The 144179-nt window shown below is 37.9% G+C and overlaps 1 protein-coding gene across 2 annotated transcripts; it reads right to left on the reverse strand.

Annotated features, from left to right (window-relative positions):
* Positions 1-12058: 12058 nt before the first annotated feature.
* LGR5 (leucine rich repeat containing G protein-coupled receptor 5) lies at positions 12059-71740 on the reverse strand. Of its 2 annotated transcripts, XM_030959464.1 has the most exons (18): positions 68054-71740; positions 61844-61915; positions 52063-52134; positions 50419-50490; positions 39346-39561; positions 36920-36991; positions 34480-34548; positions 31915-31986; positions 31033-31104; positions 30858-30926; positions 30657-30728; positions 27592-27657; positions 27324-27395; positions 26517-26588; positions 24483-24608; positions 19504-19649; positions 17723-17806; positions 12059-16054 (listed from the first exon to the last, which is right to left on the reverse strand). In XM_030959464.1, the coding sequence occupies exons 2-18, from the start codon at positions 61903-61905 to the stop codon at positions 14964-14966; spliced, it is 2505 nt and encodes an 834-aa protein (XP_030815324.1). In that variant the 5' UTR covers positions 61906-61915; positions 68054-71740; the 3' UTR covers positions 12059-14963. The 2 variants fall into 2 exon arrangements, with proteins under 2 accessions (XP_030815324.1, XP_030815323.1); XM_030959463.1 differs by lacking the exon at positions 68054-71740 and having other exon boundaries at positions 61844-63126.
* Positions 71741-144179: the final 72439 nt, after the last annotated feature.

The raw sequence follows: 144179 nt of genomic DNA on the forward strand, positions 1-144179 counted from the left end.
CGAAGATTAAATGGGAAGAAGCTTTTCAGTGCAGTCAGGAAGGCTTGATCTAGCAGAAAATAACACAGAAAATACAGTGATGTTGTTATATAAGTGACTTGCTTCAGAGTGAGCTGGGGAAAACTCTATCTGTAGAAAAGGTAATGATTAAAGTAATTTCTCAGTGCTGCCACAGCACGTGATGGCCACAGGTGATCTGTGAGGAACTCCTCCATGAGATAATAATCCTTATTGATTTCTATCTCTGTTTTCATGACTGTCAATCTGGCTTCTATTGGTGACCCTTGGGGTTAGGTTTTCTGGTCAGTTTGAGAAAACTGTGTGGCTGAGGAAAGGTGGTTGAGGAACTTTTAAGAATGGGTCTTCAGGGCAGTGATGTTTTTGCTTGTATTGAGCAGGGTTAATACAGCATGAGTAGAAGGACAGAACTGCTTCTACTAGCTTACAGTAGGAAGTTTTAATTGTGATTTTATGTGATGTGGAAATAGCCCATATGTTTTCAGCACCTATCTGTAATCACATCAGCTCTCACCTTTCCTTCCTGAGGCTTTCTTCGCTCTCTGTGTTGTCGTTTAACCCCAGTCAGCAACTAAGTACCATACAGCCACTTGCTAATACGGCTCCCTTTTCCGTGGGTTGGGGAGAAAAACGGGAAAGAAGGTAAAATCCACGGGTTGAGATAAGAAATGTTTAATAATAAATAATAGCTTTTAATATTTTCCTTCCTTTCTCAAAAGATTCTGCTGTTTAGTGCCTCACATGATGACATTATCAATATAGTGCAGGTATTCCAGACCTTAGGCGGTGATCCCAGCTGCTTGTTTTCCCTATCCTCTAATTGCAGAGGAATTCTAATTTCCCTAGCCTTCTAATTTTAACTTCTAGCCCTGTTCCCCAGCATCCCAGCAGTCAGGTGATCACCTGCTCACCTGGGTGATGGCTGAAATCTCTTTGCATATCCCACAGCTCTCTCAGGGATAGGAACCGAGTGGTTCCCTCTTGTTCCACCTCTTCCTCCTGCTCTTGTGATGGCCCTGCTTTGTTCTCCTTTGCTAAACAAACTCTCTTGTGTCCGTTTCTCCTGGTGAGAGGGGGGACTGATACCAGCAGGGTTGGTGCTCTGGGTCAACTGCAGGGCCTGGGGCCAGGGTTGGAGCAGCTGCAGTGCCTGTCACTGCCATCAAATCCAGGGAGATTCTTTTCCCTTGAGGATCCTGAATAGTGCTGAACTGGGCTCGTAGGCCAGGACCCAGCACGCTGCAGTGATTTGTCCCTCTGGAACTGCCAGGCTGATGGCATCCTTTTTCCAAGTGTTTTCCTGGTTTTTCTGGATCCTGCACTTGTTCAGGGGGAAGTTCCAAAATGCTGGAATACCAGCTGTCCTAGGCACTTGCCCACACTATCCCACACACCCATCCACTCAGAGCTGTCCAATCTCAGGGCAGATCTCTGGGTGGTTTTCTTAAGTAGGTGTTCAACAAGACCTGGAGCACAGTCAGAAGACATAGCAATAAAACTATGCTGGTTTGAACATCCCAAGGATATTTGACATTTGCAAGAGCTGTAGTAACTAGCCTGGAGGAGAAGAGGAAGAAAAGTGGAGATGTTTCTCGCATGGATTGGCTCTCTGAGGAGAAAGGTAAAAGATATCATTATGAATAGTTTCCAATAGACGGCTCATAAAGTACAAAGATGACAACAGTGCTGAGTACAAGTAACGGATTCGTTTCATAACCAGCAATTGTGTCCTATCATACACCAGCATTAAAGTACAATGTGATGCAACTCAGATAACAAGCACAACAGCTCTGAGAGCAAGTAAATTAACACTGCGATCAGTGACTTAATAATGAATGTTTATAACCGGTTTGTTCTAACATGCTATAATCGTATTTGTTGTTATCTCAACCCTTCATTGCCCCGTGTCGGGCACCAGAAAAAAAAGGACTGTCGTGGTTTAACACCAGCCTGCAACTCAGTACCACACAACTGCTAACTCACATCCCCTTCCTCCCTGGTGTGAAGAGGAGGAGAATCAGGAAGAAGGTAAAATTCATGGGTTGGTGCAAGAACAGTTGAAGTTTAGGAACATATTAATAATTAAAATATAATATGCTAACAATTACAATGACAGTTATAATGAAAAGGGAGTAAACAAAAATAACCCACTTGCTCCAAAATCCCCCACCCACACTCCCAGTGATATACAGTGCAGTTACTCATCAGTCACTGATTGATGCCTAGCCCATCCTTGAGCAGGGATCCCCCTGTCCCATACAGTTTCGGTTTTATTGTTCAGTGTGATACCATAGGGTCTGGAATATCCATTTGGCCAGTTTGGGTCAGCTGTCCTGCCTGACCATGAGAAGCTGAAAAGTCCTTGACTTTGTATAAGCATTACATGGCAACAACCAAAAAAACCCAGTCTGTTATCAACATTATTCTCATACTACATCCAAAACACACCACCATACCAGCTACTAGGAAGAAAATTAACTCTACCCCAGACAAAATCAGGACTTTGAAACATTCTGTGAACTTCCTTTGTCTTCTAGAAGAGACCTTAATGCACCTTTCTCTGCCAGGATAGATTGGATAGATTTCAGTAGGGAGATTACTACCATGAATTGCAGTGTTCAAAACTCTGTACAGTCAATAGAAGTCAAACTTTGAAAACCCTTGTTGGGACAGCAGGAAAGAGTGACAGTACATTCTTTACATCACCTGACATAGACCAAAAAGACTGAAGAGTGTTTTCAAAGGACAGTGGTTCCAAACTGTGCAATTACAGGTATGATGCCATCATTTCTAAACTGATTGAGAGAGGATCAACTAAGAATACTCAGAAGACAAACTCCATGGTTAAAAAACATATCACAGAAGTCGTAAGATAGCTGGGGCATTGTGTAAAGACTGCATGCAGTGTGCACAGAGGGTTTGATGATGGATGCAAAGATGGTGCAAAGCTAGACCAAGTCCTGTAGCAGGTGCCTACTATGGTGCTGTGTTGTCAGAAGCCAAATGTAGGGGACTTGGATAAAGCCAAAGACTGAATTATGGGTAACAATTTTGTTCTGACTGCGAAGAACTTGGTTTTAGAGTGCATCTGTTTGCTTCAGCTGAGAAATGCTGAGGAGGACTGGCATGTGGTGCTTGTGCACCAGCTCAGTGGAGTAGTTTTGACTCTGTAAGTAGGAACTCCTGCTCCTTCCATATGTTTTCTGGCTGTAAAGCCTCAGCATAATCTGATGGGTTGTCTGGAGATTACTGTGGAGAGAGAAAGATGCCACACCATATATAATGTAAGTGGATTTATAATTACATGGTAGGAAAATGACCAGTGGAATTCATCTGGGAGGCAAAAAGTAAGTGTTTTTTGTCTGAAGTCAGCACATGAGAGGGTAAGGGTCTGTAAAGTGCCAATGAAAATAAAGCATGTTCTTTTATCACTTGCTCAGCATAATCCTTCCAGAGTTCTATATTGAGTTATTTTTGAAGGCCTTGTGCCAGGGCTTTATCAGATGAACTGAGATCAAAGGTTAGGCTTGATTATTTTTTGTGTGTCTTTCTGCCTCCTTTTCTGCCCATTTCTACTAAGCAGTCCAGAGGCTTTATGTAATGAAAAGCTTTTGTGGAAATGGAGCAATAAAAACTATTTAGCCTGGCCTTCTCAGCTAGCACTTAGAAGGGGCACAGGACATACAAGTACAATGCCAGGATCTGAGCTCACTCTGTGTTCTGAACACTGATTTTTGATGTAGTGGAACTGCTAAACTGTAATATGTAGAAGTGGCTGAACAATCATCCATAGAAACCTGGAGTCAAGTAGCCTTGATCCAGTCACAAAGCACCCACTGATGAGGCTGGCTACTGGGCCTCATCCATCACTGGGTTTAGTGTTTCCTAGATTGCAGGCAACTGGCCAATGGAGTGGACTGGAAAGTCTCTAAGCAAAGTCAAGAAATACACCTAGTTTCCTTGGATATACTGCATCCACTTCTGCTGGACACACTGATAGAATACTAAACCTACACCCTGGACTCTATCCCTGTGAACCACTGGATTTGTGCCAGAAACTCCAGAAAGATTGGTATGATTTTGGAATCGTGAACTGTAAGACATCAATAGATTCAGAACATCCCTGTCCTATCTTCAGCATCCTGAATACTCTGGATTTAAAGCTTACCTTTTTAGATAGCTGAAGAAAACAGGAATATGGGTCTTTCATAAATAATAAATACATAGACATGAATAACAGTGTCAATACACTTAGTTTCCTTGATTTCCTGACCATTCTTCTGTATGGACATGGGAGTCCTCTGCACATGATTTCTTAGCCACTGCTTTCCCAGATCTGCTTGGCGGGGTCTGTTTTCTTCACCTTTGACTTTCCTGATGTAATTTTCCTCGTGCTGCTGATGAGATCCTTTTCTCTTATAATGCTGGAGTTCTTTGATCAGTTTATCAGTTGATCTATTCTTTGATTGTTTCCCTTCTGCATGCGTAAGGTTTTGCTGTGACTTGCACCCACCTTGCTGATCAAGGATGCTATTTCAGACTGGAAAACCATTGAAGCTGAAGGGCTTCCATTGCCAGCTTTCTGTCCATCTCCACCACCACCAAGGCTGGCGAGGCTGGAAAGGTGCCTTCTGCCAGAATTCCTCACATTTGCACAGGGAGTTTTCTCAAACTGTCCCTCTGAGCCTTTCAGAAAAGGAAGGACTCGCTGACCAGAAACAGTAGAGGAGTGTTTCCCAGTGGCAGTGAGGCACACTTGGGCACATGGTGGCACTAAAGCCTGGCAAAAAAGGCTGATGTTCTCCATCCAGCCCTGACTGCCCACGGCCTCAGAGCTACGTCCCTGATGCAAGAGGCAAAAGGCTGAGTATTGCAGAGCAACACAAAGTGAGAAATCTAAGCTTCCAGTAGGATGTCTGGGAATACTCTCTTAGCAAGTGTCTTCCTCTGTCTGTCATCTGTCCTGCAAATTCTGCTTCTGGTCACATTACACCCTCAAATCCCTTGGGGAAGCTTTTCCTAGAGTGTTTTCTCATGTCTCCCTTGCAAATAAAGCCAGGGCACATTTCTGCTACCTTATTAAAAGATCTATGACATTTATTGAAAATCTCACTCACATTTTAAAAATACATTATTTTTAGAAGGTGATGGCTTACTTTTTAGTCTGGATCCTTCTTCTGAATCTTTTAATGGCTGGTTAACATCACAATGGCAGCCTAAACTTCTGAGCCAAAAAAAGTGAAACTTTAAAATGTTTTCCTTATGACAGAGGTATTTGGGGTAGAAAATCTGAACGACACAAAAGGAGAAATTTGCCAGGGAGCTCTAAGGGGGAAATAGAGCTGAACAATCTTTTTCTAATTATTGTAATAAGAGTGCCATTATCAGAAATGCTCTGTGCTCTATTGGGAAAGAGAGCTATGTTAATAGGAAACAAAGATATTTGATCCTTCATAGATCAAAGCACTTTTAAGGTGCTGCTGTCATTATGAAAGGCTCTTGGTGTAAGAATGGTACTTAGTGGACAATAGCTCTATTGTTTGTCATTTACTTAAAAAAAATTAAAAATCAGACCTAATGTTTTATTTATGAGGGCCCAGATTTGAAGAGAAGTGCTTCACTCTACCATAAAGCAACACTTTTTAGGACTAGGCTGTAATTCACTGCCTACAAACGTGAGAAGTTCCACTGTACAAATAGGAATATTTGGTATGGGAATAAACACTTGCTGAAATCCACTGAAGTGAAGAAATCCCTTGGAAAGCTTTTGAATTCTATGCTGCAAAGGTCTGTGGGCTTTTTTACCCATTTTTCTTCTTTCTCTTAATGCTCACTTGTGTTCAGGATATAGCTCTGAGATCTTCCAACTAGGCTTTTGCTTTTTGTGTTTTTCAGTGCTTAGAGCAGTCAGATTCTCGTCTGGAACCAAAGCTCCAAAGGGCTCTCCTAACACATAGAATAATAAAAGAAAAGAGAAACTGATACTGAGAACAGTTCATCTATGGCTCACAAAATGGATTCTCACTGTTAAATCCTCTGGGAGGTGGGGGGAAATTGCTTAAAGACCTGGAAAGTCCTACACACACCCATAGTCAACATACACCCACGGTCTTGTATAAAAAATAGTGTCAAGAGAATGGGAAAAAGAGAGATAATTTTTTGAAGGGAAAGCCAATCAGTTTTTGTAGGTAGAAAAGCAGTATTCAGGGATAGAAACAAAATTATAAATACTGTTATTTTACTTTGACCTGTATTTAATTTCTGTCCAAACTGGTATTACCTATTCCTATTTAAGTGGAGTGAATGGAAGTGTAAGGCTATTTGAATTTTGAATTTTGAATAGTCTGTCAGTTGGCTCTTTTCTTGTGTTTTTTTTCCCACAAAAAGAAACTCAATCTCTACACAACCTCTCTATGTTTGCTCTCCTAGAAATGGGCAAACTTATGTTAAATGCTTTGCTTGTGGTACTTTAAACCCAGAGCAATGAGGGCTCATGACTTTCAGTTGCAGAGCAGCTTGTTTTGTTTCAGGAAGCCACAGAGGCTGCTTTCAGTTCCAGAGGTGGCATTTCCTGAGGCAGATATTTTGGCACCATTCACTGCACAGACAGAAACCTCTTACTGGAGAGCTTGGGCTGCAGAGCTGGGGCACTTTCTCTGAAGAAAACTCCAAAAGAATATTTTTCTGATATGAGTCTCTATTTTTCTAAGGTAATTGCACAAGCTTTCTGACCCACGGTGATCCTCCAGTTTCCAGTTTGCTCTGACTTTACCTCCCTGCCAGGTGAAAGTGTATTTTTCTCTGACAGAGAACATTGACTCCTTGTCTTTGTGGTAATGAACACATGCCAAGCCCTGCTGTCAGTGTTCTTAGCTTCCATCCTGTGTGCTTTATTGCCTTATTTCAGCTCAGCAAGAATGTCACTGTTCCTTAGAGACATAGTCTTCAATGTCTCAGGACTTGGTGTCTTTAGCTCTTCAAGTCCTCCAGAGCAGTTCGGAGAAGGTCTCCTGGGCGGCCAGGTTGAGCAGGACTGGGTAGCCAGGGCAGTAGAGGCTTTTCCATAATGTGTCCTACCAAAAATCACAGAAAAAACCACAAACCCCAGCAAAACCCTATTAACAAAAAACCCATGGGAAATTCCAACAATTTGGAGGATTATCTGTAGACTGGGACAAATATATATAAAATAAAGCAAATTTCCTCATACTTTGCATTCACAGTAAGGCATTCTGTTATGTCAGGAAACTGTTTTCCCACTTCATGCATTAAAATGTTATGCTGCAATCCACTCCATGGGTTTAGGGGAATGTTGTCGGATTCACTCTGGATGGTGCACAGAAGAAACAACAAAATTCTCAGGAGGTTGAATAACAAGCATTTGCTTGAAAACTTTGGAACATTAAGGCAGACTAAGGCACTTGTCACATTTTAAAACCAAATCCAGACAAAGTAATGAACTTCACAAACTTTAGCTTCAAAAACTTAAGTGTAGCCACCTTTAACTTACCCAGACACAACAAGGCACTTACTGAGGCACTGACTATAAGCTTTTAGTCTGGCTTACAATATATTTTGAGAAGAAGAAGTTGGGAGAAGAAAGAGAGAAAAAGAGAAAGTAGAGAGGAAGAGAAAGGAAGGAGAAAGGTGTATATAGTCACCATTCTTGCATGCAGTGATGAGATTTGATCCTTACAATTTAGATGTCTGCTGGTCAAAGTGATGGTGGCAGTCTTGATCTGCCAGGGCTGGGGGAAGCCCATGGAACACAAAGTCCAGTGTGTTAATATATGCTCAGGCTCAGTGGGAACGCCCAGGTGCCTCCTCTGACAGGGTGGTTTTACACTGTCTGATGCAACACTGTGGATCACATGGCACTTCAGGGGTCTTTGATGGTTTATGGCACCTTCTAAAACATGACAGCTGCCTCTCACATCAGCACAGTTGAGCCAATTATACCCCATCACAAGGCATGAACCTTCAGACCTACCTGTAAATGTCCCAGTGTCTCCCTCAGAGGTAAGTTTTACACCTGAGCCAGTTATGTAATGTAGGATTCTGGGATAATAAAAAGTACTATCCCATCTCCCAAGATCTGCTTCTTCTCTTCCTTATTTGGCTCAAAGCCCTGTTTGTAGCCTCTGGTGGAGGGTGTGCACCCCCTCTGCACTTGGGCTGTTCCCTTGCATGTCTTTGTCAGCAAAGCACCTGCTGCTTTTGCAAATGGCCAATTGTTTGAGCCACTCATCACCAGCATTTCAGTGCCTTGCTCTGAAGCACTGATTTCATATTCCAGAATTCATTCTCTGGCCACACAAAGCTCTCTGGAGTTCATTTCCACAGTCAACCAGAAAGAGGCCTAGAAGGACTTCCCTGAAGGCTGTGGTACTTCCTATGAGAGATGAAACACCTGGTTTGAGTAGAACAATCTCCCCTATTACTTTTTTTCTTAGAAGGCTGGGAGAGCTCCTTCCTCCAGGAATAGGTTAGTTCATGAATGGGAAATGCTGAGAATAACTGCAGTGACCTCTATAGATAGTCCTGAGAAGCTGTTGTTATGTATGGAACTGAGTTAATCACTGCAGACACCTGTCTAAACAGTGATTGCATATAGAGAATGACATCAGATGCAGAAGGGGATGTATGTTTGAAACGTCCTTCCAGAATTAGTTTTGGAGCCCTGAGACCTTCAAGGCTGCCTGCAGAAGACTCTGGTATGTGCATGCATAAAACTTAGTGGAAGTATTCAGATTCACAGATGGACAGTTTTCCTCTTGTAAACAAAGCATATTTTTTACTTGACAAGTGGAAGTAAAGGTGACAAGTTGCCACCTGTGAAAAAATTAAATAGGGATTTTGAGTGGACTCTTTGTCTGTGGCTAAGTTTTTAGAAATCCTGGCTACGGGCCAGCTCTCAAGAGGAATATTCTTTATGTTTGTTTTTTCTTATGACTGAGATTGGATCTTTAGATAATTTTGAAAATGCCACAACAAATTTTTTTGTGGTGAGAACATAATCATGTATCCTTTGTCTCCAGAGTCACTGGAGCACAAGTCTGTGATTCTCATTATATGAACAAGATGTTCCTAATGTTGCTGCTGCCTTTTCTTTCCAGTATATTCGCCAGGGTTAGGTATAACACATGTAATCTCTTCTGCTTTATATATTAGCATGGGTAAATTTGCATTTACCTTTAAAATTTCTAATGACATGTAACTGGGATTCTGTTCAAGTTTTCTAGGCTTAGCTTCACATTATTTTTCACAATAACATTGTTGCAGAGGACAGAGTTATCCCTTGTTTGGCACATGTTAATGAAAGAGAACGTGAGGTGTTTATTATGGCTGGTGGAGATCCTGCTGCCTCCCTTGCTGGTGGAAGCAGTACAGCTCTCCTGGAGTTTGAGAGCTGTCTTCTGCAGCACCTGAGCATCTGCACAATTACTCTGCTTCATGGATCTGGAAAGAATTTTCTGACACACTTGCTGCTGCTGTTGTGATCCTACTTCTGTTTCTATATTGTTAGCTTTTTGTATCCATGTTCTTTCTTCTGTCTCTACTACCTTGTCTTCCAGTATTTGCCTAAGCAAAACATTACTTTTACTAAATTTTAAATTATTTGATCCCTTCTTAAGTGATCAATCAATGAAATTTTCAGCAGCTTACCTTTCATATAGCAACCTAAACTACGACAGAGAAATGTCTGACTATCATACTTTTATTACAGTTTTACACAACAGTCAGAGGAAAAAGTGGTGCCGCTGATAAGCTGAAATTCCTGTTACAGATGATTTGGATAGGAGATAGTTTGGTACTTTACATAGTAGCAGCTTTCTCACTGTCTAGTATATATAGGTCACTACTACTGTCTAGTACATGTAGGTCACAGAAGGGATGAAGCAAACATGGAGCAGCAGCAACAGCAAGGTCTGCACAAGTGGCTGGTCTCCATTTGTGATTAGTTATGATCACCAGATTAGGGATATTCTCCCCTCTTTTGGGGGCAGAGACTGAAGCTGCATGCCCACCTGGTACAGCACTGCTTATGTGGTGTCCTTCTCTGTGCTTCTCTGCTGGTGTCTGCTAAGGCTTGGCCTTTGTCCCCATCCATTATTTTACAGGTGATCCCATCTTCTTTATGGCTTTCACTGTATCTCTGACTAGCTCTTTTTTCTTGGCCATCTGCAACTTCTCTGAGGACTGAGTTCCAAAATAGAACTCAGCGATGTATCTAGTGAGCCTGAGTGGGGGCACGCTCTGCCTGGTCTCCCTAAATAACCCGTTGCATAAGCCTGCAATAAACTCTCCTTCAGTTGTTACTGCAGAGAACCCCACAGGTCTGTGGACGAATGCTTCCAGAGAGAAGTCCCCTGTGCAAGTGTGCTAGCACATTGCCCAGAACACTGAAGCTGTGACCTCAGGCACTACTGCTCACTATTTGGTACATAATTAATAGAAGTCTTTCTTCCACATATGAAGATGTGTAACCCTGGTGCCTGTTTTTCCCTTCTGCATCAAGGCTTTCACCAACCAGCTCATTCTTCCTTTGTAGGTATTCTCTTTCCCTTCATTACTCAAATTGTACTATCTTCCTCCTGAAATAATGCAATTTCATTCTTCTTCCTTGTGGTTCCTGGGTCTAATATTGTTTACACTGTCTAGTGCCCACATGCACGTGACATTATCTTTACTTGCTTGTTTTCTCACCATTTCTATGTCCTTAGCCATCACAACACTTCCATCTTCTTGTATCCACTCGGAGATCTCCATTCTTCACAAAACTCCATCATGCTTCTTAATATCTCATAAATATTCATTAATATATCATAAAATTCCACCCATTTGCATCCTGTCTCCTGAAGGCCTCTGTCCTCCCTGAGTTATGCATTCCCCTATGCTCTTTGTCATACTTCTGGTTTTTGCTCCTAAAGTTAATTAATGACTTATTCCCATTCTCTGTTGGTCCTGTCCTATCCCAATAAGACTATTGTAAAACTCACCCAACAAACTTACTTCTTCTGCACAGGCCCTTGTGGCTTAAATTACCTTCCCCAAAGTAGCCTCATCTATCCTGAGAACCTGCATGCTAGTCTAAAATCCATTTAAATATAGGTGAATTCTACTTTCTTTTAAAAAAATCTTTATAATTCATTACTTGCCATATGAATTCCTGACTAAACAATTGCTTTCTGAGAGTTTTTGCTTCATTGGCATTTTACTTCTTTCTTTCAAGTACTTTATAGGAATGACCTACAATCACCATCTCCAAAAAACCAAGCAGGTGTAACTCTTGCATGCTGCAGTTTCTCTTAACAAGAATGCATGCACTGTTTCACCTGTTCTTGTTGCCTACCAAGTGACAACAAGCTGTGCTCAGCTGCTGCCTGTCTTTAATTCAACTGAGCTGGAAATTCTGGTGCAGACTGAGCAACCTCTCTTGAGCCTCACCTTTCATTTGCCCCCAGCACCTGCATCCATTTCACACCTGATGGTGCTGCTGTCCTTCTGTCACATATCAGATGAGCTCTGCCAGCTGTTTGGTTATCCCCTCACGGGCTTCACCTGCCAGATTAGGGGTCAGAGAGAAAATAAGGAATGATGTGGGAGAATTCACTGTCCTATTAGAAGCAGCAGGATTAGAAGTGCAGCTGAATTGCACTTCTCTTGTGTAGGGTCAGCAGGTTGTGGGTAACTTGCGCCTGACCTGAGGCACACCCTTGTCACACAGCTGGAGGTGCTGGTGTCGCCTGTGACAATTGTGAGAGGTCACCAGCGAGGCACAGCAGTGTGCACAGGGAGTGGGATCTGCTCATAAGGGTCTGTGAGTGAAGTTTTGGTAAAAGATTTAGTCTGTGTTGAAATGAAACACTACTATTCTTTTTCCTTTTTTTCCTACACTATTCCTTTTTTTTTCTTTTTTTTTTTTTTAATGGAACACAACCTGTAAGTTATATTTTGTCAAGAATTTCAGACACCTAGAGAAGTTAGTGTAAGTATTGCAATAAATTGGAAATGATTAATTGAGAAAGCTCACCATTTGGTGAGGTGTTGGGTCATGATTAAATGCTCTTTACTGTGTAGTCACATTTTATTACAACTTACATGTGTTCAGAACACTGATAGAAAAGAAAGCATGTCACCTATTTACAATCACTACACATTTACATTATATTATTTACAGATAATGAATCTAGTAACATATATGAGCAGAAAATATAGCAAATATCAATGTGAAACTGTACAGGGCTTAATCTCATGTCCTTTACCGTAGTTGCATTTCACTGTAATAATAAATACAGTTCTATATTTACACATTTTACTTTAAAAATCTGTTAAATGTATTTTAACAATTTCAAGTTAAAAATATCTGATCAAAATATTTCAAACATGCTTATAAAAATAAGTCACAAAGCCTTTAGGACCTTCTGCAAGCTAGAAAAGTTCTGATAAAAGAAGCTTTTTTTAACTAGCCTTCAGAATTACAACATTATTTTGCTTCTCAAATTTCTTTACAAACTTCTTAAATATAGCAAGCTGAAAGGAACCTCACTGACATTAAGCAGAGCAGCACAGATGGACCCCAGTTAAATTAAAGCTAAGTAAACATGGTAATAGGTATTGTGCAATGGTTGACTGATCCTCTGTTTAATCCAAAGTGGTTTCAGGCATCGTTTCTGCAGCTGTGTGCTGCACTGCTTCAAAAGCCACAACAGATAAAGGATTAAGATAAGTACCCAGCTGACTTTATCATACATAATTTCGGAATTGGTTCATTTTTTTTCCCTGAAGGATGAACATGTCAGCCAAAGTCAACTGGTGCCATCTGTAACTGCAAAACTAAAAATATGTCAGTGTGAATGGACAAGAAAATTAAGGCATTTGCACTGTTGGCAGCAAATTCTTCATTGTGAAAATCCATCCTTGGAGTCCCAGGAAGTTTTATATACAGGAACAGATGAATAACAGAGATCATCTGTAACAGATTACCTTAATTGCTGGGCCTAGCCTAACCTTTCTAATGTTAAAAAATTAGTCTCATTCACCTGGAGGCTGAGTGGCCATTAACTGCGCAGTGAACACTGGACTATTAAATGTAACTCCTCGGGGAGCTCTTTTTAACAAAAACAAAAATAGGTAAATTTGTGCATTTTTCTGTCTCAAATGATCAGCTTACTTAAGCAAAAGCTGCCAGCTCTGAGAAAAGAATACTGGGATATCCCCTGATGGCTTGGATGAGGTCAAAGAATTATATTCTAGGTGGCTCTGTTGTCTGAGATATTTTAACAGTAGACTTGGCAAGGACTGAAGTCTTTTCTTTCTAACTGGGATGCTTCTGATGTGTAAACATACATGCCTTGATTCAGCAAAGTATTAACAGATTTAAAGTCAGAGAACTCTGTTAACGTAATCAAGCTTTTTCCTAAACTAAAGCCATCAGAAGTCCCTGGATTTCAACAGCTGCTCCAGTATATTTTTTGGCAATACATCCAATATGAATTTAGAGAGTTTTGGTGACAGTAATTTCACTAGCTAATGACCATCTCTATCAACATTTTTTACCTTTATTTCTATGCTGCATGTCCCTAATGTCAATTTCCAGTTAAGCATACCAGATTCTACTCTCAGATGAGTAGTCCTCTGCCTTCAAACTTCTGTATCCCTGAAGTAGCAACTTATAAACTGTGATAAAATCACCTATTTCTTAAGTTCTTTTAAATTTATGATTTTCATATCCTTTCCAATTTCACAATGTTCTTTACAACATGTGAATGCAATAAGTGTTTGAAATATCCCAGGAGTGCTTGCATCAGTGCTAAGAACACAGATCACACAACCTCTTCACTCCTACTTGATATTGCCTTGGCTAAGGATATTGGCTATCCTTATCCAAAAGGATATGGTGACCTCTAAACCTTCAACTGACTAGTGACTAAACTAGCAGCTTTCTAGAGTCACTATTTCATGAGACAGAGATCATGGCATGAGCAGGATTACAGTTTTTGTTCCTAGACAAATTACCTTAAATTAACGTTTCTGTCTGAGTGCCTTTGGTGTCCTTTAAAAGTTCTCAGCCTGCCAATTTTTTATATTGATGACTTTCTATGCAGTATTTTCCACCTTCTGATTAAACAAATCATCTGTCAATTTTATCATCAGTAATTCTGGGAGTAATTCTACTGGCATGAAAGCAATTCAGGACCAAACTGTGCAGAACTTCATTAGAGAAATACCCATGTGACAATGTCTTGCCATTTACAATTACATTTTAAATGCTTGACAGGATTTTGATTAACTTCTTTCACATCATGTTAATTTTTCAGCTTTTGCTGACAATTAAAAATGTTTTGTCAAGTTAGATGACTTCCAAAATCCAAACCCAGTGCCAGTTAAACCATTTAATCAGCTTTGTCAAACATGGAACTTCATTAAAGGGTATTCTGCAGAAACATCTAGGACTTGAACAGGACTACTCTTCCATTTAGATACCTTGCTGAACAAATGCCATACACAAATGCTTAGAAAAAACAATCACAGCCCTGAAAAACTATTATTAAAACCAAATTGCAATAAACAGGAATAACCCAACCCCTGAAAACTCAAAGCATCAGGTGATGCTTTGAAAAAGTATTACAACTTATATATGCTATTTTTGTTCTTGACCAACTGATGCCCTTTCTGAGTAGTGCTACTTCAAAAGAGAGCAGCTGATATAACAGCACAAACTTTACCAGGTTTCATTTCTTCTCTTCATCCCAGCATTTCGGGAGCAGGCTGAGCAGGCTCAAGTACTGGATTTTCAGTCTGCTGCAAGTTTTGTCATTGTCTGTTTTCTGAGGTGTGTTGTAATAATTTAGAGGCACTCTACACTCGTATGCACACATTCACACTTACTTTTGGGAGTAAAAATTTTGTAAACAGAGGTATTTTCTGTACTGTTTCTGCAACTAGCGACAGGGAACAAATGCAACTGACGAAAGACTGCAGCCTTCTGTCATTTGATAAGAGGGTGGCATTAGGGAACTGCTGGTGGGCATATCATATGATATGCTGGCACTTGTGAAGGTTACCAATGCCTGTGTTGAGTCACAAGATTGTTTTTCTATGTCTTCTGAATTCACAGAGATCAGGCTGGCATGTTTTGATCTCCTCCATATCAAAGTTTGCTTTCGCAGACTTCCCAAATCCTCCTTAAAATGTGGATTGAAAAGTATATAAAGCAGTGGGTTTAGGCATGCTGGCAGTGGGACAATCACTAGAAGTATTGACTTAATCACTTCTGGGCTGATAAAAGTGAGGTTTAGTAAGGAGGAAAAAGATAAGAAGGCCACAGGGCAATAAAGAATGCAATTAGTAAAAAGTAGCAAGGCTATATGTTTGACCATAGAGCAATCCCAAATGTTGTCTAGTTCTCCCTTTTCTAAACTACAGTAGAGCTTTGTATAAGCAACAGTCATTACCAGAAAGCAAAGGGAGTTCAGCAATACCAGTGCTACCATGTAGCCCATAGCAGTGGACTCTCCAAAGGGGAGTGGCAAACAGAGCGGAGAAACCCCATAATCACTCCCAGTGAGAAGGGGTATCACTGCAATGATTAGTGCCAACATGAAGCAAAAGGAAATGGCGATTTTTATGCTAGCAGCAGAGGATTTTGTTTCAAACTTTGTAGCATGCTTTGCAGAGAATGCACGTTCAAGTGCAGCTAGGGTAAGGAGGAATATGGAAGCCTCTGAAGCAAAAATGGAGAGAAGGCCAGTTATTTGGCAGCCAATTCCACTTTCCCATTGTGCTCCGTACTGAGCAAAGCTACCAAAAGTGGATGCATCCACGCCAGCCAGTATCCCGCTGGCCAGGCCCATCAGGGCATTTACAATGGCCATTAAACCAATCAAAAGTTTTATGGAGGACATATACAATGGAGACCTGAAAACTGTAGCAGACACCAGTGCATTGCAAATAAAGGTCAAACCCACTATGGTCCACACTCCAATTCTGATCAGCCAGCTACCAAACAGATGGTCACATGGTTTGAAGGGACCTGAAATGCCAAAATAAAAAGGGTAAGGGAAGCCCATGTAAACAAAAAAACTCTCTCTTGTGCTTTCTAAGACACTGAAGTTCATGCTTCTTGCAGATTCTCAGCGCAGCCAAAGAGTGAATTTTAGTATAAAAAGGGAGCTGGAAATTTGCTCTTTCTCTGGAGTAATCTGAGACCTTGATAACTTGCTGCTAAATGTGTGATGCATATTGCATTAGTGGTGCACATGAGTCTTTGTCCTTCATCACAGTAGTCTATGGGTTTGTTTTTGTGCCTGGCAGTACTACTGCAATGTGAATGTCAACTCTTGTAGTTTCAAGAAATGCTGTGATATTTTTCAGTGTGTGAAAAAAGCTGAAAATGTTACCTCTAACTAAATTAAAACAGGTTCGTGATGAGTCCTGGTGATGTAATGGATATGGACAGATGTACTTTGGCTACCTTATAACATGTCATTACACAGTCCAAGAAAATTGTGTAATTGTCCAAGAAAATTGTGTCTCTCTTTGCATTTGGGAGTGCTGCCTTTTTGGATCTCCTGTATCTGAAGTCAGGTCATTATGACTGAAGCTTGCTGAATACTTGAAGTATTCTCTGTATACTGAGGTGCATATGCTGTGCAATGGAAGCTGAATGCTCTGCAGCCAGAGAAACATTACGTGCCCTGGTATGAGCCAGCTAGGCAAGCTCCTCACACTGGCCTGTGCTTTTCCAGGAAGACACAAACTCTGCAGCTGAAATGACCTCCCTATAATGATGGCTGTTGCCATTAAGTAAGCATAAGGATCTATTGTGTCAGTTTGCAAGATTTTCTAAGATACTATTTGAAAAATCCAAGCTAAAATTTCTTTCAGGTCTGGCGATAACTTACCTTGAAGACAGCAATTTTTTAATGAACTCAGGACTTATCTTTAGGCCATTGGAGAATATGAGACAGTCAAATAACTCTATTCTTTGACTTCCTGCCTTTTCTATTCCTCTTTATATAACTTTAAAAAATTTACTATTGGTTGCTGTTGCAAACAAGAATCATGGCAACAAATGAATGCTAAAGTACAAGTTGTCACTTCGGTTTTTTTTGTTCATGTTTCACAATGAAAGACTGGCTAGTGATATGGCTCAGTGTCTGCTGAATCAAACAATCAAAACTTATGACAATGGCTGGCTACATCCTACAAAGACAATAACAGTGCTGGGTGTCCTTTGTGAGGGACTGTGCACACCAATGCAGTAGTGATTGGTATTGCCTAGACAAAGACCTAAACTGTGCGTTGTTCAAGTTGCTCATGTGTAAAATAACTCTGTGATGTTCAGAAGAATTACTTTAGCTTTGCAAAAGACTGAGAGAGCAAAGATTGTACTGTCTTTATCATCTGTGTCATAGTAGAGGAATCTTTCCTCTCTCATTTTCTTGATTGAGTATCAATTCTGGTGAAAAGGGGCCCAGAGCTTGGTGACTGGGCAAACTTGCTACACTCATAGTGGCTGAATAGTTTTGTGGAATTCAATGCAAAACTGTATATTATAGTATATTATAGTATTTGTACTACACTCCTCAAATTACTGCACATCATGTGGCTGTCCTAGTATCTGATTCACAGTTTGTTCTGCATCCCAAATATCTACTAACACGGTCCTTGAATTCCCATCTGTCTGGCAGTTTCATACCTGGAGAAGGTGAGCATTGCACTGAATGATGAGATTTCAAATCTTCTTCAAAGTCAAGAAAAAAGTCCTCAAAATCACGTTCATCTGTTGGGGAGAGAAAAACCCAGAACTGTTACTGCAATTTTCAGGAAAAGTTTTTTTAGTAAAAGTTGCAAAAATGCCTGTGGTATTTAAGGTCTGATCTTATCTCTTTCCCTGCCAAACCACGAGCAGAAGCAGACATATGCCTACTTGGTTTTAAATTAATGTACTCAGGACTATTTTAAAAGTTGGCATCTTTACTTCTGTGAAAATAATCACGTACAGGTACATTCTCTATTGCGTAATTTGCAGTGTGATGACTAGGAAGGAGTTTAAAATATGAATTCTGCTGTTGTGCCATTCTACTAAGAATTAATCAGGTGTTCTGTGTTTCTTTAGTCATCACTAGCACATATTCTTGGCTCTATTCTTGCTGAACTCTGAGACTTACAGGTTTGCAGGGGCAGAGATAGCACAGAAAGCAACAGGGTGGTGTAAATGTATGTGTGCCCCTACATAACAGATCCAGTAACAGACCTGGTGCTGAAGGGGAAGAAAAATGCAGTAGTCTCATGTCCTGCAGAACAAATGCCCTCTCTGGCAACCTTGGTTATGTGCATAGACTGGGGAATAAGAGGCTGGAGAGCAGCCCCACAGAAAGGGACTGGGGGGTCATGGACCATGGCAGGCTGAACATGAGCCAGCAGTGCCCTGGCAGCCAGGAGGGCCAACTCTGTCCTGGGGTGCATCAGGCCCAGCATCACAGCTGGGCAAGGGAGGGGATTGTCCTGCTCTGCTCTGCACTGGGGCAGCCTCACCTCAAGTGCTGGGGGGCAGGTTTGGGTGCCACAATATAAGGAAGATATAAAGCTGAAGATATTAAAGAGCTTCCAAAGGAGGGCCACGATGATGGTGAAGGGCCTTGAGAGGAAGCCTCATGAGGAGCTGAGGTCACTTGGTCTATTCAGCCTGAAGAAGAGGAGAGACTGAGGGGAGACCTCATTGTGTCTGCAACATCCTCACAAGGGGAGGCAGAGGCGCAGGTACCAAACTCTTCCTCTCATGACCAGGGACAGGACTCAAGGAAATGACATGAAGCTGAGCCACGTGTAGGTTGGATATCAAGAAAAGGTTCTTCACCCAGAGGGTGATTGGGCACTGGAAGAGGCTCCAAAGGAAAGTGGTCACAGCACCAAGCCTGCCAGAGATCAAGAAGTGTTTGGAGAATGCTCTCAGGCACATGGAGTGATTACTGGGGCTGTCCTGCACATGGTCAGGTGCTGAACTGGATGGTCCTTGTGGGTCCTTCTAATTCAGCATATTCTATGATTCTATGATTCTATAAGACAAGATGCCAAAGTAGCCACATATTTTGGCTATTACTCATCCTGAAGTCTGTGGGTAAGCCTAGGATGTGTCCCATTCTGAGGCTTGCAAGAAACTACATCTTTGCTGGCCTGCTCTTGTATGGAATTACATACCAGCTGAACTACCCTGTCTCTCATATAAAGGGAAGATTTAATTTACCACATTATTATAGCTATTATTTGGATGAAAAGAGGAGTGCATAAGTAAGTGAGATTTTGATTGGCAGACCTAAAACAATGAGTTTGCTAAGCACAGGAATACTTAAATAACATATTATTAAGCAAGAGACAGGGAGAGGCCATGCCTATGACTGTAAAGACTTTTGGATTTATTTAAAAGCACAGGTTGCTCACAGCCTTCAGGTAGACTTAAAAGCCTAAGATGATGGTTACCTTGAATTTGTAACAGTCCAGAATCCTTTCTATGAAAGTCATCAAGGCTGCTATTATCATCCTTGTTCCATTGGCTGGAGATTCTGTAGTGGTTCTCACAAGCTCCAAAGGCACAGCACTGATAGGCATAAGGCATTTCCATGACCCTGCAGAAGAATAAGGCAGCATACCATGATAGTGGTTAAGCACCAGAGTTACTGGATTGTACTGCTCCTCTACAGTTAACACAAAGGAAATAGTTTAAATATCCACAACTGAAAGCAAAACCGTCTCTGAGTAAAAATCAGTCAAAATAATGCAAAATGAGAATTCACAAATAAAAATCCTCATTGGAAATGCAGATAGTTTCTAGGCTAATTTTAGAAAAAGTTTTCTTTTTACTGAAGTTTTCTTATGTGTTTTCATAGGAGAAATGAAAGTGGGAGATCTATGTCTTGCTGTTGAGGGAATCTTACTCAGAAATGTATTTCTGCTTTTATGACTTTCAATGATTTTACTGTGTAAATCAACAGTTTCTCCAACAGTTACTTTCTTAATGCTTTCTTAAAAAAAAAGCACATCCAAAGATCAAAATCTGCCTACCAGGCAAAACAAAAACACTTCCAAAATTGAATTTCTCCACTTCAGGAAGAATGAGATCTTTTGGAAATCAAGCTTTATTCACCTCTCTCCACCTTCAACTCATTTCACAGTAAGATGGCAAAAAGGAGATTGTTTCTTGTGCAGAACATAAGAAAGCAGTGTTCTAAACCAAAAGGTGAGTGAATCAGGCATTGTGTGTGAAATGTCACTGAGAGCAAGGTTTTACTTTATTATCTTAAAAAGGAGAACAGTCATTGCAGGACACAGGATACTCATTCTTAATTATTTTAAGACTGTTTTTATTCCTAACACTAATATATGTCAGTGAGTTCCAACGTTTATGAAGGTTCCTGTTGTCAGAAAAGTGCACACTTCTGATACACTGTGAATTTAATTCCTTTGCAAATTTTGGGGAAGCATGGAAGAGCTACTCTCTGAGTTCTACAGACCACTTCTATTCCATAGATATATTTTATGCTTTGGAAGCAAAGCTATTTAATTTACACAGTTCACCAACAGTACATTGCAAAACCTAACAACTCACCTTAATTCCCAAAGCCCAATATAGCAAAAAGTTCAACGATAAAGAGGTGATTAGAAGTTATTCTGAATTAACTTAAAAGGAATAAAGTAGATCTAGATCCTCCTATCAGATTACTTTCAACAGGTTAATCAGGTAAATTAACATAATGAGTGTAATAAGCAACCTCTAACCCCCTGGGAAATCTGCAGAGAAATCAAGCTGAATCAGGCCCAGTGCCAACAGGACTTAGACTTGTGCATTGGCCAAAAGCTCGGTACAAAGGGGAACAAACGGAATCTTAAGTTCTAAAGTGATTTTTTAAATTAGTGCATTTGGGAGCATTTAGGTTATATAACCTTACATTTCTGTTGGAAATTAAGCACAATAGTCTGTACTCTTGTACCCAATGCAAAATTTTTAGGGTACTCCATAAAAGTTCAAGATAACCAAGATCCAACTGTCAAGCAACCACAGGCCAGCAGATTTAAATATTTAATTTCTAACGCATTCATCTGCATGCCATCCTTAACATAAGGAGATTATCTTGATTAAACATTTTTGAACACATTTCCCACAAGCCCTTCTTAAACAAACTAGTATTAAACCCACTGATTACTAGACTAACCCATAGCTAATCATCTGGGATAAAAACAATCCCAATCCCCAAACAGAAATTCCCTTTTTTTTTTTGGAACAACAAAAGCGATGATCAAAAGTAACGCTGACAGTTCTGCGAGGTGATCCCTGCAACTTAGGGCTTCAGGCCTTTGGAAGGACATTGATATAGCTGGGGGAATGAACAGTTAGTGGATATTTTAGGCACAAGAGACTGACAGAAACGTATTCTATTCTCTGATTATTCAAACAGCTCTATGACAGATTTCCAGATCTTGTGCTCCTCCCAGCCTGCTGGCATATCACACATTGGAAATGTGGACTTCCCACATTGTATTGGTCCACTACTTTGATGATGTAGCCAAAAATATCCATGGCATTTAAATGATATTTAAAGCCAAGACTACCATTTCTTATCCTCTCTGTAGGTATTTCAAACACCCATTCTTAAATCTGGACAGTTTATGTTTGTTTTTCCCCCAGCCTGTGTTATTAGGACATACACAATAATCCTTAAATTAGCAAATGCTGCTTAATCTGTGCGCAAAGCCCAACTGCACATAATAGCTGCAACTCAGAACACAGAGGACAAAACATACTTTGCAAAGCAGGGAAATAAGTATGAGATCTTCTTGGTGACAGAGTTGTTTTTTTCCTCATAAAAGCTACATTTAACACAAAAAAAAAAAAAGAAAAAAGAAGAAACTTTCAGGTGTACAGTGCTGGAGGCAGCGCTTTTTATGGCTGGTGCATATTTGATGTGGGTGATTAGATTTGGACTTTGTCAAATTAAACTCTTAGAAACACTGCCTAACTTTATTTTTATATACTCCTTATCTTACTAATGATATCTGTATCCTTGATAATTTTTTTCCTCTAGCAAGGAATGCCTCTTTTTTCTGTTTTTAGATTAAGCAGCAGAGAACACAAGGTCGTTTTCTCCCTCACAAAGGTGTGGAGTTAATGGTGAACAGGAAGGCACAGTTATGATGAATGGAGCAAAGCACTGAGTTCTTTTCAGCACTGAATCAAAGCATCAGATAAAGAAGGAAGGAGTGGCTGGCAGCCTGACTTTGCCTCCTCAGGGCTTGCTGTAATAGGCTGGGCTCAGTTCTGCAGAGTGTGCTAGTGCTATTGCTGATGATGGGGAAGGTGATGCTCAGCTCTTTGAAGTGTCTGTTTTGATGAATTTAGATGAGTAGGAAGTTTTTATACAGGAATTTGTCTTTAATGTAACCACTGGCTAGTTATAACAATTGCAAATGGTGAAATTCCATTTTGTTTTAGACCTCTGTTTAAGTTTGGTGCTTGGTGCATTTTCTGTGCAGTGATCCTGTGTGAAATCTTGACCTCATTTTGATTTATGGTAAAAGTCATGCAGAATGTAGGTCAGGATTTTACCCTATTCTCTCCTGACTGGGTATAATTTGATCTTATGGATGGTAATTAACTCTAGATATCATACTTTAAATACATTTTAAAAAAGAATTAAGTTAGTTGGACACATCCTTGTTAACAATTTGCCCAGATGAAATACACTGTACTTTCATTTGAGTAATGTACACAATTTTGCTGAAGGGAAATTTATATAGAGTATAATTTTGAGAAAAGAATTTTAAAAAAACTTAGTTATATATAATTCAGTTGAATAATGGATTATTCTAGGACTACTGCAGCACCTCTTATGCCTCTAGGTGAAGGTTTATGCATCATTATATATTTGCCAGGTTGGAATAATCACTTTTCTTGTGTTTACATTCTTTTAAAGAAATTTCAATTATTTTAGAATTGTCACATGCCTCAGCATTTGGGCAAAGCCAATGAGAGAAGAAAAAGTATGGCATAAGCTCAGTCTCAACCAGTCATGATTTTTATGGTACTTGCTCCTTGGCCTGTGAGACCTGTCTCAAGACCTGTAATGTAAAAGAGATTTAAGTATTTTGAATGTTAATGTTATACTTTCATGCACATGATGAAGTGACTGCCTAATTTTCCCTGTGACAAACTACCATTTTTGGGTTTATTAAGACCTTTAAGGCATTGTTTCCTGACCTTGGAACCATTTTTTGCAGCTCTTATCTCAGTTTGTGTTAACAGGCCATCACAGAAGTGTTCTAGGGTGGATCCCTCCAGTGCTATACACAGAGCCTTAATCAGCTCTGCACTTCTATTCATCATTCCCTTCCTGAGAACTCCGAACACTCCTGTCCCTTTCATTAATGCTCACATCTTGAGCTGTCTGCCTGCTCAGACTCTTGGGTCTTTTCCAGTGCAAAAGGCAAATCTAGTGAAAATGTAGGGATGAGCTCTCCATCTTCAGAGATACTCAAAAGCTCTCCGGGTGTGGTCTTGGGCAACAGGCTCCAGGTGCTCCTGCCTGAGCTTGTGATTAGACAAGACAGCCTCAAAGGTCCCTTGCAACCTCAGCCACTCAGTGATTTTCTAACTATGTGCACACTGTTTAGCTGCTTCATATTTTCTGATACCAAACTTTTTACAGGAAAACGTGATAAAGTATATGCTGCACTTGGCATCTTCTAACTGAAATATAAAAATGAAAGGGGAGTTAGGGGAAACTCGCAAATACCCTGAAGTCCGAGACAAAACGCTCTTTGCCCTGACCCTGAAATTAGTTGAGTTGGTTATAGCATTGTGCTGATAATGCCAAGGTCATGGGTTCAAGCTCCATACAGGCCATGGTCATCCAGTGAGTGGAAGAGCTGCAAATAATCTTTAGAGGACACTTCCTGTATCACAGAGGACCCACAGAAATTATTAGTATCAAAGTGTTTTAGTAATACTGGGAAAACATTATCTGAATCGTAATCAAAAGATTACAGAAAAATCACGTTCAAACATAAGAGGTGAAATCTTTTGGTCTTTCAGCAGTATATTCTTCCCTTGTATTTGCTGGGTTCTCATGATGTGTAATGGGAGTTCTGTGAGCACAGTCCTGTAGAAGAAGGACATATCACTAAGCTGCCAGCGATATTGTTTTAACAGCTTTTGAAACATATCACCAGGAAGCAGATGTGGCTCGTACTAAGCAAGTACTGGGGTTAATATTTCAAAACCTTCATAGTTTCTTCAGTTGAAAGTGAGCATAATAAAAGAAGTCTATCATTTTTATCATATTTGCTTTAGTTTTAATGGCGTAGATCAAAGACTGACAATATGAAGTAACATGCGTTACACACTGACACACCTTCCATTGCACGTGAACACAAATGTGGCTTATTAGTTTTAATGATATACTCACTTGAGTTCTGGAAAATTTTCAGATGTTATCAAACTTTGTAGGGCATGATTTCCTGTTAATTTTAAATGAGTTAAACCATGTAGCCCCGTCACAGGAAAAGAGGACAAAAGGTTGGATGACACATCCCTGCATAACAGCAAATAAAAATCAGCTTATGGTTTTCATTTTTTTTTTCAGCACTAGAAGTGTCACATTGAAAAAATAGGTTAAAGTTTTCTTACTCAATAAAAAATGACTGTATTAAACAGAGGCCCCAGCGAATGCAGCAAAGCCGCAGCACTGCTCAGGAGTACTCACCTTTATGTCTAGCAGAAAGCTAACAGTAACATCTAGTAGTTAGTTGGGTCTCTGTTCCCAAATTCCCAAATTTTGACTCAAAGCATTCATAGTGACAGTTTTGAGGCAAGCAAATGAATTTAAAACCTTCTCCCTAGACTGTTTGGACTCAAAGGAGCCAAACAGCTTTCCACAGTTTAAAAGATTCAGTGGGATGCTACAGGGCATTTTCAGGCATAGCTGCCCTGAAAGCTGCCCAAGGAGCAGGTCAGGTGTGTGGGGAAGATGTGCATTTCAGGAAGGGACAGGTCTGGGCTGAAGAAGAGGGAGATGGCATTTCCAAGCTGAAGTTTGTCTGAATGGCTGAGGGAAGACAGAAGAGTGTGGATAAACACAGATAAGTAACTTGGGGAACGTAAAACAGGTGAACGAAGAAGTGGTAAGTCATCAAGGAGATACAGCAAAGTAGTGAAAGAGGGGGAGTTCAGAGGTACTGTTTTCTATTTTGCTCTCTCTCTCTCCCATTTATTCAATGAGTCTTTTCAGTCCTCCTCACAATTATCTACTCTGCTATGCTTCAGATGGGCAACAGTCAAAGAGGAAGAAGCAAAGTCTGACGCAGTTGAAATGCTTTTATGTACAGGAAAGTCTGGACTGTACACTGAAATCTAAGGCCTAGGCATAAAATAAGGTATGTTGATGGACTGGGCTTCTACCTCTCTGGTTTAGCGTGTGTCTTGCACACGGCACCCTTAAAGACCAAAGGTGAAATTCAGGTCCTACTGCAATGCTAAAAGTGACCACTGACTTGAGGTGGACCAAGGTTAGAGACTCCCATTTCAGGAAACACTGGTACATTGTATTACTGTTTGTGTTCAAGGGCTTTTTTCTCTAACCTTCTCTGACTGCTGTATGTTATTGTCCAAAGCTGCAATTTACTGCTCACCTCACAGAGTAGGTAAGTTCTGAGAAGGGCCCCAAAAGGGATATTATAGACAAAATTGTCTGTATGGGTATTTGTCAGTGCACCATTCAGAGGGCTTTGCACATCAACAGAAATGAATACCTCTCCAAATTTAGGTTTAGTAGCTACCCGACTATCTGTGAGCAAATGCCCAGCATCATATTTTTGTGTCAATCATGTAGCAAGATGACTCCAGAGGAATTTTTTATCATATCTTCCCCATATAGCCAATGCCTCAGTGATTCATATCAAGGGAGCATTACAGTGACAGTTGGAAGTAGGAAAAAAAAATTTAGCACGCACTGAGAAGTGCTTGTGAACAAGGCCTGCAAAACTAGCTGCTGATGTTTTGACCACTAACTCCTTTGGCTGAACTTACTAAAGAGGAAAAACTATTTCATCAAATGAGGAACAATGAAACAAAGATGAATTCTGGAAAAAAGTTTCTTATTTAATTTTTAATCCAATTCCTGAGGCCTGAAACACAAATAACAGAAAATCTTTACCCCTGCTACAACAGATTAACTGCTAATAAATTGAATGATAAGAGGCAGATGCACTGATAATCTTCATGGACCCCAAATGATTACACAGTGTTGTATGCAGCTTTGCTGTAATACCTATGTGAATTGGGAAAGTACAAAAGAGCAGGAATTTAGAAAAGGATTGAACAGACCAGATGATTAGAACAGAGAAACCCTCAATTTCTGCTGGGGCACCAAGTTATTAAACTTTTGCATGCTCTTGGAAGAAAAATGCAAAAAATTGAATGTATAAGATATTCAAATACTTACAGTTTGATCAGAGATGGTAAAGAGGAGAAGGCATTGGGGTGAATAGTTTTAATTTTGTTCCAAGCTAAATCCCTACAAGAAAAGTGAGTAGAAAATTACATACCCACTGAGTGAATATGGAAGTTTTCAAACACTTGATTAGAAGGCCTAAATATAAAAAAGGTATCAATTACATGCCAATATTTTCAATAAGCTCCTGCTTATTGAGCAGGAGCAAAGTATTTTTAAACTTTTTATTAGTCAGTTGTGGTATTATTAAACTGGCAGCTTAAAATGTCTCAATTCCTGCCACAGCCCAAGGCATTTCAGTCTGCTTCACAGCGTCCTAATACAGCAGAAGGAAGGGTGGGTTATACGGACTAAGTCTTCTAAAATGTTCTCATGTGACTAAGAGCAGCAACCCATGGTCAATAGGCTTAACTTTATAATCTCAATTTTCACTGCCCCTGAAAAGTCAAAGAGACTGAAAGCAACTCTTAAAAAAATGTATGGCTTCAATTCTGCAAAAAATTCCAACCATGAGTAATTTCTTGACAAAATCACTCCTCTAGCACATGACTGTGTGAAAACTGGAAACCTGCACATGACTGGACTCCACATCTTAAGATGCTGCTCTCTGTAAAAAGACTTCCCACTCCCTAGAGCTAATTAGAACGTGTACCTGCCAACAGATACCAGCTCTGGCCCAGTAAGTCTCTCTACTTCCACCAGAAACATTTAGAAATGACAGTTTCTATGGCTATAAGCAGACATTATGCAGCCCGTGTTTTTGAGAACCTGTGTGAATGTCTGTCAGGGGGTACTCACAGAGAGCGAAGAGCAGCCAGCTGCCGAAACGTGTCTGCTTTGATTTCAGCGATTTCGTTGTGATGCAAGTCACTGAAATAGCAATAAGGATCTCCTCAGTTTCAAAGACACTTGGAAGGCACTTTGGGGTGTTTTGGATTCTGTTTATGATCCACTTCAATAAAGTGTATCTGGGGTATGTCAAATCAGCCAGCAATAACCAAGTTAATTATACTCAAACACACATAGATGATTCTTTTTAAGCTTTTCGGGGCGGTTTAGCACTTACATTTTTTGGAGTTTTTTACACGCAGTAAAACAGGGTAAATCTTCCAGTAGGTTATAAGACAGATCCCTGAATTATACAAGAAACAAATAGATTAACATCAAAAGAATGTTAAAAGAAAAAACAGCTTTCATTGTATACCTTCATGCTCAATTAAAAATAATTTATTTTTATCCACAGTCACAGAGTGTACAAACTCACTTATTTCTCATCTGTCACATTTTGATTTCTAACTGAAGAGGAGAGAGGAGGGGAAAATACAAGATTTATTAACTCCATATCCACATTTGCAAATTCCTTGCACTGTCTGAAGATTTCCTGCCTGAAGTGTAGACTTATGCTGAGTATTTTACAGCAATGATATTGGCCATTTGGATTTATATCACAGATTTCATATTTATCATGTTTAAATTCTGATAAGTATTTTAACAATTTTAAATAATCTACTAAGCATATATACTCATATTTTTTTTGAGAAGATCCTGTATTTTTCTGATGAGAGTCACAATCAGCTTCCCATTCTACACTTTAATTAAGCAGTATTGCATCTGATCCTTAGACTGCTACATGTTATAACTGAGGGAAATGGTCAAAAAATATTTGAACTAACTTTGAAATCAATCACTACATAGGGGAAAAAAAAAACCTTAAAAAGACTTGAGCCAAAACTCAACAAATTACAGAATAACTGAAACATCTGGACTGATTTACAGTATAATATAACTAATCAAAACCAAGCCCAGGCAATTTGCAGAAACTGAAGGGGAAAAAAAAAAGCAACCAGACACCAGCCCCCACCACCCAAGAGTCGCATCCAATATATATATATATATATATATATATATACACACACACACACACACACATATATATATATATATATATATATATATATGTATATTTGTGTGTGTGTGTGTGTGTGTGTGTGCATGTGTGTGTTGTTCAGGGAAAACAAAATGGGAAATTTGCATGTGAAAAGAATAGAGAAAAAAGCTTATGCCTAGAAAAAAATGTCCTTTTCCACAGTTATCCAGTATTATCACATGAAAGAGATTCATTTTCCACTTTGTGAAATTCTTGTCACTTCTCAAATTCCCTAAAACTGGTTCATCTCCACCTATTTAATCCCTTGGTAAAACTGTATTTTCACTGTTATTTTTCCAAGAGGGGCATTTGGACTATTTTATATTTGATTGGTCGAAGTAGTGCAAGCAATGACTGTGTGTGTCTTTAAGGTGTTCTACTCTGATTTTACTCTGTAGAAAGGCAAATATCAATATGTTTGGGGTGTGGAGGTTTTTTGTTTGTTTGTTTGTTATTTGTTTTGTTTTGTGTTTGTGTGTGTACAAAAAAAAGGTACACTGTGGCCCAAATCAGACATTACAGAGTAGGGTTCAAGTGAGCTAGAGGCTTTTAGGCCAAGGTAAGGGATACTTTGTATGTCTGGCAGACACTGGCTTTTCTGTCATCCACAGGTTTATCACTTAGGTCTTCTTAAAAATATGTTACCAGCTTGAATTTTGTACATACTGACACCCCCTCCTCACACATGGAAAAAACCCCTGAACTTGACAACCTTCTCCCCTCAGTTTCTGTCAGAACTCCAGGAAATATTTTACTTGTTCATTTTTAAGGTCTTTTTTCCCACTTTCTTAAAACATTGGCAGCAGCAGAGGGTGAGTGACTTTGTTCCCTATGCCCGGCTGTGCTGAGGGAGCCTTTTAGGGCTGCTTGGATCGTGCTCTCACAGACACCTTTCCTGCAGGTGAGCACACATCCGGGGAGCCTTGTGCACATTCACCTCAGTAGGATGCACAAATTGCCTTCCAAAGCAGTGTTTGCACTTGGATGTGAGTTGAGTGTATTTGTTTGTGAGTGTGTCTGAGCCAGGGAGCCCCCGCAAGGTGGCAGTCTGCATGTAAGGCGTGGGTGGTGGGTTCAGTGCACCAATATCCTCCACAGCACAGCCAGAACTGATGCACAAAGCAAAATGGGGGCTCAGCAGGATCATTCCAATCTGGCAGCAATGGGGAAAGAGCAGCTCTTGAGTACCTGAAATTGCTGATAAATCAGTTCCCTCCTCTTTTAAGTATCAGCTTGAATTATATATGGTAATACTCAAAAATAAAAAATGTGCATTTCCAATGGACAGTCCTACTCTACTATGAACTCTGTAAGTTATTGAATTGCTGTATTATTTGTTTGCACTCTGTTTTGAGATTGTTTATTGCTTTTGAATGTTACAGGACATATTTAAACTTAATTCTGTGGGCAGACTTTTTTTCTGGCAGCAGACTGTCTTTTATCATTCTGGAAATGATTATATTGGGTCCATTAACTAAAACTTAATTTTTTCTGGAAATGTTCTTGACATTCACTCTGGTATTCAAATAATGCATTATAATTAGTGCTATTTCAATGTTGGCCAGAGAATTAATACCAAATAGATTCCTAGTGATGTAATACATAGAGGAAAGTGCTTTTGGCTCATTCTCAAAGAAGTGGACACTATGATTACTTTTGTTAGTGATTAAGCAAACTCCAAGGAAATTTCCAAGCTAAAATAATATTGTGTATTTAGTATACCAAATATGCCCAGCTATGTCAAAGAATAGTCTATTAAAGCTTCAGTCAGCTACTTATGTCTGGTTGGCAAAGAAACTAAAAGAGGAACGTAGCAAGTACTCAAAACTGCTGTCCTTACTTATATTTTCTATTTACTTCAATGAATTATTTGCCTTAATGAGAAAAAAATCCCAAACTACTATAGGAGAGACAGAATGAATGAAAATAAGGTCTTTTTTTTAAACAAAATCAAGAACCTTTTAATCTTTTCCTAAAAATACATTAAGTAAATATCTTTCTCAGCAATGTATGAGAAATCCTGATTGGTAAGTAGGTTGTAAACTTTTTAAATAACACAGGGGCCAGCTCCCCAAGCTGAATTCCTAAGAAGTAATGTGATACACAGAAATAGCAGTAATTGGGTAATTTTGAAATCATAATAGTTTCATTTGTCTATTAATCTCTTGCATTAATGTCATGTTAATAATCTTACTGAAACGTACAGCACTTGGAGATTAGGTAACTGGTCACAAGCTGATTTGGGGAGAGAGGTGACCTGTGCTCCTGTGAGTGTCCTGTAGAAAGAATTTATGAAAAACAATTACTTTTTGAAGACTGAAAACCAAAATTTTTTAGCACATGCTTTACAATAAGTCAGTATACAGGAAAATAAAACAAAGCAGAAATACTTCTCTAGCACTTACAAACTCTCCAGACTTGTAGTCCCTGTCAGATCAGGAAACTCTGTTAACTGTGAAGCACCATTTAAAGTCCTACAATTAAAAAAACCAATTTCAATAAAATTATGGTGATGGAAGTGTGGGACAACTCTAGCATTACAATATAAAAAGAAAACTAAAATAAAAAGTAAACACATACAGAGTTCTTAGTTCTGGTAAGTGTTGAAAAGCAGATTTTCCAACGAGCTGGATAGGGTTATCATAAAAATGTCTGAAAAAAAAGGATAAAAAGAAATTTAATTTAAAATATTTTAAAATATTCTAAATATATTATTATACCATAATCAAATGAGTAAACTCTCTATGATGAATCACAGACTGTGCCCCTCTGGTTGTAGCAGAGGTCACCTTCTGAGCTTTTCTCACCCTCTAATCTATATTCACCAGGCACATGTCACATTTTGAACATTCAGTTAGTCACTGTTTTCCTGTTTTAATGCCAGAAGCAAGTCAACTAAATATCCTCTCTTCCTCCCAGGTTTGCGAAGACAAAATTTCACATATGAAAAATTTTGTTATGACCTGAGACAAATGTAAGGATAGCACTTGAAGAAGTCAGAACTTCCCCTATTCAGAAGAGATTCCCTTGCCCTCTTGAAGTCATGCTGCTTTTGCTCATGGAGTATTACTCAAGATGAATCATTATTTTTCTTACACTTATTTTGCAATTTCTTAATTTGAAGTTGTCCATTAAGTTCATGTAAGACGATGGGAACTCAGAATGGAGTCCATCAAGAGTAATTTTTACCAGCTTTTATGTTGCCAGTAATGCTAAGAGATTTAGAAGTAACCATTCAAATAAAAGGTCAAAGGCCAGAGACCGCTACTTGCTTCCCTTAATCAGGGCTTGAAAACTGCCATTCTTTCCACGAAGCTGGAAAGATACGAGCTTGTTTGCTTGGATGGTGACGTGCTACAAAGTGTACTCACAAAAGAAGCTATTGACAATTAGCTACAAATATGATCCTTAGTTCCACATTCTCTAATACAAAGAGTCATTGAAAAGATTCTTATCACTTACATTGTAATAAGTGAAGGATTACCCACAAATGCACGCTCAGGTATTGACTTGATGTTATTGCTATGAAATCCCCTACAGAGAAAAAAAAGTTTACATGGCAAGGAAAAAAAAGTCAAGACTCAGTCTGTAATCACAATGCACAACGGTGGTTTTCTGTTTGTAGAAAGAAAAGTGTCTATATGTAAAGGTATATCCTTGTTTTCTGGAATAAAACAGAACTGAAAAAAACAAAAGCAAAGGAAAAAAAGAGAGAAGAGAAGAGAAGAGAAGAGAAGAGAAGAGAAGAGAAGAGAAGAGAAGAGAAGAGAAGAGAAGAGAAGAGAAGAGAAGAGAAGAGAAGAGAAGAGAAGAGAAGAGAAGAGAAGAGAAGAGAAGAGAAGAGAGAAGAGACAGCAAAATTGCTGAAATTCTGCACTTCTCTAAATGAACAAAACTATTCAGATGAAGTAAACTTCAAAATGGAATTTTAAAATTCAGGGTATATGCATGTATGTATACTGATATAATGTAAATATAAACAAGTATATTAACTAAGAACATCAATATTTAGATATTAATAATTGAATAGCTAACAACATATTTCACCCTATGCTAGTTTTAAACTTCAACTGTTGTTAAACTTCACTATTTTTTTGCTGGATGGCACATGTTTATGAAGGAAATTATTTTATACACTATATTTTAATGTTGATCCTCCCACAACCACCTTTTTGTTGAGATATTTTAAATGTGGACACAAACAAAATGTAATTGTGCCTGCTGGATAGAGAGCCAAATCTTCGTCTCATCATTAATTACTGGACTTCATTCATATGAGTAATTCTCCATTGTGAAAAACAAAAGGAACAACTAAGATTTCAAAAGAACAATGATGATTTGTGTGGGAAACTCCCATTAGTTCAGTCGGGTATGAAGAAGACTTCCCAGCTTAAATTTATGCATTACTAAGCCTCCAATTGTTCACTGAGGCAAGCACTCTTGGCCATTACTTGAACAGGTCCCACATTATTGGTTTTAGCTGTTTAGGCATTGTACTACTGGTGATGAGCTGCAGAGCAAGGCTTTACATCCCTGCTTGTTTTGCATGCAGGCTCTAAGCACAATGAGCATCTCATCTAGAACCAATAAACAGACTGGTTTTAAATGGGATCCCTTGCATGGCAGAAAAACCCCAAGAAAATGGCATGACTACCTCCCAGAGCAATATCTGCTACTAGCTGTGCACAAAAAGGTCACAGTTTGTGTTCTCAGCACCAACTGTGAGAGACACGAGGTCCCATGCAGAACCGGCTGTACGAAGGTGGCCCTGCAATGAGCTGAGCCTCAGTGTGGCTGCGCTCCCACCAGGGTCTGTGGAACACATCCCCTCCTTACAGCATCAGCTCCCAGGGCTACACAAAGCACAGAACCACATGGTCTCATGTCTGTGCTACATTTGGGATGGCAGGTTGCAATTTCAGACCCCAAATGTTTCTTGCACACAGCTGATACTCAGAGGTGAAATCCTGTGGGGGCCAGTACGTAACCTGAGGCACATCAGGCAGTTTGCTGGTGCATTTGGTGCAAACTGAGTTACCCATTTTTGGCTGCTGACTCCAGAGGGCATCAAAAAGGCAATCCTTTGAGGTCACTGCATTTCATAGCAATTATTTTATGGCATAAACAGCAGCTCAGAACATTTGGGCTGGGAAACTCATAGCCCTGCTGCCTCTTGCAGAGCTGCATTCTGGCAACACAGGAGGTGCTGAGCAGGAGTGCACAGTATCTGGGGGTACCTGCTCTGGAAAAAATCTCAGGTGGCTACTTAAAATAGGCTTTTAGATCTGTTTGTGGTGTGGCAGGGGTAAAACCATGTCCAACTAGTATATGATTACTTATTTTATTAAAAATCTATGCTGATAGTACCACTAACACAGTAAATAATTCAAATGGAAAGAATTCTGAGCATATGCATAAATGTGTACATTGTGTCTATGATGTATGAACATAATTTAATTTCCTTCAGTTTTTAATAATTCAACTGTTTTTCAAAATAAATTCGAATAATTTAATTTCATTGTTGATTTTCCTGATGCAAACTATGCTTGTGCATACAAAAGTATTTATTCACAACATTACAAAGAAATGACTATATATATTGAAAATAAATTGCTTTTAATTTAATAGAGGTGAGGGAGGGAAGTTGGTAAAATTTAATTAAACCTGATGGACTAATAAGGTTGTCATGCCTTCTTAGCTAGAAGACTAATACATTGGATAGTTTGCAAAATCTAACTCTTGTGTTTGGGACTAAAGGTGAATTAATTATGTTTGTTGTTTACTGTATTCCAGAAAGGAAGTTCCTGGACAAGACCCACCGCACAAGGCAACATAAAAGTAAAAGTTGTCAGAACTTGAGAGGCCTAAACTGAACATTGAAAATTATTTTTTATCTATGTTGGCATGCTTATTAGTTTTTCCTAGGATATCAGTTTTTAAGGATTACTGATAAAATCACCAGCATTAAAAAAAGAAATCACATACTAGACAAAACATCCTTCTTCCTAATATGAGCTCTGTACTTACAGCTCTTTTAGGTTTGTTAGTGTCCTGATAGCAGTGGGGAACTCGTCCAGACTGTTGTAATTTAAATCTCTGTGTGAAAATAGATATTATTATTTCGGTTATGCACTGCATAACAGATAACATAACATTGCTGGCATTTGTAATGAACTATCATCTTCTATGCATTGAATAAATACATACAGTAAAAAGACAGGAAATCCTCAAAAGTGTATGGATATTTTCCAACAAAGTCTATTTAGAGCACATTATTGTTCCTATTTTTATCAGCATTCTATTTTTAGTTACATTTTAGCTATTCTGTAATAAAAAAAGTAAGTGAATTCAAGTACTACTAAGGGATTTGTTGTTTTATAAATTCCCACCCTTAGCATTACATTAACAGGGAAAAAATATTTCAAAATGATATTCAATGGTTTTGGTGATCTGCACTTTACATGCCTAATACAATTCTCTATAAATAATTCTAACTGTATTGTTAATTTTAAGACTTGACAACAGTCAAGAGAATAGTTCTAACCACAAAAATTGTAAAAATGATAGTGTAGCTACCATAGTGACCTCTGCTTTAAGAAATGCTCATGCTGTAGCAGTAATTAGACTTTATTCTGGTAGGCTGAATGGATTATAATCCTACTTCTGCCCTCAGCATGACATATGTATCCTTTAGCATTTAGGAGATGGCTGAAACTAAAATTGAGATATGCCAGTTTACTGTGATGCTCTCTGGCAACACTTTGTGAGGAAAACAGTCTGAAAAACTGGAGCAAAAGCCTTTTTAAACAGGCAGGCAAAACCCAAGCCACAGTTTACAATAGATTGAAATTGAAATAGTATCAGGCTGAAGTAATGCAGGCAGGAAACTGCTGTCTGAACTCAACAAGGCTTTCCTTCCTGCTTGTAAATCTCTCCTGCTTATTGACAAAAAGAGATTACAGGCATGTATGGTTTGGTTTTGCCCTCTAGTGATATGTGATTTCCAGACCTATGCCTCAATGCAAACAAATGATCTTAAAGCTGGCATCCATCATTTACACCAAGATCTCTTCAGATTATTTTGAGACTATCTGGGAAATGGTCTGTACATTATGCAATTACTGTGCTTGAGGCAAGTGCTACACTGTCCTGTTGCAGGGAAGTGGCTGCATCTACATTTATTCCCGGGTTTGTGATTGTCCTCTGTGTTTTCATGTCTCTCGTGCCAGGTGGCTGGGACTGAGTTTGCAATTACTTATTCCATTGTTCTGTTTTTCCCCATTTGTGACCAAGTGCCATGTGAATATCACTTAAATAAACAAAACAAACCATTACATTTTCCCTCTTCCTTTCCTGTCCCCCTTTCCGGTGCTACACTAAGGGACTTCCTCTCAACTCACAGGCAGCTAGAAGTCCAAATTGTAAAACTGCAATTCAGTGGCAAGGGATCAGTGCAATCAAACTGGTGATAAAAAAACCCAAGAAGGCCAAACCTCCTTGCTTCCTAATCTCAATGACAGATGAAAGTTGGCAGTAAACAGGTTTGTGGATAGGAAAGCAAATAGTCACCTTTAGACTAGCAATATCCATGTCTGAAACAATTTGTTTCTCATAACTGGGTTTTTAACCTCTGTCCTGGTTGGATAAAACATCCAAAATCACTAAAAATGATGCAGCTGACTGCAGCAGGTGCGGGAGGAAGCACATGCAAAGTTTTACTGTCCCTGTGGCATTTCTGGGGTCTGGGTGACTCCAGCAGATAACATCTGTATTTGACTAACTGTAGCAAAATAATTTCTGCTAACAATTAGCACTGCATTCCTGTTTGGTATTTTATGTAGATTATGTTTTTGCTGGAAAGCTCAAAAATTTTAAATTGATCTAAACAGAATTACAGTGGAAAGTTGAGGAAGTTTCAGTCTTTACTAGTGCTACTCTTTATCAGAGCTCTCTAAAGATGAAAACTTGGATACAATTGAAATATTTCACCCACTTGTAAAGCACATGTATAATTTGACTACCTAGAACTTTTGCTTTTTCCAGGTATAAAAAAATAAACCCATCAAATTTTATAACTCTCCTCTGTGGCAAGATAGCTTAGTGTTAAAGCTTTTCACTGTGACAATTTCCCAATCTAGCTATTAGTTTTATTGATTGAACAAGACAAATAAATGGTACTAAACTAAGCAACCATAAGTTCATGAATAGTCATTCCTTTTTCTATGCTCAATGCAGTTTTCAACTGTCTTTCAAACAATTTATCAATTGACAATGCTAATTAAAAAGGCAAACTAATTTTATAGTCAAAAATAGGATTTACTACATAGAGTCATTGTGAACTATCACTTAGATCCTGTAGCGATTAGGCAAGCCAAAACCCACATTTGGCTTTTGGGCTATTTTTATTCTTTCAGAATATTAATGAAAACACTCTAAAAAAAAAGAAACAAATAAGAGGTCAACTCACAATGTCTCTAGGCTGTGGAGCCCATCAAAGCATTTCTTTCCCAGGGAATAGATTCTATTGTTATGGAGATGTCTGCAGGGGAACATTAAGCATGCAGTCAGGAAAGTACACTGCACACAGTGGACTAAAGCAAAACATTTTTATAGTTAAATCAAAATTAACTTATTTTCAGGCATGCATTGATTATATGCAATCATACTTTTTCAGGAACATGTATAGGTGACACCTCTACCACCCACCACCCATTCTCCCAACACTTCTCCATTTGGTTTCACAGAAAGGATCTGTTTTAAAACCACCTAGACTGTTCAAAAGTGTTGTATCCTGTAGTTCCAGGCTGGGGTTTGCATAATGGATAGACATATTCTCAATGATTGCTAATTAGTTAAGTAACATGCCTGAAAAACTGCATGTGGGGTGTGAGATGTATATTTGGAAGATTTGTATTCAGAGAGTGTTAGAGGGTATGGCCCAAAAGAGCAGCCATTGAGGAGATGGTTAACACAGCAGACAGGTAAGGGGCATTAGGCTCGCACAATGCAAAAAGACACAAAGCCATAACACAAACAGTTGTAGCTTCCCTGAAATGACTAAACCAAGTAATCTTAGAAGTGCTGTAACTTGCCTTTCTTTCAAATTATGAAAATCAGTAACTACTTCCTAAAATATTTAGCACTTGAAAGTAATTTTTGTATTTTTAACCAATTCTACCCCCTCCTCCCTGCCACCCATCTCAAGTCTCTGAGCTCTACCTATTTGTGTCTTTTAGATTGACATGGAAAAAAATCCAAACACTCTGAGTGAAGCTCATTAATGTGAGTAGATTCAACTTGTAGCCACTCCAGGTAATTTAATTTAAAAAGAATGCATTTTCCCCAGATTTTTCCTTTTATTTTGTCCTCAAAATGCTACCCCTGTAGTAGAGAGAAACTAAGGGAGGAGGGGTTTAAGAGAAAAGAAAGGCTGTGAATGAGTGGCTGCCAGGGCCTTCATTATATTCTGAAAATATTGTTAGAGATCAGAGGTTCTCTGAATGTTCTGCAGAACCTAGAGAAATTGAGTTTACCTGTCAATCAAAGGCAGGGATTCTGACAGCAAAATAAAAATGTTCTGTGGGTTTTTTCTTTTCTAGGAAAAAACCGAATCAACTCAATATTTTTAATGACTACTCTGACCTTTAATGCTTTAGTTAGCATGAAGAGTGCATCTTCAAATTCCAATTATGTTTGGATCTTTAATTATAAAGGTTTTGATTTGCTCCAATTGACCATGCACTTTTCCACTGTGTTGAAAGTTTGCCACACTGTATAGAGTAGCAACCCAATGAAAGCAGAACCAAACACACAGATTTTGATGAGCCAAAAAGATCAGCTATTTTAGGTTGTGAGGAATGATTCAATTATTAATCACTACAAAGCCCAGATGATTAGAAATAAGCAAGGCAGAGCTTAAATAAGAAAATCTAACTGAGCAGAAGCAAGCATGGCATGAAAAGAAATTATTTTCTCCTGCATTTCTTAACTGTCCTCTTACCACTACATTTCTGGTAGGGGTCTAGAGAACAATGTCCAAGACAGTCTCTTGTCTTTTCCATTGCTGATATAAGTCTAGAAGGTCAATCAATCACAAGTCCATCCATTCTTTAACTTGAATGGGATTGATAGTTAATGTAAAGAGAAGGCAAAAGCTTTGCAGCACAACTCAGTGTTTATCCTCAATTTTGGGGCCCCATGGAGACAGAGATAGTGACTATAGCTGTCAATGAAGAACCCTGATGCGTGCCAGGTTCAATGCTTACACTGGGGCTAGAGTATGCTACCACATGCTAAGTGTCTTACATGGTTTCTGACAGCCTGTATAGCTTGATTATGTAATTCTCTCTTCAATAATGTTAATGCTTTCCAAAGCATCCTGAAGTTACTTCTCCATTAAGTTTCTCCAGCCAGTCTAGAGTTTTTCCATTTGGTACATTCCCAGAAGATAAGAAGCTGAAACCATGATTCATAGTCGCCTTCCAGATTTTGGTGCCAGCCGTGCATGTTTCAGTTAGTTGAACCGGTATGCAAACGTAACCAAATACACAACTACATATACTTTCTATGACAGGAAATGCATATTTTTTCTACTGGATGGCATTCTTTCCAAGTTCCCCAGAAAGATTTCCATTCATATCCTGTTTCTAATCTTCTCTCTTTCAATCTTTGACAGCACACAATGCACCCCTTCCTTTGTTTTGCTGACCAGATAGGGTGATTTTTAATTCCTTTGAATATTTTATTGAGATGGAAACTTTGAAGCTAGATCAAAACAACTGATTTAGCAAATGCTAGTCAAACTGTACCAAGATGCAAAAAAAATCTGTTTCTCTAAGAGGCCAAAGTCCTGCAAGAAGACATTGTGTATAAAAAGCAATCAATAAAGCTTACAGAACTACCAAACTGGAGAGGTTTCCAAAGGCATAGTCCGGTATGTAATGAATTTTATTCAGTGCCAATGTCATTGCCTGAAGTGCTGGTAAATTCCTAAAAGCTTGGACAGGAATTTCTGTCAAGGAATTATCGTCTAGCCACAGGTGTCTAAGGGAGACCAAGCCATTGAAGCAGTTGGGGGGTACATAGTTGATGTGGTTGGCATCCAGACGCCTAGGAGAAGAAGAAACAGAGAAAATTGACTTCAAGAAAAGAAAAGTGTCTTTGCACAATAGCTATAAGAAGTTGTCACCATGAACATAACCCCAAAGGATGGGCATGGGTTGCCACTTCCAGTTTTCATTTCCTGGAGATTCTACATTCCCATCTTGCTTGCACACTCATCCTTGAGATCTAAAATCATGTTTACATGTCTGCTTATCAGCTGGCTCTGCAGAGACAGTTCTCCTTTGGAGCCATCAACTCACTGAAAGCACACACACTGATCATTTTTGAGCAGAGTCTCTCTAAAGACTGGGTACGACTTTGTTTCCTTTCCCAATTGTTTGAAACCATAGAACAAAAAAGTGCAAGAAACTTATCCAGAGAATCTCTTCCAGAATCTACAAATCACGGAGCTGCAAGATAATTTGGATTTCTAAATGCTAAACACCCATTTCAAGACCCATAAATAGAACTCACTTCTGAGCCTCTGGAGGTTCCTGCTTTACCTTTAATATTATGGAGTTATAGAATCACAGAATGAGCTGTATTGGAAGGGACCCACAAGGATCATTGAGTCCCACTCCTGGCCCTGCACAGGACCATCCCCAAGAGTCCCATCATGTGTCCAAGAGCATTGTCCAAACACTTCTTGAACTCTGTCAGGCTTGCTGCTGTGAACACTTCCCTTGGGAGCCTGTTTCACTGCAAATATTGTTTATCCTAATGATTCTAATGAAAACTGAAGTTCATATTTTTTTTAGTAGCGGAACATAATGTTTATTACCTAGAGATTAGTATTGCCAATGTGACGTATTTGTGTTGAAAAAGAAGTTACTAAACGCACTTCAGCTGCTGCAGAGCCAACAGAGGGAGCTCAACTGCACGTTGTACCTTTGCAGAGTCTGCAGGTGATGCTTTGTTCTCACACTTGTGTAATTAAGGATTAAAGCTAGCAAACCTTTTCAGATGTGGTGCTGCAAATACAACGTCATCTATTCACCGGCTTTTGGTTTTGCTGTGTTTTGCTTTTTCATTGTGAATCTTTCAGGGAAAGATTTAAAAGTGCACTTCAGATTTCTGAAAATTTGTGAAACACCCCGTTGGAGATGTGGGCCCTGATAAACTTTTTCTACTTTTTCTACTTTGCAGTGACTTATACCTTTTCCATAACATGAAAGCTGTGCTCTAAAAATTTTCATGAAATGTTTAGAGAAGAGTAATTAAGTGAATGGTAAAACAGAAATAAGTTTAAATAGATGTTTGAAAATACTACAGAACAAACAGCCACACCTGGGGTACAAAGAAGTAATTCTGTACAACCTAAATTTGGTCTCTTTGAGACAAATGCAATACTCTTTGTGGTGGGCATACTAATCTCTTTATTTAAAGCTGCTTCCTCATTTACAGTCATGTAAAATGTCAGGTCCATTCTATCTCCTGTTCCATGCTGGCCCTACCTACTTCATGAGAACAAATAATGACTGCTAAGGCTCCGTGCCAGGCTGGCAAATAACTGAGACAAGGTCAGTTGGAACAAATTTATAAGGTTCAGTGTCAAAGCCCTTGTACAATTAAATTTTCAATATAATAACTGACATGTCAGGCAGCAGAGACAGAGCTTCCAAAATAACTCAGTGGTCTGTCAACAAATGGGTAAGGCTGGAAATGTTTAGAAATACTCATGTTTTTCTTCCTCCTTTCCTCAGGCAACAACCATGTTATGCCTGTGTTTTCAAATAAGGTATAATTTGAATGAGTAGATGAGATTTCTTTGTGTTCAGTCAGAAGTAAATTTCTTCCCTGGGTGATGCTGGTATGTAAACTAAGAAGTTACAGTTGCCTTAGTTTGACAGTTTCCCTGATTAAAGAATGGAGGCTTTATTCAAACTCCATGTGCTGCAGTATTGCAGTTAACATCTCAATGTTCAATAGGAAGGTTGCCTGTGCAGCCCTGATGTCCCTGCTCACCCCACAGGAGTCACTCCCAGGATGGCTGGCTGTGTGGAGAAGCCAACAGTTACTTGTTTGTATGTGACCCTGTGGCTGAAATGGCAATATTTCTGCTGTCGTCAGTGAGACCAGGATTTTTATCTTACCAATATTTTGTAGCAAATCAAGGAACAGATTTTTTTTTTTAATAGCTGAAGTTTCCAAATATAAACCCACCACTGGCTATGTAAATAAAACCCACAGAACAGAAAGAAAAACAGAACTGCTGTACTGTAAATGAAATTCCAGATAGTTGAATTATTGTTTAAATAAAGCTTGGAAGAAACAAAAAAGCTGCAGTGATTTGTGCTTCAGGTTCTGTAACTGGATTACATATCCTGCAAGTAATTATAAGAAGTACTGCCTCAAGTGCTCTTTCGTTATCTAATCTTTTTTAAATTTCCAAGCAGCATTTTCCCTCTTGCAGATATTAAAAGGTTTCAGTAGTGGTTATGTTTCCTGTCATACTGTAGGTAATGCACACTGATGTATAAAGGACTGATCAAAATCACCCTTTTCAGCCAATTGTTTTACATGTGTTGATCAAAGTTTTGGCACTTTCAGAACTAAACCCATTAACTCACAAACATGACCCTATTTATAACTGAAAAATATATGTAGATAACATGTGGTGAGTTTGAAAGCTGCTATTATATTCCAGAGAGAGCTAATTTAGGGAAACAGAAATACTTGATCTCCTCTGATAGGCAGCATGTAAATAAAGCAGCCACTATGAAATTCACCATGAGCTTACTTAAAATGTCTAAACCTTTCAAAGCAAATGCTTGAGCTATGTGGACTGTAACCCACTAGTGTTTTCTGTGACACACTGTGAATTCTGCAACCATGTGCACAAATTATGAAAAGATATTGTCCATGTAAAATGAAAACCTCATTTACTGGTACAGACAAAGGCAGTTGTTTGAAAAAGATTTGATTTGCATGTTTTAATCAATTTAATATGAATGGATGCTAAGTTTCATACCAGTGGTAGGTTTCTAAGGGAATATATATATATATATATAATTTTTTCCCATTTTCTGTATCTTCTCTCAAAACCAGCTACAAGGTAGGTATATCTCACAACCAAAAAATTCCTTAATATCTTGTTGGAGCGCCTTGCTCATTCATTCAGGTTTAAATCAAATGCTAGATAGATCAGGAAGGAGATTTCTCCCAAGCCATTTTTCCCTCTGGAATGAACAGCTATTACATGGATTGCCTCGGTTTGAATGGATGAGGGCCAGAACACAATGAAAGGTCTGCAGAAGAGAGAAGCCACAAAGAAGTCAAGGATAAAATGTTTCTTTTGATGTTTAAATTTAAAGTAGGAGAGGTAAGACCAAAGGAAAAGGGACTGTACCTAAGAGGTAGGGGAGGCAGAGAAGGGGGAGCACAGGAGGACTGATTTGGGGCATGGTGGATTAAATAAATTGGCTCTTTTCCTTCTCATTGCACCTTCCTCTTCTGACTCAGCTCTGTAATGCAGGGAGCCTCAGCCAAGTTTCTCCATGAAGTATGGAGCAGTGATGGACAGGGGTTGTGGACAGGGCCTGTCTGGGGAGGCCATAAAGGCCAGGAGAGGGTCACTTACAACCCACCATCTTTGTTAGTGTGTTGGCATAGAGACTCTCTCAGGAGTTTGTTCACAGGATTGACTAAAGTACCATTTAGGTAATGGCAAGTGACATCTAAACTAGCTTTGAAAAGTGGATGTAATAAAAATAGAGCTGGCTGTTGTGAGCCATGTTTTTCAAACCTGGTCTTTTAAGCAGGATATCCCCTTTGGTCCACAGGGGAAAATGCTAGGACTATTGTAAAAAGCTTAATTACAACACAACAGTCCAGCAGTTCTCACATCTCAGTTTTACAGGACTGATACAAAGAACCCTGCATGGCAACAAGAAGACCAAAACAGAAAAATAACAAGTCACAGTTTAGGAGCATTTGTTTCTGTCCCACTGCTCAGCTTTACATGAGGAGGTTTCTGCAGCCCTGGGAGTTTCTCAATCCATCGTATTTCTCTTCACATTCAGATGTGCTGCTCAGGGGTGTTGGTAAACCTGCCTTCAAGATGATGGATGCTATCTGCTGCACACAGACAAGAGGCCAACTGCATTGCTATGTTTATGCAAAGGTATAAACCTTGGCTATGATACTGGGTACTTCCAATCCCCACAACTGGGAAGAAGTGGGGGCTAGCAGCTGTTGGGTTATCACAGGAACCTGGCTGCAGACTCAGATCATGACCCCACAGATAGACAGGCATGTTTGATGTGTCTGGGAGCACCCTCAAGTCCTCAGCCGAATGGCTCAGAGTGACCTCTCTTAGCCTCCCAAGCAAGCTGTCACCTGCTGGGGACAGTCCCAGGGGCATGTGATCTACCAGATGAACCCCAGGAATACATTCCCCAGTTCAAGGCAATGTTCTTTGGCATGGATCAAAAGCATGCCAAGGACTCTGTTAAGAGTGCAGCTGGGCAGGGGCCCATGGCCAGAGCCAGGGAGTGCTCTGAAGCACAGCCTGCCCTGCTTGTGATTACCACAGTGGGTCAGTGCACGGCCCCAGGACCTGACTGGAAATCTGCTGTAAGCCCCTGTGCTGCCAAACACTCCAACAGCAGCTTCTTGCCTCCCACATACCCTGGCAGGCTTCAGCCATGCAGGATGATTTCTGGCTAGCAGTTCTGAGGTTGAGAAATTTGTCTGTCTTAGAGATGTGATAAATCTCCATGCTTTTGAGATTACTCATACGACAGGAAAGAGTCAGATGCCTGGTGCCTTCTATTGGATGAAAGAAAACATCACCAGCTGGCCTGGAACTGCTGATCTAATACAGTCTCTTTGCACCCCACTTTGAGAACAACTGACTGGTTGAGTTAGAGCTGCACATTAAAAAAAAAAAAAACAGTAGCAAATGCATTTTAGGTAACCTTGCACCTCTACCTTCCTCTCCTTGGTTATCAATCCAGAAAAATGTCTGTGACTGAGAGGGGTGGTCTGATACTGTACTACTGCTTGGTGTTTCAGTCACTCTTCTGTTGCCCAGTGCCCTGGTGCCGCAGCAGCCCGGATGGTGAAGGTGTGCAATAAACCAAGGAGACTGCAAAAGCGAGTTTTGAGACATCTTTGTGTATGTGTAGACACCTGCATGGGTACAAACAACCTCAATTTCAAATGTGGGAAATTCCTCCTCTGGGAGTTTGTGGGTACCCGTTGAGGTACCAGCTTTCTTAAGAAGGCTAATACCTTCTGTAGCCTTCATTATCATGGGGTGTGACATGGAAAACCACAACTAAGGCTCCTGTCTTTTCATGAAAACAGTTCTCGGGAGAGAATGTAGCTTCATCAAAGTTGTTTGGTCTTTCAATTAAAAATCAGGATTATTAACAGAAGCATCAAAGTGGAAAATAATTGTTCAAATTTAATGTTTCTGGGGAAAAAAGCGCTGGGTTTTAATTTTAAGTCTGAACTGGAAGAGTTGCAGAAGTATGTGCCCTCAAAGTCTTCCAGTGCTTTTTTGGGCTAAGCATGGAAACTTCTCTTGAAATGTCAAATATTTGGGAGAGTAGGAGGACAATGAAAAATCCATTTGCTGACCTGTTCCAGACAGGTAACTACTGAGAACATCTGGGACAAATTCTAGATAATATTTTGTGTCAAACCTGGTGTCAGCATCAGATGGCCTATAAATACTGAAATACCCTATAAATAAAATATAAGAAATCTACAAATTATGTTGGAAAATGCTAAAAAATTTCATTGACACTGCTGTTATTTGTTGAATTACTTTACTTCACTAAATTGCAGCTTTGCAGGTTGTTAAGGGAGAAAAGATGGTTTATTTTTTCCACCTGTCAACTGTTTAAAGTGCTTTGTTGGCTATTCTGCCCTATTTTCCACTATCAAAGCAAAAGTCCTTTAAATGTCACAGGAATGAGAGCAAGTGATACAGTAAATAATGCGTGCTTTGAAATGTTCTTCATGGCTGGTGTAGCATGGGCAGTGAGATAGCACCCAACCTGTTCTTAATTTTGACTATTTGTGTGTCTGACAATGCAGCAGTAAGAGCTGTTTAGAGATCATTAACAATGATGTCTAAACAAGAAAATAAATAGAATGGAAGTTTCATCTATAGTATTCACTGCAAAGGGTTGTGTTACAATAATCCAAATAAAAGAACAGCAGAAGGTTTTCCATATGCAATGCCAATTACCCTTTCCTCCTTTATTTAGCAACACTTGAAAATGGAGATCTGCAGCTTTGCAAGTGGCTAGTAATATCAAATATATATTAACATATTTGGGAAAAAATAAAAAAATATTAATGGTATGTCATTGCCAGTTTTTGACCATGCCCTGCTTGTTCAAAAATACTGAAATTATATGTCAATTCCATTATATAAAGGGTGAAATTAAAAACAAGATGATTGTACTAGAGAAACAAAGATACCTATTTAAACAAATACCTGCATTAAATGAAAAAAAGTTTGACAGAAAATAAGCTGCTAATTAAAAATGACACTTGAAAAACACATCAATATACATATATATTAAAAATCATGAAAAGTTTTCTTGATTTAAACACAGAATGGAGATATTGATGATGTGTGAAACACAAAATCAAGATATTTCCTTCTTATAGTCTTTTCTAAAGAAATACATTTGCTCAAGGTGACTAATAGGGATGAGAGTATTCAAGTGACTCTTTGAACCCTGCTGCCAAGTACTAAGTTGTGACACATCAGTGGTTGTGTGTTCCTCCCTTTCAATCAAGGCATCTGCACACTCTGTTGTGCTTGACAGAAATAAATGCCATTTCAATTGTTAGGACAAGCAACTCGGATAATTTGTGTTCACACTAGATTTCTGAGGAAAAATTATGGCCTATGCAATAATACAGAAACCCTTCTGCTCAAAACCACATCTCAAAATCAGCATGTACTTGTTACTTCCTTGATCCTCCTGCCAGACAGGGAACTAGAGTCCTATGCAAACATTGCCCAAGCTCTGGTAGCTGAACTCATTTATTAATCAAAGCAGCACATTGCTGGTTTTAAAAACTGAACTACAAAGACTTTTATAAAACTGGGGAATATTTTAATATTGTTTCAATATTATTTTTTTGCTTCAGCGACAGAAAAAATTGTCTTTCATTTGTTTAGATTTTCTCATGGATTTTTCTTGTCAAAGGTGGCATTCACAAATCTTACGTGTTTTGGGTTAACTTTTGTGCCTATTTCTCATTTTATAGTAATTATTGAGTAATATCTGCTGTCTGAATAAGATTTATCTGTTCTAGAGGTAAGTCAAGCCTTAAGAAATTTATGAATATTTGTCACTCAAACTTGTCATAACATTCTACATACTGGCAATGCAACTTGGACAATAAAGTGGAAGAAATTGTTGCTTGTTCCTGCAACACATTGGCTCTTATTTTCCGTACCACAGGCCATTTAACATCAATTAATTGTTCTATCAATATTGACACCTATACTGTCAGTTTTTAGCCTGGAACTGGATAATAGGGAGAGGATATCATCCAGAAATACCCTGGATGCAAAAATTTGTGATGATTTTGCATTATAAGTGAATGTGGAATATTAGTGTGTGAGTACATATTGTGCACACATGCAAAATTAAACACGAATACTTCTATAAAAAGGATTTTAACATAATCCTCTTCACATTTATTAAGGTATCAAGGCTGTTGCTATGGTTTGCCCCTTTGCATGACTGCGTTTCTTGAGGAAAAACCACGAAAGGAAGATATTTGAGTCCCAACACCAGCTTCCCCCCCCCCATATATGCTAACTAAAGCAAAGGGTTAATGAGGCTTTGAGAAATCATGCCACCTGCAGACCTAAACATAATAAAGAGAAGAAGTTGTTATCTTATAGAAACTGCTTTTGAGAAGGCTTTTAACCTCTTAATTACACTCTTGAAAAGACTCCTGCTATTTCAAAGGCTTCAAGAAATAATTCCTATTGTAAATCAGAAACCAATGCAAAACAACCTTGTGAACAGAAAATTCCTAGACTATATGAAACAAGAAATTGAATCTGTGCACACCTTTATCTGGCAGGCACAACCCCCTTTAAGCAAACAAAAGAATAATAGTTTTCTTTTCCTCAAAGAGGTCTCTTTTGCCAGTGATCGTTTTTCAGGTGATAGTAGTTTTTCTGTACAAACCCCTATCATTCCATCTTGAGTCTGCTACGCAGCTGTCTAAAGGTTTCTACTGACCATTCCTTTTCTCCCTCTGTTTTAATTCAGTCCTTTAAATAGACTGTACAAATTCCAGTTTACTTCTTCAACTTCTTCACCCAAGGGAAAAAAATATCTGCAACAAAGCCTGAGTGAGACTGTCATTTTGTTTAGCAACTGTACTGAAAATTCAACAATCTCTTTCAGAGTAACAAAGGAACTCTTGTTGGCTTGGCTTATCATGTTTTGGTCCAGAATGTGTATAGAGTGATGTGATCTCAGCAAGATTTTTTTGTTTGTTTAGCAGAAACAAAACCTAATATAGTCACTAGACCAGCATTTTCTCATGACTTTTTCAAAGATCAAAGGAAAGAACTGTAACCTCAAAAGTATATGGCTGAGATATTTCTGTCTGTGTCTGGTCAATAAAGAAAAAAAAGCATTGACCGAATAACAATTATAAAATAATTAATTCTTAGGGCTGTTTCACCTTTAGAAACCTTAACAAATGCTTTGTTTATTAAGGAGGCATAAGAACATGGGAGCTATTACAGCATAATGTGTGTCTGTGTAGCGCTAAGTTATACACAGATGACATGATTTTTCTGTAAATAAACTAAATTCATTAATTCTGATCTTCAGATTTTGGCTGAACAAAATGTATATAAAATATATTAACCTTCTGGTGGAACTTCTTTATCTACACAAAAAAAAAACAACAACAGTTTCTTCAACATAGCACACTTCTCAAGCAGCACATCTTAACTCTAACCAGATTGGTACAGATGTTCATTCTATCCCTGCCAATGTCAGACTTTTACTTCTGATGTTGGTGATCAGTGCACATTGTAGCACCATTTCTTGTGAAAGCTATTTGAACTTCCGGATTGAATTCTCTATTTGGATCTTGTAATGTTTTAGGAAAATAATTTTATTTGAGAGTAATTCCTTGACAATATAAGGTGGTCAGCTAAAGCATAGAGAAGAGTCATTTGACATTTTCCTCTGAGCAAAGGAATGAAAGAAATGCTTTTCTGTCTTCAATCATCTAGATATTTCATGCTGCAAATTCAAAATCAGTAGCTTTAGAAAAATTTGTGATTTTTTTTGTATCAGGTGACAATACAATTTTGTGGGTAGTTCAGAAACTGACTCAATTTACTGCGTCCTCTGTTTAGACAGCAAAAACATCTTTGTGGTTTCAAAAAATGAAGTGCAAGTGCAGCAGAAGAAACTCTTGATGCCCAAGTGCCTGAACAGGAACATGGCAGATGAAGTCCAGTAGAGACAGGTGTCAAGAGAGGTGCTGAGGGAAAAGGCAATTCCAACTTTACAGGACAAGTTCCTGAGTAGCTACTAACATGCTAGAAAGAAGTCCTGCAGTTGCAATAAGAATGAAAACAACAGCTTAGCATTCAGTAAAGGTTAAAAAAATTACACAAAACAAAGTTTTGAATTAGTAGGAAAGCAAACAAAAACACATAATTTTTTGCCCTCTCTAAACCCATGGTGGCAAGCACTTTAAACATCCTGTACAGGACTTATCTCTCCTTCACTCATCTCAGATAAAATACATGAGAACTGAAAAAGAGTACAGCAACATGACAAGGATGACAGAGGAATGGAAAAGCTTCCACATGACAGACAATCCTAACAGATTACATCTGAAAAATTGACCAATAGAGATACAAGAGAGGTATATAAATCTGGTGTACATGAATACCAAATTGGTGCTTCCACCTGATGCTGCAGAGAACATCAAATGTGGTGAAAAGTTCCAAGTACATATCAGAAGGTACTTCACCATGCTAGCTGACCAGACATGCAATCACAAAAAATCATGAGTGTTTCACTGGCTCAAACTGCAACTGCACAAACCCATTGAAGAAAACCCTTTAGCTATCAAAGCCACAACAGACTCAGTGAGTCCCTGAGTGCAAATCTCTGGCTTCTGGAACAGTTTACCAAAGCAGTATTATACTCTTTGCTGGACCTTCTTTGGCACCTGTTATTGCAGGCTGGATGTTGGGCTAGGTCAGCTTTTAGCACAACTTGGTACAACCACTCCTATAGGGTAGAAGCCCACCTAAATAATTTCATTCATACCACGAAGCAGCCAATCTTCACTCTTGGTCTAGCAGTTCTGGCAGCAGTTCTGTTAAAACCGAAGCTTGTGGACTGAGTCAGCATGGACAGTCAAGAACTATAAATACAGAGGCCTGCCTGAAGCACAGAATATAATTAAGTATCCTCTAGTACACTTTGTTTCATGAGTTATTAGGGTTTTCCATAGTGCTTAAAAAGAAAAAAAATTACACCGAATGAAAAAAAAGAAGGGAGTAATTTGGGATTCCTTTTCTTCCCTGGTAAGGAATACTAACAGGAAGCCATGTTTTTGACAGAACGCATTGCAAACCAACGAGTGTCTTCTCAGATGTTGAACCAGTCTATAATGCTGCAAAGAAGCTGCCAGTGTAATGAAATTACTGGAATGAAATCAATTGCTTTTGATGTTTAATTGACAGTACAATTCTCTTGAATAACAGTTCAAAGAGAATTAAAAGAAAAAGTTGATTCATCACATTACAAAGCAATATTAACAGATAATTATTAGGTAATTGTGTATTGCTGCTCATGCAAGGTTGCAAATTGATTAACCAGGTATACTCACAGAGACTGCAGGCTGCGCAGGTTCTGGAGTGCTTCGGTAGGAACCTGCCGTAGCTGGTTATTCTGCAGCATCCTACATTGGGAGTAGCACAAAAGCCAGAATCACCACAGTAAAGATAATTTCCTTCTACTGCAAATTTCCTTCCAAGTTTTCCTTTTTTGTACAGGTCTTACTTCAAGATTACAAAGAAAGTTACAGAAACAGTTCATTCCTGTGCCCCTGCCAAAGGCCTGCTCTCTTCAAGGCAAATAAATGCCTGTAGCATATTAGCTTTGTTAACACCTAGACATCAGCTCTGAGCAGGATTTTCAAAGCAGCTAAGGAAGCTACAAGAATAAATCTGATTTGCTTTCAGTAGGGCTTGTAACTTCCTAATTGCCTCCAGTGATTCTGAAATTTTCATTCTCATGCACTGATATTGTTCCCTTTCTGAAGTGATTCTATTCTGATAAAGCTGTGGAGGACTGACTCTTGAAATCCTTATTCAGGAAAATGCAACAATGGCAAATCAACTCTTAACTGTGTGAGACATTTATGATTTAGTTTGAATAAAATTTTATCTCTATAAATAAACTGCTAATTTTTTTTCAGTTAAATAAATTTTCCCAAACCAAAGGTTGCTAGCAATGACTTGACAAATCTTTTTTCTCAAATATCACATCATTTACCTTGCAAAGATTGAAAAATCATTTTCCACTCCTAAAGAATATTCCTCCTTTTGAATATGGTTTCATTCATACTACCTAACACCCTTGTTTGGACCAACTCCTACATGTATAAATAATCTATGTGGGTAAGTCCAAAGTAGTACATGCTGCCTTCAAAAGGAGGCATATTCAATGGGACATTGTAAATGAAATAATTTCTGGCAGGCCTAAATCTGCTTGGGCCAATAAGAGCTACAGCTTGCCAGCTTAGAAGTAGGTGGAGCAGGAATCTCTTCGTACTTCTTTTCCTGCTAAATGTTTTTTCAGTACAGATTTGTACAGTAGCACCAGGCCAGGCTTGACACTGCTTAAGAGGCTGCTGCTCTTGCTAATAATACAGTTTCTGTGAACTTTACATGGGCAAAGATCCCCTCTAGTGTAAACACTGTGAGATGTAGCCTGCTAGTAGTTTTAGTAACTATATGTACTGTCTTATTACTCCAAATGATACAATTTTGTAATATTTTTAATAATTTATATAATAGTCATTACCTTGCAAAGAAAAATATATAAAATGTGAACTGTTTTAAATTAAATTGTCTTGCATACAATAACATTTTCCCCCCCATGTCTCTCAAGAAAAGGAAACTCCCAGTTTTGTGTGATGATGAAAAATTCAGCTCAAATCAGGACTTTTGAGATAATTAAAGAAACTATTAACTGAATCAATTTTTACCTTTGATATTGTACAGAGACATCTACAACTTGATGAGCAAGTTGTTTTTAGAGGGCTATTAATGTTTTCCAACTTTTGTTTAGGATACTTTCTATGTGAAAAAACAAAGATTTAATGATGTTCATATGTATCTTCAATTGAATCGTTCAAAACGAGTTGATCAAAATATGTAATTTACTTGATCAAAACTTCACTGGTTAATTAGTTCCCTAGAGCATTTAGGAAATCAGAAATATATTAAACAACACACAGTTTACTTACAGCACTTTAAGACTGAAAAGGCCAGCAAACGCTCCCTTAGGAATGTATGTCAAGCCATTTCCTGCAAGACGTCTGCAAAGTTTGAAAAAGGAAAAGAGTGAATAGCTTTTCTCTTCACGTGGAATTAATTTGGTTGCTAAAAAGTGCAACACAGCTATGTTTGAGCAACTGATGCCAGAGGCAGTTAAGAACCTAGTTTTTTCATTAATACACTTAAAAAAAAAACCCAACAACCTCCCCCCCCCAACCAAAACCAAAACAAAACAACCCCACAAAAAGACAACAACAAAAAAAGAGACGTCTGTAACTGCAGTGTTGATTCACTGAGAGCTGGACTGCAGCAAAAAATTCAATTTCATTGCAAATTTGGCTTATGGTTTGTAATTGAATTATTCATATTCTTTTCAGGGTTTAGAACAATCCCAGCAACTAAAATACAGACATAGTGACAACCACTAGCATCATAGGATTTACAGGCATGAACTTTTGGAATTGTGCATGTATGATTTCTGCGAACATTTCCCTCATTTGCACAAACATAAAAATATATCCACATAGCACTGGTTAGAGTTCATTCTGAAATAACTACATGTAAAACTACTGTACTGGTGGAATAACAGTTTTCTCTGTGAGCACATGTGTAATAGGCTGGCAAAAAGTGTATTTGTTCAAATCTGTAGGGCTTTTCCCCGCTATTTCTACTGCATGCCTGAAGGTATTTTACAGACCTAGGTAAGTACACCAAATAACTCTGTAAAGCATGTTACTCTGACCAAAACCAACCAACCAAACAAAAAAAGACAAAAAATAAAAAAGACTGCATCATTCTGTAAGATTTGTGTCTAAGAATGAGAGAATCTATTTGATATGAAATAATGGCATTTCCATGTTCCCCATTAGTGCAGCTCTAGAGGATCCTGGAAATTACTCAAAGCCAGGTTGGATGGGGTTTTGAGCAACATGATATAGTGGAAGGTATCCCTGCCCATGGCAAGGGGTTGGAATTAGATGGTCTTTAAAGTCCCTTCCAACCCAACCCACTCTATGATCTTGCATTCAGCCTTCTGACACCACAACTCAGCCCGAATTTGCTTGGATACCTGTACCCTACCTGGAAATCTCACAGGTAAGGGACAACTTCCTGGTAAAGTTCCTTTGAGTCAGTGGGGTCCCAGTGTATACTCCTGGCTGACAAAACCCACAAACTGATATGATGTAACCCCTTTACAGAACAAGTTAAGCCAAGTGGAATTGTATGCCCCATCAGCCAAGATATTGCACACCAGGATCGCAGAGCCCAGAGCTGACATTTGATTCAGCCCCTGGCCCCTTAGGAAAGAACACAGGACTAGCTCCAGGAAGGTCCTTAGGTACCAAGCTGCCAAAAAAAAAAAAGGAAAAAAAAATGGAAAATTTAAAAAAAAAAAAAAAAAAAAAAAAAAAAAAAAAAAAAAAAAATTTATTAGATCTTTAACAAAATATAACAGTATGGAAGAAAACCTTACGATATCTTCTGCTTGTGGTTCCTTGATTGACCATTATTAACAACATTGAAAAACTATTTCCAAACATAATAGGCACTGACTAACAATTTATAAGTTAATACATTAGCCGTAATGACTAACAATTATTGCTTTTCAACTTGACTCACGAAAACATTACAAAGAAGTTTTATACAATTTTACAGAAATTTATTAAACTCGGTTTACAATTAACATAAGCAAAAGTACATTTTAATTGAATACAACTTAAAAAAGTTCCTTTTTATTTAATCACAACAATTAGTTTCTCAATTAATATTTACATAAAAATTATCTCAATTAAGCACACATTCAACAAAAATATCACAAAATAATCCAAGGACATTTGTATAAAATTCTTCACAAAATTGCAGCTGGGAATAATTTGATTAAAAGCAAAATAACTAACAATTATTTCTGATGTTAAGCTGTGTCCTGAACCCGACAATTCATGCCAAAAATCACTTACCCTATTACACTAAATTACACTTTCATGAGTAAGAACATATCCAGAATCAGGATTGTTAAAAAGAAATTATTAACAGATAAAAATTCACCTACAAAAACTTAAAAAGGAAATTGCAACTATTGCTCATTTAATTATCAAAACTATTATAAAAAGCAATTAATATAGTAATTTCCATGAAACTTATAACTTTTCCAATAATTTAAATAACATGAAGTTCAAAACTTTTGTCTAAGTTCACCAAAACTTATACCTATACACTTTAAATTGAAAAATTCCAAAGTATCTTATAAAACGAAATTTTAAACACAATTGTTTTGAATACCAAATCTATTCAAACAATTACTAAATAACATCTTCTTAACTGAAAATAGACCACTTTTTAGCATAATGTTGTTCAATTTAACACTTAGGGGGGAATGATTTACAAAACACAAACAAAAAAAAACAAAAAAAAAAACACAAACAAAAAAAAAAAAAAGCACCCACCAGAAAAAAAAAAAAAAACACAACAAAAAAAAAAAAACACCCAAAGCCACAAAAAACAGCCACCCCAGAACAAAAAAAAACCCCCAAAAACAAAAAACAAAAACCCACCCAAAAAAAAAAAAAAAAAAAAAAAAAAAAAAGAACCACCTTTTCTCATTTTCACTTATTGTCAAATGTGAAGGGGCTGTAAAACCATTATGAAAAGGACCAAAGAAAAGGAGTGGAGAACATACTTTGCTACAAGTACAATATTGAATTTTTACCACTCTATAACAGCTTTCTATGGTGGGAAGTTATTTAAAAAAAAAATTTAAAAAAAAAAAAAACAAATAGAAAAAAAAAATTAAAAAAAAAAAAAAAAAAAAAAAAAAAAAAAAAAACCAAAAAAAAAAAAAAAAATTAAAAAAAAAAAAAAAAAAAAAAAAAAACAATGTAAAAGGAGTCAAGAATCACTAATATTTAAACTGTTTATTACAAAACAATAAATTAGAAATTAAAACTAAATTTCTGATAAATATATTGACTCATAATATTTGCAAATAAACTATATATGAAACAAACAATCAATGTTTATAAGACTTAGTAAGATACAAAATGTCTTAAGAAGAATTGTGATTCAAATATACTTTGACTCATTTATTTTTTTCTTTAAAATTTTTTTAAAAAAAAAAAATATTTTATAAATAAATAAAATTAAAAACAAAGAAAATTGAAAAGACAAAAGAATTGCATAAAATTCTCCTTGTTTTTTTAAACACTAAATTAAAAAAGGGAAAAAAAAAACCCAAAAAAAATGATCCTAATAAAAAAAAAAAAACAAAAAAAAAATTACAAAAAAAAAAAAAAAAAAAACCCTCTCCAAATCCACAAAAAAAAAAAAAAAAAAAAAAAAAAAAAAAAAAAAAAAAAAAAAACCACATTCAAACAATAAACTCCAAAAAAAAAACAAAAAAAAAAAAAAAAAACAAAAAAAAAAAAAAAAAAAAAAAAAAAAAAAAAAAAAAAACAAAAAAAAAATTAAAATAAAAAAAAACACAAACAAAAAAAAAAAAAACAAAAAAAAAAAAAAAAAAAAAAAAAAAAAAAAAAAAATATTTGAAAAAAAGTTTCAAATAAGATATACTTTTACTTAGCAGGAATTTAAATGTTATTTATTTTACATTTTACTTTATATTTCTTATATTTCATGTTTCATAAAACTATAAAATAAAATTAAAAATAAATTATAAAAAATGTGAAAGAAATTCTATTAAAAATTTGGAAAAAACAGTTCACCTAGTTTAATTAAGAGTAATGTCACTATCTGTATTGATCACAAAACACAATAAGCACTTCCAGTGACTCTTTTTGATGTTCTAAACTAGCTCCTAATGAATATTGCTGGATAATAAATTACAAGTACCAGAAAGCATTTATAAGCTACAAGCCAAAACCAAACTTCAACAGACACTCAATATGTGTAATGCAGCAGCACTGACAAGGTTTATTGGATTTCAACCTAGAACATTTATTGCTTCTGCTTGCAAGCATACCTGAATGTTTTCAGTTTTCTTTTATCTTTTCCCTATCCCACCATCTCCCCTTCTTCCTCTTTGCCCCACAGACGCAGAGCAGTTTCAGTGTCAAGGTTGCTCTGTGCAATTTGCATTAACATTTCCAGAATAATTATCTGTCAGCACAAGCTATACAATAAGCAATGCAAGCAGCTCTGATTTAGTAAGGCATTTGCTCTGTTGTTTTTCTCTCTCTCTCTTTTTTTTTCCCCTGTTCATCATCTTGTTATTCTTGATAAGATGGCAAAAAGGGCAGTTTGGAGGATGTCAGGCTGACACATCCACATGGGCGAGTTCTTTGTTGTTACTTGCTTTGGTGGCATCAAAGGGGTGGCATCAAAGGGATGGCATCAAAGGCAGTGAGAGCTCCAGAACACCAGGGCCCTTGCTTTGTGGATGTAAAGGTTACAAGTTGTTAGCTCATACAGTAGGAATCTTCTGTGCTTGGGTTTGCTCTTTTTTAGCAAACCTAAACCGTGCATGTGAAAACTAGGGGAGAAAACTTGTCATTCTTTCCAACTGATTAACTAGGTAAACATTTCCTTACTGTTTTTACCAATTTATTTGAAGACAACTGGTGCACTTCCCTCTGTCAGGACTTTGGGTGCAGTTCTATATTAAAGCAAAGTTGGGAAACCACAGTCCCCAGGTATGAACAAAATCTGTCTTGCAGCAACAGAATTTACAGTGTGCCATGGGCCATTTGCTGGGCTGGTGACAGATATTTCTCACTGACAAACACCATGTATTGGACACAGTGACACAGTCTGATCTGCATGATGCACACGTGAAGAAACAAATTTGCAATTTATGTGAAGAAGCTGAATTCACAACTTAGGTGTTAGATTGTACATGGCTCTGAAATTATCTAGGGGATCACAAGTCATTTAGCAGTAACAGTTCTTGAAACTTTAGCTGATGGAGGTGACACAAACCAATTTTCACCAGGACCAGCTCTGCTAAACCCTGCTGTGCAAGAACTGTAAAACTGGCATTGAAGTGACATTGGAATGTGTGGATAGTTTGAGACCACTAGATGATACTCTCTTTTTATTTTAGTTCTGCATGTCAGTTGGCAGCATTTTTACTCTTGCCTTAGGGGTTTTTAAATGTATGCAGATTAACCTTTAGGAAATATCTTAGTATTTAATGTGAGTGTTTCAAGATTGTTGAAGTAAATTACATGATTCTCCCACTTTCTGAAAAAAGTTTTAGACTACGGCTGCAGCACTTTCATGTTTTCTACCAGCTTATGTTATAGTTTAAAGTACAGAATCTGTTTTCAATGCTACTCCTAATATGCCTACACCAGTATGAAATGAAAGACTGTACAGGACTCCAAGAGCAAATGCTTTCAGTCTTCAAAAATATACATGAGATCTCAGTCCCACGACTCAGAGTCAGTGAGGAAAAGAACACCTAGTTCCCATTAACCCCTTGAAAACCTCTTTGCAGCAAGAAAGAGCAAATGGAGGGAGATGTAAAAAGAAAAAACAAAAACCAAACAGCTCATAATGGATCATGCCTGGTAATTTAGGACTTTTTCACATATACAGTGGCTTCTTGACCACTTTTGGAGTGTAAAGGGATTTCAACACAAATCATGGTAGAATTCACATAATACATTTCTTATGTACTGTGTCTGCAATTTTGCAATTTTGTATTAGAGCAAATTGTGCTTTTAAAGGCACTTTTTCCTGAGAGATCACTATAATAATACAAAGATCAATCTAAAAACTTTGTAGATATATTTATTTGTATTCAAGATTATTTTAAAATAACCATGTGTGTCAGAAAACATTCTTGCAGTGTATGTAGATTGCAAATTATTTGGGGTGACTTCATTGTTTGATTATGTAGAAAAGAGGTTATTTGGGACTGTACTGCTCTGTGGTAAAATAATTGTAATAAAACAGCTTTTTTGTTGCTCTTTTACTAAAACACCCAATTTAAGTTGCTGAAAAATAGCAATTTACTAAATATCACTTGAAGCTTTGCTTATCTGTGGAATGTTCCTGGGTTTAAAATTAAAATTAAAGCTTTATATATGTGCATGTGTGGGTGTCTGTGCATATATTTATGCATATATATTTATATGTGGATATATATCTAGTTGGAGAGATTTTGTAGGTAGGTCTGATTCAAATAGTTTTAAATCATTATTGGCTTTCTTCCTCACGTTTCACTGAGACATTAATTTCTAAAATAAAATAGTTTCAGGCACTGCTTTGAAGTGCGAGTACTCACAAAATATTAGGTATCCACTCAGATGTAGGTGCCTCTAAAACTGTTCAAAGTCCCACCCTTTAGATTTTTTTTAAAAATCTTTTTTCCATTTATTTATCTAATTCACCAGTCTATTAGAACAGGCATTCTACACATCCTGTATAATGACATATGTCTAGAAATAATCCACATGAGAATGAGTCTTGGATTCGGTCAGACTGATAAATATCTGCAGTTATTTTGAATTTATAATGAAGAATTTGACTTAATAGTGTTGTACAAGTTCATGCAGAGCAACTTGCCGATAATCAAGCAGCTGAAACATACTTCTTTCTTGGTGGGAGTTCTGTCATACATGTTTTAAGAGAAAATTAAATCTGAAAGGCTCATCATTTTCACAAATAGAAGATTTTGATCAGAATTCATTATTTTGAGAGTTAGAAAGTCTCAAGTACTTCAATGTTTTCTGAAATTTTCGAAGGAACATGCACCCAAAAAACACTTGCAATATGTTTTACTTTGGTGGTCATAGTCTCTGGTTAAGAATAAGTACCAGTCACGATCATCAGGTTTGCAAGAATGCTGAATGTAGAGGTGTCAAACCTTGGCTGTAAAAGAGGACCAGACTTAGCCGGGAAGGTTGGAACTGGCTAAACAGACCTATTATATATGCCACTGCTTTGGAATCAAAACAATTAGTTTAACTGCTTTAACAAAACCTCAGTTCTTCAGGATAATCACTCAATAGTATTGCCAAACCAGGCAGTAAGGATGCAACATCTAAGCTAAAATTCAGTGTTCAGTCATGAGCTTTTATCAGATATTTGAACCAGATCTCTAATAAAGGGATTAATGAGACTTTTTTCAGCACTAGAAAAACACCAAAAGCTGCATTTCAAGCTCCTGCTGTTGTGTACTTCAAAGATCAGATGAACATTTCGAAGATGGATTTAATTTTATGAAACATTGCTTTAGTAAAGATCTTATAAAATCTTACTTCGACAATGTCTAAATTATGGGCTAATTTTTTTTTTTTTCAAGAGTACCTTCTAACTAAGCTACACAAACAAAACACAGATTTCTCAGGTAAACTAGAAAAAAAATCATGTGGATGGGAAAAAAAATTTCATGTGTATAATCACTGCTCAAAAATTAATATAGGGGAGCATGAGAACTACAATGGCTGTTCTCCCCCACTTCAAAACTGAATAAAATCAAAAATTCCCTTTCCATTGTCTATACATTTTTCTATTATATTATATTCATTGTATAATACTAGGCTGAATTGCCTTGCATGCCTCTGAACACCAAACAATCTCTCAGCACAATGAGAAGTTGCCCCACATCAGTTGCCTTCCATCTTCCAAGGCTTCAGTTTTTTAAGCTTATTTTAAAAGTGAATACAAACTAGGAGGAATTAATGAAACAGCACTAAACTAATGAGAAATAGAAGGGATTGTCTGGTGTGAAACAAATGGAAGAGTTGAATATGTATACGTAGAACAAAACATAGTAAAAAAATAAATGCCTTGCTGGTATTACCAGCAATGAAAGACTGGAATTACTTAATTTGGAGCAGAGGCTTGTAAGAATAAAGGTTTAATATTTCCAGTGAAAAAGGTGGGCCAACACAAGGAGAAGGCAAGAACAGTTTCAAAGGTCTTGATTAGGAAGCTCATATACACCACACAGCAGTTCCCCAGGCAGTGACTAAACTCTTACAATTTGGGCCATTTACCTGCCCAGGGAGGTGGAGTCACTGTCTCTGTAGGTGTTTAAAAAAATAATGCATGTGGCATTCAGTGCCACGGTTTAGCTGATAAAGTGGTGTTAGGTCATAGGTTGGACTTGATGATCTCAAGTCTTTTCCAACCCCCCCCGATTCTGTGATTCTGTGATCTAATCTTAAAATGAAATAGTGAAGGTAACCAGGATGTATTAGAATTTCCTTCCAGGAAAAGCCCAGACTTTCATTTAATTTCTTTCCTTTAATGGCCAGAAAGCAATTGGGTTGGCAGGTTTTAGTAGGGTTATAACAACTGACAGGAGATTGGACAAGCAAACAAGAACATGATGAAGAACTCCACAAGCAGGGGCTTTGAGGCATGATTCACTCCATATGCAATTAATATTGTTAACACTTGGTGTGTGACATCCCTCTGTGTTATGTTCCTGTTTGTTACGTTATTTGAAAGTTGCACTAATGGCAAGACAGATATTGATAACCAAAGAAAAGGAGTAAGTAAAGGAAGATAGACAGAATAAAATGAAATAAAGCTTTTCAAATAGAAGTACTGAGAGTAATAGAAATAAGACAGGAAAGGAAAACCTGCTTGCAAATAGGATATTGTGTGAAATTAGCATACAAAGTGGTTTCAATTTTTTTGGTTTGGTTTGATTAGTTGTTGCTTTTTTGGGGGTTTTTTGGGTTTTTTTGGTAGATGCTGACTGGAAAGATCAAGTGGCAAAATTCAACTGAGAGTTAGCAAGGACACTGCAAGTTGCCAGTGCAATACCCACCTAAATTGCAGAGGACTGTACACATTTCATAGCTTAAAACAGATAATATCTTTGTAAGAAGGGTAGCACCATGACTTTGCACACATCTTATATGGATTTTATGGCATGTTAGCAGCTAAGCACGCTAAAAAAAAAGGGTTTTCAGTTCTAAAAACATAAAAGCCACATTTCATAAAAGGCTTTTAATCAATATTTAGAGGTACTCAGGCAAATACAGGTGCCAGCTTTTTTTCACAAGATCTATGGTGCATCATTTATAGAGTCTCCATCACTCCTCAGAGACCTACATTTCTTTTAAGTCCCGGCCATTATAACTAGAGTCACTGCCAAATCCAGGTCTCATGAATGCACAATACTTTTCACTTTTGGTTAGTCACAATCACTTCAAGCCAACATTCCTCTTTTGATGTTGTGCTTGATCAGCTAGTTTTCCCAATGCACTTTTTCCCCACGGTGAATGTAGTAGATAGCGTAACTAAGCTTTTTGCAGGATCCTGCACTCCACAGTCAGCCTTCAGGAATGCTAAGTTTAAGAGTAAGGAAACAGTAATTAAAAGTGATTAGGACAAGAAGCCTCCATACTATGAAATGTGGACTCAATTGTCCTTGACACTGGCAGAACAAGGCAGCAGGTTTTGGTTTTGATTACAGCTTTACTTGGGATTTTAATAAACATGAGCCAGTATTCAAACTTTTAATATCCTGCTGCTTAACTATTTCCAAAAAGCAATCCAGCTCTTTTAAACAGTCCTTGTTTAAAAATTTTAATTTGTTTGGCTCTGTCTCTGCTTAGAGAAGTTGTAGCCTCATGGTAACTCTTTTATAAGTTCATTTCCAGAATCACAGCAATTGTTTTTTTTTCAACTAAATGTTTCCGCATGTGCCAAAAGTGTCAGGCTGACAGCTTTCCTGCACCATTTTATCTGGTTCCCACAGTAAGCAGGAGAGACAAACACAGGAATGTGTCTAGTGCTGACTAGGCCCATCAAGGATACAATGATACTTACAGCTCTTCCAGGAAGCGCAGATTGTGCACAGGGTTTGAGGGCAGCTTAGTAATGTTGTTCATACTGAGATCACTGTAGGGGAAAACAGACAGAGACTTAATATGGCAAGCCACAACTGTGGCATCCAGCTGTTCATTCCACACATTTTTAAGTACTACATTAATAAAAATTAGTTCCTCTGCCAGAATTGATGAATCATTATCTACTTAGCACATTAAACATTCCTTTTTCATATGAACACAGCTTTGTCAGACCAATACAGGCTGTAGCATGTTCCTCATTTCCAGAGATTTTGGAATGCTTTATCACACTCTATAAATCAGCTAGAACACTAAACAACACGTTTAGTCGACATAATTTCAATAAATCACTGTACTGTATTAAAATGTACTTGGAGCAGTAAAGGAAAATTACTATGCTTTTTGTTGTTGTAGCACTGTAGTACTCTTGGTTTACTAAAGTAGACAGGCAAAAGCAAACAGATACAAAGTATCTGCATCATCTTTAAAATGTCATGAATATGGAAACGCTTTGCTCTTGCCATACAGCCTGTTTCATGGTCATACTGATCTGCCTTGCCTCACACAGGCACATCAGGTGTCCCCAAAACCCAACTTGACTTACAGAAATGACATATTTTCAAATAATAAACATTCCCTTTTTGAGTGCTCTTTTGTTACAGGTACTCAAATTGCATTAAATAAATGAAACGAACCATAAAACAAGGGTGTAATGTGATCCTGCTCTGTAACACACTTCCTGGTGGGGTTCCATGGTAGTTCCTGGTACAGGAAACTACCAGCAATATCAGCTCTGTCAGAGCTCATTCAAGCTATGTTTTAGACTAAATTTCATATAATACCCTTTTATTCTTAACTTGCCTATTCACTGTTTTCCACTGTCTTCCCCATGCCCTACAGTATCATTATAATTGCTTTTCATTGAGGGCCAAGACTGTAAACAAATTGCACAATAAAATTATGTGTGGATGATACAACTTACACAACTGTATCACAATTTCTGTAGATTTTTAAAATAAAATTAGGAATGACCTGCATATTTTATGCAAGCATTTTACAGTAATTTAAAACTCCCCACTATTTAAACATATCTACGCATTTGTAGCAGTGCTTATAGCTTCCAGCTACTTTGGGTACTATTTAGATAACTTTATTTCTTCCAGCTGTTGAGAGCTTACAAGGTAAATAAGTTATCTGTACTTTGGTGGGTAGGCATCCTATTCCTACTCCATCTAGTTCTTATTACTCACAGTCTGTTTCACATTACAGAATATATGCTTTTAGTCAGCATAGTTAATTTAGATGTTTGATCTTTTGGTGAATTTTAAAATGTATAATTTAAAAACATACTTCACATAGAGATTTTAAAATAAAGGAAATGTGTTAATACTTTACAACAATTATCAAATCAATATTGAGTAAGGTTTCTGCATTCACTTCAAAATCAAAGTATAATTCGAGAAATGTGTACTTATTAAATTCATTTTTTATTGTAACACTTTATCACCTAATTCTTTCATACTGTGTAGCAGGTTATTGCCCTTTCACTTTGATAAAGGCTCAAAGGATTTATTCTGGCAAAGGAACAAAAACATGGATTTATTTGGAAAAAGAAAAACTCATCCAGGTAGTGAATTATATACTACTGAATATTAAGATAAACCCAATATTTTAACAAGATCATTTTGATTATGATATTTTCAACACATGTCTTAATGGGTTTTTGAAAACATGCCAAATCACATTTTAGACTTAAAAGGCAGCCCTGGTGGAAGATGGGAATGATTCATCTTCAGACACACACGTATTTAGGGCATTCTACAAACCCAGCATTAACCAGTGCTCTGGCTGATGAGACAAACCTGAAGTCTGCTTTTCTAGCATATTAACTTCTGTTACTAGCAGGCAGTACTTGTCTGCTTGTATCACCCACAGGACCCCATGACGAACCAGTCAGAAGCAGTCTACCCAGACCCTAATATCTTAAGAGGATTAGAACAAGAGAAGGTGGCTTTCATTATGTGCTTTGATGACCAAAGAGAAAATCAACAATAAGTGCATTTTCCTTAATAACATCTTTAGACCCCAGAGGTGGATTTGCCAACAGTGAACTGCTAGGTCTTATTCTCCTTTTCAGACTCCACTCATGTGGTAAAGGATGTGTACCACATCATATGATGGAGGAGAACCTCCCCTTTTTCCCAGCGTACGCTGCAGCAATTTCTAACTCTTTTTAAACCTACCAGTTAAATAATTTCCTTCTGTTAGATTGGTTACCTTTTCTTCCCCACCATTCTTTTCTTGGAACATAACATACCAAGATGTTTTTGTGCAACTGAACTACTAAACATTACCTATGCATATTTCACGGAATCATGGAATTGTTTGGGTTGGAAAAGACCCTTCAGGTCATCCAGTCCAATCTTCAACCAGGCACTGCCATGTGTTTATCACTAAACCATGTCCCTAAGTGCCACGTCTATGTATCTCTTAAATATTTCCAGGGATGGCGGAGATAACAGGAATTATTTCCCAAGCTAACTCAATAACCTCTTTTTAAAGTAGCTTTTAAAGTACCAGCAACTAATACACAGGACATTACAGTCTATGTTGGCAATGCGCTATTCTTGTAGCTGTAACAGTTTGAGAATATAAGGCAGACTATGGTAGTGAGGGGTAATATATTTGATGAGGCTAGCTGACACAGTTGGAAAAACTGAGAAACTTTCAGGCACAGAAATCAAAGTTCTCTACTTCTTCCAGCTGTACCAGTTAGCTAAATAGGTGACATTATTTCTCCCAAAAAACCCACACATCCCTTACACTGACAAAGCAGTAGTTCGTCTGTGCTCACAGTTTTTAGATTCAGAATATTCTTTTGTTTCAGAATTACCATGAATGCATTTAATCAAATTTTTGTTCACTGAAATGAGTGAGAGAAGAGAGAGAAGTGCCATGGCACAAAGTTACTTCTGAGGGGATGCTCAGAGAGGTGAGACAAACAAAGAGTTTATGCAATGCAATCAGTCTTGTGCGAACAATACCGTAAAATTTGGGCTTCTGAACAGAAATTCCTCATAGTGCTCTAGAGACAAATAAAGGAGGTTCTCAGAATTTTGGTTTGCTAGCATATTGCACCTGCCAAGAAGACACGGTTAGGATGAGATTTACAGCCATTAGTTAGATCAAGCACAGCTGACAGCCAGAAACAGCTAGGTGGTAAACTCTAGGGTTACATATCATTACTATGAAAACCAATAACATTTGCAGAGAATATGCCTTATGTCCTGCACATATGATGGTTTCTTTCCTTCAAATGGGTTTTCTGATTTCTCCTTTCAGTGCTGGCCTGTAAAAACTAGCAATTTGCTCTCTCTAGGAAAGAGAAGGGCATGAAAGCTGGCTTGCACATCAGCATTTGCAACGTAGTGCTTAAAAGTATTAAAATCAAGGTATTGGAACTTTAACTATCCTCAGTGGAATGGTTCTGATTTTGTATCAAATCTTGGTAGTCTCTTGTAAATTATGGTGATGAAAAACTTAGAAGTATTTGGATACTGAAAGTCTTTAAACAACTCAGTGTAACAGAATTACACCCATCTCCCAGCATCACAGCACATACAAATCCCACTGATGACAGTAGGAGCAAAATGGTAAGAAGATACCCTAAATTTACAAATGCTCTGAATAGAGACAGCCACAGCCCCACCTTCGTGAAAACCACTATGAGCTGCCATATCATACTGGAAAGGTAATATGCTATTTTGAACAGCGAGATGAATGCGTTGTCCCTTCTCCCATCAGCATTCTGTGTCCAGCTGCTGACTATAAAGGCAACATACCTTCAAATGACACTTTCATCTTTTCAAAAGATAAGGAGCTTTGCTTTAGTGACTGCTTTGGCAACATGGCTCACTATAATGATATCTTATTTATACTCTGTACCAATCAATCACCATGCAGTGTCTCTGGCGACTTGTTAAAGGAATGATAGCTCTGACTAAATCTTTGAAGACCAGAAAATATTGAAAACTGCACCATGCATCTACCTGTTTTTGTTTCTGGGTGAGTGGATGAGTAAATGAGCATTTGCAAAACAGCATCCAAGAAGGCAAATACAGCAGGTCTTTGTTACCCCCAGTTTTATTGTCCATGAACAAACACACTGAAAAAACATCCAGTTACCATCTTAAAAGTGAGTAGTTCACAATAAATTCCAGAAAGCCAGTAAAACAAGTTAAGTGAATTAGTTCTTAACATATAATAGATGAGTCTGCAGGCCACATTACTAAGCTTTTATTAACTGTTATTAAAAGAGATGTTTCAGTGACTATTCATCATGGAAGATTGGTTTTTCACATTATATTTATGTCTTTTAAAGGAGAACAAAAGTATGCCTAGGGATACATGCTAAACTTCTACTAGGCTAAATGTCTATTATACTGAATGGTACAAACTTGTCTATCCATTCCAGGTCTAAAACAAAAATCCAATAATAAAGATAATTATTTTTCTAGCCAAATTATTTAAAGAGTTGCAACCTGTTTGATTTACAAAAAAATATCAAGACTTATTATTGATTTTGATTCTTCTAAGCTTGCCTCATCCAACATGTATTAAGAATTCTTTTTATGGAAGTCTTTGAAAGACAAAGCACTCTCATAAAATATTGTCAACAGACTGAATGTTGTCCCTTAGTTGTTACCCATTGAGAACAGTTTCTAAACTAAGACAATTTCCTTAATTTGTTTAGAACAAAATTTGACACTAGCTTACATGTGGTAACACAAAATAATGAAAACAGGTGAATCCTACAGCTGCTCTTCCCTTGCTCTGCCTATCCTTCCAACACAGCACTCTTGTTTCTAGCACTGGCAGGATATAGGCAGTATTAGCTCCAGGACGATGGAAGAACACGTTGGCTATTGACTGCATGGCATCTACTAATGCAAATGTTTCATCCTGTATGGAAAATATCCTCATATGCTACACCTACATTAAGGACATAAATCTATTTGCCAACACTGTAGTAATAGAAGCTCCTGTTTCTTACAAATAAATTGCTATAGATGTTTTCATTTGAGAATATCAATAAATAAACAGAATAATAATTACTATCATTTTACAGAAAGGAAACTAATACATCTAATGCTAAGTGACATGTTCACAGTCAAACAGATGTTTATACAACACAGAGGAAATGACACTGATGATGAGTTGTCCAGCACTGTTTTCATTAGATCACACTGTCCAATGTGATTTACATTGCCATGTGTGATTTACATTGCCATGGCATTTACACCAAAGTTCAATGCATAAGCTGTCAATAGACTGAGAAAAAAAGACCATACTTTCATTTTAATGTTCCTAGATTGCATTATCTTTCAAAGTCAACATGAAAGTTGCTAGTCATGTATTTGCCTGTTTAATACACCCTTGCAGAGCAGCACAGGACAGAGTATGAGCATGCATAAATAAGCACTGTAAGTGTTTTCTGACAATTTTTTCCTAACTAGCTTCAAACTTCATCTGTGATTCTTTGAAGGATGCTATAACTATGATTAAGATATGAATTTCCACTAAATGATTCACATTTGAAGAGTACATCTTTGTATTTGGAAAAATCTTCTGGAAGAAGTAGTGCATTAGTTAGAAAAAGCAGTAGAGAGAGCCATTATAGACATTACACAGAGTAGGAAATCTCACACAATCAAGGTATTCAAGGTAAATAACAAGTGACAATAGCATGAATATTTCTGCCCTTCTGCATATTGATAATGACAAATGCTATTATTAAGTATTTAAAAATCCATTACCCTATGTAATATTATTTGCAATAGCAAATTAACAGCAACAGATCCCATGCTACAGGTTTACATGGAAGGGGTGTAAGGCTGAAAGAGATTTGATTGCTTGTTCCACATTTGTTACAGAAAATTTTGTTACTTGACATTGAAGATCACTCCTTCTAGAAACCCAACTCCTTTGTATTAAAACATGCCCTGCAACAAGCGAATGATGTTGTGTGGTCATGTGCAGTGAGCCTGTGTGCTTGCACACCTCACAGAGCTTCATGCCAGTAAATGGACTGTACTCCCTCTGTCCATCTCACACCTGTCCTAGTCACACCAGTGCTGCTGGTTCCAGCCACCACAATTGTAAATAGATATATATGGTAAGGATGAAGCACCTTGAATTTAGGGAAATCTCAAAGGTGATCCTGTGAGGTCAGGAGGGCTCCGTCTACATGTCTTCTGTGCTGTTGTGTATTGGCCCATATAATACTGGATCCTGGCAAACAGGCTGATAGGTCACATCTGGATTCAACACAAAGTAACAAATGCTTTGGCCAGACTTTTGCACTTCCAACACCTGTCACTGAGTTCCTCTGATGTCACAGACAGCAAAATTTGGCTTATTACCGCAGAAGCTCTGTAACAGAGTGATTTTAAACACCATGCATTATTCCTGAACACAGGCAATTCATCCATATAAACAACCATCCAAGTCTTACTTATATCTGGACTGCAGAACATTTGTAAAGCAAACAGTATGTGCATGATTAATCTTTTCAGGAAACAATTTTGCCATTCAGTTTATCCAAGACTCCAGCAGAGGGAGCAGGTCAGAGCAAACAATTAGGGACAAAAAAAGAAAGTAAAGATCAAAGATACGCACCCAGTGCTGAATTAATCTGACAAGTATCTGACATATCATTTTAGCTAAAAAGATTCTGGCTCTCTGTTTGTTTGGTTTTTTTTAAATATCAAATTCATGATGCCCACTAGATAAAATTAACCATTTCATTTCAAAGCTGATTCATGGCTGTTCATTTGAGGGTGAACACTCAGTTTTCTAAGGAATAATTACCAGGGTAAGTTACGAAAACATTCCAAGATGTCAATCATTTGCTGTACTTAGCTCACATATTGAAAACTGGAATAACTAAGGGAGTATTTAATAATACAGAAGCCAGCAGAAGCAGTTAAAAGAGGACTGGATGGAATTCCTCTTCCACCCATGCCCACAGATTGTATTAGTACATTTTTACTTTGTGCGTTACTGCTTGTTTCTGCAGCACTAGGTCAAACAGATTATATGAGTACTGCATACATGATTAATCTTGTTCAAATACTGAAACAATATACGACAGGAAAATAATACCAGTTTTTATTGAAATTTATGAGGACAACTACTGGCATGTTTATTGTATTTTTCATTACTTATTTGTTTATCAAGTACTGTTTATCTTATTTTGATGAAGAATAGCACAATTAAATTGACAAGAGATATGTATGAGACGTAACCAAGTCTGGGGGAAAGAAATCCTTGGTTTCAGAATATTTTCTGCCACTCCAGTTGCTGCTTATTTTTACAACTATTTACTCGATAAATGACAAAAATACTTCTTTTTTCCTTTTTATTATTTTTTGGGTTTTTTTCTTCTCCTAAATGACTGGACACATTCATCCATTTTAGAAACAGGGTGTCCAGTTTTCTTCTAATTCCCTGTCTATAATTTCATCCTTCTGATTTCAATGAGGCTGTTTCTAAATTATGGTTATTTATATGAGAGGAGAACATGTACAAAAAGCACAGCATAGTTTGATCATCATGCTACACCTTGTCTACAGCAGAAACTAATTCAAAATATATCTGAGCGTAAACAAAGATTCAAAATATAAACTTAAAGTTATAAAGTGCAAATTTCTAAATTAACTATTACAGCTCACCAGTAGTGAATTGGTCTGAATATCTAACCATAAATTATGTACATCACAGATTATATGTTATGTAAACAAATTTTAAAACTCATCTTCACCAAAATTTCCAAGATAACTTCTGTGAGCCTGCTGAGAGTGAAAATTAATCATGATTAGCCTGATTTCATTCGTAACAAGATACAGAATAAGTAATTTATTTTGTGCATCCTAACTTGCCTCAACTCAATTCCACAGCACGGATTTGAAGAATTTAAATCCAAAGAGCTTTGAGAGCATCTACTATAAACACATTTCAACAGTGATGGTGTAGGCATGAGTATCTGGAGATCTGTGCACAACAGATCTGTGCATTCAGGGCAGGAAATACATCTACATTGCACAGTGCAAAGGTCCCCAAGGTACAGCTCAGTGAGCTGGGTCCAGAGCTGGAAGATGCATTACCACGTTAGGTATCTTCAGAGAGACTAATTATCCCAGGTACAGCAGAATGATGCTATGGCTGTTCCAATTTTGCAACATCAGATCTCTGCACAATGCCACTTTGTGTGACATAATGTAACAGGTGTCATGGATATATACACTGGGTATTCCCAAAATAGCTCACTGCAAAATACACATACTCTGGGAGAAATTCTGGTTTAGTAAAGGAGATGGCAAAAATAAAAGTCAGCATGAGTCCATGCCTTTAATCTCAACTGATCTTTTCTTTTCTTTTTTTTTTTTTTGTCAGATGATTTAGCAGTAAAATGCTGGTAAGTTTCTTCGCTACTCTTATCCTACAAGTTTCCATTTTCCTATGCATTGGTGCTGAATCACAGACTCAGAATCATAGAACTGTTTAGGTTGGAGAACACCATTAATATTATCATGTCCAATCATTTTAGCACAGCACTGTCACTTCTGCTTTTACCACTGCTTAGTTGTACATGGTGTTGTTGAACAGCAATTGAAGAGTTCCAGTAAAGGAAATGATGCTATGTTACATTACACCTACTAGAGTTCGACTTTGAAGTACTGATTTGATCATTTTTGTGCTGTTGCTTAGCTGAAATAATTATCTACAGAATCTTCTCTTTATTGCATGGACAACCCAATGGATGTCATATCATCAACATGCTCAGTTTCATTCAATGTTGCTACCAAAAGAATTTCTCCTGATTTCTCCCCTAATCCAGAACTGCTCATTCTTTGTAAAGATGCTGTTTAACCAGAGTTGGCAACTGATCTATATTTAAAAAAATATCCAGCAGGAAAAAGAATTGGTTTTAATTGAAATCAGTTTCCTGAACTGGTTCACTCCGTTGGTGTTTGTGCCTCCACAAGCGCAAATACAGAGGAGAAGCACATAAGAAAGATGAAGCAGAACTGGTTTCAGTTGGAAGTTTTGGCTTGGACTAATGCAGGTTGATCTTATACCTAGGATGTAAATATTGTAAACATTCCTCAGACACAGAAAGTTGTGGATTTTTTTTATATGCACATCTTCCCTTTATGTCTCTGACAGAGTTTGTTTTGTTAAACACAAAAAGCATTTAGATGTGCCAGCTCCTGGCTGGCTGACAGTCTCTTCCAACACTTCCTATAGAGCTCAGAGGAATGACAAAGCTGTCAGATCTTTCCCTGACTGGTTGAACATCCACATTTCTGCAACAGTAAGTGCCAAGAAATACGTAGCTTGATTCTTACAAAGATAATGCACATAAAACCACTGTATTTCTCCATCAGGTAATGATTTCTTTTTCCTTAAGTAATAAAAATTCATATTCATCATGAGATACCTTCACATGGACTGGTATAAAACAGTCTTAATATATATAAATACCAGATCCTTAATCCTATACTGACATTACTTGCATCTAGTCTCCACACATTTTCTTTGCTCGTAACTAATCAGCTGCCCTTCAGATAGGCAGACTACTGGAATACCTGAGCTAGCTTTAAACAATCAGGTCAAGGAGCAGGGTTGAGATGTTCTAAGCCACCCTAACAAGGAGAAATCTCCAATAGAGAGACTTCGTGTTTTGTATTGGGCTGGCACGTATTTTTCATGTGCTTATACCAGCATAATCATACTAGAAAGAACTGCACTCTTTCTAGTATAAAAATGGGTTCTCTTTTGAGAAATTATTTCCTTTTACAACTTAAATTAATGGGATCAGAGCCTTACAATTAATATGTAGAGGCAAAATACTTCAGAACTATTTCTATTGAGCTCAGCCGGGCTGTTCAGGGGATAAGCCAGTATTTAGCAGGAGCAGAGGCAGTGCCCTGATCCAGAAAAAGTGATCCCTGTTTCCTTCCTTTTATTCACAGAGCTTACATAGTCCGCTGTTTGGCAACCTCATTTTGAGGGCAATGACCCACACTTCTTGTGATTGTTATGATGATCAACAGAAAATCTTTTCAGGGCAAGCAACTAACTGGTGCTGTTCAGCCTAATCCTCTGCCCTGTCTCTGATTCAGGCTTCAAATTTGAGTTTTGGATCTTCCTGGAGACAATATCACAAAACATCAGTAGCCAAAACAAACCTTTACCAAAAGTAAACTGTTGCTGCCAACTGTATTGCACCTGTGCGCACATGGGAAATAGTGTGTCCTTACTGCACCTGTCTGGTCTGCCTATTTTGCTCACAAAATGAACTTTCCAAGATCTCTTTTTCTATTCCAAATTATAAAAATGTTGAAAACAATCAGTTGCCCTGTTATTTACAAGTCTTAATACCTCTAATACAGCAAGTCAATGTCAGCACTAGAACAGTGCCTGGGGGTAAACACCTGGCTCCACTGGCAGCAAAACTCCCAGTGACTCCCATGGATGGACGACCTCATCCCAGGCCTACCAGTTCCTAATGGCAGGTTCTGCCCAATAGGCAGTATTTCATGGTTGTGGAAATTATGCAACAGCATACTGGCTTGCCTGAAATAGTGCATTTAGTACTCATAGGTTCAAGGGAATTTTTCAATGTATTTTTTTAAACCATTTTATAATTTCTAAAATCTGTTGAAGGCAAGATGTCATGCAGGTCACTAAGGAGTGGAAAGTGTAGCATTTTCAGCTGTTACAGCTTTTCTTTGTTTTCTGTTTGGTTGTCACGCCTGATCCAATTTTTTTGGTACTTAACTTTTCATTCCTGGTGTTTTTTCAAAGTGATGAGCTGATTCTGGTCGATTTTCCTTTCTCACCCTCTCTTTTCTATAGACTTTGCCCAATTTTTCTTTAACATCAAGTTCAGGTTTCTAACCAGCTCCATCAGAAAACCAGTAGGATTACTGAGAATAATGTACATTGTGATGGAGTGAGAGACTGAAATGTTAAAGGCTCAAACAATTGGCCATTTGCAAAAAGCAGTGGATGCTTTGCTGATAGTGTGCAAGGTAACAGCCCAGGTGCAGCGGGTGTGAGCACCAGAGGATGACCACCACAAATCAACCTTTGTAGCAAGAAGCTGGGATTTGAGCCAGGAAGAGGCTGATAAGCAGCAGATCCTGGGAGGTGGGGTAGTGCTTTTTATCATGTCCTTCTTTATGCAACTGGGTCATGTGTAAAACTTCCCTCTGGGGAAGAGATATTGGGACATTCACATGTAGGTCTGAAGGTGTTTATCTCCTCTGATAGGGCATAATTGGCTCAACTACTCTAATGAGAGGCAGTTGTCATGTCTTAGGCATTATAAACCATCAAAGACCCCTGAAGCACCCTAGGTCCTTCCACCAGAAGACTGCACATGATCCACAGTGTTGCATCCGACAGTGTAAAATTCCACTCCCGCCTCCCCCCCGCCAGAGGAGGTACCTGGGCATTCCCACTTGAACCTCACCATTTCTTAACCCATTGAACTTTGTGTTTCATGGCCTTCCTCCACCCCTGGCAGACCAAGACTGTGACCATCACTTCGATCAGTAGACATCTAAATTGCAACAATCAAGTTTCATTGCTGGATTCATGCATGGTAATATATTTTTTACTCCCACCCTTTCTTTATCTCTTTCTTCTAACTTCTCAAAATATATTGTAAGCTAGAAAAAAAAATTCCAGTCAATGCCTTGTAAGTGCCTCTTATCCATATCTGGATAAGTTCAAGTTGCCTAAGTTTATTTAAAATTTGCCAAGTACCTTATTCTACCTTAATGTTCTAAAGCTTGCAAGTAAAAGTTTGGTACTGAATGTCTGGAGAATTGTTTTCTCCTGTGCATCACGTAAAGTGACTCAAACAACACTCCCCTTAACCTGTGGAGACGAGTGGGATGTAACAGTTGGTTCTTTCTGGGTGAGGATGCACCATCCTTTTTTAAGAACTAGAAGCCTTAGACAATCTGGGAGCTCTGATATAGGTTTCATTTGCTTTGCAATGAACAAGTAGCACAGATGAACACCACAACACCCAATTGCTATGGGATATTGGCTTCTTATGACACTGACCACCTCACATGAGATAGTACCTGCCACATGCTGCTACTGCTGCTCTCCTTCCCCAGATGGTGGCAAAAAGGATGCCAGCATCAAAATGGTGCAGATAGAAATGAAATATGGGACAGAAATCAAAGCACTAAGTAGAAGCAGGTCTTCTGCTGAGATGTATTGTCCTATTTTCCACATTCTGCAGAATCCAATCAGCCTTCCTCTCCCTTCATGAGGAGTTTGGAGTTGGTGGGATGCACAATGATGTTCTTCTTCACACCATACACTGGGTATAAAGAGACTACAGCAGCTCACATCCTGGCTTTGTTCTCCTGTCCTATCTGGGGAGTGATGTCAAGATTAGAGGTGAAGAATGCCCCCTCAGTCATGGCCTTGGCATTTCAATCTCAACTTTCACGTACTTATGACAGACTGGAAGACAGCACCACAGTTTGACATGCATAAATACTGCTGCTATTAGAAGGAACACAGAGGGGATTTTGTGAGAATTTGTTCTGACTGAAAACCACAAATCTCTCAAGAACCTAATGGATAAAGCCCCAGTATATCCTTGCATAATCCATGAGAGATTCCAGAGATCCCTTTTTCCAGAACTGTGCAGCAGGTTCTGCCACTTTTTCATTTGTACAATTTCATTAAGCTCTTCAGAATTTTTATCTTGAATCCTGCTGATTCTGAACAGCATGGGCAAAAGCAAGGACTTCAAGCCATCCTGATCTTAAATTACAACTCCTTTAACTAAAACATGATCATCTAAGGTTCATCATCTTTTTTTCCTAATTCAATCCCACAATGGATATTTTTAAATAAAAACATATGATTTGAAAATGAGTTTTTAAATAACCAAAGAAAAGAAACAACATAGAAACGGCTTTTAGAATTTATGTGGAATAAAGGACATTATTTCAAAAATTTAAACTCAGGTGATTTGTCTTGTGACATGTATAATGTATGAAGTTCCTTTTCTTTGAAAGCCACTACTGGAGAAGGATATGGTTGCATGGTTAACAAATGCTATAGGGCAGAGAGACTTTCTTGGGCAAATTTTCAATTCACTAGAATTTTCAAACTCGTATTTCACCATTTCCAGCTCCCATATTAAAAATCTATTAGCAGAAAGCCCATTGAAAAACTGATCATGAGCACAAGAGACTTTTTCTGGAAACACTTCTATTGAGTTCTCATGCCTGAACAAAAGCAGATTGGCACATTCAGTTATATACAAACGCCTTTCAAAGGGACCACCCCCCCTTTCCCATAGCCACGCGTTTCAGGGCTCTATATGCTGAAGGAAGCCAGTGAAAGGTTTGAAGGGGTGGGGAGACCAAGGGCTTCCACTGAGATCCTTCAAAGTCCTCGTTCTCTATAGTGGGAGGATTTCCCTCTAAATCCTTTTCAATAGCATATTGATGGCTTTGAAAGCTTAAATGGCATTTGTCAACCATCAGTAAATCTTGAAAACTGTTTCTGCAAATAGCCCAACTCCGAGTCTCAGATTTTCTCATTAATCTGTACGTAAGGCCACTGAAGACTTTTTCAGAGCCTAGATAATGCCTGGATTAAAAGGTCCATTCAGAAGGGAAAACTTTAGCATTCACCTTGTGTACATAGCCATTTCACCAGTGGTATTCATGGGTTGTTATTTCAACTCTGCATTTGTCCTGCAAACAAGACATTTTGCCACAAAGACTTGGTAGAGACATTCTTCAGTAAATTACTGAAACCTAGCCCCACTATTTGTCATGGTTTGTTATTTTTATCAACTGTAATCAGTTCAAACAGAAACCGCAGACTGACAACTTTACAATTATGTTACTATTTTAAGACTGGAAGGTATGTTTCTTCTAATTCAACAAAGAAATTGATTAAAGCACAACCTGATTGCTTTATCTAATGAAACAGTCTAAAATTTCCCTTAAGCAGAAGTTTTTTGTTTGTTGCATATTTAAAGTACAGACAAGAAATTGATATTAATCCTTATTAATATCCTTACTAATCCTTATTAAGCATTCATAATTGATATTTTACAAAATATTTATTTAATTAAAAGGTTTAATAATTTCTAACATGTAACATACTGCTTTGTCTTTCTTCTAGGACAATGCAGTTTTAATGTAACTTTCTTCAAGTAAAGCTAATGGACAGGCTTTAAACCTTCGAAACCTGTGCCCCTTACACACACAAACATTTTTTAGGCTGCTCTTACATCCCAAGGCCTTTTTTTTTTCATTGTGTATCCAATAGCTTAACCCAGAGCCAAGGTATGACCTACTTTGACAGGTCCAAGGCATTATTTATTATTATTATTATTATTATTATTATTATTATTATTATTATTATTATTATTATTATTATTACTACTACTACTACTACTACTACTACTACTACTGAAATAGTATGGTCAAAATGTTTAGGTACCAAAGAAAAGAAGAAAAACAGAACAACATCACACATTGGAGACCCTAGGCAAAGTTTGAGATGCCAGTCGTGCAATGCTAGTCAAAATTTTTTACATTAAAAGAAAAAAAAAATTCAGACCCCTTTCAAATTTCCCCCAATCCAGACAAATGTTATTATTTGAACAAAAAGACCTTTCCACCTTATTAGAAAATATACTGTGGATGTCAAGGACACATAGCCTGGGGATCACTGGACAACCCTCACCAGGATACACAAAGATTATCCTTCCCACTAGTGCTTTTGGAAGGGAAAAGTTTAGTCGAGTCTGTCCTTCCTTCCTTCCTTCCTTCCTTCCTTCCTTCCTTCCTTCCTTCCTTCCTTCCTTCCTTCCTTCCTTCCTTCCTTCCTTCCTTCCTTCCTTCCTTCCTTCCTTCCTTCCTTCCTTCCTTCCTTCCTTCCTTCCTTCCTTCCTTCCTTCCTTCCCACAATGTCCCCACACTTTTCTTACTATCAAAGGAGTTTAAAAACTCTCTGCAACTTGGATATGGCATCACAGATCATCCACGCTCAGCCCAGCTCACTGTAAGCCTCACATGAAGCCTGTCACACAAACTGAAAAAGGTGTTTTCTACTCCAAATCTCCCCCATGCCATGGCTCTGGGCTGACTAAAAGTAAACTAAACTGCCAGACTGTTTTAGCTGTGGTTCATCACTTGAGATCACTTGCCTGGCTCCCAACCATTGCTGTTTGCACAGCAGAGGATGCACTTCCTGTAGAGCCCTTATCATGTGTACCCCATGGAGACACCCCAGAAAACCTGGAGAGTCTGAAATGGCTTAAGGCAGGTATGGGTGACTAACTCAATTAGAAGACAAAATGTATGCACAATATTTATACCAGTGGTAGAACAAGGACAATAAATGAAGAAACACGATTCCTAATCTGCATCAATACAAGTTTTCTGACATCACAAGTATACTGTAATGCCTGGTTGGTTATTCAAGCTTTTTTTTTTTTTTGTGAAAGAAACTAGTTTTCTTTACATGGAAAAGTGAGAAGCTGTCTTTACTTTTGTCAGGACATTTTAAGACTTGTGACTTGATTGCTGGGCCTTCTTTTATAAAATATAAATATTTAGATCTTTCTAGAAATACAGAAAACTTAGTAAGGAGGACTAAATAAAAATTAGTAAAACCCTAATGAAGGTGAATGCAATCTAGGCTGAAACAACAATTAAAAGAGTTTTGAAATCTTTGATCTCTGTAAATCAGAATGTGTTTCCTGAAAGCAGAGCTTAGAGAGTCCAGTTTCATGTAGGTTTCAGTCTTGTATTCAGACTCCTTTAGGCTCAATGAGGTGGAACAAGTTTTTCTCCCATGCAGTTTCTTAGGTGTCTCCAGATAAAAACCATCCTTTTTGGTAAGGTTAGTGCTCAGGTAAGGTCAGGCTCAGTGCTTTGATGATGGCTTCCAGATGGCTCAGAACAAGGGCAGAGCTCACACATATCTTCCTAAAAAAGTCTACATAGATCTGACTTCATACGTGTGTTGAGCTCTTTAGGACTAGGAGTGATATTGCAAAATTGAGAAACTTGTAAAACTGTTTTTCTGCACCAGTTTGACAATTGTCTATTTCCACATTAGCACAAGAAAATGGTAATAGCTCAGCCTCACAATGAACAGAACACTATGGAAAAAGGACATTCATAACTAGAGTCAGTGTTTTCCTCCTGTAAGAGCTACAGATAATCTGATTTCCTCATGCTTTTCATGTCAAAAAACTCTAAGGATTTAGGAAGCTAATTTCTGTGCACCTCAAAAAGAGGCACAAAAGCAGTCTCCAGTCCTTCCTCAGGTTGAAGAATAACAGCTGTAGGAATCTAAGCTCTAGCTCACATCTCACAGAAAAAGTGATGTAATTCAAAAGTCTGAAACAGAATTGCTATGTCTTCTCTTGAGAGGGCCAGGGGAGCAACTTCTACCCACCCATATGCAAGAAAGATGTTTATTGCCAACAGGTGGGGGGAATTACATGCTTGCTGTCTTTTCCCTCCTGCACTTTTTGTACAACAATATTTTTCAAGGAACAGCATAAAGAGTTATCTGCTAAGTAGGAGCTGAGGAGATCGTAGAGTGGGAGACAATTTTGCTGTGGCACTAAGCAATGCAATAAGGAAATGAAAATATAAGTTTGACTATCAAATCAATGCTTTATCTGTGAGGCAGTGCTGCCTCCTTAAGCAAAACAAATAAATATTCCCAGGCTAAACACAACTCTCAGTGCTATTTCAATGAATGCTTCTACTTTTTTTATAACTCTTACATCAGTTTTAATTTTTGTTACCATGTTTTCACATGGAAACTAACATAGCTTTTGCCATCATATGTCGGAATACAAACACAGCAGACCATTACAATGTCAACATATTTTAGGATGTAGAAAGACAACTGAAAAAACTGTTATATACTTCAGTTTAAGCTTGCTATCATACGGGAACAGAGCTTTTATTTTTTCTTCCTCCAAATACTATTCAATGCATCTTGCTGGCAGGGGAAATTAATTTTCCAAACTCTGCCTTTAAAGTAGATATTATTTTTTTAATAGGAGCGTCTTTGAGATAGAACACATGCCCCTGTTTCTCTATCCACACCATAAAATGTTTTTCCCATTCATCACCAATAGCTGCTTTTCTTTTTTTTTCCTATGAAAGCTTTTATAGAGCCTGCCCCTATACTTTAGCTGTTCCTGACATAGCGGATCCACAATCCCAATTATGGTTGTGGACTGCAATACAACAGTAACATAAATGATAAGTAGAGTCCTTAAGCTCATCTGACTTTTTAAATAAAACCTTGAAAATACAAAGAGGTAGGTGGACAGAATTATTAAGCAAACTGGTTGTACTGCCTGTTGAACTAATCAATTCATATAAAGATGAGGAAATGTAGGGGAAGACAGATATTAAAAATGAGGGATTCTGCAGCCTATGGAATTCAGTAAGATCTTAATGAGTAGTTTGCCTGGATAAAGATGGCACGCCACTGTGTCTGCATATTAATGGGTTTACTGTGAAATTTTTGCAAGACATCTTGATTTATACTGAAGTACAATGGCCAGAGCCAAGGAGGAGTGACAGCTCCCAGGAAACTCAGCAGAGGCATATTACAGCGCAGCACAGGTGTCAGGATAACAGTCACATGCAATTGTTACCCAATAGAATCAGGAGACTGGGATACCCAGTAATTTGGCTTTGGCTATGGTTACAGAGTTTTTGATTTCACTGTTATGGCCTCAGAAACCCTCATCTTGAAGTCTTATGGCAGCAGCAGACCTAGACATTAATAAACCACTGAATTACTCTAATGCCATTGTGGAAAAAGATATTAAAATGCCTTGTGAAATCGAATACCATCCTCTCAGAATGGCAGATGTACTGTTTACATGGAATATGCTTTTTCCATAAAAGAGAAGAGAAGCTAAATATACTAAAACTCATGTGAAATTAGTCTTCAGAAATATGCAGCTGCGTAACACTATAGATCTTGTTGAACAATGATATCCCAGCCCAAAAAAGCACCTTAATCAGGGCCTCTCTCCTATGGCACCATCCTATTTTCAGTTAACAATGTTTTCAGATGAGCCGAAAAGGGGTACTTTGCTCCCACCATTATAATTTCTGCTATTCTTTTCTTTACCCTTTACAAAAGCATGAAAGCATTGGATTGCTAATTACTTCTATCTAGCCTATAGGAAAATTAGTTTATCTTCCTGATCAAAGCAAATTAGGCAGATCATGGCTGATTAGAATGCAACAGTAAAATCTCCATACTTTCTATTCCACCCCCTTTTCTCTCAGAAATGGGGCCTGTGTCAAATATGTAGATATTTCCCACGACCAGTCTGGACTCGGTTTCCAATGGGCTCTGGGGCTGGGACAATGGTTCTTACACAGACACTGAAGTTCTTTAGTTCAGTCATTGTGCAAGGAAAGAACTGGTAACCCCTTAGCTAGCATTTGATGAAACATCTAGATTTACATATTTCCCTAATTGCTTTTTTTGAATGTGAGTGAGATTTATCTGACCAGAGTTAAACATCTCCTTTATTATACTACTGAAAATACAAGCCTATGCTTTTCAGGCAGAGCTGCACTTGGTTCTAACCCCGGCATTAAAACACTGGTTTCCTCTACACTGGGACAAAGGGATGTCTACCTTTACTTCTCAGAGCACTATCTAAAGAAACTTGAATACTTGTTTCCAAAGTGGCTGCTGCATCACATTGCAAAACTGAATACCCTTGCTCCTTCTAAGTAATTGCATTTTTCATCACTCTAGTATTTTACTCTTCACTTTTTACCCTTCATAACTCATTCCCCTTCAGTTTGTGTTCTATGGCTTTAACAGATGAAAGCCAAGCTATATGGCCACTTTATTTATAACCAATTACTATAAATTAACAGTAAATCTCACATTTAGCTCCATTTAAACATCACTATGCAGCTGCCCATTTGAAAATAAAATGGTTGCCTTCTTTCACTTCAGTGGGCACAATACAAAACATCCATTGAGCTTCTCCTTTATTGCAGCTGCCAATGCCCAGCCGACTTTTAACAAACCAACCAAGCGGAATAACAATGCAGCTGCAACATTTTATGGTATTTCTGTTAGTTCTCTTTTGACACTGAAGGTGTTAATTAGGAATCAAAGAATACAACCCTGCCAGCTTTCTTTCACAAACTATACTCTGGCCATTCCAGTTTTCAGAAGAAAAATAAATCTAATAAAAGGACAAAAACGTTGTTTGTCACACCAGTAACGTGTATTTAAGATCCTTTGATCACAAGCTTTTTATGTAGTCTTGTCAGACAGGCTGAAAATATTTTTTCCTCTCTTTTCTCCTTTCTTCAAGCTTTTCTGAATACTGATTCCAGGATTGTCTGAAAAGGTGAAAAAAATGAAACTGGAATGCTTGATGGGTTGAAATGGGTTTGCTGAGAAAGCCAGCTTTAGATCAAATAAAATAATTGCTCACTTTTCTGATTCAGGTGTAAGTTGTTTTGAAATACAAATGAGCTGTTCCTGTTAGAGAGTTTAGTAATTCTTCAATTAAAAAGTATCATTTAATATTTCAAGCCATTAGATATTATGCAGATATTTTAATATTAGTACATCAATTCTTTTGTGGAATCTCATTTTAAACCCCAAAATATTGAAAAATATAGGAAACATACATATAGTCACACGTACCGTACAATACATATTTGATGTTTTAGTTACACTTATTAACCATAATCATGTTAGATGCATTCAAAGGTAGCAGGATGTGTCACTATCTTTAATCTTTAGTCAAAGTTAAAACCTTAAAATAGGTTTATGAAGTTAGCACAACTGAGAATTAGTCAAGCTTGCTAGCTTACCAAGCAAGAGCTTTCACTGTTAAATACACAGATCATGCCAAAATCCATTAATCCTGCCAGGGAATGGCAGAAAGAAGATCTGGTTGTTGATTTAATGATAATGAATTGAGCGGGCTCTTAAGGTTACCTGCAGAGTTTGCTAAACTGTAAAACAAAGTCAATTTTAATAAACACTTTTTACAGAAGAATATATAAGGGGTGTTTTTTTTTGCCTTAAGCACCACATAAGAGGAACATTCAGCTGTACTTACCTGGTTATACATCTAATATATTTTCTTATAATGTTAAGTATATATAGAGGCTGGTGATTCTAAAATGTATCTGAGGGTTTTGATCTTTGATAGTCCAGAAATACAGAACTGCCTTGAAAATGTTAAAATACAAATCTTAGCAATAAAAATAAATTCTGATGAATGCTGTCATGCTGTATGTTTCATGTAAAGTGCAGTTTCTGCCTACTGGAAGAGACTCATATTGAGATGATTCAGTTATAAAGGTACATGTTCTTTAGTGTCCCAAGAGTACCATTTCTTACATTCTGGAATTTTAGATAAACAAAACATAAAATTGGAAGATTTAGGGGATTTTTGTAAAAACCAAATATGTTTGCCTTTTTTTTTTTTTTTTGGTAAAGGGATAATATGAGATGATAACCTATTAATTCAGTTGATTGCTGTAATTTTATCTGTTTTACTTGAGCATTGGTTGTGGATGTAGAATTTGGTTGATTTTCACAGCAAGCAATGGCAGCTGGAAGACAGAAGAGAATATTGTCTTTCTGCATATGGAATATGGTAAAACCAGCAAATATATTTGAAATTGGCTGCTGCAATCACTTCTTACAATGCTTTTGTTCTGTTGTTGTAGCATAATAGTGCTATGCTATCCAAAGGAATAGAATTATTTTTGTAGCAAGATATCAAGCATATATACAAAAGCCATACTTCTTTCTATAGGGTTAATAATTATTATCAATGTAAATAATTTTTTCTTGATGATATATTTCATGGCTTTTTTAGAGTGAGGTTACATTGTCAATGGTAAGGTTGTATCTGATGAATCTTTCACTTTCTTAAATGTGGCCTTGTGTGCTCTACAAGCTTTTTACCCAGTCGTTATTTTGAAATTATCTGTGTGTATATATCTGAACTTTGGTGTATATACTTCACATATACTAGACTCACAAATTCAAGAACCGTGACTTTTAGAGACATGTCTGTGTGAAAATTTTTCTCTTGGCTGACTACTAAATCGAAGTACTGTAAATGAACTCAGATTCTCTGAGAATGTTTGGGTGCTCAGTTTTGCTAAATTCCAGATTCATCTGGAATACTCTCAAGAATTTATATTGTGTCTGTTATAAGCATTGCCAATGAAATTTTTACAAAATATTGTTCACCAACTATACCAAATTAATCAAGGGGAAAGACTTTTGTTAATGAGCACATGACTACAACTAAATCAAAGATAAGAAAATCCTGTCCTTATGGTTTTCTGTAGGGTCATTTTTGCATAGGAACCTGGAACGGTGCAAGGGCACTTGAAAAGTTTTCTGATCCCCTTCACCAGCTCACTGAGCTCCCAATCTGTTGTCTCTGTCCATTCAGCTCCGCTGGTCTGGCTGTTTCTGTGGCTACATTCTAAAGTGCATCAGTGAAATGAGATACATACTTTTCAAGCAGAAATGTGTTTCTTTTTAAACTAGATTTCACAGAACTGGTTAGAAGCACAGTCCAACAAACAGCTGAGTCAGCACAGCTGAAAGAGATGGAGCCTAGAGCAGGAGTGGGGGAACAACTGGCTCCAAGGGGAGGGCAAGGCCAATATGAATGTCTAAACAAGTCTCTTTTTCAGAGGGACTCTTAATATGGAAGCACATTTTCTCCTGAGTTTCCTCTTCCAACTCCAATCTTCCAGAAAACTTTGAATACTGTCTTCTTCCAATTCTGTGAATGCAGAAACTTAACTAGCAAAGACAAGTAACTCCTACACAGGGAATTCTGCTGCAGAAAGCAAGTTCTTTTCCCAGTGCCCTGCCCTGCTAAGCAAAATCATCAACGGCACTTGAGCCAGGACTTTCAGGAGTCAGCACACATGCTGGCACCTTGGAAGTTCACTTTTGGTGGTCTACATTTTCTAAGTTTTTTCTCCTCACAGATCCAGCCAGTCCTAAATCTGTTTCCTTTCACAGCTTGGAGAAAGAGCCCATTTTGGTTTCTTCTGTTTTTGAAAGATGAAATTCTGTGCTTGTGGGACCAAAAGTGAAAGCATATAGATTAAACATATCAGAAAATAAAGCATACAAATCACCCTTTTCCTGCCCTCCTTCTCATATCTTTCACTAAAGCACTAATACTGCAAGATTTCATTACATACCCTCAAGTACAATCTTTGGACTGAACCCTACATGTCCTCAATGTCTTCATTCTGTTGTTCTTTCAGGCAGAGTAATTAGAGCAAAGAACAAATTGGTTCTCAAAGGTAGCTTCTGCAACGATGGCACTGATTTAAATTACCCTGTATTTTTTCCTTTTTGTAAGTAAATAATTTTTTAAAAAATGTATTTGCTAGACACTCACTATTTTTTTTTTGAGAACCTTAATTTAAAGGTATTTAAAAAATCCCAAACAATTTATTGTAAGAGCATACAACAAAATAAATACTATAAGGCTCAAACATATGCCAAGAAGCTCTTTCCCAGCCTGTATACAGGCACACACAATATCTCTATGTATTCCATCAAGTGCAACTTAGAAAGGAAATAGTGTTTATCTTCTCAGGTAATGTCTAAAAAATAAGACATCTAATTCAGATTCAGATACAAAAATCTTTGGAAAAGTCTCTTCCTAGATCTGGACAGGTAATCTGAGAAGCTTGAAAAAGCTTTGTTGTCTGGTGTAAGGCATTTAAGATTGTAAGGATAAAGGTCATAAAATCTGTGTAGGCACTTAGAGATGCAAAGGGCAACCAGACACACGAGGAAGGGAGCAGAAGATATGGGGGTAATAGTCTCACAGCTAACTGCCTAATGTCAGCCCAGTCACAGCACAATCTATCTCTCCTTCCAGACACAAACCAGCTAGGTCAACATCTGTATCCAAAATAATGTCACTGCCAGACTCCCCTGAACATAGGATATCTTTGTATCCAAGGAAAAATTTAATGTACAGCTGAGCAGTATTTCCACTTTGACAGAATGAAGGATTCAGATACTGAGAAAAAAGACACTAATTTTTGTATCTTAACATATATTACACTTGAAAGATAGGACTTAAAGGGTGTGTGGAGGCACTGCACTATAGAGAAGCACTGCAACTGAAATCATTACCCTGAAGATGCACACATTGGGAGTAGCCTACACTTATGTCTCCAGAAAACACAGTATGTATAAGAAATCAAATAATTTTACTGGTGAGCTTTACTTAGAGCAAAGCTTGTAGTTATATTGTCATGTCTTCTGCATGTGATAGTTAAGAACACAGATGTAATTTTTTTAAGATCCAAGAACAGCCAATGACTCAAACAGCTGAACTAAACTCCCAGTTCCGACAGACTGTCATTTTTAACAGAAGTGAGGAAGACTGGATCAGTCTGAGCAGCCTTCATCCCCCTCCAGCCTCCTTGGGACAAGACAGTGGTACATGGCAAACCTTCTCAGAAGCCAGACAAAGATATTATAAATTCTCTGTTTGACAGTTCTGATTAGTGGAACAATTCCCTATCCATACATGTGCTGACTGCTTTTCTAAGAAGCAGTGTAAGGCCTTTCTTTGTGAGCTGTGTCGCTGTCTTAAGTAACCTATGGAGAAAGATATTTTAAAATAGTGACATATACCTCTAGCCACCTCTTCCCTGAATTTTAGAAGCAGCATAAACTCTACTCCAATATCCCTTGCTGAATTCTTCTTTGTAAGTAGTGCAGTCAATGGCATCACATGCTCTGTGAAATACTGATGGAGTAGCACGAGGGACAGAACAGGTATTCAAACTGGTAATCAGCCTCTTATTCATTTTAATATCACTCAGCCTTATGTATATACTTACCCAGTGACACCCCAGACTTGTTTCTCTACAACAGGAATCTTGCATTTTATTAATTTATTCACAGAAAACTGCACATTTATTTAATGCCATATGTTTGAAGATAGTATTCCATTGGTCTAACATGCACTTTCATTTATCCAGTTTGAACATTTCTCCATCAATATTGTGTCTCACGTTAATTAATATGTTAATACTCAAAATATGATGTTGATTTATTTTCTGAGTGCTTGATAATAATTTTAAAGTTAGTTTATGATGTCATGCTAGCAGTAAATATAACAATTATCTTGCTTATCAAAACATTTAATTACATAGTTTTTACTAAACCTGCAGTCAGAGACAACTGCATGAACAAGACTATTATGAAAAAAGAAATAAAACCAATATTCACAGGAAACAAAACTCTTGATTTTTCATGGTCTGTACTATCTATTTTGGTGGATGATATAAAAGAAAACATAAATTTATGTTGTTGGGGTTTCTTTCTATATTTTTAAAACCAAGTATTGCTTAAATCAATCCCCGTAGCTCTTTCTTTATACTTCCCCTAACACAGAACAAAACATCCAATACGTCTTTTTAACTAGAAGTGAAGAGATACATAGAGTACATCATTAAAATACTAACTCAAGAATTATATGCTCTGAAGCAGCACTGCAGAATCATCTTATGATGCAACTTCAAAGATACTATCTCATACTCAAACTACTGAAAAATTCCACCTCATAGTTCATCAATAACTGCGCCATAGTGTATAAAGAAAAAATTTGAACTCCCTTTGTCTTCTGCCATTCTTCCACTTTGTGCAGCCCTGTTTGTTTTGGGTCAGCTTGCACAGCCTTGGACCGTGCATTCCCAAAGTGCACCCAGGGTCACTGCAGGAGCAACAGGCCTGCTCTAATTGCACCTGAGGGGACTGACTTGGGCATTTGCTTGTCACTCTGCTTGAAGACTTCAATTTGCCCAATGATCCAGGAGCATACAGATACACCAGCTGCTTTGTCTACTCCTTAGACCATCTTCTAAAGTGTCCTATTGGTTAGTGCTGGCCCAAGGCATTTCATTGTAACCAGACTCAGCAGCATAGAGTAACACTCAGTTAATGTCTAAACCTGATAAGATAAATGTTAAATTACTATGTCCTTTAATTTCTGGAGTTTTTTCTGACAAGCCATTTACAGGTAGAGAAAAAATTATTTATTTATAATACTAGTAGTGATATTAATAACTGAAAGAACATTGACCTAATCCTTTGCTGCTAAGGTGTATTTTTTCCTGTATGTCTTTCTGTTAAAATTCTCCTGTGGCTGGGACATCCATTCATTTACCAAAATCATATTGTTAAATGATGATTCACAGATTTCTTATTTGCATTTGGTCGTTATTGAACAACCACCTTAATACTGCTCTATAAAAACTGTGAATACAACTTCATGGAAGCTCTCCATGCTAAAATAATCCAAACCACTAATGAATGTCATTAACAATTAATTACTATCATTGATACTTTGGTAATTACTCATTCACTAAATACTAAAAAAAACCTGTTTGTGTACTCAACATACGGAGATATTTGGATAAAGAGTGAGTAATTTCCCTTAGATTAGACTCATCATGTCCTAACAGAATCCTCTACCATAAACTAACTGTGACATACCAGGGGTTCCATCCACATCATTGAAAGAAGTTTCAGTTCTAGCTTCATTGGAGACCAAACTGGCTCATAATTAGTTTTCATAAACCCTTATCAGAAGGGATTAAACCAGCAGCACATTGAGAGCAGGGAGCATTTCCTTATAGACTTCCCACACAGAGATACAACACTGCAAATAATACCATCCAGTAAATCTGGATATTACAAATTCCTTGTGAAATCTGATGCTCTTCCAGCACTGCTTTATGGAAAGACAGGCAGGAACATAGAGCTGCATGACTACAAGACGCCATATCCATGATTGATGACAAATGTAGAAAACAGACCACATCTGGATTCAGGTTTATGGGATTCTTCACAAATTGACCAGAGACAGCCATTGAAGGCAGAACAGCTGAGGCACCAATATGTACAGAAATGTGATTCTGATAACTCTATTTGGTATGACAGTTGTTTCTAACTATGAGTGTAATGAATGTACTACAGCACATCCTCCAAAAAACCCTGTTGCTCTGTTCATTTAATGCTATCAACAATGCCTGCAAAAGGACTGAAAAACAAAAGAAATTCCTTCCTTCCTGAAACTCCTGCAAAATTTGTACAGTTGACACAACTCCCTGACACAACACAACTCACCTGTCAGAGTCTGCATCCTGACACAAACATGGCAATAATGAGGATCACTCAATGGTATGCCTAAAATCTTTTTTTCAAAGGAAAAAACTGACTTTTGTTTATTTAAAAAAGATGGACAGTGTGCATACTAATGACACAATCGAAACTTTTCTGTCAAGAGTTGGTACTTTAAAACCAAAGCAAATGCTTAAATTTAATTATATTAATTAATACTTTTCAAAATCTTTAAAATTTTCAAATTCAATTTATTTTAGCAGTACCAATTCCACACAATTAAGTTAGTTCCATTAGTATAAGATAGCAGAAACTACATGAAGTCTTCCTTGGCATAAATCTACTAATTTACCTACATGGAATGGCACACAGATATCTGTGTCATGAATGGGTGTCTTATGTTGTTCAAAGAATCACTGGCAAAAGTAGGTTTAACATTAAAGTGAAAGCATGACAAAGCTCATTGGCAAGGTTCACTCTACTGCTAACTAGATGGTTAAAGCACATAGAGAACAATCAGACTACAAACTAAAAATTGACAAAAATTATCTCTGCGGAGGCTGAGGATAAAAAAAAAGGGTAAGGATTGCATGGGCTCCTGCGGCCGCCGCCGCCGCCGCGCCGCTGTCTGTGGTAGCATCTCAGCTTACACGCTGCTTTAAAGCCCTGGAGCCGGCACCGCGCGCCCGCTGACGCCGCCCCAGCCTTGCCCGCCGTAGCGCGGCGGGCCCTGCCCGCGCCGCCGTGCGAGAGAGCGGGCGGGCGGGGGCGGCCGCGGGCCCGGCGGGAGGAGGGAGCGGGGGAACGCCGCCCTCAGCCTGCCCTCCGTGCCGGCCGCGCCTCGGCGCTCGCCTCGGGCCCTCATCTCGCGTTCGCGGAGCGGGTCAGGCTGCAGGGCACCGCACCGATGCCCTGCCCAGGCAGGCATCCCAGAGCGCATGGCACAGGATTGCACCCAGACAGTCCCTGAGTACCTCCAGTGAGGGAGACTCCACAACCTGTTCCAATGAGTGATCCCCTGCTCGGTAAAGAAGTTCTTCCTCATAATCATGTGGAGCTTCCTGTGCATCATACAATCATAGAACCATAGAATAACTGAGTTGGAAGGGACCCATTGGGGTCATCAAGGCCTAATTCTGGCCTTGCACAAGGCACCGCAAGAATCACACGTTGTCCAACTTCTGCCCATTGCCTTTGTCCTAGTGGCTGGCACCAGTGGGAAAAGCCTGCCATCACTTTCTTGGCACTCCCTCCTGCCCACTGGCTATTTATGCACATTTATGGGATGCCTTCTCAGTTCTTTCTTCTTGAGGGGCAATCCTCCCTCAGGGTTGGGATGCACATGATGGACATTTCTAGAAGGTGGGAGGCCAGGCAGTTGTGGAAGTGGGGGTACGGTCCTGAGGCCATGGGGTGAAGGGGAGGTCTCTGGGGCAATGGGACAACGGATTGGGTGCTCTAGTGGGCTAGATCTAGTAGGGAGATCTCATCTTTCAAGACCTTATTTGGTTGGTGGTCCCATGAAGACCATGGTCATGGTCAATGATGGGGATCCACTCTCTTCCATCACCATATGGTTCAATCACAGGCTTGCCAACAGGCAACAATTTTCTAAAGGAGAATGGCTGCTGAGGGAAGCTAAGTTCACAGTGAGGCTTCCATTGAAAGCTCTTGAGATGTCCCTCACCCAGCTTCTTGCCAGAGGTTCTCCAGAGGTAGTGCACAAACTTGCCTTTGTGCTATGTGTCTGTGAATGAGTGAGGAAAAGATGAGGATAGCAAGGTTTTTAAAATCTTTTTCCTCCAAATCACTTTTCAGTATGAACAAAGTTGGCCACAAACTCCAAATTTGAGACTAGCTGTGAGTGCTAGAACCCAGTCCCAGCACAATTCCTGTTTAGACTGGTAACTAAATTGTTGGTCAGGCTACTCAATATGCTTTGGAGAACATTAGTTAAAGGTTTTCTACTACACTCTCTTTGAATCTACAATTAAGTCTGAAATGAGAGCCTAAAGAAAAGGCCAGCAAAATACATGCTTTTATATTTTACCCAGTTTATAACACCTGTTTTCACCTCTGGACTATAATCTGGTATAATCTGAGTTGAAGAATGACCTTGTACTGGAACTCAAGTGTTTTATTTGAAATAGTAAAAAAGGATTCTGCTGTCTGGCTAGTTAGACAGGCCAGAATGTTTTGGCCTATGGGGCTGCTGTGAAACTTTTCCCCAGGCATCACCTTGTCCTAAAGATAATAAAAACAGCGGCTGAAAGTATAAAGTTCCTGTGAGAAGTGCCCAAAGAGAAAATTCTCCAGGAAGAGGATTTTTCATTCTGTGTCATGATATGTGTCCAGGAGACCTCTTTCCCCAAAAGCTCTGGCTGTCTTTTGCCCATGTCTTACTTAAAGATTTTTTGAAACTAATGTAGCTTAAAAATTAAAAGAAGGATTTTGTAGGAATGGTTGTGGATAATTCCTGCCTTTGTGCAGATAAACTAGGCTGTACAGTTTTTTCCTTTTCATGTTTCTCAGAGATCTCTGGTTCTCCATGAAGGAAAAAAGGAAAACAAGAGTCTGATTGGTGACATCTCTGGGAGGTGCTGTTACTGTTCCAAAAGGCCATTGGGACTGTAAGATTTCCTGCAGGTTCCATCATCTCACCATAATGTCCTGGTCACTTGAAGTGACATCCATGGTACAGCCATCAGTAATCTTTGGCTTTCATCAAGGGAATAATCAAAATCCCTCAGGGATCTCAGGAGAATGTTCTCTTGAACCTGTCTTCCTGATACTCAGGCAAAACCCCTGATCTTTTGAATAGGATATAAGATGTGATGATGCTCTAGCCTAAGGTTTACCAGTATAAAAAGTATCTTAATGAAATACTACCTACAAGTAAACACAATTATATGTTGTGTTATATATTCTTAGCACACAAAAACTGTAACAATTCATATGTTAAGAATGCACAGCAGATATATATATATATATATATAATTTGTATATATATGTTTAACATCATTACTTACAGCATGACAGACTTTAGACTTGAGTGAAATTTGGGTTTAAAATATAGGACTGTAAAAACAAAACCACCCATCTAAACTGCTCCCTGATACTTCCATATTGTAAAATTAATAAAATAATTTTTTAAAAGTGAGGCTAAAACATTTGACAATGGAAAATTATTCTTAATCCTGAAATGATTGGTTGTCCCAGCCAAAATGGAGTTTATATCAGAAGTGTTAACAGATCTTGCACTAGCAAAAGGTAGCAGCTAGTTTAAATATTAAGGCACGTCCAATACAGAGCCAAAGTAAAAAGCACAGCAGCAAAGAAAACAATAGTTTATAGCTGACTGTAGCATGTTTTTTCCTTTCCTGCCTATGGATGAAGGGTAGGTTCCTAGAAGGCAGTAATTACAGTTGTGTGTTTAGACTGTGGAGAAAACAAGGATCCTGTGCAGGGTGGGAATTCTTTTTCTGCCTATTGGGATAAGAAATTCTTCATCGAATGCATTAAGATCCTTACACTGAAAGGGTTCAGTGGGCAAGTGTGCAGCTCCACAGCCCTGAGGCTGTTTTGCTGGTGAACAGCAACTGCTCAGTGGTCTGAGCAGAAGGATCCTTTCCTCCTTGCAGAACACCTCCTTTGTCCTTTTATCCCAGCTAGCCTTGAAGAATGGTGCATGCCTTAAGTTTTATTGCTACAGAGGCTTTTTATGCATTCAGCAGAAGGGTATTTATGTGCTGTGTTCACTTGGTCCCATATTTGCCTATTGGTGTATGTTCCTGTTCATTTGCACCCCATTATCTGTCCCATTTCATGGAGGACCTTGAACTAACACAAGTATTTACATTTATTAAGCCATACAATGCTCTTCACACCAAGGCAGATGGCACTGTTTCTGTTTTACATAGTGATAAGAGCTACTACCTGAAATGTAGGGTGGTTAGGGTAGAGTCACTCTTTGAACCAGAATGAAATACAGAATTTTTAATTGCCCTGGCTCAATATACCAACTGGCTGCAGCTTTTCCGTTACAATAATATTATGGATGGTTTTATTTTATCATTATGGATTTGATTTTTTAGTTTTCATGCTATTTAAAACATACTATATCATGCCTTATTGGAAATAGTCAATTTCATATTGATTCTTTAATTTGGCACACTGCCATCTAGCTGCACACTTCCCTCAGCAGTTCTGTACTCAGTGTGGTGGAAGAACTGAGGTGAAACATCTGACAGCAAAGATTTACTTGGATTCCTCTGAAATATGCTTCAGTAGTCGCGTTTCTAATGGGAAGAAGGGACAAAACTAGAAAAAAGGTATTTTTACTGTTACAATTCATATGGTGACAGCTGTCTTATATGTATAATTTTGAAGCAAATGCTGGCATGAACATTAGTCTCAAAATATCTGATAGCAAAGTTGGCAATATTAGTGCAAAAGTCAGGATTACCCAGACACATTTTAATAGTTAGAAATTTGAGAAAGAAGCAAGGGGAAAACGTAAATATGAAGGCTGCAGATTTACTGAATGTTTTTTGGAGGAAATGAAAGCTAATTGTTATAGTAACTCTCTGTTTAGCAAATAAAATATGTATGTTAAGGTGAAAATGTGAAAATAAGGTATATGAAAAGAACCTCCTATTATTTTGAGTTGGAGTGGGTGTGGCATTATTCAGAGAATCACAGCCAGGCTGAAAAAGCATTAAGTGAGTATTTCACCAACATAGAAACTATGTGCTTTAAACTGTACTTTAAATGAAGCTTTTAAACTCTAGCACTTACTGGTCTGTTACCTTGTCCTTGTATGTCTCAGGTAAAGCCAGAAGAAGAAGGAGGACAACATGTAAGTTGTGTCTAAAGATGTATGAAAATGGTAGGCATTAAGTAAGATTTTTTCCCAGAATACCTAATCTTTGAAAACAAACAAGAGCTCCCTTTTTGGCTCACTAAATCTTTTCTCAAAATATTTCTAACTGCCTATTCAAAGTTTATCTCACTTGTAGCCCCAGACAATCGCTGTTTTCTGAATTGCATTGGGTCTCTACTTTCTCACCCCACAAAAATAATCAATAACTACCTGTTCCTTACAATAGCAAGTGTCAGAACCAAACACTTAGAGTGCATTTTAGCACTGTAGTTTAAGTTCAGAGAGCTCTGCATTCTGTGGTGTTTGTCAGCTGGACTTTGAGGGAGGACTTCAAAGTATTTCTCACTTAATGCAGAAAAAGTTCATCACTCCCATGGAAAGTCAATCCCTCCACTTCTGTGAGGAAGTTGACTCCAGTTCACAGAGAGTTGCAGGATTGTTTTTGTTTTCCTTAAATTCTTGTAAAATGTCAAACCTTTGAATATGTGTGAGTGTGGAGAGGCATGATGTGTTTCTGTGTCCTATATGTGCTATGTTCATCTGCACTCTGCTCTGGGTAAAAGAAAGGGTACATGTGCATGAATAATTTTTTAATTTAGCAGCACCTATACAAATTCTGTCCAATTCTTTCCTCCTTCTCCCTCTGTGTCTGTGTGGCAAACACCCTGGGGTTCCTGTGGTTTTGAAGTGTATTTGCATGATACTGTATAATGAGCGATTACATTGTTTTGTAGTTGTTTGAAGGAGGTCACAATAATATTTTTTGTACTTTTTCTTTTTTGTGGTGGTTGTAATAGCTTTAGTCATTCTGGGATCAGCTGCCTTGCAAAAGGAAGAAATGTATGTAGGAAAGAATCACCTAATTGTGACAAATTGTCAGAAGGCTTTAGATGTGGTGTAGTACTGTGTTTTCCTGTAAATTTCCCTACAGAGGAGGGAGAGGCCTGTATTTTTATTTCTTTCTCTGTGTGTTTGTCATCTGAGGTGTAAGCACAGAAAAAGCAAATTTCTTTGCAGAGAGGGAAGACTAGATTTTTTTTTGGGTAAGACCAAAAGATTTCAAACATCTCTGTCCTCTTGACAGCAGAGCTTTTTCTGTAATTGACTGGAACTCTGGAATAAATCAGATGGAAAATGCCTTATGGGACTTAGTTTTTCAAAGAGTTTTTGAAAACTATTTGCATAGTGCCCAGTGCAAAATTAATTCCCAAAGCTTTATAGTTAATCAGAACAGTTGTTGAAGTGTCCTTGTTTCTGTGGCTCATATGCTTCATCCACACTCTACCATGGTGATAAACTGTCAGGATACTTTATCTACCTCTGTTGAGTCTCTGAAGTTGATCCAGTCCCACCTGCAGTAGTGTAAAATGACACAAAGGGAGGGAAGGAGCCAAATACAGGTCTGTGACCTTCAACACATCCACAAAGCCTCGACCAGTGCCTACCAGAGCTACATGGATGTACAAAGAATGCTATTTCTTCTGCATGGCTGGCAATCATGCAAAGCTTTTACTGTAGGTGGAGGAAGGGAACTGGTCAAGCATCTGAATAGACCAACAATCAGAAAGGAAAAGTGGGATTTCTACAGCTGCCAAGGAGCTGAAGAGAGAAGGAGCCTTATGAAGCGGGGCATGAAGCAAGGGGAGGAAGAGTGATTGCAGCACAGATGTTGATAGGAAGATGAGAGTGAGTGCAATGAACACTTGTATTTGGAAAATAGAGAATGGGGACACTCGGAGCAAACAGGAGTTTTAGAGCAGGGTAATGACAGGGAGGTCTTTACAGAGAAGAGGAGGGAAGGTTGTCCCATTTGAAAAAACTTGCAAGAGAAAGAGGAAAGAGGCCTTGTTACCTGTCATAAATTCAGTCAGCTGAAATACACAACTCTCAAGTTTCTGTGATCTTCTACAAAACTACTCCAGTAGTGTTACTACTCTATGAATTGTTATGTATTTGGGCTAAACTTTTTTGAAAGATGTAGAGATATATTTCTGGACTGAATGTCAGGATCAGGGCCCTAGATAACATCAACATGTTTATAACATGCTTTGCATTGCGTTGCTCTTCTGTTCCTTGGCAAGGTTGGTTTGCTGACTTCAGGGCAGGCATATTTGTTTTGGGATGAGTTTGTCTTTGAAGCAAGCTACTTATTGAGAGAGTTTTGTATTTATGAATCCCATCTCAACAGAGAGCCAGCACAGACCCATGACACTAACATCTCCACAAAACAGAGAACAGGATGTGGCTTCATTTGTCTTCATCTGTGATTATTGAAGACAAAGAGGTACCTGCTCAAGGCAGTTTCTGGCTTCTGGCTTCAAGCTGGGAGAACCCTTTTCTCTGTCCATTGTGATCTCCCAGGGAGCCTTAGAGGCTCTTCAAGGCTATTACAATGTCCCATGCTTGGATGGTTTGGATATCCCTCCAATTGCTGTCATGAGAATTGAAATTTCCTAATGCCTAGTTGCTGCAGGAGCTTTGTTTTAAAAGACTGCCTGGAAGAAATCCAAATTTATATGGACCTGGACCACGGAAGCCAGTGTATTTATTTCTGTTAACAACTTGGGCCTCTGAGGGTTTGGCTACATTTCTTTAGCAATTAATGGAGACAGTAGGATATGAGGAGAAAATGTTTGTACCACCCAAGTTTAATCTCCCAGGCATCTTTCTGAAGCTGATTAAGTGTAATAGACTCCTCCAGAAAGTGGTTCAAAGCACCTACATTAATGATTTCATATATTTGCGGATAGTTAAATCACCACGCAAAAGTATCCTGGCATTGGTTACAATTAGTGTTACTGCAGCAATAGATCGGAACCCTGGGAAGTTACATGCATGAAACACTGCCAAACAAGGACTAATATGAAAAGCTCAGGTTTAGTACGTTCTGTTTCTGCATATTTTTTGATCTGCATTTGCATTTTGAACTGCATGAGACCATACTCTATTATGCTAATTTTAATTCACGTCTGTGGAAATTTTAACTCATGAGCCCCTGAGACTGGTGAAACAAAAGATTGAAAGTAAATCAGTACTTATCATTTTGGTCTAATGCCACTTGGAATCTGACAGGAGCAGCAGGGCTATAGAAAGGAGCAGTTGGTCAGGTTTAATTTTTCTCTGAAATATTTCTGTGAACTATGGTAAAAACAGATGGGATTGAGAATTGAAAAAGAGAAAGAAAATAACAAAAGAAGAGAACAATGCATGGTATTGAAAAATAATTACTTTTCACTTTGGCCCCTTGGAATGGATTTCGAATGCAACAAGTCAAAACCAACGTATTTGTGTGTTTCCACTTTCATTTCTGTTCTAAGTTTTCCTTTTCAGGAAACACATCTTTATGTGTAAAACAAACACATACTCAGTGCACTAATGATAATAATGATAACAACAACAACAACTATCACTACTACTACTAATACACATCCAGATTTTTGGTAAATCTTATTACGGAAAAAGTAAGAATTGTCAGGTCTGTTGGCTACTGATCTGAGGAATTATTTCTTTGGGCATGGGCACTTATTACAGTTGAAATGATTTGGAAGGAGAGGAAGACTGCAGGAGGGGCGTTGTGTTGTTTGTGGCCATGCAACAGAATTCAACTATTCTATTATTTTCCTTCAGACTTCTATTCCCTCAACAGCTTACAGGTTGACCCATTTGTCGCAGAGAGCAAAGTTTGCCCCTTCTATACAGTGTCAGAGGTCCAATTATGCATTATAATATGTATATATATTAACATTGTGTTAAACTTTATTTAGGGCTGAAGCATATTATTTACAGGTGAATTTAGAGGTGAATACAGGTTGCAAATCAGACACCACTCTTTAGTAATGCTCATTTGTGCTCAGAAATCTTCTGAGTGTGGTATTTCTATTTATTTGGACTTCTAAAATCTAACTGCTAATTTTGACACAAGCAGTTTTTGCTTTCTAACTCTGAACAACTTAATTAAAAATTGAGAACAACTTCAAAAGAGTTTAAATAGTTAGACTAAGTAAAGGTATTTTGAAATCCTAAATTCAGATTTACTACACTGATTGAATTAGATTATTTATGATATATTTTATTTTGGACCTTTAATGTTTAGAATTTCCTCCTGTTTTACAGTTGTCCAGCAGTATATCCGCAAACTTTTTCCAAAAGCGTTTTTAAAGAGAAGCTTCTTCTATGCAGTAAGAACCCTTAATTTATATTTTTTGAGAAAATGTGTGTAAGAGACCACATTAAATTTAACACTAAGTTAGTCTTATAATAAAATTATTTTGATATGTAGGAGTTTGGAGTAATGTGAATTATTTCACCTCTTACAGCTGCTTTGAGCTGACAGATACAAAGAAAATGTTATAACAGGTACGTAGATGTTTCTTAAATACAACTTACTATTTACCGCAGTCTGTCTAAATTAAAGAGGCTTTTCTGGTAGTGCCATAAGATTTTGTGTGCAAAGCTAATCTTTCTGTCTCAGTACCTTGCCAGAGTAAAACCTAGCAAGTTTAGAATTGTGTTTAAGTGAATTGACACTGTTCAGATAAATCTCTGTAAAAGCATACCCATAATACATGACGAGTATGTTTATTGTTGCTTTCACACAAAGACTGTGTTGCAAAAGGGGTATTTGAAAAAAACCCAACCGACTTAAAACCAAACAGCACAAACAATTAGATTTCAGTAATGCATTACAAGGATGAACTAATTTTTGGGAAAGTTGCAGGTATCTGTTATAAATCTGTTTCTTGTACATTGTATGAGTTCTTTGGGAATCCTCATATGGACAATATAAGTGCACAGATTTGCTTGCAGCACTGGAGTCTAAAGCTGTGGTTGAACTGAAGAAGTTGAAGCTGTAGCTGAAGTCATTAGTTTGACTTTTGAAAAAGAAGCGACAGATGAAAAGGCATATGAGGCCAAGGGCTAATAAATAGATTCCAGTCATATCCGCAAGCTTATCCATGAAGAAGTTGAATGGTTTCCCATATGTTTGTATACTCATACCAATTAATTTTTTTAACTGCTTATTACTGGAAGCTGTGGATTTTATTTGTTGTTTTGCCAAAATCACACACACCCAAGACATAGATACTTCTGCTTGAATTAAAAAGTAATTTAGCTACCATCTCTTATCAAAACTTGGGTTTATCTGTACGGAATCTGTATGCTTGATGTTGCCTTCACACTGCTCCCGCCGTCAGCGAGACAAGACCAAGCCAAAAGCTTGAGCTCCCTCTCCTGGTTGCTGCTGGAGCTCTGAGCCCCTCGCCTCCAGGCGTTCCGGGCAGTAGAATTGAGAAGACGCGAGTTGCAGCTTATTTCAACCAATTACACTTTGAAGCAAAAATACAATCAAATGTCTATTAAAATACATTAGATATAATCTTCAAAATGCATCAGAGGTATAAAACTTGCATTTGAAATGCTCGGGCACTCTGAAGTAAAAGTAGTGTTATGGTGAAAGAGCATCAGATAGACCAGAAGAGAAAATATTAGAGAGAAACAAGTTTTTGCTTTCTGTGATTTCAGATAATCATTAAAAGAGAGGAACGAGAAGTGGAGAAGTGAGGATGCAGATTAAATAATCCTAGTTCTTTTGTAGAACTCGGCAGTAAACTAATATTCCCTCTCTTACTTTTTTTTAGCCACCCCCAAATTCTAGGCATAATTTATCTCATGATTCATTGATTGATTGATTTTTTTTAGATCTCAACTGAATAATCTATGAGAAACCTAATCCAAATTTGGTCCTTGAGCTGGAGATTAAACAAGGTAACCTCTTTAAATCCTTCCAGCCTATGTTGCTCTGTGTTTCTGTTCTATATGTGAGATAAAGATTAAACTTTTGAAAATGAGTTTGTATAATATAGCTTTTAACCCCATGTTCATCTTGAAAGGCCTTTCAGATTCCAAGGCAAAAAATGGTATTCTGCTTGTGTGAAGAGAAAGCCTGGGTCCCCTTTCTGCACTTTGACCCTTTACATACCAGCAGGCCTTTCCTAGAGGAGAGGTGTGGTGCAAGTGCAGAGGACAAGGCTGCAGATTGGGCACCTTCCTGGGCATTAAGGAAAATGGCTGCATGTCCCCTGTACTAACTGCCATCTATTAATAACACTGTGGAAAACCACATACAGCTCATTTTAAAATCAATCTTACACATCATCTCTTAGACAGAGTGGTAGTGGTCTCTGGCATGCTTCTACACCGACCAAAGGAGTCACAGTCAAGATGACAAGGAATGGTTTTAACACCCTTCATTGTGACCAACAGTTATCACAGAGCTGCTTGACACAACTGTTCACTGCATGGGAGAGAGAGCAGACCCTTACTCCCCCAAAATAGTGAACAGAAGTACATAATTTGTTTAAAAGAGAAGTTTTCAGTGTCAGAGGAAAGCAGGGCAACATAGAATACACCAAGAGTGAGAAGATGGTACAGAGTAGAAGCTGTTATCTAGGCATTCTTGACATTTCCCTCCCATAGAGCCCACCTCCTTCTATTAACAATGGAATTAATTTGAAAGTCTGATCTTTGAAGGCTAAGCTTAACATTTGTGAATGTTTCCTTCCCTTCTCTCACTCCAGTGTCCAGAGTGATTTTCTCATTTCTTTAGGCCATGGATGGAGATGGAGTTTGTTTTTCACCTGATGAGTTTGAATGACGTGAAAAAGCAGTGAGATCGTCTTGACCCAATAGATTCCTACTATTCTGCCATGGACAAGTCAGGTTACAGGTGTGTTTGGGCCTGTAACCTGACATGTGCTGTGATTTCCATTAAGGGTAACTGTCAAAGAAAGGACATGATTTTTAACCTAATCTTCTGGAAAACTTCCTTTACAAACATGATGCCAGAGTTATTATGAGATGTATTTCAAGATGGGTCTTTTGGGGAGTTGCTAAAGCCCAGTCTACAAGGGACAATTCTGAAGGAAACCTCTGAACTTTTTAACAAACTGGGTGGCTAAATCTGTCACATATTAGCAGTGATGAACCCAGCTACAATATAAGCAGATATGAGAAGGAAAGTTAGAAAACACCCTGGTAGTTCTATGATGATAGTCCTGATGAGAGCACTGTATCTTCAGATAGCCTGATCAAAATACATTTGATTTATTGGGCAGTTTTTCAGAAAACAGAAAAAAAATCACAATCAGAAGATACAGAGGTAATTTGGAGAAACTGCATGAGATTATTTTTGCAAGTTACCCCTCTATCTACCTGGAGGAACTGGCATTGCAATGTCATTTGTAACACTGGCTTTGAAGTCAGTGTATGCTTTATAGGTTGCTTTGTTCAGAGATACTTGTTGAAAATGCTGAACCTACAATGTAAACCATGGGATTTGTGGTAGTTCTGGCCCCAAATGGAGCCTGTCAGAAGAGTGAAGAGAGGTGTGCAGCTGATATTACCATTTCCAGATGCTGTTGTAACACCTGCCACAACAGTTCTTGGATTGACTTTGTAGTATAATGTAAATGCACTAAAAAGCATTTTAGTTATAATAGCACATCTGTAAATTTTTTATCCTTTTGATACTTAAATTGGCATGATAGCAGTTGATAGTACACAGAAACCAGAGAATACTGCTTCAGGTTTACAAACCACCTGCATCTTCAATATCTCAGCAGGCACCCAGATGTTGCCAGGACAACAGAATATAGATATAGTTAGTCTGCATATTTCTTATATGTATATATGGATTTAGTGAACTGGAGATTTATAGAACTCATTGCTGTTATGCGATTAACTTAGAAGCTTCCCATATAAACAGCATTTATTAGATAGCTGTGCATGATTCACTTACATTCAAACCCTTAAGGCACCCTTTACCACTCTAAGCTCTATGCAGGCAATGAATGGCGAAAAAAAATCTGCTTTGAAATCACCCTCACCTTAGGTACTTCTCTGCCATTATACCTGGCTTTGAGACACATGATGGAAAATACTGGAGTTTGAAGGGTATGGTTTCAAGGTTTTGTTTTTCTGTCACCAAAGGGAAAAAATCTAATGATTGAGGTGGGATGTCGTTATGAATGGTAGAGCTCACGTTGAAAAAAATGTAAGTAAGTTTAGGGCATAATTTCCTTCCGTAGTTTTCTTTACTCTATAATTGTAGGTGTCAATCTTTCAGACCATACTCTATTATGCTAATTTTAATTTACATCTGTGGAAATTTTAACTCACAAGGGCTGTATTATGATACAGAATAGAGGTGTTTACATGCCTCTATACTTCTATATTGAAATACCTGAGTTGGCTTTGGGCAGACAAATCTCTCAGGACAAATGCAAAACTGAGCTAGCTCATACCGTAGAATCGTAGAATCATTTAGATTGCAAAACACTCTTAAAATCATTAAGTCTAAGTATTAACCTAACACTGCCAAGTCTGACTAAATGATGTCCCTAAGCACCACATCCACAAGTTGTGCAAATTGCCAAGTGGCTGCATTAAATAGCTCTGCAGAGTGGAGATGCACTTGAAAAATCAAAGACATTGCTTTCTGAAACAAGAAAAGGAGCACAGCTTTAGCCATTAGATTTATTTGGCTTTTTATTTTCTGGCACATTTTTGATGTACTGCAGAACACCATACTCTGTTGACATGAATCCTGGGTTTTCAAGATGTGTTGGAAAAATATGAATATGATTACCCTACTCTCAGTTCTATCTGTGTTTTAGTGTATTTGATCCTATCACAAAATGCAAAAGGAAGAAGTATTCCATATGCTGCCTGAAAAAAAAAATCCTATGAGAAGCATGCACTGTTCATTAAAATACAGTCTACATTCTATGAAATCTAGGGGTTTTTTCTAGCTTCATTTTATATTAGGTGTATCTGCTTTGCCATCATAAATTCTTTTGAAATAATTTCTTTTGCACATTGTGTTTGTCGGCTGTAATAATAACATGGGATAATGTTTGCTGAAATGTACTGAATCCTAGCCAGTAGCTTGTGCCTTTACAGTCATCAAGTAGGTGTTCCAAATTATGAATAATAGGTTTTATGGAAGAAGGCAGGTGAACCAACACCACTGGCTTTCCTAAGTAACTTCTTTCAGAAGAGGCAGAAAGACCACATTTGGAGGTTGAAAGTGTGCACTGCATCCTTCAGCCAAGACAAGGAGAACCAGCCAGCTTCTCAGAGATACCTTACTCAAATTATTTAAATAGAAATACAAATAAAATGTTCTTTAAGTTGTAAGTAGCATGGATAGAGTTACTTACAAAGTTACTTTATTATTGTTTCCAGATGTAAATTTTTAAATTCAGAAAGGGCAGTTAGCATTTGGGTTCATTAAAAGTGATGTAGTTCAGGACTCATGCAGCCTCATACTCTCTTTTGGATGAGAAAGGGAAAGCAGGAATGAGAATTTAGTACAGTTGAAGGCTCTAGGCATGGATGGAGTCCTAATGTGGAGCTTGGGTAGGATGTGTTGCTTGAAAAGCAGCATCTGGATGCATACACACACAGCAAAAGTAATCGACAGTAATCTATGGCCAAAAAGAAATTGGAAAAAAAAAGTTCTTTCAAGCTGACTTTTTTTCCTTGCTGCATCAAAACTAATGTACAGAGAGCCATTTACAAAGCAGGCAAAGGGAGACACAGCTTCCCATTTCCCACTGAAATTCAGAGCCTACTTCTCTGCATGCAAGCAATTCTGAGGAAAATGACTGTGAATAAACTCAAATTCTCAGTAATTGTGCTCTAAAAATGATTCGTTTTTCCTCCGATTTTTTGCCTCTGTTATCTGCTGAGCTTTGCCAGCTTGCTGTGCTGATGTTGAGTGTGGTCCTTAGAGGGTCATTCTCATGTAAGCCAGAGGGCCACAACAGTCATGCTCTATAGTTATGGGCTTCTTCAGGGTTTGTGAGGGAATGGAAGCACCGATTAAGGAGCCCTGCAGCCTAAAATGACACACAAAGCAAGCCAGAGCAGGGCAGAATACAAGCTGAGGCACCACCAGGCAAGCCCTGGTAAGCAGCCTGCAGCAGATCCTTCTGCAGCCATTTGTGGCAGCGGTGCTTCCAAAGGTAACACAGCCCTTGCCAGTATCTTTTAGTTGCCTTTTTTTTTTTTTTTTCCTGAAGACACAACAAATTTAGTGAGAGGGATTTGATTTATTTTCAGTCTTGCACAATAGCATTTCTAATGGAGCATCAGCTGTGAAGCATCTTCTACTGGTGATACTGATGAGTATAAACTTAAGAAAATCTATTTTGACTTTTACATTTCAGGCCTAGTTTGGAGGGGTGCCATTTACAAAAGGAAACACAAACATATTTAACTTGTAAACTGAATAAAATTGATAGAATTGATACAATGGAAAGTACCAGGTCTTTGTGAAATAAAAACACTCAAAGACCAGAGTTTTACAGGGAGTATTTTAGTAAAGGACTGCATAGTGTGATATGTTTTATCCTGTGAATTCCTTCAGGACACCGACTGTTTATATCTTTATCACTAAGGAATATATGCAATATTCCTAATTCTGTGACTGTAGACTCACGATTGCTGTAGTTGTCAAGGGGGTGCCACATGTGGAACTGAGTAACTCAAATTATAGGATTGTTATAAAAAGATCTCTATTGAAGCGTTCCAGCTTTTAAAGCTTGTCCCTTGTTTCAGCAGATAAATTTCTATGAAGGCAGATTTTGTCTGTAAATGGATGCAGCCAAATGTGTAGCATGTGTACATATATATATGTTACTTAGCCAAAATAAAACTTTCATGAGTAGAATTTACTTTGGCTTTTCTTTATCCTGATAGTGTTACTGGTTTAAAAATATTTAACCAAAGAGCACAAACTGCACTTCACATGAAACCATCAGAAAATGCATTAATGCACCACAGGAAAAAGAAAATGAAAATAATCAATTAATAATTCATAACATTTAGGTTGCTAAAGCCATATCTGCTATGAAATTAATAGAACAACCGACTCTACAAAAAACATAACAAAAATGTTATGCCAGCACTGCCTCTCCTGAAATCATTCTTAGATGACCTTCAGTGTACGATTTTCACAAAGCAAGCCAGACATCCTGACATATCTGACTCCATCCTTTTGTTGTTTGTTTTATGCAAATGTCTACAGAAATCTTTCATTTCTTAATACAAATATGATTTTACTGTTGACATTAATCCTACTGAAGCTGGTGGAAATGTTCATACGTAGTTCAGTAAGACCTCACTAGTCCATCAGTCACACAAATATCCATGTGTTTTCTCGAAATAAAGCTGTGTTTAAGGATGCAATTGTAGCATTTTCTGATGCAAAAGTTAGGCTCATAAAACATATGGCTATCAAGCTTCACCTTATGAAAATCTGGCCTGCAGTGCAAAGGGATAGGGAAACTTAAAGGCACTAAATACTTAAAGGCACTTCTGGTTTAAAGATGACCATGCATTACTCATTTGTGGCTTTACTTCATTCAACACCCTGCCCTTTTATGCATAAAGTCATCCAAGAGTCACAACTAAAAGGGACATATTCTAGGGGCCGCAATTCCTTTGACACATCTTTAAAATTATACGATAAATACAAATTGCAACTGAGAGGATCTGGTAAACCTGATGCAAAAATATCTAGACTTCCACACTCTCCTAAGTACCTTCAGATGGCAATAGGCATTTCTGGAACTAAATCTTTCTAAGCTAAGCTATTTTGCATTACCACTGCTTAGTTCCCTAAGCTGAAGATTGCTGAAACTGCATTAAATGAGGTGTCTAGTTCCTGAAGAAGCAGCCAAAAAGCTATTTTCCACCATTACCACCATTACATCTCATGCTGTTTAATACTTCTTCAGTGTGACCCTGATTGCCTTGAAGTTGCCACCAGGCCCATGCAGAAGTGCCCCCCAGAGTGGGTGGGAGTTTGCCCCATCTGAGTTCTGCTGGCTTGCAGGGCTTTGGAATTCCTGCCTCATACAAAGCCACCCTTCCATTTACACTCAGTGGTTGCACCCTGGCCTCTTGTCCTCTAGAGCAATGCCAGCGCTACTGTCCTGTTTGCTCACAGTATTCTGCCAGGAGGTGAGAAAGAGGAGCTGGAGGCTCTCTGGAGTCACTGGCTGTCACTTCCCCTGGGAGAGCTCCTGTGCTCCTGGGGATGCAAGAGATTGCACCCAAAGGGAACCATAAAGGATCACTTTGCAGCTTGCCAAGCTGGGGAGACCAGGTCTCCTTGATCAGGAGAGCACACACCGATTAATGCTAGCAACAGATCAACTTAAGCATTTCATATAGCTTAAAATTATTTTCCATCCTGGGAAGACTTTCAGGATTGTGATGGTTCATCCATTATTAGGGCACTATGTTGAAATTTCAGAATGGTTGTGAACTTAACTATTACTTTGACATGAATTGTTCTTTTTGATTGTTTCTAAATACACAATTCCATTTTAAAGGATAGTATTTCAGCTATTGCTGCCATACATTTTAAGATGATAACTTAGAAAGGAAGACTGAACTAACAGAAAATGAGTTAGAAAATAGTCTAAATAACTATTCTCAATACTTTTGAAATGCTTTCCTTTTTTTAATAAGAAATTCAGTGCCTTTGGCTCATCTCCCCCAGACAATTTCAGTTTAAATCATTTTGTATCTTGTGGTAAAAGCAGCTTTCTTAAATTTTCCATTCAGCAGCATTCCTAGTCCTGGAGGAGTAGGAGCTCATTATTATTTCTTCCGATGTGATGATGGATAGGCAGTCTACTTTTGTACTTTTAAAATGTTATCTGATGGTTAGAAACATAAACATAATACAGTATCTTGAAACCCACAAATGCCTTTGTTATTTAGTAGAAGAATGAAACAAAAATATAGTTTGTTTTCTTTTTCCAGCATTGAGACCATGCATGTCACATTATAGAGATTACATAGTATTTACACTAGTGATATCAGATAAGTATCTGTATCAATATTAGTTTCCAAAGTAATTGATTTTTAGGTCTCTTTTAAACATCAGAGATCTGGTAATGTCAGTCTTATAATAAAAACGTTTAAAAAATCCACTAGGTGAAAGAAAAGACTTATAATGAGATGAAACATGCTCAGTTTTTCGGTTTGTAGAGAATGCTTCAAGCGTTTTATGTTTTACAAACATTGTTAAAATCCCATCTGGTGTTTGTGAAGCATTTTACTATCTCCTGCTGGGCCAGGCAGACATTGGTTTTCATGTCTGTATGTTTCCAAAACATGAGGAAAAAAAATTGAATGGACCTGGACCAAGCACAGCATAATGATAGAATACTATATTTCCATTCTTCTATATTTGGGAACAGAGACAAATGTCCTCGATTCCAGAAAAGATCCTTCAGTTCCAATAATGCAACTTCATGTGAAAAATGCAAAGGAGTAAATTTCTCTAAGTAGTTCAACATTCAACATCTTGCACGAAATATTTTTGTGAGCAATAAATATCTAATTTCTGTTTCAGTTATGTATTTCATTTTCAAGGGAATCAATTTAGAAAATGTAAAACCCAGATGAAAATGTGTTCCATTTTTATTAATGCATTTTTTCTTTATGTAGCTGATTTTTCTAGTGAATTTTGTGTGAAAAATAAATAAATATGAAAGCAGAAATGCAAAGTCCTTCTTATTTTTTATTCATCATGCATACTGATGTCCCATTTTCTCTAAAGTCAATGGGAATACATCCATTTCTTGTCTTACAGTGCCTCTAAAACTAGTATAGCTTTTAATTATTTCAATTTGGTTACTGAAGCAGTAAGAGAGGAGAACAGAGACTTAGTTCAGAAGGGGGAAGGGTCAATGGGTCTGCACTAGCTGTTATTTGTCTAGGAGATAATTATCTAAAACGACATGGCAGTGATAGCATAGCTACTGCTTACAACTGCATTTTAATGGCTTAAGAAATATAAGTATTTCCAAACACATTTGTTGCACTGAAGGTCCTAGAAAGCCTTTCCCACATTCACTGATAATTCATAGAAAATGTAGATACATTGCCAAAACAAATAAAAAAATCTTAGATGAACAGAAGTACAAAAATAGACTGATTGCTTTTTAAGATGTAGCAGTCATAACATTGGAATACCAGATGGAATTTTCCATAGACACTTTTGTGGCTTTTACCTGATAAATAGCTGGCATTGTATCAGAAAACCTTTTCTGTGTGTGCTTTTGATTGTATATTTGCTATTTTCTCAAAAGATGACTGTTGGTAGGAGTGTAATTCTTGCTGCATTTGTTCATCCTTCATTTCTCCACACAGAATTTGCACACACTGGGCCCATCTTCCTGCCCGGAAATGTGGGGAGCAGGTCTATATGCAGACACACATTTCATATAAACTTGATGTGTGAACAGCCCAAGGGATTGATTGTGTGTGCAGATAGTCAGTAGGCACATCCTCCCTTAGCTGCAGTCTTGACACTTGTGAAGCACATTGCCCCTCTTATTCCAAGCCCTCTGGTCTCCCTCTTTGCAGTTATATCCATTGTTACAGCCAAAGACTGTGTGCAAGTAAAAGAGATCTTCTGATGTGTGTATAAAAAACTTGGAAATTACATTGTTCTCTGCTTCTCACTTTTGCTAAGCAGTGTAGAAACCCACATCCATTGCTATTTAAAATGGTACTTTCAAATTGTTACAGCAATTGTAAATGTCATGATAATCAGAATTTGGGGTAAAAGGCATTTATTTCTATTTGAGGCACTTTGCTGTGTCTGTACACACAGTGTGAAATAGTAGCTTTATGCTTAGCCACAAATCTGCACTCTTAACTCTCTGGGAAACAGGATGGAGGGGTGGACAAGCTCAGCCAAGGTAGTTGCTCTCTCCTCCATAAGGCAGATGTGCAATATAGGCATTTGTTCCACAAATATCTGAATCTGTGATAAAATGGAACTGAAGGAAGAATTGGAGAAAGGTAAAAATCTGAGAGTAAGAATTGCATAAGTCTGTAACAGCAAGGAATCAATTGTCTCTTCCAGCCCCTTTACTCTCTTTTGGGGGGATATGGTGGTCAGTGGCGAGCTGTGGAGGTGGGGGTGGGAGGAGTGAGGGGAGGAGTGATGGTGGAAAGGAGGCCAACTGCAGCTCCCCAGCAGGTGGGAATGATTACGGAAAGAATGACGACCTGTACTGTACAAATTATTGATGGTACTTCCCAGAGGAGCTGAGTTAATAAACCTGCAGCCAAAACAAACCACATCCCTTGCATGTTGTCTTTCTTCCTGCATGTCCGGAATAAAGCAATGAGAGACTATTGCCTCCTCTTCTCCTCATGCCTTCTCCAACATGATCAAGTTTTCTTCTACTCTGTTCCACACAGCTGTATCATGAAGGGGTTTAACTCTTGTTTTCTTTTAAAATACAGAAAGATGAAGACTGAGTAGATTCTAATTCTACTTTTTTAAAAGGCAGTATGTGCTCGAAGTGAGAAAAGGAGTAGAAAGCAAACAAGAGGAAATACTACCTGCTTAATGTTACAGTGTGTTGGTTTTGCCTTTAGCATCTATTCCTAGATCTGTACTGAGCTCCATTTCTCAAGACTGGGTGAAAACTACAGTGTTTGCATGGTATGATCTGTGAGTGGACCTGAAACCCAGCCTCCAGGTAATGGTCTTTGGGAGTCATTGTAGAAAAGGAGTTGTTCTGAACAACAGCCGTTGTAGAATGGAACTCGTTGAAGGGCTGAATACGAATCCAAATTCCAGCCTTCTCAGTGTTTCTTGTTGATTTATAGCTGTTTTTTTTAGCGTCTTTCTTGTAAAAGTTTATATACTGTCCATTTTATAGACAAAGTTATTTTTGAGATATTTTCCACAACAAACAGCACGTGACAATCCTGATCCTTCATCACATATTTCCATTTGCTTTTACAGCTCCAGTCTTAATTTTCCTTATTTCCACCACTGATGCTAAATGGCTTTGTTTGCTATAACTTGGGTTCCAAGTCCCATCAGTATGGAAGAACATTTGAACTAGTGGGGACTGAATGACTGGCTTCAACACCATGTTTGTATTGAATAGGTTTGGCTTGTTATTCCTTTGAAATTTGGTTTCTCTTCTTCCAAGTCTATCACAGGAGCTGCATGTGCCAGAATACTGTTTTATTTAGACATCAAACCCTGATGTTGTTGCCCTGGATATGATTTTTTTTTGCACAATTATTTCTACAGTCCATCTAGCCCACTACTGAAGCATCAAAGTTCTTAATGAATATTTAGAAATAAAAATATCTGTAACAATTTAAGCTTCTCCTTTTTTCCTTTTACTTGGTCCAGGGTGTAGGAAAAAGATCCTTATTTTATAGATTGACCAAATGAGCACTTGAGTATCTGCATCTGAAATTGTGGCTGTATTTATGCTGAGAACTCAAAGTGAAAGTTATGTTGACTATACACCTATTTCTGAAGTGGTGACACTTCTGCTCATTCTTCTATAAGTCTTACAATCAAGGTTAGTGTTTCCCAGACAGGGAAGCTGTATCATTCATGGGGAGTGATCTGCCAGAATTGGGTTTATTGTCCTGAAATTAGGTGTGCTGATAAAGAAAGCTTGGGAGAAAGTTATCTGGGTCAAACTATGGTTAAATGACATTTGAATGGAAGATAATATTTATAGGAAGGTTTATTGGTTTATTAGTAAAGAATTTTCTTTTAAGCTTAGGAGGCAAGGAGTTGAAAATTGAGAGCTGAAAATAATAGGCAAGGGCTGCACAGCTGTTTACTTGCAAGTTAGGAGTTTTGTGTGTAGGTCTTTGTTGCTATTTGGGCATCTGTTGTTACTGTAAAATCTTTACATCTTCCTGTAACAGTACTTCTCAGTCTTTTAAAAGCTGAGCTCATTTCCAAAGTGAAATCAATCGATCCCATTGCTTTTTCATGAGCTTTTTACTTCAAACACTGTAGCATATGTATATTCTGTTTTTTTCCTTATTATATGCCATTTTTTACTGTTTATACTCAGAATCACCAGGCTAAGAATTCCTTCTAAGGCACTTTTTCATTTTTACTTGCATTAGTAACGAAATAGAGAGCAGTACTGGCATTAGAACTTCTTGCATTTGGTGTATTTAGTGCATGTCTAGGAGTAAGAGTTGCAGGTACATCCTTCTGACCCAATTACTCCCTTTTTTTGCAGGCACCTATCACAACCACAAGAGTTAGAGCTTTGATTTTTAATAATGTCTTCTTAGCCTCTGTTAGGAAAGTTGCCCACCAAAGTTAGTCTATTTCCTAAGGAATGGTCTACATCATGAGAAATGTTCAGTAATTACTGACTTAATGGTAGGCAAGTGAAAATCTCTTCACAGATAAGGACTAGAGCTTTTACAAAGATAAAACATTTGCAGATTGCAAAAGTTTAGCAGTCTTGATGATGATCTTGGATAAAGTTAAAAGGAGTTCTATTGATTGAATTCCAACATTTATTTAGACCTAATTGTACATAGTTCTAAACATCTTGATCTCTATTTCCCAGTAAGGGGTGCAAAATTTCCTTTAAGTCCCTCTTGTTACCCTGTGTTTTACCTGATTCGCAAATGTAAGAGTCTATGATAAGAAAGCCTTTAAGGAGGGGGTCACGTCTATGTTCTACGGAGTATGATTGGATAACTGAAGCTTTAGTTATCAAAAATTTTGAATTTGTTGTCGCACAGTTTTTCCTACCAGCTACTGATCCTCAGTATGTAGAAAGTTTGACTAGTGGATCAGTGACTGGGGATAAGGGAGAAGGCCAGATTTGGATGCTTGCCACCCTGCCTCAATCTCCAAATTTTCTTAGGAAATAATAAAAAAACACAGCATGGATGTGTACCAGTGAAGGATCTGTTGCTGTCAGTATACAGCAAGATCTACCCCAGCATTAATAACCACAGTAGAGACCAACATTCATTTCAGCAATTGTTTTTAAGCAACTGGGTCAATGATATTTTTGACAATGTGAATGGCAAGCATTAAAATTGCTTTCACAAAAGCGGTTAGCACATTGTACCACTAATTATATGATTACAGGGGAGCTATTTATCAATTTACTTTTACAGGAACTGTTTATTTTGGACTTAGTCTTTGAGTTTTGCTGTAGTTTGAACCAGAGCCTTTCACAGAAGGAAGCTGTTAGTAGTGACTAGTTTATAGAATTTGGGGCCCAACAAAAATACCTCAGAATCATCCAAGGCCAGACGAGGTTTTATGAAAGTCTCCTAATTCCACACATGAAACTTGAGTTTAGTTTAAGTTAAAGAGTGAGCAGATTTTTTATTTCTATTTTTTTTTATTTCTATCTTAAATTTGCGTTTCAGATCATGCAAGCATAGGGTGACAACTGGTGACACATAGAAGAGGATGTATCCTTTGCTATATCCACCTTAGTTCCCATCTCATATAGCCACCTATTCTTTGGTGAAATAAAGACTGTCCATTTTCTGCCTGCTTTCTGGCACATAACGGCTTTGAATGTAAAGACTTTGATAGGGACAGGGCAATAAACCAAGCTGCCTCTCGTTAGGACTATGAATAAGGGCTATAATAGCTCCAGATCTGGTAGGCCTGCTAGTGATGGCAGGGGCAATTTTGCATGCTAGGTGAAATATGAATGTTGCACCAAAACTGAGCATGCCCAGTGCTCAAGTGAATTAAGAATGCAGAGCAATGAGGGATTAGAGGGAACAGCATGTACTAAACCCATAGCCAGAATGGCATTAACCAACACTGGCTGGCCTTTTTGCAAGTCAATTTGGGATTATATGGAATGGACTGTTCTCAAACCTGGGATCTTATGCCCTGTGCTCCCTTTGGAGAAGTCTGTATATGCAGAATAAATGTAGGGCAGTGTGCCCTGAGCTTGTAGAAACAAGTTGCATTGGTTTAACTTAAATTTTAAAATAGATTTCAGATAAGAACTCTGTGAGGATATTTCCCTTAGTTTAAGGTTTTCAAAGCTTTTTGTATAAGAAGTCTCACAGAGTACTGTGAACACTACCTAGCTAAGCCAAAAAGAAGAGCATTGAATTTATCCACAGATTCTTATTTAAAGAGCATCTTTGAACACACTTATACTTTCATGAGAGTTAATAATTGGTTCAGCCCAGAGACTAAGGGCTAGCCCTTTCAAAGGTTGCTTAAAAATTAGGCACTTTTAAATTAGGCACTCTAGACTGTATCCCACATCCTGTGCTAAGTGCTAAGGTTAGCTGTGCTAAGCATGGGGAGAAGAGATAAACCAAGAAAAACATCTGCAAGAGACCTGCACAGGCAGCTTTCTGCAGAGGGCCAGAAAGAAACATTAGAAATCTTGGTTTTCTTCTGAAGGAACAAATCTGACTTACAGCTTCAAAGGGTTTATATTTGTTACCCTGGATGTCTGTCTAGAACCCTTTTCATGAAAGACACTCAAATTTCAGCATATTTGATTACTTATTTATTGATGGTGTGACAGCCATCTGCTTCTCTTAATTGGCTGACAGCTTAAGGACTTACAATCTGAGGACTTGAAAAGAGTTGAGATCGCAGCCATTGTCTGTTGAACATTCAAAAAACATCACAGCCACTGTCATTTGTCAGAGGGGCAAATCTACATGCAGGCAAGTGGATTCTGAAATGAACATTGCACTCTTGGTCTCTGTGATCTCATCAGGAACTTGGCCATAACACATAGAGGCTTTGAGTTCAGGCTGTACTCGTCAGTTTTGTTGTGCCAGGGGGGACTTTGGGTTGCACTTTGGGTTGTTCATGTGGGAGGGCATTTACAGAGAGTCAGGAGTTCCATATAACCAAGGGCAGGAAACGATAATTTTGTACTTCCCACAAAATGCGTTTAAACTACACCCTATACTATTGAAGTTGTGACACCATCCAGAAAAGCACTCAAAGTATTTGATCCAAAAAAGCCAAGAAGAAACCTGTTTGTGTGCTTCCTCTTTACATACATCACAGTGGTAATTCTGGATTTTTGTCCTTATTCCAACGTCAGGAGCAAATACCAGAAAAAATAAGCACAATGTCTCACAACTCCTGTGTCTAGAAAGCTCAACTCCATGAATATGTGTTAAATGTCTCTCTGAATGTCTGTTGTATTTAGTTACTTAGAGGTTTTAAGCTAGTGGAACATGTTTTTTCTGGATCCTGACCATAAATAGGCTGGAAATATCAGAAAAAGCACGGAATCAGTCATATATATATATATATATATATATATATATGTATACTAGGTAAATTTAGGCAACTTCAAGATTGGGCAACAGTTGAAAGAATTGATGAGTCTTATTTGGATTCCAATTTTAATCTCAGGGTTTCAGGTCCAACTTCAGCCTTGCTTTAAGTGACTGCATCCTTCCTGGATATAACACAAGGGCTTTAGAGAACACTAGTGCCTCTGTTCAAGTGTGCTTTTGCATGGAGGCCCTGAGGAAAAGATGATATTCTTTAGTGTTCCTCAGGCTCTGTACTATGGTATGTGTTGTGTCTTTTTAATTTTTGACTAAAAAAGCCTGATAGGTTTATGGTGGTCTGTACAGATTTCAAGAAGTTTTCTCCTTCCTCTACGCTTAGGGATCAGCTACTCTGAAGAAAATGTTTGGAGGTCTTTGGTTTTCCCAATGAGATTTTGTTCAGGTCTCATTATTGCTTTTGTGAAGTAAGGTAAGAGTTGGAAGAGTGTATAATATGTGTTTCTGTGCATGTAAATTTTATTTGTCCGAGCTAATTAATCTAATTTCAAATACCACACAGTCTTCATTTCTTAGCATTTACTAACCTGAGATTTGTAGAGTGAATGAAGTGAAAAGAAAGGGCAGTTGTTACAAAAATACACAGGGACCTTCTTTTGAATAATGTTGACCTAGAAGCTGTGTACACATATTTCTTTTGTTAGAAGAAATGTTCTAAAAGGTGAAAACAATAGTTCTGTACTTTCTCAGGGGAAACTTCAAGTAACAATTATATTACTACTATTCAAAATTATCTGTATATATATTAAATGGAAAATGTGTTACATTCAGTAACTTGAAAAGAACATTCTTGCTCCTAAAACATCCCTTACATCTCTCCCACCTTTCAAAGCAGAGAACCTTCAGTTAATCTATGCGGAACACTAAAGCTTTAGACAGCTATCATCAACTTTTAGGTTGCTCTCAAACTGAAATGGTGAAAGTAGCTGATTTGGGTTTAAGAGTTTACAGCTCAGGGTCATTTTATAAAACACAGAAAATAAAAAAGTAGCTGTTGCCTGTTGGCAATTATTCAGCAAGAAATTTCAGCTTGTAAAACACAAGTAGTAAAGGAACAGATATTTGAGTCATAGAAAAGACTGCATAAAGATAGGTACCTTTTTTCAATCACCCATTCTGAGAGACTGTGTCTGATACTTATGTTGGTTTACATCCATTAATTTCTAACCCAAAATTAAAATTCACTTTAATGTGAATTAAGTCCTCTGTCAAGAGGACTTTCCTGTTGTATATACATAAAAACCTGTGCCAAAGAATTCATCTCTGACATAGCTTTCCAGCAGCTCACCGGGGCAATAAGGCAGAAATCTGTGACTGGCAATCTTTTGCTGGAAGCACTGCCTAGCTTGCAGCACTGAGGGCAGAGAAGCTGCTGTTGATTGCCGTGCTGCTCCTCACAGTCTGCCTGGTGGTGCTGAGAGCAGCTGAGGGCACTGGATTCCCAGGCCCATCGCAGCATCGTGCATAGTGATGCTTTCCTTCATTTAGAGGGAGGAAAAGGGAGAGTTAATTTTGGTCTAACATGCAAAACTTGTCTTTTTGTGTAGTGCGTGAAGCATAAACTCAGTGGGAGGTCCATGAAACAGAGCCTGGCTCTGCCCCATTAGCATTCTGGTCATATTTTAGAACAGCATAAGCAGACTTACAGCTTTCAAAAATGCTGTTTTGCCCTCATCTGCCCCACAGCTGAATTCTCTGTAGAGAAGGGGTGTTGTGCCATGCTAAGGCTGGCGCTATTTAAATTTCTTAGCTGTGATTTCTATGCTTTCTGGTAATTATTCTTCCCTTTCCCCCCTCTGCCCCCCGTGCCTCCCCCCCAGCTTTTATAAATCAATGAGAAAAATTAAAGGCCATTAATTCAGTTCAGGATTTACTTCTACCAAGTAATTTCCCAGCCTACGTTCATATTTACAAAATTTTTTGTGGTTTTTTTTTTTGTTTGTTTGTTTTAAATAAATGCAATTTATAGTAGCTTGAAAAAATTGTGAATTTAGTGTCTGCTCATGAACATGGTCATAGGAAACTTCACTGACCTCCCTGGCTTCCTCTGCAAGGAGGGAAAAAGGGTTGTGCCTGTTACTTCCACCCTCACAAGTTGAAACAGGCTGTGATCAGCCCAGCCATCTGCTCAGGTGAAGTCGGTATCTGGCAGAGCCAGGGTCCCTAAGCAGGACAGGACATGTTTTAAAGAAACCTTCGTAATGGAAGCCAACTCAATCCAAATGACCCCTACTTCAGGTTCTTTTAAAATTATGAATTATTTCTCTTCTGTAGTGATGACACTTCTGCTGTATTTTTTACTTTTTAGTTTCTGAACGTTGCAGGAAATATATCGCATTGACTGAATTGATTGATTGACTGAAGGAACTGAAATGGTTTTCTGCTGTTTTGATTAGAAGGCATGGAATAACGTGTTTCACAGTAACAGTTTATTTTGTTTAATTCTTTCTGCAGGCAACTTGAACTTAGTTTTCAAATTCCTTAGATAGGCTTTTTTTTTTCTTTCAGGCAAAACTATTCATGCAATTGGCTTTGCACTAAGAAGAAGATAAAATATTCCGACCTGTTTTGGGCTTATGCCCTCTAGAACCACAATTATGTCTCTAAACAAGAAGTTGATTTTGAAATAAGCCACAGGTTTTAATAATTCTCAATGTTCTCTTCAGGTTTCCATTCTGTGTAGGGAGTGTTGTAATTAATCGCATCTCTCAGATCAAGGCAGAAGTACATTAAATATGGATCAGAAATGGATCTGGCTGCAAAGGCTGGCTCTACACTCTCACAAAGCTTTGGAGGGTTCAGATCTTGGAACCTGATTTTGGTCAGGATTGTTTTTTGATATCCTCAGATGAAAGGGAGACTATAAACGTGAAGAACAAATTCTTCTGCCTTGGTTACAGCAGTGTTACTGAATTAGTGCCAATGTGGTCACATGCTGCAGCAGGGTGGAAAATTTGGCCAAGAGTGTTTATTGTAAGTAGCAACAAGGAAAAGAAACCTATTGAAGAGAAGAAACACAAAACTGTAAATGGCCAGGCAAAAGGCCTCATGCTAACTTTATTTGCCAAACTGGTGGTTTACTCCAACATTAACATTTTGTGCAACCAAGCCAAATTCGCTGTGTAAAACATTTTATTGACTCTCCTACCTTTTGCCTTTTCTAAGAGATTGAAGGGCCTGCATAAACTGCTAAAAGACCCGAAATTGTTTAGCTATCAGTATTCAGTATCCCTACAGGCTTAGTTACTACATAAAGAGCAAAGAAAACCAGCAAAATATTTTAAAAGGATAGAGAAGTTTTAATTGAAAAATATCCAGGGGCTTTATTGTAGTCTTATGAGTCTGCACTACAGATTTCTAGTAGCAAACAATAGAAGTGAAAAATAAGAGGGTTTAATGCATTAGTTGTGGGTTGGCAATGGACAAATATGTAGTGCTTATTCTCTGCCTAGCATGGCATGGCATCAGCCTTGGGTCCCCACTAAAACAAAAAAGCGGAAAGTCAAACAACAGTCATGTCAAATTAAACCTCTTTTTGTTTAATTTTTCAAAGTGATTCATTTAGCTGGTTGGCAGAGAGTCAAACTGATAGCTAACAATAGTTCATTTATTTAATGCTGCTTTCAGTACCCTGTAGCCACTCGACTGCATCAGAACTTATCTTCTGTAATTCTCTTTGAGCTGCAAAGATAGGCCAGGAAACTGGAGTAGGTCAGGTGTGCAGGAAGGCACAGCTCACAATGGGGGGGCAGTTTGTGCTTCATGAACCATAGGATTGGGAATGGATTTTCAAGAACAGTTAAAGCTTCCTTTTAATCTGAAAGTGAATAAAACTGATATCCTTATGTTTCATGTTTGCTGAGTCTCAACAGTCCAAAAATAAAAGAGCTCAGTTTATAAAGTAAAAAAAAAAAAGTGTTGTGCAAACCGCCAAAGCTGCAAATTGTGAGAGCAAACAATGAAAATGAGATTTTTCTTGACTACATTTTCTCACCATTTATAAAAAAGTGGATAAGTTAGTCTCCTGGTGATTTCTGTTTAATTCTATTTTCTTAATAGAATTGAAAAACCTGAGTCTGATTAGAACAAACAAGCAACTCTTTAGTTTTGTACAGATGTGCGTAAATGTAGTAATAAGCACTTTTTAGGTTTGTGGGGCTTATAGAAATAAAATTAAGCAAAGATTTTTATGTCAATAAAGTCAATTGATACCAACCTAATAATGAGATGGGAAGCAGATCAGTTGAGTAAGAAGATAATATTTATAGTAAGTGTGAGTGTTGATAGCAAAGTTTTTCTGTTCTGTTTAATAGAATTTTGTGGGACTGTTGAATGGTGTTTGAGCAAGGAGTTCTGGCATAGGTTGTTCACCTAATGAAAACAAGAGTAGTGTATGACAGCTCTCTGGCATATTAGAATTGTATATCATGCAGCACAACTACATACAGAAACACTGTAGGGAGTGGGAAAATATGAGCAGTCTCCACATGTAAGACATCTGTTTAAATCCCATGTATAATTTTTGTTTATTTGTTTGTTTGTTATAAAAACTGGATGAGTTTGATATTCCATTTCAGTTTTTACATTTTCCATCTATATTTTCCATATATTCATGCTCTCACAAGGGGATCTGAAAAAAAGATAACATCTCTAAACATAGGAACTATGGATTGCATATTAAATAAAATTTTCTATTATTCAAGTCTGGTGAGGATTACCTATGCTTGCAAGGAACAAGTTTTCCCAAAAGCCAAGTAATCCTTTCAGTGCTGTTCCTATAACTATGTTCTATTCATGCCAAAAGCTCTTGTGCCTGTGGTTCATGTCTAGTTTTATGAGTGTCTTTTACCACAGGCAGTTATTTCAGAATAATTTTCAAGTGCTGTTTTTTCTTTAAAAACATAGTTACCTGTTATTCATCTTATATTTATTAAAATAAATCCTTCTGATAGAATAGAAGCTTTCTTTGTTTGTTTTCATAAAACGTATATTGCTGTTGCTAAGTAGAAGGATTCTGTCAAAAAAAGGAAAAGACTGGAGAAAGAGAACTGTTCATCATCCGTGATTCTCTGGGTCTATCTTTATGTGATCCTTGTGTTCAAACCTGTAATTTTTCCTCTCTGAATTACATTTTATTATTCCTTCATTGCTGTATCTTTAATGCATTGAAGAGGGCTTGTGTTCTCTGATATCGTGGTGAGCCAAGCCCATGAGAGTTTTTGGTAAGTAGGAATCTGCAGTCAGTCAAATCAAGAGTGAATTGCCATCAAAAGGAACCCTTCAGTCTAACAGGGAAAAGAAACAATCTTTTCTCAAGAAGGATGTACATTCTAGAAACAATTCAGTGTCCATTAAAAAGTACTTTACTTATTTCTGGTGGGTTTTACAGTGATGTGAAACATAATGGAGTAAACCAAATTCTAAATGTGTATTACTCACCACACTGCAGTGAATGCATCATGAGCACTCCTCCACTCCAGTGAGAGTGCTGGAATGGCTGCTGGTATTGAGAATATGCCCATTATGATGAGGGTCAAGAAGTACTCTGCTGTTATAGAGGCCTGCACTGAGGAGGACTTTAAAATAGAAAAACACTTAAGAAATGTAAAATCAATACAGCATTGGTTAGGGCTAACATAATGGCAATGTAAAAAGCAAACCAAACATAATTGTATTGTTATTTATTACCAGTGTTGTTTCTACTGATGTAGATGTTATGTAGATAGAATTATAAATAACATTTCCTCCCAAAATTTAAAACTAAATGCCTGTGTACAGAAAAAGCAAATCCACAGGAAGGGAGGTGCCAGGGTTATTCATGCCAATGTAAAAATGTCCTACTGTTTGGGGTGCTGGTTGTGTTGGCATGGGATTTACAGGACATTTTATACTGTTGAAGTGTATATTTTGAAAATATAACCAGAGGCTAAAATCCAGTCATGAAATTGAGTTTTGTCTTTGACATCAAAAGGGCCATGGTTTCACTCAGGTGGGTACTTTTGTCAAAGTATGAAAAAATGCATGCCTGCGGAGAGTATTAGTCAATAACTGAGAGGCAACTAATAAAGTTTTATAGTTAATCTTAGATGTTCTTTTAGTTCTGGAAATAAACAGGAGCCAGTATCAAGGTTGTGCTTAAAAATTGCAGCCCAAAGTGTGTTTCACCTTCCACCATCAAAAAGTGCAGAATGTTTGGTTGACTTTTGTTCTGGAATCACTTCACTTAAATAAAAGGCAGGAAGAGATCACAAGAGGAGATCACAAAGAACTTTAGTTCAAAGATTCAGAGTTTTGGGTTCTGCAGACTCCACATACAAGCAGGCAAAGGTGATAAAAGGAAGTATTTACTAAAAGGAGGCAGCTTCTAGACTGGATTATAGTTCTTTATTCAGCGCAATGTGATACCTCCTGGATACTGCTGGGGTCAAAACATTTGGAAAACAGAATGTAAATCAATAATTTCCCCAACAGTCTGAGTGTTTTTTCATAATACCCATAATTGTGAATAAAAGTGCAAGGAATCATGGGTTTTAGCACTCTTACTTGCAGAAAAATATTGTTTTCTCAAATAATCTGGTTCATTGTGCATACTAGAGAAAGAAATTTAAGTGGGAATATGTCATTATGACAGACTTTCATTTTACATTTAATTTAGTTGTATTTTAGAAAATACCATTCTGAAGACAGTCACATCTCTGTGCTGTTACTGCACTGTTACACATTTCTTCACCAACAATTTCTGACACAACTGGAGAGCATTTGAAAGAGTTAATACATTTATAAGTAGTTGAAACAGTTTGCATTTAAGGAAGGCATTATAAAAAAATAACTTTAGGCAATTGGAAAATTAGTTAGAAGGATGCAGAGATTTAGACCTTCACATGAAATTAGTATTTCAAAAGGCCAGAGTTTGGTAAGTTGTAGGTACAGAACATACCTTTAGTGAACAGCAACAGCTATACAAGTGACCACCTGTCATCTGAAACACAGAAATTATCTTCAAACATAACTCAGTCATGGAAAAACCCACTAGCTCAAGCCTCACTGAAAGTAATCAGCTGCCTTTCATTTAACCACCAGATGGGCATAGATGACCACAGAGAAACAGGGGACAAACTATAGGTTAAAAAGATGATTACTTTACAGCAATTCTTCACTGTGTTCATGCACTAAACAGAAGGATAGACACCTAGGGATGAAGAAAAACTAAAAACCTAAAATAATTAGCTGAATGGTAAAGAGGTTAAAGAAACCATAGCTATTGACACAAAACAAAAAAGTAATTTGCTCTGCTTTTCAGTAAGTTGACTATTACTGGCAATAGGAGAAAAATGAAATGTAAATGGGATTGAAATAATGGAAACAACTATAATAGAAATAAAAAAATAGAGGTGATTTTACTGATAGGGCAACAAATACAGCAGTGGCTGTCCTTTTAGAGAATTTTCACGAAAATACAGACCTAGTAGTAACTATTATAAATCAAGCTCACTGAATTAGTGATAATACTAGGTCCAAAGACAAGAGCTTTGCCTGTGTGTAAGAAGAGGAAGCTGCTGTGTGCAACTGCAGATTTGTCAGTCTGGCTCAGTAATGCATGTAGTTTCAAAACAGGTTTTGAAGGGAAAGACCATTAAAGCTACAGATAAAAGTGGAATATTGGTTTACCGAAGCAGGATGTGCCAAACTAACTTAATCTGTTCTATTCTGTTTTCTTTCTTTTTTTTTTTTTCCTTTTAAATAGAATGACTTCATTTTCTAGAGAAAAGAAATAAAGGGTGCATGTTCTGTATGTCCTTTTACAATGCCCTCATTATGCTGCTGAAAAGAAAACTGCTTACCTGCTTGGAAAAAGTGGAATTTAAGAGCACAACTGTGGGATGACCATGGTAGGCGATTTAGGAAACTATTATCTGTATTAAGAGAAATCTTTTCCCTGATAGTCATAAAAGAAAAGTGGGAATGGAGTGTTCTGATAGTATAGTGTTGGGAAGCTTAGATAATCAGGATGGCCAATGAAAATAACTGCATTGCCTTGAGAACCCAGGGAACTACACAGGAGTTTCAGCAGTAAGAGCTGCAAAGCATTTCAGAAATGTACTATAGAGAAAATATAATATGTTGTTGTAAGCTGAAAAGCCACCAGCTGGAAATGGAGATTATGAGATGCCTGATTTCTGTTTATCAAAATACTATATGGCTGGCAAATTCTGTTCACCATTTTCAGTATAACCTTTGGATCTTATTATGCCTTCCTTTGCTGAGCTAAAAATTGATTTGTTACCAAAAATATCTTCCCCACATGGATATTTGTAGAATATGATCTAGTCACTTTCTTTATTAACTAAATGAATAGAGCTTCTGCCACTATCTCACTGCAAATAAATTATTCCCAGACCATTTTCTGACACCCTGCCACCTTTAGAACTGCAGATTCCTTTAGAACTGCAGACAGTGGTGTGTTTCAGCAATGATCTAATTAATGCTGTATCACTCAGAAATTACCACTCCTGACTCTGTTATGCATCCCTCTGTTAAAGGACTGTATTCTCTCTATACACTGCACTGGAAATGGACATTAGTCAATAATCATGATTTTGACGAATCTTCCAGTGATGCTGTGGTTTATAGGATAGGGATAAGATAATAGGATATTAGGACAATAACCTTGTTCTTTTCAATTTGACTTGCTGTCTTCATTCCTCATATCTCTTTCCTTGTATTTAGTCATATTAAACAACTTGTTTTTTTATGAAGCAATAAAGAGCAGTCTGTAGAGATGGTTTGACCCTACTCTTACATGTTATTCCTGTACTAAGTGGAAGGTTATTTGCAATAAGATGTGAAAATGAAATGCCAGCTTAGATAAAAAGGCATTTTTCTTGGCTTTGTTAGAAATTGACCCTACTGGTGACAAAGTAAGGATCCAAAATTGCTGGTATTTTTATGAACAAATTATACATGTATTTCAGCATCTTTTGTATGTGTATCAACACATATACATGGCTATGTCTTTATATATTTTATGTATACATAATTAAAAAACAGTGTTCATGTGTGTAAGTCTTCATAGATACCCCCATTATAAAGCACCAAGATCAAGAGATTTTGATCTTGCTTATTAGCAAATCCCTAGTATTAAAAATTATAAGCCTCAATAATGAGATTAATTAATAGGTCCTTAAAAAGTAAGTCCTGTAAGTTAATCCTACAGGAATTTTAAAAATAGAGTAAGTTATTATGAACTGATGTTAAGGCTAGAATAGCAAGAACTATACACCATGCAGAAACAGAAATCTTGCCCTCAAAAGTAAATCCTATATACTTCTACTATTTTAAAATCTGTTTTACTGTATGGCAGTGCAACAAGAAGTCGCATGAAAGCTGCTGCTACCTGAATTCCACTTCTCTATGAACCATAGCTCTAGGCTGGCTCTGGCACGTTTAGACCAGCGCCCAAAAAACTAATCACAAATGAAAGGCTCTGGAGACAGATGAAATTGAAAATGAGAGGATGTCGAAATACAGTTGACATCATAGCAAGGCAAGAATTGGCTTGAAAGATATTTTGTCACACTGCCCAGAGTATCCCTGGAAAGTGGACACCATTACTGTTTGCTGCTCCAAAGAGAAGGGGAAGTGACCTGGGCCAGGTAGTAGTGATAGAGCCATTGAGTCATTGACCTTTTACAGGTCTCCTTGCTGGCACAGGAAATAAGGTGGTTTTCTCTGCCCAGATATTTCTTAGTGTCCCCAGTTCCTCCCAGAAATACAGAGAGGGTGAAGAACAAGGCTGACACTGTCCTTCCACTCCCTGAAACTCATGCCATGTCCAACAACCTACATGATCTGTGCCTAAGCCCAACATTTTTCCTGCAAGCGCCATCAACTCAGACAAAAGATAGGTTGTACCAAAAAAAGGGGAAGACAACCATTAAAAAGGCAGATGGAGAACAAAAGATTGTCACATGGAAGTGAGAATGAAGGGCTCATGTTTCACAGTGGACAAGGAGGCACAGCTAACCAACTCCCTGTAAGCCAAATGCCACTCTCTGTGTCTGCGGTTCAGCATTTATACATTTCTCCTAAATATGCCACATTCTATCACCATGAATGACCATTACAAGGTTAGACTAATAAAATGTGGTACTCTTTAGGACACCAAATTGGAGCTATAAGCCATGATGTGGGTTAGGCCCTTCATTTTTATGTAATTATGTACATTTCATGTAAGGCATGATTGAGTAACTTACTATCTCTTATGCCAAGCAACAGATTCTTGGAAAAACAATCCAGCTTTTCCATGTCATTAAAATGGGAAACAGTTACAACAAAGACTTAACTTCAGAAAAACAGTTTTACTGGCAATTTGCACTGTGAGACATATACCTTAGTTAGACAATTAAAGTGTTTTGAGCTGGTGTCCAAAAACTACTTTGGAAATAATTTTCTATGTTAAAGGTAAAACTACTAAGCAGCTCATTCCTGCCAAAGTAACTCAATACAGATGTCATTTATTCTAATTCAGATCTCCTGAGTGATGCATTTATGAGAAAATGCATGTGAAGTGTCCATTTCTGAGCATCCCTGTAAGCCATCTGCAGCAGGAACACTTCATGGAACTTTCCACTGCGTGTTGCTTTCCTACTCTCCCGGTGATTTCTTTCATGTCGTTCTGCCTCAGTGGCTGTTAGGTGAGGGAACTGGATACAATGCTGGGGCTCTAATTAGGCTGTGGTGATCAGTCAGTGGAAATTGCTTTGCTTTTCTTGCACTGCTTCATTTACCTTCCTGTTTGAACTTCTAAATCTTTTCTGTCAGCCTTTGCATTCCATCTTTCCATGTACTTTAGTAGTTGAGTTTGGGATGGGGATTACTGTCTCAAAAACTGCCTGGGTACCCAAAGCTTTTTTATTTTTTTCTCTTTAAAAAGTACCACATTTTGGTAAGAAAACATTGTAAGAGATTATTTGTATTTTGCTAAATCCTGCTGCTTTTACTGAGGATAATATGTACTGATGGTGATAAAATCTCACACACTCTAAGATCCCTCGGCCCCAAATAATTTCCTCTACCATAATCCTTAGGAGTGAATGAGTTTTCAAATTCGTTGCCATTATGTGATCAAGATTCCTCCAGATTAAACTGCTTTGCTGCTCAAAAGAGCTTGAATCCAACCTTTCAATCATGTACTTTTCAAACTTGTAGTTTTGCATATACAGTTTTTGTGCCAACTCTTGATATTCTTGATTTTTTTTCCACCATCTTTCTTATTGAAACAAAATCCAATTGAACATTTCAGAATAAGCCCTGGTATTATCAGACTTCATATTTACATGAACATGAATCACACTCAAATCAAATAAAGCTGCTGGACATGACACCACAGACTACAGATCTGACCGACAGGTGAACAAAACAGGGACCTGTTATACATCCTTTCTGTAGACTAATTTTATGCAACACTTTTCAAGTGAGCAACACTTGCATATTCAGTGCCTTTACATACATAAATATGAGGAACCATTGAGCTTTTCTATCTTTTACTGACTTTTATGCTAAGTATGCAGAGGATTAAGCCCTTTGGTGAAAGCCATTTCTACTGGCATAACATTGTAAGTACGAGCTATAAAACTAGAAATAATTTTAAAACAAGGAACACGGAGCTGATGTGGCATATTTGTAAATCATATGTATCAAAGAAAAACCTGCCAAGCTGTGTATCACAATATAAGCCTGGAGATATTTCAAATAGAGATGCCTGCAGTTTTAAAATATTTTTTAGAATAACATACCAGTTTGTAATTAAAAAATGTGTATGAAAAAAGCTTTCATTATTATTTCTGGAACTATCAAAGAGTGCTGTTTTTTTATTGTAAATATTTCATATACTGAAGTAAATTTTAGCTGCTTGCTTTCTGCCACTGAATTCAGCCTGTATTAACAGGCTCAGAAGGAAACAATTTTTTTTCTGCTCAATTATTTGAATATTGAAGAATAAATGTTCTATAGACAACTTCTGTAAATTTTTGTACAGGAGACCTCATGCTGAGTTACACTTAAAAATATGGAAAACAAAATAAATGCTAGATTGCTTACTTGACTAGAAGTAGAACTTAAGATTTTTTTACTTGAGTCTACAAAGGAAAGGAAAGGTAAATAAAAATTATCGAATGAAGAACAAGTTAGGGAAGTTACTGAAAGATTCAGGAAAAGAACAAAAAATCACCCAGTGGTAATGTGAATTTTATAAATTATTTCTTTCTCTCTGATGATTTCCCTCATGATTGTAATAAATTTAAGTCTTGTATAGAGCTGGCTATCAGCACTAATAGCTAATCAGGAAAGGAAGCAGAGTCCCTGATTGTCATCCTATGTAATTTCACTGCAAAGGGCTTTTGCAGTTGTTAATGTTTCTAATCAAAGTTGGTCAAGCGATGCTGCAGGATGCAATTGGGAGGAGCACCCTGTAAAACTTGCAAAGCCAAGGCACTTTGTGTTTTCTCTTTCAGAGCTCTCTTCAAAATGATGCCTGGAAAAACTATCAGTGGGCAGACTGCTAGGGTGCAACCATAACTGTGGGGCAGGCGAAGATTCATTTCACTTCTTATCACCATTGGAAATATTTTCAAGCCTTTTTAAATCTCTATCACTTTTCTCATTCTTTTAGAGTAAGGTTTTTGGAGGAGAGACTGTGTTTCTGTTGCATTCTACAGACATGATCCATGGATTCCTAGGGTTCCTATTTGTTAAGTTAATGTAAGTGGAACTTTTTAATGCATTCTACATATGCTAAATACCTTACTTTTCTTTGCCAATGAGGCTTCAGGTGGCACCCTGAAATAGTATTTTTCCCCCAAAGATAAGTAAATGAGATTTAGCAAGGCATGTGAGCAGACTGCATTTCAAGTGTGTATAGCATGTCACTGCTAGGAACCAGTCCAATATATGTTTCAGTGCATAGTTATGTGTTGTGCTAAGCTTTGATACCAGACATCTGCTTAAAAGTCAGCATGGTTTCAGAACTTCACTGCCGTGGGGTCTAACTATGCTTAAAATCCTATGATGTAAAAGTGTAATATCAATTCAGGCCCTTTACCCACAAGACATTATGCAATAAGTATATTTTTCCCAGGAAAAGATGGAGAAACAGGGCACTGGATTCATAACAAAGGAAAATATATTTGTTAAGCAAATTGAGACCAACCACTAAGTATGGAAAGAAAATGCAAGCTGTTTGCTTCCTCTTTCCAAAACTGTGCATCTGAGTGCTTGGATGAAACCTCAGGACGTCAGGGATCTTGAAAAGAATTTGTTTCTTCAAGCATTTCTAAATGTAGGTCACCTGAGAATGTAACCAGGCAAGCAACTGTCCCATTTCAACTACTGTTGAAGATTCTTGTGTGCTACCATTGTGAAATTTTGTGGGCATATGCTCTTGTCCTGTGTGCGTGTCACACGATTAAAAAGGCTGGAGCACTTTCTACACTTCATAAAATCTTTTAAATTTTTTTTCTTTCTTGTCTTAGAACACACTTCTGGTTCCTAAAGTAGAGTAAGGAAAAATAAATATGAGATAATCCATCAAATGGATATAAAACAGTAAGTTGTGCTTCTAGTTTCTTTCAACAGTTGGAGAAAAAACTTATAATAATGAAATCTTGAAGTCTGCATCACAGGACTAATTAGTCTTCCTGATCATAAACCTCAGCAGTAAAATTATGACCTCAGGGAGTTAGCAAATGTCCTCATGCAGGGCATAATCCCAAATATCATTCATATGTAGTCACATCTGATTAGCCTAGGTGAATGGTAAGCTCATTTTATATTTAAATTACAGCATTAATAAAAAATGTATGAAGGCAAGAGATTGAGAAGAGGGGGCTGCAGGCAAGTGAAAGAGGAAAAAATTCCATACTCTATTTTTCAGAATGTATTTGGAGTGTGCGAAACAAGTCTGAATGCTCACATACGTTATCTGTCTTTAGAATCAAACGTACGTAAACTTGCCATTGGTAAAAGAATGGCCCAAAAAGTGGATTCAATAAACATTGAATACTGCCTTTGATTTAGAGAATGAATCTGTACTTTTGCAATCCTGATGAAGCTCTGGCTGATCATTGACATGATTGTGAAAAGAGTAACTAATGGAAGCAATGTGTTTGTACAATTTCATTGAATATACAGATTTTAATAGACTGTTAAGTGCACTAACACAAATTGCTGAGAAGGTACAGTACAGCATAAAGATGTATGAAAGGGGGAACAATCTGGAAAAATCAGAGATGAGATCTTGTTTCTTCTTGCATGAGGATTCTTTTCCCTATTCTTTTTCATCCTCAGAGGAAATTGGGTGTTTTAAAAGATAGTCAAATCATCAAGGAGGAGAGGCATGGAACAGTACTGAAGAAACTGGAAGCTTTAAGAAATAAGATCTAGACACTGGTGACATCATTCATGAAAGTCTATACTAACGATTTAAAAAAAGATTATATTTGGTAATTATATCTCATTGTGGGTCCAGTACCAGGACACACAATGCAATTTCCCAATAACTTCAAGAGATGACTGGTTTTTTCGAAAAAAAAAAAAAAAATAGAATTTTAGAATTCTTAAGGTTAGAAAAGACCTGTAAGTTCATCAACACCACCACCATCCTCACCACTAAGCCATGTCCTCAAACGACATATCCACATGTTTTTTCAGCACTTCCAGGAATGGTGACTCAACCATTTCCTTGGAAAACCTCTTCCAATGCTTGAAAACCTTTCCCATGAAGAAATCTTTCCTAATATCTAATATAAACCTCCCCTTGTGCAACCTGAGACCACTTCTTCTCATCCTGTCACTTATCTGGGAGCAGAGACTGACTCCCAACTCACATGAGCTCCTTTTAGGTAGATGTAGAGAACTCACACGAGCTCCTTTTAGGTAGATGTAGAAGGCAATAAGGTCTTCCCCAAGCCTCCTTTTCTTCACACTAAACAACCCCAGCTTCCTCACCCACTCATCATCAGACTTGTGCTCCAGACCCTTTACCAGCTCTGTTGCCCTTCTCTGGACTGGCTCCAGCACCTCAATTTCTTTTCTGCAGTGTGAGGCCCAAAACTGAACACAGGACTCAATCTGAAACCTCACCAGTGCTGAGTACAGGGAGATGATCACTTGCCTAGTTCTACTAGCCACACTATTTCTGATACAAATCATTAATTTTGTACAATATCATTGATATTGCTCATGTTTGAATGTTACCAGTCAAATTGTGCTAGTTTTACTTGGAAAAAATAACTGCTTTTTTTCCCCCTGGTTGGCTTTGTTCTGTTTCCACAGCATTAGAAAAGGTTGCAAAATAACCACTAGAAAATTTGTGTATAGTCATTTTGCAGTCTTTTCTTAAGTGTTTATATTTCTCTTTCATCCTGTTATTCATCATCAGTATTTATTATTCATAAAACTAGTAGTTTGGAGTACATCTGAATGTACATTTACATAAGGCCAGAAAAAACCTAAATACAAAGACAAAAACCTCAGTAGACTTAACTCCAAAGAGAGGGTGTGAAAGGACCTGTAAAAGGCCGAGCAAAAAATGTGAGATTTCTGCAGAAAGGGGAAAGGTGAGACAGATATCCATTCCTAAGACACAGGTGTGCAGACCTGACTATGCACAGTAGATGTTCAGTCACTGAGGAGGTAACTCCAAGACTCTGAATCAAATTCCATATAATTATCTCTATGTAGCCAGAGTTAAGCCTATGGCTGCAAATCTCATTGCTTCTGCATTTTCTTGGAAATTATGACCAGGCTTCTGAATATCCTTCAGAGAGTACTCAAAAGTTAGTTCCTGCAAGTACTTAAAGCACATGTTGGGTATAGGAAAGCACATTCTGTCAATGGCACTTTCTTGTGGTGATAGGACTTGTGAAGAGTAAAATGATGTAATGTCATGGACCAGGCTGATAGTTATCACATTTAGTTAGCTTATTAGATGATGTCTTTAAAGAAATGTCACATTATCTATATATAATATAGATATAGATATAGATATAGATATAGATATAGATATAGATATAGATATAGATACTGTTTCTAGTATTTGTGGTTGGCAGTCCACAGATAGAAGCTGAAGGTTATTTTAATTATAATTCACTTTTAAGGGCCTGCTTTTGCAGGAATTGTGTCAAGAAAAATGTTGGCAAGTTCACAACAACTGCAAGATTGGGCAATAAGGGAATTTAAAAGATTTGTAAAAAAACCCGGTGACTAAGTGCCTATTTCACTGCCTGTTGTATCCTGTTATATCCAGAGAATGGAAAAAGGAAATTCCATATTGACTAGATTGAGCTGTACTTGCCATCTCAGTAATGAAACCATCATGCAATTCCTTCAAATGAAATCTCAGTTAAACTGCACAACTGTTTCTTTTTACTTTCACACTGTAAAAATCCAGAACAGCAAGTGTCCAGGAAAATACATTCATTGGAAAGAAGCTACCAAAGTCTGTGTTTTTGACTGTCATCTGCAGCTTATTTCACACACCCCCCCAAAAGCAAGAAGTCAAAAATGGAAACTGCGTGGGTGGTTTATTACTCAGCATTGGGCTCCAAGTGAGTCTTCTTGCTGCAATTGTCTCCCTGATAGAAAACAGATTGATAATTTTCTTCTCAAGTCCATAATTATTTGAACTCATTAGATTTCAGAAAATTTGAAAATGTTTCAGATTGTGCATATACTCTCACATGTTCCTGTATTTAATTTTTGGGCCTGGGTCCCCTCTTGGTAACCGATATAGTAATTTACAGTTTTGAAGGTGTAAGGAGGTGTACTAGGTAAATGAACAGATTCTGATTTGCATAGACTGTCTGTTACAATGAATTTGAAATATTTTTACCAGGATATGAAACCCGAATACTTAAATTTCCAGTTAAGTTATTTTCCATGATTGTTACCATCTAATGCATTTTTTCTGTAAATGTTCAATGTAGTGGTGTTAATAGCAACAATTTCCCTCGAAAGAAGGTAATTTCTTTATTTCACTCTCTTTTTAGAGACATCTGTCTGCTCAGTATCTGTGCGACTACCGTTCCGGTGAAGAATTTTGTAATCAAAGGCAGCTATTCTATTCACACAAAGAATGTTGGACAGGTTAATACCATTGTGCAATATTGTGCAATACTAATGCATTGTACTTTAACCAGCACAAGATCCTGAACAGATCTCTTCCTGAAAAAAAGAATTTTGATGCCTTGCTAAATAGCATTTTCTACTCTCAGGATTATTATGTGTGAAAAAAAAAAGATTCTGGATATTATAAGGAGAAACAAACAAAAGTGAGCAAACATAACTAAAAAAAAAAGGCTCTTTAGACTTCTTTTTCACTACTTTTCATCAGAAATTTGATTTTAAGTTTTACTAGAATATTAGCTTTATACTGAAGTTTAGTAACTTGCATTGGAAGTCAGGAGCCAATGACTGACTATGCTGGGGAGAAGGAAAGATGGAGAGGATTGATGGTTACACTTACGTAGTCTTTCCTGGAGTTCTCTTGGTTCTGTATAGCTGCTTATCCCTCAATATTAGCAGTAAAGACCATTCCAGCCTTCACAAAATAATGTCCAAATATCTGTTTCTGAGTAGGTCATTAATTTTCAGGGACATGCCAGCTACACAGTAGGTGGGAAAAAATGTGGTGGTGCTTGGGTGTGATGCCAACAATAACTAGCTATTCACAGCTCTGATTTCTCACCAAGTAATTATAACTTTGCTTTACTAGGGGAAAGAAAATAATACTAAGAATGAATTTTTTAAACACATTCACTCATTACCAAGTCATTCTGAAGTTTTCTTTGGGGAAAGGCGCTAGTAGCCCTTCTTATTGGGTGGAAATTTCCACTAACTTTCTTGGGAACTCCAGACATGCTAAAAATAGAGTGTCTATAAACCTCTGTGGCAAGGCTTATCCTCTTTTCCTAGTAGGATGCTTTCTCTATATAACATAGACATCTCACCGCTGTATCGTGGTGTTTATGGCGCTGTTTGCTTCCCAGTTACCCTTTGGGAACTCCTGAAGGTGTCTGTTCCAATATTCAGTAAATTTTGTCCTGAAAATGTCACTCCTTCTTTGCATCATAATGAGGTATTGCTAATATAATGCTATTTGTGTCAATTTATCATAGCTACCTTTGTCTGGTCAAGGATCATGTGGGTACAGTGATAACCAGGTTCATATCATATTTCATTTCCCTATAAACTGCAGTTTCAACTACTGCTAGACTTGTATAATTAATTTGCAGTCCTTGTAAATACAGAACTTCCCAGTAATATTACAGAAATGAATTCTGCATTTTTTGATCTGTGTTTTCCTACAGATCCTTTCTAAGTCTATACCTGTCCATTGTTGCAGGCACTTCTTCACTTCCACATTTTATATGGACAATGTTTATTCTTTTAAGTTATAAGGATTTTGGCACATAGTCTTTGGTCAAGATTTGTTTTGAGGTGCTTAAAGTGAAGCCCTGAAGTCTCCATTTTGCTCCAGTTCAGTCACTGGGAAATGTGGACAGCCATGCATTTAGGGAATTGAAACCATTGTCCAAATACAGACTTGGGAGTTTAAATTCCTATTTTTGAAAATTTTGACCAAATTAATTACAGATTTTGATTTATGCAGAGGGACCACTCTACATCCTTGCTCTTCTAGATAATGGAAAATGTGCAAAAACATTGAAGAAAATACGGAAAAAGATTGCGTGTTGAGGTCTGCATTTTTCCCTAATATTTTGCTAATGCTAGAGGTTGGGAATGAAAGATGTTAGTGCCTCAAGTAAGAGAGGAGAAAAAGATTACCAGCTGCAGCATATGTGGGATGAGTAGTATCTTCCAGAGCACTTACAGCAGAAGGTACTTTTGGCCAAAAGGTTACTCACACTCCACAAAGAGAACTTGGGACTACTAGAAGAGCAACCATAAGTCAAGTCCAACATCAGGGATGGGACATGATGGAGCAGAAGAATATGGCACAAGAAATTGCAGGGGTGCAGATAACTTCTGATGATGAAGATGTAGAAAACAGAGTTTGGTGGAAAGGAAGATCCAAAGAAACATCCAACAACAAGTAGCAGAAGAGAAAGAGGATATCAGAAGAGATATAGGGTAACAGAATACAGCTGCTACAGAAAAGAAAACATGAAAGGTGGAATAGAAAGGCAGAAGAGAAGAGGAGAGTGCTGATACAAGAAAATAAGACATGAGTATGAAGGATGGCTGTGGATTAGAACTCAATGGAGAAAATAGACAATACATATCTGATTTGAAAGAGAGTTATAGATGAGATGAAATAAGTTTCAAACAAGTAGAAGAACCCTCTTTGGACCCTCATGGAAAATGGGGTGTGATTGCTATTCCCCACTGAGAAGAATCAATGGGCTTTTCTCTTGAAAGGCCCAGAAGACAAAAAGGCATATTGGTTTTCAGGCTCTGGGATGCATAGAAGTTGAGACAAACTGACAAAAAGTCTTTATTGTGAGAAAAATACAGCATTGCTGTGTTTGCACTGGCGCAGATAGTAGCAATTTTAAGAGAAGCAAACCAGGGAACCGCAATAACATTGCTATCTTTTCTAGTGAGACAGAAAAAAACAATAATAATATTAAGAACTGGGCTACTGAGATGGTTTGTGGGTTCCAGTTTATAGTTGTAGTAGTAGTTGTAGTTCCAGTTTATAGTTTGTAGTTATTAGTTGATAATTCATAAGGAAAGTTATAAACAAATAGATGCAGAGACAATGTTGGGAGACAACTGTGTAATCCCCAAAGAAAACTCTTGTTTTATTTCACAGCAACAGTGAAATTAGGTAAAGGGTAGAAAAAATACAACAAAATGGTAGAAAGTTTAGGAATAAAGAGAAATGATAAATGAGTAGAGTCAAAGTCAAGTGACTGCAGCTGCAGCTAAAATAATGTAATTTAGCCAGAGAATTGAATGAAATCAGAAAGAAAGAATTGAAACAGGTAAAGACTGAAACAGGTAAAGACCGAAAGGTAAAGAACTTAAAGCTCAAAGTGAATATGAACAGAGGATACATTACATGAATTTAAGTATTATAGAGAAAAAAGGAGTGTAATAGAAGAGCCAGTAGGACTGAGAAATGCCTGCTGAAGGATTTGCAGTACTCAGAGAAGAAAGTAAATGCACCAGGCAGGCATGACACATGTTTAGATGTAGAATGCTGAAAAATAATGTGATAAAGGAACATATATAGAAGACATTAGATATTCAATCTGGGGAAGAAATTAAAAAAAATATTTTATTAACAGATCTTGAAGACCAGTTTTATATGTTGTAAGTGTTCCCTTTAACATTAATGTAGAAATGATTTTGCTGGGCATTGTGTTGGGAGATATTAATTTCCCTGACCCAAACTGGAGACCAAATGCTATTGGTAATTGTAAGACTACCAGCAGTGCTGAGAAGAGAACAATGCAGCACATTTGGGGACAGATTTTATTTAGCAGTTTCACTGTAGAAAGTGGTACAAAAGTCTGGAGGATGATCATGAGGTTTTGTGATGCTATAACGGGAAGACATGTTGCCAATATTCAGCATGATCAGACTATCTATGAGAAGGATTGAAATACTTGGAAAATTATGGTGATAGATAGAAATGGGTGTATATTACAAGGAAAATGTGCAAGTGTTTCTTAAACACTTGAACCAGGGATTCATTAGTTGAAGACAACAGACATTGAAAGATGTGGAAATGCTAATTGAGGGCTGAGAAGAATCAGAAACACTGGCTGATCACAGGACCACCCTGAAATGCAGAAGTTGGAGAAGACACATGTGACCATAGGTCATGCTATTTCTGAGAGGGGCAGCAAGGCAATCCTTGGCTGAGCAACTGCCCTCACACATGCCTGTGGAAATGAGCTGCCCCAAAAGAGAAGAAGGGTGTTTTATTGATGGGGGTTGAGATTCTGCTTAAAAAAAATTTAAAATAAATTCTAAAGAGGAAGAAGACTGAAAGAAAATGTCATGGTAAATACACTGTGTGTTCAAGTCAAACTGGGAAGGAAAAAGAAGCATTTTAGTCACAAAATTGCAAGATTGTGGAGCAGTCCTGCTAGCGCAACAGGCAAGATGCTAATAGTTTTAAGAGGAGCTTAATGAATGGAACATGTCTGCCATGTCGGGGACTCAGTGACCCAGAGGTTTCTGTCCCTCAGTGGTCAGCCAGCACCCCAGATCCACCATCTGGGACCCCAGTCTGACTGCGACCATGTTGCCAGCAGCCCTGTGGCCAGCCCAGGCCCTGCAGAGCCTGGTGGGGCTGTCAGGGTGGAGTCCAGCCCTGCTGCCTTCCCTCACTGTCCCCAGTGATGGTCGGGTGGGTGGCAATGCTGTCCTTGCCACCACCACCAACCTGCTTGGGGGCTGCAGAGCTTCACCCAGCAGAAGAGACCTGCCTGGACTGTGTATGTATGGTGGGTGCAGCTCCTGACTCGCCTGAGTAGGCGCTTCACTAGTCCCTGGTGCTTCCATCCTCCGGGACATTCCTAGAGCAAGGCAAACCTGTCATGTAACTCAAGGAGTGTTACAGAGCCTATGAAAATATTGATCCAGATCTTAAAATGCTAATAAAAGTGACAATTACAAAGTAATTATTCACTGCGGGTTGTGCTAATGTTTTCTGTAATGCCCTGGTTGTAATTTCTTCACTGGCTTCATGGCCATTCTAAAGAGATCAATAGCAATGCACTTATTTTCTGGTTGGAGAAACAGCAGCCAGGAACTCAGAGGCTCCCCCAGCAAAGTGGGGACAGAGACTGAAGCAGAACTGAGCTCTTTCCGAGGAGCTGATCTGGGGGTCTGTACAACATCTGCCTAGAGAGACCTTGAGAGAGATACTCCATTTCTTAGGGTAGCCTGTTTCACAGAGAGTGAAACCAGGCTTGGAGACTGTGTTAATGCTTTGTCCAGGGCCCAACATACTAAATAACCATATAAATAATAATGTCATTGACATCAGATTTAAGTTTTTGATGGCAATGCCTAGATTGGAAGAAAAATAATACTTGTGTTGGTAATAAAAATGTCTTTTACAAAGTTTAGAAAAATCAGTCATTGAGCTATTTGCCAAATTGGTCTGGGTGGCCTCAGGAAAAGAATCTATTCCCTGTATTTGGCTGAAACTCCTTAGAATGCTTATTTGTTTTGCCTTTTCCTGAAGGCAACACTTTTTCCTGACCCTTGCAGGAAATAAACTCTCTTGCAGTGCTGTAATGGAGGACTGTAAAACCCTCCATCAGAACATGTGATGGGAACCAGGCATCTATCCTGTTGCACGACACAGCATATCATCTGCATCTTGCATGCAGTTAAAAGTAAGAGCTATATCCATTAATTTCTTGTTGATACTTCCCTGGCAATATGACTCAGTGCTGGGGAACACATTCCCTGAATTACATTTTTAAAAAATCTGATCAGAACTTGCTGTACAAGGACTCAGTTGATTCAATTTTCCATTTTTTAAATGAACTGAATATCATATCCTTTGATAATTTAAATGAGTGTAGCTTTTGGAATGGCCTGTGCCAGCTGAGGATATGCCTCCATCTCCCCTAGCAACACCTAACCTCAGCTCACTCTGGTATTCAAAGCTTTATCTAGAGCAGGCTTGGCTGAATCCTTCTGCCTGCTTATATAGTACAAAGTGATTTTAAAATTGCTGGAGTAACCAGCAGAACTTTTCCAGTTGTAATAGAGCTCTCTGCCTGCAGAAAGATCATGGCATTATGGAAGCATTTTGTGCATTGGTTGTGTTTCCACCCTAGAAATAAATAAAAGCCATTTGCCTTATGTGAACAGTAGAGCAGGCTAACACTGAGGTACATTTGCTGAGGCTCTTCATGCAGTGGAAAATAAAAGGACCTACTTCTAAATCCAAATCTCCTGGGATTAGGGAATTAAAATCAGCTTTTTTATTTTTTCCACCCTTTTCTTTACCATCTCCAAATATAGACCAGTTAGAGTGGAAAATCTAACTCTTAGTGCAAATATATTGAGTACACAAAATTGGTATGTGCCTATATATTGGTAGGTTAACCACTTTTCATGCCCTACTGGGACTTCCAGACACATGTACTCAGACAGCTATTTATGTGCTGGAATTTCTCACATAATTTAGGGGTATGCAAGTTCATACTGCTAGTTTAAAATATAAATTCATTTATATAAACATGTGCAGCCAATACAAAATTCTGTACATGTGACAGCACTGAAATTGTAAGTTAACCAAATGAGATGAACAAAGTTAAGTCTGAGAGTGTATAAACTCAGCAGGATTCTGGACAAAAAACACCAGAGACTTTAAAATAAAAATGGAAATGTTTATGTTGGATGATATTGAAAGTGTAAGCAATACCAGCAACGTCAGTTCCTTCATTCTATAGTGCCCATGTACATCCCACATTCTCTATGATATCTAGCCATGTGTCATTTTAAAACAAAATTGTCCTCCCATAATTACTCACTTTTTTTACTATTAATATGTTTTCTCAAGCACATATTTGCATTTATATGTAGAGAGATATCACTGACCTCTCTTTTAAATTTTGCTAATAATTTAAAATACAAGAATTGAGATTCATCTGTCTCCTTTGTTAAAATAGTTAGCTACTCAAATATCTGAATGCTGTAGCTTTAAAAAAGCTGTACAAAACTTACACATTGTGTGACCACACTTGTTGTCTGATGAACAAAGATTGTGGGTGTATGTACAAAGAGTTTTTATGTTAATTTGAAGAATTTTGGAATGGCCTTGTAGTCCTCATTCTGCTTGTTAAAACTAAGAGGCATCGGGATGGATGATAATGCTACAGGAGGAAGTTTACTCAGATGTCATTTACCCTCAGGTGGTATTTTGCTGGCATACACGATGATTTGGATTATTGCTACCTTGTAGTATGCAAATTCTGAAATTGTAATTTGCACAGAAAATAGGGATTTTTTCAGGATTAATGCAGGAATAATGTTCAAGATAGAGGAAAGAGTAGGCTCCCTGTTGTACTCCTACCTCCTTGCATCTGGAAATTTTTAAATTTTACATATTGATAGTGTTTGTGGCACATTTTTTACAGTGTTCATGGTGGAAGAAGATTTTCTGAATGAGGAAGTAAGATAGGGCACAGAGAACCCTCAAGTCCAGAAAGCCTAGTATAAAGCCCATTGTCTGTTGAAATAACTGCTATTTGCAGTTGAGAATGCTCATCAGGTTCCAAATATTTGGCTGCAGTTCTCTTTCCATAAACATTGGAGTCACATCATACATGTCTACAGGGCTCAGCCACACCTCTTCTGCCTTTGCCTGCCTGTCTCTAGTGGTGCAGCCAACACTACAGTCCAGAATACTCTCCTTATCATTCTTAGTTCCTCCTTTTAAACCTTTTAACATTTGTTCTGGGCCTTCAGCAGGCCATCTTTCCCCCACCTCTCTGCAGTTTGGAGTTGCTGACCTCTTTGTACATTGGCAAACCAGGTCTTACTTATGCTTCATGCGGCTCTGATCTTAACCTACATGTTGATAGGAATAGCTGGTGCCGTTTTAACTTTCAAGAACAGTTTGAAGCTTTGAGAGTTATCTCCACCCTGTTGGCCTATTTAATCCAAAGATTGCCAAAACTTTGGAGACGCCAAAGGTTGTGCTAGTGAGTTCCATTTGGGTCTCCCACCCAAATGAAAGGGTGGAGAAATCCAGATACAATGCCATTCAGGGAGGCCAAAAGCCCTGTAAGACTCCATAAAAAATATTTATTTTTCATTTTTTAATCAAAACCAGAATAAACAGCACCACATCTTTTTTGCCTTAAACTCAAGCACAAGAGAAATTTGGACCACCACCGAAGGTGGAAATTCTACATACCTGACCTTATTGTCATATTTTTAAGCAGAAAAACAATGGTTTTAGTGAAGTGTTTGGCTTAAAACAGAGGACTGTTTAGCACTTGGGAAATTTTGGTTGTTTGCATTTAAATGTGCATGATAAAATATTTTTACAGCTCTTTGCTTGCATGTTGACAGCCTATGTGCAGGTAGTGTTTCATGTGAAAAGCAAATCCTGGGAGGTACCTGCTTGAATCTGTCCATGGCAAGAAATTCTTCTCACTTCTGTGCATTTTATGTATAGTATGAATTGATAGACAGATAGATAGATAGACAGACAGACAGATAGATAGATAGATAGATAGATAGATAGATAGATAGATAGATAGATAGATAGATAGATAGATAGATAGTCAGTCAGTCACAAAACAGCTTGCCACCAGTGCTAGCTGACAGGCTTTTCCAAAATGGAGTGCTCTCATCCTTTCCCCAATAACTGTTGGAGGAATTGTAAGAAGGGCTTCCTTATGCCATTTTTATACAAAATTTCTTTAGAGCATTATGTAGATGGTGCCTACTGGTTGCCTATTGGAGGTTTTCCTTATTCTGACTGGTACTGAGTTTGTTTGAGAGAGAGTTAAAATGATTCACAGAAGATGGTGGGGGGTTGTGTTTTGGATTTCTGATGAAAACGGTGTTGATAATCTTGGGATGTTTTGGTTACTGTTGAGTGATTACACAGGGTCAGGGCCTTTTCTGCTTCTCAGACTGCCCCACCTGTGAGTAGGCTGGGAATGTACAAGAATTTGGGAAGGGACACAGCCAGGACAGTCAACCCCAGCTGACCAAAGGGATTTTCCAGACCATATGGCATCACCCTCAGCAATAAAAGCTGGGCGGTGGAAGTTTCTTGAGGCCTGCCATTACTAAGGTGCTGGCTGGGCATCATTAGATTGGTGGCATGCAATTATGTTTCTTTTGTGTCGTATCTTTTTTTTAGTTGTCAATTTTTCCCTACAGTTTTTCAAATAATTAAACTGTCTTTATTCCAACACATATTTTCTCACCTTTACCCTTCTGATTCTCCCTCCGCCTTGCTGTGAGGGCATGACGAGTCACTGCATGGTACTTAGTTGTCTATCATGGGTAAGCCATGACAAGAATTGAACTACCATAGGAGCACATTAACTTCTCCTGAATTCCTGAAAATCAGAGTTCAGAATGTGGTTTGGGAAATTGTCATGAATGGGCATCTGCAGCGCTTAATTTGCCTTGTTTCTGCTCTGCTGCACTCCTAAACAGTATTCTAATAGCAGAGAAAAAAAAGGATGAGATTCATCTGACTAAATATAAACATCTACAATAAAAATAATCACTTCTGGCTGTCTTTGTAGTCAATGGAGGGAAACAAACATTTATAAAGTATGATTCATCTCATTCTGAGGTAGGTGTCTATGCTGGTTTTGGCTGGAGTAGAGTTAATTTTCTTCACAGTGGCTGGTGTGGGGCTGTGTTTTGGATTTATGTTGAACACAGGGTTGATAATATAGAGAAGTTTTTGCTATTGCTGAGCAGAGCTCACACAGAACCAAGGGCTTTTCTTTCTCCTTTTGAACTGCTGCACAGATGAGGAGATTGGGGGTTTGTGGAAGAATGGGAGGAGACAGAGCCAGGACAGGTGACGCCAGTCGACCAAAGGGGTATTCCAGACCATATGACATAAAGTGGGGGGAAGAAGGAGGAGGAGATCTTTGGAGTGATGGTGTGGGGCTGGCTGCTGGCTGGGGTTAAACCATGACAGCGCCTAAACTAATTTGAATGAATCATGTCCTAAAAATCCCCGATTCTCAACATAATAGGAGCTTCTGATGACAGCTTCAGGTGTAGGTTTCTTCACTTTAGAAATCCATATCCAAAGGGAGATGAGGTGAATCTCACATAAGGAGACGCTAAAAAGAGATCAACTATCACATAAGGCCAGACCATATAGCTTAGTGCCACCCAGCCTGATGCCTGAGACAAGATACTTAAAGAATAATGCAAGACCAAGACAAGTATTGTGTTTCTTTATTATGCTCTCCCAGCTTCTGGTAGTCAGCAGATTACAGTCTCCATGTGCTAAAGGTTTCCCTCTGAATCATTGCTTATTATGATGTCTTCTATGCATTTATTTAGACCAGTGAATTAAAGTATCCCACTGGCCTTCCCCATCAAACTGTCCTCTGAGGCTTTAGGATTCTTGTCCAGGATTAAAAGTGTCTTACTACTCCTAATCTGCCCACATACAGAAACTGTTTCAGTCTAGTTCCTCTGTACTTTCTCTATTTCTATTATTGTATTCAACATATATATGCAGCATGGATCATATTGATGTATTTTATTCTTAGTTTCTTTCCTGGTATTTCCTAAAGTCCTAGCTGTCTTATTGACCACTACTGTGTATTACAGTATTTTTGGAGGTAATTATTTGCCATTACTACAGAACTGGGTTCCTTAATAGTGGCGATTAATAAATAAATGAACCATAAGGCATTTTTTGCCCGTGTACATTGTTTTACACTTGTCAAATAAACTCCAAATTCTATTTTGTCCCTTAGCCCTAGATGATTCTTCTGCAATTCTTTGCATTTATCTTGATTACAGCTACTCTGGTCCATTTTATATGGTCTGCAAATACTGCTGCCTTCTTGTTCATCAGGTTCCTGTATAAATATGTTAAACAGGACAGATTCCAGAACAGTTTGACATAGGACAACAGAGATATACTTCTATGAAAAGTGACCTCTTAGCCTCAATCTTTGCTTTGTGTATTTGAAGCAGTTATTTATAGTACAACAGCTGAGGTTTTTTAGAAATTCTTTAATAGAGCACCTCACCATAGTCTGTTAAATTTTATGGTGAGCGTTTGCAAGTTAGGGATTGAAAGAAGTTTTACTAAAGAGGGATAAAGTGAATTGTAAAATATACATTGTATTAGAGAACTGGGCCTTTAGGTAGTGGAGGAAAAGCACAGAAGATCATCTTATAATAAGTAACAGAGGAATTGTGTGAAAAGAGAGAAGACTGGGAAAAAAAAGATAATTGCTTTCATTTTACAATAAATTAGTTTCAATAAGTTACAATACTAGTACTTGGAAGAGCAAGGTTCGAAGGAGGAATCTTTCCTCTCCCTGTTTCAAGCCTGCTGCTTTAGAGTCTGCCTGTCTGCTTCTAATGTGAAGCTGTAGCACACCCTGTGAAGTATAAATATGGATTCCTTTAGAGGTTTGATGACATTTTGTTGGAAGACACAAACATGTTTCTTGCAGATTTGTGATCTGCAAGAATTCAGTGTGTGCCAGTACACTGGGGACTGTGCCATAGATCACAGTCCAAAATTGCCAGTTCACTCTATTTATTTACCTGGGTTAATAGAAACAAAAGAATATTGAATTGCAATTAAGCTGAACTTGGAAAAGGATTTATGAAACCTTGTCAGCTGTGTTATCCAACACAATACCATTTGTGGGAGAACAAAGATTGTTCATTTAGAATATGTTGAAACCGTAAGTGAAATCACCTTACAAATATTTTTTCTCCTTGAACAGATAACATCTGATGGAGGGGAAAGCAATGCCTAACCCACTATTAAACATTACCAGGTTACGATTATAGTTAATTAGTAAGGCATTACCCATAATCCTCTGAAGACAATCACTTTCTGGCTGTCACCCAGGCCTGCTGCAGTATAGGCTCGCTGACTCCAGAAAACTGACAAAAGTTGTTTTTCTGCAAGAAGCATGTTGTGAAAGAAGGCTGGTGAAGGTGAAACACGTGTTGTTACTTTGTCTTTGAGAGACCAGTTTGATCACAGCATTTCTGATGTTCATTTCAATGTCGGGGAAATTTTTGCATCAATTTAAAAAGTATAACTCTATGTATTAATTGCTTTTTCTCTATGGCAGATACCTAACTTTAACTAGAAACTTCTGCCATAGTTGATAATTCATGAATAGAATATGAAAATCAGATCACAATTTGAAAAACTGCAAGGTTTTTTCACCCAATGAAGAGAAGAACTTCTCTGGAGATCTGGGTATATCCAGAGTGTATCCTCAAGTTCATTCATGGCATAAAACCAGGAACAGTGGCTGATACACCAGGCTTATTGGACACGAGCATGGCCTGACAGTAATGCTGAACATGTTTGCGTGGGACATGTGTGTTGGCTCTTTGGATTGTGCCATTATGGCCCACTTCCTGACCAGGAAAATGCCAGCATGATTGTGGCTACAGCCCATTCAGCTGCTGAAATTAACGGAATGCCATGATTTAATCCATAATGAACATCCTGGTATTTAAGCCCCCACATTTTCAAGGTGAATTTTCAATGACCTTTGAAAAGATCTCTTGCCTTTCCATTTCTTTTGTACTTTGATTTTAATGTTATTCTAGCTGGTGATGCCAGAAGACGTGAAGATCAGGAAAAACCCCATAAATCATTACTCGGCAATCTTGCTGCTCAGCTGTGACCTGCATTCTCCACTGAACTGCATTCAGTTCTTTGCTCTTTGAAACACCAGAGTGCTGGTTGCATAGCCCAGAACACATGTTGCATCATAGGATCTCTGTCAGGGGGATATTGGATAAGACCTCATGTAGCAGGCATGGTGGCTTAGCACGTTCCATTTGTGGAGCACAATTTATTAAACAGAGAGTATGTAAATGGGCTAATTCACCGAGGCTTCATGGCTTTGTACTGGTGACAAAGGACTCCCATTTGAATCTTCTTGTTCAGCTGCTGATGGTTATTTGGTACTCCACATTGCTACATGGGTCAGGGGTGGTAAGGGACAGAAATGGAGTATGTGAGAGGAGACTACCTCAGTAAACTAAGTAGCCTTGGACAGATGCTGTACATCAGGTTGCCTGGGGTTCAGAACATTCCACCTGCTCACCCAAAGAGCACTGAGACACCTCATCTGGAAAGCAGGATCTACTCAAAATGTATGAACAAAGGCATTCCTCACAAAATTATTTTGTGGGCGCCACCCTCATCATCAAGCTAGAGCATGAAGTCACCCTTCCCATCCTCCTCTACATAGTACTGCAATGGTGCGAGCCTTCAGCTTTGAGGTGTAGGAATTCTGGATTCAGACCCTCTTCATCTTAAAGACACGAAGATTCAGATCTCCCACTTGAGTGCTTTGAACCCTGGCTATGGGGAAGCAAAGGGAAGGGAACTTAGTTCATATTGTCAAAGTAAATGCAAAGAAAAGAGAGCTGAGACCTAAAAAGAGGGACATATAGGCAATTTCTTGAAGGAGGGAGTCCTGGACTTTTGATCTGTTCTTTCATATAACTATTCCTGTATATTATATCAAGAAGTCACTGCATAAAAAGAACTGAATTGAAAAAAACCCAAACCAAATTCTTTTCATTTTTGCATCTAACCATAGGTCCTTTCATTGCTAACTTTTATGGTGCTCTATCTCCTTGGTGCCCCTGTGGTGAATTCCCTTGGTTTTACTGCAGCAAGCATGGTGGCCTGTTACTGTAACTTTCTGAGAACATGACTGTAAGCTGTGTGTGTACATACAGAATATGTGGTGCGTGATTTAGCCTCACTTCCCAGAGCAGAGGTATTATTCTTACTTTGGCTCACTCAGTAATTTCACTAATGGCTGGGAGAAGAATAATGGAAACCTGGAGATTTGGCTCGTGAGATACAGCTGCTGTGCCGTAAAGCCCCCTTTGGAGATATCGTTTGGGGCCAATTTCCTTATTCTGTAGTCAGGCAAAACTCCCATTGACGTCAATAGGAATTTTCCTTCCATAAAAAATGGGGGCTCAGGTTTGGTCCTGATTGTTTTGTCAGCTTGGACCACTTTGGATAATGCCATTATTCTAAACACCCATTGATGGGCAGAATGCCTCTGTAATGTATTTAAGATATCCTCAGGTTGCATAAAGAGGTAAAATAAGGAAAAACTAGTCATCAGCAGCCTTTTTTCAGTCTTCCCTAATGCATCTTGTATGAATTGTTGGACCTTCTCATACGCATAAAGATAGCAGGAATTCTGAATTTAAT

The sequence above is a fragment of the Camarhynchus parvulus genome, chromosome 1A (assembly GCF_901933205.1).
Source record: "Camarhynchus parvulus chromosome 1A, STF_HiC, whole genome shotgun sequence".
NCBI classification, from domain to species: domain Eukaryota; kingdom Metazoa; phylum Chordata; class Aves; order Passeriformes; family Thraupidae; genus Camarhynchus; species Camarhynchus parvulus.

Bases quoted from the DNA above. Each gene is read 5' to 3' on its own strand.
- LGR5 (XM_030959464.1), bottom strand. From the start codon at position 61,905: ATGAACAACATTACTAAGCTGCCCTCAAACCCTGTGCACAATCTGCGC. The intron at 31,987-34,479 runs GTAAGTACAGAG...TTTTCTCTGTAG, and splicing joins CTAACAAACCTAAAAGAGCT to GGGATTTCATAGCAATAACA. The intron at 27,658-30,656 runs GTACGTTTCAGT...TGTATAATTCAG, and splicing joins TTACCTAATCTCCAAGTGCT to GGATCTGTCTTATAACCTAC.